The sequence below is a fragment of the Eutrigla gurnardus genome, assembly GCF_963514095.1.
Source record: "Eutrigla gurnardus genome assembly, chromosome: 6".
Lineage (NCBI taxonomy): Eukaryota > Metazoa > Chordata > Actinopteri > Perciformes > Triglidae > Eutrigla > Eutrigla gurnardus.
The window spans coordinates 11023936-11145831 of record NC_139920.1 but is presented as its reverse complement, the minus strand read 5'-3'; the positions used below and the strand labels follow the sequence as shown (position 1 = coordinate 11145831).

The 121896-nt window shown below is 42.0% G+C and overlaps 6 protein-coding genes across 9 annotated transcripts; 3 read left to right on the top strand and 3 right to left on the bottom strand.

Moving 5' to 3' along the window:
• Positions 1-2477: 2477 nt before the first annotated feature.
• On the top strand, positions 2478-20621 carry slc22a23 (solute carrier family 22 member 23). The gene is made up of 10 exons (XM_084011731.1): positions 2478-3662; positions 5379-5482; positions 6617-6771; positions 14115-14301; positions 14565-14692; positions 15579-15681; positions 15878-16104; positions 16524-16556; positions 16997-17120; positions 18596-20621. The coding sequence occupies exons 1-10, from the start codon at positions 3243-3245 to the stop codon at positions 19014-19016; spliced, it is 1902 nt and encodes a 633-aa protein (XP_083867857.1). The 5' UTR covers positions 2478-3242; the 3' UTR covers positions 19017-20621.
• psmg4 (proteasome (prosome, macropain) assembly chaperone 4) lies at positions 20507-24048 on the bottom strand. The gene is made up of 3 exons (XM_084011747.1): positions 23773-24048; positions 22393-22468; positions 20507-20881 (listed from the first exon to the last, which is right to left on the bottom strand). Exons 1-3 carry the CDS (start codon positions 23947-23949, stop codon positions 20760-20762), a joined length of 375 nt encoding a protein of 124 aa, XP_083867873.1. The 5' UTR covers positions 23950-24048; the 3' UTR covers positions 20507-20759.
• Positions 24049-25158: 1110 nt separating this feature from the next.
• On the bottom strand, positions 25159-28021 carry bphl (biphenyl hydrolase like). Its single transcript, XM_084011746.1, has 7 exons — positions 27864-28021; positions 26827-26930; positions 26505-26671; positions 25990-26143; positions 25767-25898; positions 25411-25534; positions 25159-25266 (listed from the first exon to the last, which is right to left on the bottom strand). The coding sequence occupies exons 3-7, from the start codon at positions 26508-26510 to the stop codon at positions 25164-25166; spliced, it is 519 nt and encodes a 172-aa protein (XP_083867872.1). The 5' UTR covers positions 26511-26671; positions 26827-26930; positions 27864-28021; the 3' UTR covers positions 25159-25163.
• Positions 28022-32829: 4808 nt separating this feature from the next.
• On the top strand, positions 32830-40518 carry LOC311014868 (dual specificity protein phosphatase 22-B-like). Of its 2 annotated transcripts, none has more exons than XM_084011744.1 (7): positions 32830-33044; positions 33137-33170; positions 34997-35079; positions 37281-37330; positions 37807-37881; positions 38465-38651; positions 39787-40518. In XM_084011744.1, exons 1-7 carry the CDS (start codon positions 33024-33026, stop codon positions 39916-39918), a joined length of 582 nt encoding a protein of 193 aa, XP_083867870.1. In that variant the 5' UTR covers positions 32830-33023; the 3' UTR covers positions 39919-40518. The 2 variants fall into 2 exon arrangements, with proteins under 2 accessions (XP_083867870.1, XP_083867871.1); XM_084011745.1 differs by having other exon boundaries at positions 32832-33044; positions 38480-38651; positions 39787-40510.
• Positions 40519-41784: 1266 nt separating this feature from the next.
• LOC311014863 (interferon regulatory factor 4-like) lies at positions 41785-50091 on the top strand. 3 transcript variants are annotated; one of them, XM_084011735.1, is made up of 8 exons: positions 41787-42190; positions 42755-42941; positions 43160-43236; positions 43663-43798; positions 43886-43987; positions 44644-45021; positions 46296-46408; positions 47847-50091. In XM_084011735.1, the coding sequence occupies exons 1-8, from the start codon at positions 41993-41995 to the stop codon at positions 48006-48008; spliced, it is 1353 nt and encodes a 450-aa protein (XP_083867861.1). In that variant the 5' UTR covers positions 41787-41992; the 3' UTR covers positions 48009-50091. The 3 variants fall into 3 exon arrangements, with proteins under 3 accessions (XP_083867859.1, XP_083867861.1, XP_083867860.1); XM_084011734.1 differs by having other exon boundaries at positions 43133-43236; XM_084011733.1 differs by having other exon boundaries at positions 41785-42190; positions 43663-43987.
• A 3139-nt stretch (positions 50092-53230) lies between these two features.
• exoc2 (exocyst complex component 2) lies at positions 53231-98876 on the bottom strand. Its single transcript, XM_084011730.1, has 28 exons — positions 98807-98876; positions 88341-88505; positions 86234-86410; positions 84919-85045; positions 82323-82436; positions 77194-77318; positions 72708-72788; positions 70706-70851; positions 69581-69662; positions 69364-69466; positions 68358-68476; positions 63529-63642; positions 63028-63152; positions 62119-62187; positions 61872-62029; positions 61656-61777; positions 60542-60603; positions 60336-60416; positions 59825-59884; positions 59110-59171; positions 58897-58966; positions 57653-57769; positions 55821-55962; positions 54740-54795; positions 54532-54654; positions 54273-54334; positions 53857-53916; positions 53231-53765 (listed from the first exon to the last, which is right to left on the bottom strand). Exons 2-28 carry the CDS (start codon positions 88456-88458, stop codon positions 53672-53674), a joined length of 2769 nt encoding a protein of 922 aa, XP_083867856.1. The 5' UTR covers positions 88459-88505; positions 98807-98876; the 3' UTR covers positions 53231-53671.
• Positions 98877-121896: the final 23020 nt, after the last annotated feature.

Genomic DNA, 121896 nt, shown 5'->3' with positions numbered 1-121896 from the left:
GCTGGATCTGTTTCTTGTTGGGCAACATTTCATTCATCTGCCTGGTGCCTCTACTGCTGGGTCTCTGTTGGTTGCCTGGCAACCTCACAGGACCAAAAGACTTCCCCGCACCGAGCTGTGTTCATATGTGTTACTTCTGCAACTGCTCTAAAATACAGTTTGTCTTGCAGTAAGCTGACCGTCTTCATTTAACGTAGAATTAAAGACGTCCAACAGGCAGCTTAATACTGAAACACAACCCAACGTAACAATTGTTGGCCTTTTTGAACAGCAAGTAATTTGTAGAAAACCCAGAAATTGTTGAATTGAGATATTTACATTTACATTTAGGGCATTCAGCAGACACTTTTGTCCAAAGCGACTTACAATAAGTACATTTGTCAAAAGAAACCACAACATATCATTGCAGATAAAGTAAGAGTGAAAAAATAGAAACAAGTGTTAGGTTCTCATCTGAGTAAAGTAGTAGCTGTTCAGCAAACATAAGAACAACAGTATGATCAGAGTGCTAAAGGTAAGAACATAGAAGTGCTATTTTCTTTTGGGGGGGGGGGGGGGGTTAGTGGGTCATGCTATGTAGAGTCGAGGTGAAGTCTGAACAGGTGAGTCTTGAGCCTTTTTCAGAAGATGGCAGTGTCTCTGCTGTCCTGACATTAGTCGGGAGTTCGTTCCACCACTGAGGACCAGAACAGAGAAGAGTCTGGACTTTGCTGAGCGACATTTGTTTGATTTCAGCGATGGTGGTACCAGCCGGCCAGCTGAAGTAGAGGAGCGAAGTGCTCGCTTCGGGGCGTGAGGTTTGACCAGTGTTTGAAGGTAGATGGGTGCCGTTCCATTGATGGCCCTAGAGGCCAGTGTCTTCGTCTTGAATTGGATGGGGGCTGCAACAGGGAGCCAGTGGAGGTCACGGAGGAGGGGGGTCACATGGGAGAATTTGGGTAGATTGAAGACAAGGCGTGCTGCAGCGTTCTGGATACACTGCAATGGTTTAATCGCCGAGGCCGGGAGTCCAGCCAGATGTGATGGGTTGATTAATGAGCTTGAAAGGTGCTCATGCTTTAAAGTTTGAGTTACACTTTGGACAGAGCCAGACTAATTGTTTCTCCCTGATTCCAGACTTTATGCTTAGCTCGACCAATCGCGACTCAGCTCTGACACTTGTTGATATCATCTCTCCGTCTAGCTCTTGGAAAGAAAGCAAATAAGCATATTTTCTAAAGTGTCGGGCGGTTAGAGCAGCTGTGTGTAGCAACCGAACACCCATAAATCATTGGTTATATTTTCAATTTGATATATTAATTACCATAAATGAATTGACATTTAATTCAATTATGAGTAATAAAACATTTTGAATTTGTTTTTGTGTGGAGGGAGGGGGGGTCACAATCTGTTTAGGGCCCCAAGAATATCTGAGCCAGCTCTGGTATGTGCTGTAAAACGGGTGTGGTCGGCAGACACACACACACAACCACAACCTCCCCAGCTTTCTCAGCCTCCTCCAAAACTTATTAAGGTTTAAGATTGAGGAGGAGCAGGGTGGGGTGAAGGAGGAGGTGAGAGATGAGTGAGAGTTGTTAGCTCTCTGTTACACTGTCAGCCGCACCCTAAATACCAGCTCCATGTCGTTCAGAGACACCAGGAGTAAAACTGTTAGCTAACACACACACACACACACACACACACACACACACACACACACACACAGACAGAGATACACACATGCACATACACACACGCACGCACGCACGCACACACACACACACACACACACACACACACACACACACACACACACAGACAGAGATACACACATGCACATACACACACGCACGCATGCACACACACACACACACACACACACACACACACACACACACACACACAGACAGAGATACACACATGCACATACACACACGCACGCATGCACACACACACACACACACACACACACACACACACACACACACACACACACACACACACACACACACACACACACAGGGCCTCTGAAACTCACTTGCATGTCAAGGTCACTCACATTTGGGAGCAGCTGCAGCCACATCAACACCCTCAAACATTATGTTATATAAGGTTTTAAGACATACAGTCGCACCGACAGTCTCACGTCCTCGCTTCCCTGTTGTCTTGCTATCATGCTGACTTAACAGACGTCAGATGTCAGGGCGCGCAGTGATCGTCTGACGCCCCCTCGCGGCCGACGGGCAGCACGTCACCCGAAAACACTGTCACCCTCCTATTGTCTCCTCAAACCAGTAACTGATGCTGCCTATTTTTACAGCTATGAAAAAAAAATCATATGACGTAAAAGCTCAGCAAACCCACAGACCACCTTAAACGACCTGCAGCCATATCAGCGCTCGATTATTTGATCCTAAATCAGCAGGTGCCGATGGGAAACGTGAACGATTGAATAACAACGAGCCTGATATCTGGAGGAGAGGGCAGAGGCTGCACAAAGGGGATCATTGTTGCCTGCAGATGCCCGTCAGTGGTGCAGTCGCCCTTTGAAGGCTCTCCAATCGCAGCGCATAGCGCGACCGAGGGAGGGCGGGGCTTGGTCTCCCCCCATTTCTGCTCCCAGCCCCACTATACCACCGTGTCCCATTGACTCCACCACGTCTGTGAAGTCAACACCGTCGGAGTGGCCCGCTGACGGACTCGGACTCGGACATTCTGCACGTGAGAGACTCGGTGACGCGCACCTGCAGGGGGTCACCGTGTGGGCAGGTATGAGACCTGTGGCGCTCACGGACGAAGGACCGGCAGCTGTTTAGTGGATGTAGCGTCACGTTCCAGCAGGCCTGGCCCACATCAGCTCCATATGGATGGATCCCGCTGTAGGAGCTGTACTCATGGAATACAAAGCCCGTGTTGGTGAGCATGCCCGCCTGTCCGCGTCTTCTCCTCTCCGGGAGCCCCTCCACAGCGCTCTCCTCCTGACACCGCTGCTCCGCTCGGACATCCCCTGGTCGCTTCAAGCCCCCTCGCCATGAGGACGTCTGCTCGGTGATTCGGCGCCTCTGCACGCCCGCGCGGACCGGAGACCTCTCTCTCTATATCTTTTTTTAATCGGGCTTTTGTCGACTACACGCAGGATTTATCCGCGCTGTGGGCTTCCTTTGTGTCAAAGGGCTTAACGCAGAGTGCGCGGACGGCAGCGGAGCGGGGGCTTCGCTTCACCCACTGTTGCGCCCAGCTGCTCTCTTTGTGGCCGGGCCGCGATGGCAGCCGACCGGCCGGAGGCGCAGGACCACCCGCCCGAGAACGGCTTCACCCCGCTGGAGCACCCGGTGCCCCGGCTGCTGCCGCGCATCGACGGCTCGGTTCTGCCGTCTCTTGGGGGCTTTGGGAAACACCAGAAGCAGCTCGTGGTCCTGACCTGGATACCGGCATTGTTCATCGGCTTTAGCCAGTTCTCGGATTATTTCCTGCTGGCGCAACCCAACGGCACGTGCGTGCAACCCCTCACGAACGAGAGCAACTGGACCGCGGCGTCCCCGCCGGTCACCGGCGCGCCCGCGCTGCAGCTCAGAGGCAACGGCACCGGGGAAGGCTACGGCGACAGCAGCGCGGCGCTGTGCGCCTGCAAGGAGTGGAGGCTGGAGCTGCAGACGGGACTTAGTCAAAATGTGGTTACCAAGGTAACGACTGAGCACATGATAGACCCACAGTGTTATCTCTGACAGAGTTCACCATCATCTTCATCATCATCCTCACCACCGTGTGTTTTCATCATCACTGCCTTTCTCAGTGCAGAGGCACACAAGTGCTAACAGCTTATTGACAAGTTACCCACTGACCTCAATATGAGGGGATGTGTTCGGTGTGTGTGTGTGTGTGTGTGTGTGTGTGTGTGTGTGCGCGCGCGCGTGTGTGTGCGTGTTGAGCTCGGAGACAGCAGCTGATGCTATAATAACTATTTTTCATAATTTATATAATATATAAATAATATTTAATTTATATATGCTATCACAGAATGGCTAATTCAAATATCATATCATATCAAATCACATATAACCTCATCAAAGTGATGTATAATTTGATGCACTGTGTTCTACTGCTTGTGTGTGCATTACATCACAAAAACCTTTGAAGTGCCAGAAAACCAGAGATGCACTCTTTGCCCTCCCGATGCTGTTTCCATATCTCCCCTCGGTGCATGTAACTAATAGCGGATACACTGACATTGAAGGAAGGAACAATGTAGCCAGTATACCAGAGGGTGTAAATACAGTAAGGATCTGCTTGCAAGCTCCAGATTTACCCTTTGTGTTCATTTAAATGTGCATTTATTTGAGAATATATGCCACACTACAGCACTGATATTATTAAGGCCTTCGTGTGAAATGTGACCTAATCTTGCCCCTTTAGCCCTGTTTTGAAGTAGCTCCCTGTGTCAGAATCCAGTTTTTAATCCTTCATTAGTCTAGTTTTGTGCTTATATGTTGCTACTTAATATGGATGCATTTAATCACATTACTGCAATCATAGCCAAAGAAAAACTGCAGAGAGAGTGGAAGGAACCCTGAGCAGGTTAATCCTGCCATGCTCTTTTGTAAAATACAGAACTTTAATAACCGATCTATGCTTTGCTTTGTCGTATATCATAATTTGTCATATCGTCACCAAACAATTCCACTGAAAGTCGATTGCCACCTGGCTCTGGCCTGTGTGCCTGACTGATATCTGTTTTCCCAGACAACGCTGGTGCTAATGGCCCGTACATTATAAACCCATACCGACTGAGTTCTCCACAAACCCCCCCCGGCCATTTCACAACCACCATCATCTGTCATAACCAATAACCGTCTACACCGTCGGAGGCTCAGCGTGGACTTCTGTAAATCACCGTTAAACACCAACACCATGTTCACACACAGGCCAAATCGCTCTGCTGCACTCTTGCAGATGCTTGCAGGGTCGGACACAGATATAGAGTACACATTGTGCTTCCACATGTGTCCTTGGCTTAGCTTCAGATGCTGAGGGCTGCAGCCGTGTGTGCACTGACCCATGGGTTTTGTGGAAAGCTATTGATTTCTGTTATTGCAGCCACGTGCCCACATTCACACACATGCTCTTTCTCCCTCTCACACCTCTGTTTTTGAATATTTCCAAAGCGTTTGCAGCATGTTTGCACACTCATCAACCTTCATGAATTATCAAAACAATGAGTCAGAGCTTTTGACAGACTTCTAATGAGAAAAGCTCACATGTCATTGTGTTTCTGTGCTGCATCCAGATTAAAAATGTCACGGCTGCTGATGTTTAATTCCTTTTTATATTGACATCTGTGTTTTTTTTTCCTCTGAAAAGTCGTCTAACGTTCCTCTCTGGGTGCTTGTCTCTGGTTTTAGTGGAACCTGGTGTGTGACTCGGCCTGGAAGGTGCACATTGCCAAGTTCTCCTTGCTGGTGGGCTCCATATTTGGCTACCTAGTGATGGGTGTCATGGCTGACTGGTAAGCCGCCTCTTTTCTGTCTGTTCTGTGCTTCTGTCCAGCTTCTGTTAGTTCCACTCATCTTAGCCACAAAGAAGTATTTCTTTCACTTCATTTGTACCAACCGTGCAGATAGTTTTGGTTTTATTTGTGTAGGTTTGGATGTATTGCCTCCACTACTAAACAATGGAGGTACTTATAAGTTTGAAATGTCTTTATTTAAACAAGACTAAGTGTGAGCTGCGTTTGTGAGGCCGTAATTTGGTTCAATGGTGCGTCAAGCTAAATGGTAACATTAGCATGCTAACATGCTTGCAGTAAGAATGCTACGAGACTTTAGAAAGTACAGCGTTAAGCACGTTCACCAGTTTGTTATCAGTTTTGCACGTTTTGGGTCATAAACCAAAGTATTGGACACATTAATATGTTATTTTGGTTCATCCTGTGGTGGACATGAATGTCTGTTTCAAATCCATCTGATATTTGTTGACATATTAGTTGTCCGACCGACATTGCCATCCTTTGAGCCACACCAATGGATTGACTTCCCAGCAAAAAAAATTACCTGCAAAAGCTTGTCGTTACTTTTTACTAATTGGTTCAGTCTGGCTGAACTTATACCTACCATCTTCCTGTCAACTATTTCTTCGGTGGATATTTGTTTTCATGAAAAGTGTCCTGGAGATAGTTTTCAGACATGTTGCATATAAATGATTGAAACATTTTGTTTTTTAAACTTCCAGCACCACGTACTAAATCTCCAAACACGAATAGTAAAACCGAATCTATCTGCAAGGCTAAGTGAGAACACCTGTATGTAAATAAATGAACTGTGACCCTTTAAGGGATGCTGTTAAACTCACCGTGGTCGCGTCTGCAGCATGTGATGCACCTGAGCTGCATCGTGGGAAAAAAAGGCCCTGCATTGTGTTTGAGATCAGTAACCATGGAAACAATGGAAAAAAACATGCGGGCCAAAAGGCCTCAGCCCTGACCTGACCCTTTGACCTACTGACCCCCTTCAACCAGGACATCCACAGTCTGAAACAATGACTGGAAGAATCCCTTTCACAGCAAGAGTTTCTTTTCTCAGTTTGTGACCGTTTTTAAACACTTTGATATCTTTCCCTTTCTCACTTCTCTCTGTCTCTGAAGGTTTGGTCGACACCCGGTGTTGATTCTCTCGGTGCTTTTCATGCTGGTGTTTGGTCTGAGTGTTGCCTTCTCTGTAAACGTCACCATGTTCAGCACCTTGCGCTTCTTTGAGGGTTTCTGCTTGGCGGGCCTCGCTCTCTCCCTCTATGTGCTCAGTAAGTACACACTGTCACCTTGTTACGCCTGTGTGTCGCCTTTTTGACTCCTGCTTTCCTGTATTTCCTCATTTGTTCTCTGTCATTTATTGTGTTCATTTAATGAAAAAATGAATGTCCGATCAGTGTGTTAGGTAGGCTGGAAAGTAGAGGATGAAAAACCTTCTTTTGTGTTCTCTTGCAAACTTTTAAGACATATTTTGCTTGTGTAACAGTAGCAATAACAACTCCTGCAAACTGATCAGAAATCCTGACAACTTCATCCTCACATATTTAATGTTTTGAATATTGTCATATAACTGTTGACTTTTATGACGTCTTTTAGGTGTCTTCAATACCCTCTATTAACTTCTGCTTTTTTTAAATATAATTTATTTTATAGAGACACTGATGGAAATATAACCAGGGCTTTTTCACTCCATCACTGACAAAGCCTGATATCTTATAGTGTATAATATATCAAAATGAATCTAGGCTGTCAAACGTAGCCTACAATTATACGTTGAGACTGAAGTGCTCACTGTCCTGTTCTTCTCTATAACACATTGAATGATTTACATTATTTATGGGATGATATGATAGACATAAATGGTCTACACTGAGATGGTAAATGAATGGATAAACGTCAGCATCTCACCAGATGGAGGATAGTCAAGTGTCCACGGCTGGTGAGAATTTGTTTATCTGCGGAAATGACTAAACATTTGGACGGATGACACAGAAACCAAACGCCACTGATATTTCCCAAATATTTGTGAGAGCACACGGTCTGTTTTCTCCTCCCCATCTTGAATATGTTCCTCTACAGTAAGTCCTTTTCTGTGGTTATGCATAATAGCCGGCGGCCAAGGTGATAATGCACCAAATTAGCTGCCGAACCCCCCCCGACCGCCCTGCTGCCGTCCCCCTCTTCCTCATCCTCTGCAGGCCTCCTCTCCGTCGGGCCACTTGGGGGATTAGTCAGTCATGATGCGTGAGCAAGGGCAGACTTTGTGCTTGCATGGTGGGCCTGCTTTTGTCCCTCTCAGTAGGGGATCCAATAAATATCTGCTGAACTGCTTTTAAAAAAAACAAACAAAATGGTCGCCTCCGAGCAGTACGCAGAGAGACTCCGGATTGTTGGATTTAATCTGCGATCTCTACAAAGGAAAACAAAATACCCTTAATGATGTGTTATGTGGCGTTTTAGGTCACAGGTAGTTGAGGGTGGAATCAGAGAGCTGTCGTAGTGCTCGAGGACCGGGTCTAAGTTGATACAGCATTTCTAGTATCGAGCTTCCTCACGGTGACATATGAGTGAAACAGGACGGACAGGCGGGACAAAACGTTACTCACGTTAGTTATCCAACTGTGTGCAGAGCTGAAGCTGCAGATTGATTGATGGATGGCTGGATGTCATGATATTATTGGTTGGAATTGGTTGGTAGTAGCTGATGTAAGCACTCTATTTTGTTTTACAGGAATGTTGATATAAAAACATGAAGAAATAGATTTCTTTTTGTCATTTTTCAACATATATTGTTGAATAGGTGCACAATATAGGGCTCGACTTTAAGATGATGACCGCATGAGCCGATTGAGTTGAGGAAAATAATAATATAATAAATAATAAAATTGAATTTAAGGCCTGTATTCATGCTTACTTCAATTAAGCGTTTGGTTCAATGAAACAGAATGTGAATTACAGTATTTTCTTCTTATGGTTTTCTTGATAGTCTTGTTCTTACTTGTATCTGTTTGTGAAGATGATCCAGAGATCTGTATCAGCTGGTTGCTACTCACCAGAGGGTTCCTGGTGGCTGTTTTAGAGGGGTGACACCCACAAACGTCTCTGAGGAAAGCTGCCGTTATTAAAAGGAGTACGCACTCATTTGCTTGTGCTGACGACAATATTTGCTGCTGTGTAAATCCGGCAGTCCGTCTCCACAGTTTGCACATTCATGTCACGCTCACGGACACTTCACTACATCCCCTCCGGTTATTTCAGGCTGTTTGCCAAATAACTGTAATGGGAGGCAATTTTTCTATATGTCACTTGTTTGTTTGCCCAGTGTCGACAATGGGGGGGATAAGTAACCGTGTGTGTGTGTGTGTGTGTGTGTGTGTGTGTGTGTATGTGTGTGTGTGTGAGAGAGAGAGAGAGAGAGAACAGATTGGATGCAGGCACTGTTCTGTGCAGCAGAAGCGTGGTTGTGTGCGGTGTTTGTTGGTTGTGTGAGGAAGATCCAGCAGGAGGAACAGTCGGCTCTCTGCCACCGGATGGCTCGCTTTGAAGTCACCTCACAGATAAATAGACACCGCCGTCCCGTTAACAGGAAAAGAGACGTGTAGAATAACGGCACACACATTCAAAGCTTCCAGTAAAACACATCCTCAAACGCTGATGTACCAACACATGAGCTGGGAGGCCAAAGCAACGTTCTTCATTATTCCAAACTAAAACCACACCGATGCAGAGGGGAAAACAAACTTCTCATCACTGTAGCTCGTCTCTGCTTTCATCGTCTGCCTAGAGAGTCAATGAGACAGCAGGACAGAAAGCATGCAGTCCATCGGTCGTTTGGCAGTGACGCCTTGTTTTTAGTGTTGACTCAGCAGTTCAGTACATTAGATCTGAGATTATAAGATGACTTTAGGCTTTAATTTCAAGGCGTTCACATACATATCGGGTGAACACTGGACCTGTATCACTGCAAAAAACAATTTTGCAGAGCAGTGAGCCTAAACATACAAACAAGCAGTAGTGGAAGAAGTACTCATGTTTACGGATAAAGTAAACGTGCACTTAAGCACAATACTTGAGAAAATGTACTTGGATATCTTCCACCATGGCACAGGAAGTAACTGAGGGTTTACGGTGTTCATTATACACTTATTATGAACATTTGAGTTTCATCCATTCATTCTACAGGAATAATAAGACTGTACTCACCATGCAAAGCCAACCCCATCATTAGCATCCGAGATCAGGGCGTGATCCGTGAGATCTGTGAATCCGGCAAAAGGAGGCCTACGGGGCAAAACCACAGGCAGGCAGACGATCACAGGGGTTGTTAGCGAGCGGCTCTGATGGTATTTGGAAGAGAAAGCATCCAGTACAGTTAACAAGGGAGCCTCCTGCTCCATGTTGACCCACTGTCATCCCCCTAGTTGAGTTACTGTTTCTCTTTTAAGCCCCGTTTGCCTCACCTGTATGTTAAGTATCATCATCATTATCATTAGGTGTCATTAGCTCATGTGGGGTGTGTTTGTTGATAGAAAGTGACCCCTTATTACAAATGAAAGCTGCGAGCCAGCACTTTAACATCAGAGACACAGACAGCAGCGGGAAGTAGAGCAGATAAAGAGACAGAAATATGCATGTAGGACACATTTACAGTATTGTGGATAATTGTATGTGCAGCATTCTCCACGGTATCGTGCTCGTCTCCCCACAGGAATACTCTTTGTGCCTCTCCTCTCCCTCTGCAGCTGTAAACGCAGCATTGAATCCCTGTTTCTAAATTCAATAGCTTTCTGGCCTTTTCCAATTTCACTCTATGCTTCCCTCGACTATCCTCCTCCTCCCCCTCCTCCTCCTCCTCCTCCTCCTCCTCGCTCACTGCCATTTCATTACGCTCACCCTCACTTTCTCATTTTTCCGAGGCTCATTTGAGATCTCTCATCGTCCGGTTATCTCTCCGCAGCACGCAGAGAATAATAAACTCCACTCCGGAGCCGCCAGCAGCAGCGAGCGTTTGCTCTGCTAGTGTAAATGTGTTCATTTGTGTGTTGTGTGTGCGCATGTGGTTGTTTGTACCGATTCCACGTTCTGGATTAATGAGTTTTGTAATTTAGCATGTACCTCGGGAGTGGGAGCTGCAGGGAGAGAGCTTCTGTCTCCTCGTTTTTCTGCCCCTTATCCAAACGCATCTGGAAAATAATATCACAGTAATACAAACGATGTTTGGTTAACGTAGTATTTAAAGACAAGCCGTTAAGGACTACTTTGAGTGTTACATATTCACGCTCTCTTGGCTTTAAAAGCTGCTCCATCACAGCAGACTTGCTGGCTTGGATTTAACAGCAGAATTCCAGCGTCTGTAGAAACGTGGCAAACCACTGCTGCAGCATCGCCCACTTCTCTGCCATCCATCCATGAATCCAACATGCTTCATGTTAAACAGGGTTTATGTTTGAGTCAGAGCTATAGATTTGAGACAAGGACTCAGTCAGTCTTAAGCTACGTGGGAGTGTGTTTGTTTCAGGTAGCAGTGAGACAGACCTGGAATTCCCCTCAAGGACCTGAGACTTGTTCTGACTAGGCGGCAACCGAAGAGCTGAAGAGCCTTAATATTATACTACTCACTAGATGCAGTAAGGTTGCTGCTGAAAACCAGGACATGATCACGATACCTGTCCCTGCAGGGAGATTTGCACTCAAAAGAAGAGGTTTTCAGTGAGTGAGGTGTGAAACAGTATCTTTGTCTCTGTCACTGAGACGTGAAGGTAATGAGAGACATGCAGTTTATAAGTGTGTGTGTGTGTGTGTGTGTGTGTGTGTGTGTGTGTGTGTGTGTGTGTGTGTGTGTGTGTGTCGATATGAGCTAGGGGGACGACTACTGCTGACTCAGCTGGGGAGAAGTACTGTCCTGTCACGTCGTGTCCTTGTCAAACCTCCTATCTGTTTACCGTCCGGGCCTCTTTGTGAAGTCATCCGCCTAAAGCAGCAGAACATTATGTTCATTAGTGATCCATTTGGTTTTGTCAATAACGTGCCAGGAAACAGTGAAAAGTGCTCACCACGTATGTCTATAAAGCAGGCCAGTTGGCGTGTCGTAAGCCGTGTCACTAGTAAGACTCTAAATGACTCAACCCATGAATAAAGAAAGTGCATATGGCCACCTGCACCCCCCCCCCCCCCCCGCTGCTAGAAAGCCAATTGTCTCTGCGGTCCGTTCTCGTGCCCCAGGCAAGGAGAAGCAGCAGACAACACAGAGTGCGTGTGGTGTAGCTGTCAGCCATGTGTTAGTTTAGCCATCAGATCAGCTCCTTTTTGTTGCCTTCTCTTTGTTTTTGGCCTCCCTTTCTTCCATTGTGGCTTCTGTTTTTCACTCCTCTCTGCAACTGTTCAGATGTGAGGACAGTGGAAAACCGCTCGGTGAAAGGAGGAGGAGGAGGAGGAGGGGGGGGGGGAGGAGGAGGAGGAGGAGGAGTGGGGGATGGTGGCCTTACAAAGGGTGAGGGAGCCACTTCAGCCCTGATGAGCAAGAGGGAAGAGTGGGCAAGAGGGGGGTGATGGGGATCAGCCCACAGGGGGGGCAGTGAGATAATCAGCACAAGGAGAACCATTCTCCCACTCAGCAGGAACAAAAGGTCCTTGCCAGCGAGTGTGTGTGTGTGTGTGTGTGTGTGTTCGTGTGTGTGTGTGTGTGTGTGTGTGTGTGTGTGTGTGTGTGTGTGTGTGTGTGTGTGTGTGTGTGTGTGTGTGTATGTGTGTTGATATCCCAGAAGAGTCAGTGGGATCAGAAACCTCCCCAGAGAGTTGAGGAGTGGTTTTTGTTTTGCACGGTCGTTTTAAAGATGCATTGCCTTTGCTCAACTATGTCTAGTCTGTCTGTCTCTCTCTCTCTCTCCCTCTCTCTCTGTGTGTGTGTGTGTGTGTGTGTATGCCTGCTGACTGCTGTGGCCAGCGGTACCACAGAGACACAACGCTGTGTTTAATATGTTTGCAGTACATGGAAACAAGCGCTGTATTTACGTGTGATTTCAGGTTCTTCACTTTCATTTAATGCCACTTCATACTTCAATATTGAACGTTTTACTTCACTATGTTTATCTTTACAGCTTTAGGTACCGGTTATTTTGCAGAGTCAGGATTCACACATAAAACATTGAAACTGCAGCTCATAACTCCAGAAACGTTTAGTTCACTGTTTAGCTGTAAAATGAGGAAGTTTGCTCCAATATAGCGGACGAATCTCAAATGTGAAGGCAACACAGTAAGAGAATCAGTGCTGCTCAAGTTGATCATGTGATCAGTGACTGACAGCCTTAGAGGCTCCTCAGCACATCGTTTATTGTTCCATTCAATCGCCTATTTTATTGTTTGTACTCTAATTTAAATATTTTGAGTATCAGTTAAATGTGCGTCCTGTATAATGACAACAATAAAACGTGAACATCTGAAGGGAAAGCAAAGTGAAACGATGACATTTAACAGACTAGTTTCCTGGGTCAACACCCAACGTGGGACTACAGTTATCCTGTAATGCAATGAGGGATTATTCCAGACATTTCATGGAATTTCACTCTCTGTTCCGTTCTACTTAAAGTAAGAATGTGAGCGTATTTCTACATTGTGGTACTACGACTTTTACTCAAGTAAATGTTGAAATACGTTGAACTATACAAAGGTCTTTCTCCTTTGATGCACAAAGACAGGATGAGGAGAGAGAAGGGAGGTTAAGGATTAGGGGTCAGTGTAATTTCCTTCCTTCCTGCAGGGAGGTTTAGTGGAGATATTAACTCTCAAACTGTCTGTTTGGAGCTCAAGAGAACAGCGATGAAGGGATTTGGCCTAATACCTTCATTTTGTTCCTCCCATCTAGGATTCTATCTTAATCATTTTCCTGTCTTTCTGGATTTTATGAAAATCTTTGTCATCTTTCTTTGTTTTTCTTGTGCCTGTTTTTCTCCATCTCTCTGCCTCCCCCTCCACGTCTTTATTATCATTCCTCTGGGGATTCAGCTAATGAATGGAGTGGGTTTTTTTCATGTCCTTTGGAGGAAAGAAGTCATTTGTATTCCGACCGTCTCTTCCTCCTTTCTCCCTTCCCTTTCCTCAACCTTTTCCCCCTTCCTATACACAATATGAAGTCTCCCTCACTCTATCTTTCTGCCTCCCTCCCTCCCTCCCTCCCACAATGGTCACCTTCAAAAAGACCTTGCCATATGGGCCAGGCCATCTGGACTGTACCATGTTACAGGCAGTAGGGGAGGGGATGAGAGCCCAGGCTGGGGTTAAGCAGCTGAACCCTCTCAAAGCCTCGACGTGTAGCCCATCCTAAGTTCACAAAGAGGTCTGGTGTTAAACTCGGGTGTCCTCATGGGAAGCATCAGTAATAGGAGTCCTCAATAATTCAGAGAGGGAATTCAATACCGGCTGCACCATTAAACAAACACACACACACATCACACTCTTCCAGGCCATTAAGATCGGCTGCTTAGTTTATGATGGTAATCACATCCACACACACATGCAGCTTAGATCATTTACTCGTCTCCACCGGTGCAACGACACTCCATGAATCTATATTTCATGTGAAACTAAACCTTCCTGTGTCCCCGTCTCTTCCCTTCAGGGATCGAGCTTTGTTTGCCAGCCTGGCGTTTCTCTATGACCATGGTGGCCAGTTTTCTGATGGTGGGCGGGCAGCTACTGATGCCAGGGGTGGCAGCTCTGTGCCGCAATTGGCCGGACCGGGATGACTGGCAGGTCCTGCAGATTGTCATAATCTGCCCTTTCGTTCTGATGCTGCCTTACGTCTGGTGAGTCCCGCCCTCTGAGGAACTCAACACCGGGGGGGGGGGGGGTTCCTTCTCTCACTGAGCCAGGCAATGGCTTGTACACACAGCACTACACAGTACTGAGCTGCCTCTGCTGCTGTTTACAAACAATACTCTCTTTCTTTTATTGTCTTTCCTTCTTCCTCCGTCTCTGTCCGTTTCTTCCTTTTGCTCTTACAAATCTGTGCTCATCCCCCTCTCTCTCTCTCTCTCTCTCTCCATGTCCTCCACATTCCTCTCGTCAGGCTTTTCCCAGAGTCGTTGCGCTGGTTGCTGGCCACCCAGCACTACAGGCGGTCCAAAGCCATGATGCTGCGCATCGCCAAGAAGAACCAGGTTAACATGACGACCGAGCCGAGCGGCGTTCTGGCAGGTGAGGGCCATTAAACAAGATGGAGGATCCAAAAGACCTATACTCTTTCTTTGTGCTTCACTCACTTCTTTATGGGAGTTACTTTCCATCAGCATCTATGTTATGTCGTAGCTGCTTCTTCTTATGTGATGAAATGAACGTGCAACAAGCACAGAGACACTGACTCACATGCAGAGACTCAAAGATTCATATGTGGAAAACATGCGTTTTCGTTTTCAAGCAGCTTTTCTTCATGAGCTGTTTTTTTTATGATGAAATGCGATCACACAAACACAAAGATCCTCCTTTAGAGCTCCAGTGATTTCTAACTGGAAGATCAATAAAGTCAGACTTCTGTCAGAGGCTGCACCAACGACTACTTTCATCTGAGTTTAGTCTGTTTTTTGAGTCCTCATTTCAAAATAAATGTCATAAAATAGTGAAAACTGCCCGCAACAATTACTTAGTGCCCATTGTCACATCTTGAAATTGCTTGCACCCAAAGATATTCAATATACAATAACACTAGACCGTAAAATATTGCATTTAAGAAGCTTGAACTAATGACTTTGGGAGATTTTTACCTTGATAAATGTTTGGATGATCAAAACTAACTGATGATTAATTGTCTTGGTACGGTGAAGTCCTTAAAAAAGTTACCTTAGACTCCTCCTCTTTCTACCACTGACATCTCTTCCTCCCCTGCCTCGACTGATTCGGTGTGCCTCTCAGTGGCCGAGCAGCCAGACAGATGATGAGCGTGACCAAAGGCATGTGCTATATATCCATCTAAAAGGTCCCAGAGCAAGTTAGCTTCTCTGTGCTTCAGGTCCCTTAGCGGCCGGCCTCTCATTACCTTCTTGTAAAAGGAAAGGTCTCACGGTGTGCGTTTCCTGTTACCTATCAGAGCTGGAGCAGGAGCTGCACAAGAAACCCCAGAGGACCTGCATTGTCAAGATGATGAGCACCAGGAACCTGTGGAAAAACATCGTGGTGCTGTGTGTCAACTCGTAAGTGTGCTGTGGCCGGGCTAATGCGGCTCCCTTTCTAATTAAATTCAACATCCGTTACGTTGAGGGAGCATGAATTACACATGAGCTCAGCCTCCAGGGAGACATGAAGTCATGTATGTGAGTAAAAACCTCACCAGCCCCTGTAGCAGACGCATCTCTCTTCCTGCTTTCTCATCGAGTCTTTGTGTTGCAGGCTGACGGGTTATGGGATCCACCACTGCTTCGCCCGCAGCATGATGGACCCGGAGGCCCAGCCCACCGCTCTGTGCCACGCAGACTACTACACTATGGTGGGCATCGCTGTGGCAACCTGCCTGGCAGTTTGTCCCGCGGTGGGGCTGATGGGTCGGCGTGGAGGGCTGCTCACCTTCATGATCATCACCGCCCTGGCATCGCTTCTACAGCTGGGTTTGCTCAATCGTGAGTAATCACACGAGTCCTGTAGCACTTTGTTACCGTGGCTACAGCTGCCACGCTTTGCAGCCAAGAGTTGCACCTGTGCATTTTACAATCATAACTCTCAATAACAATGGGTGTTATTTATTTGTGTGGGTCTGGAAAGGCAAGAAGAACTGTTTGGATGGTGGATTTATAAAGTATGGTTCTTATTAGTGCCCCGTATACCAGCATGTTGAGAATACTCCAAAGTTTTGAAGCTTTCTTGTGCATAGTTGTTGTTCAGGGAAAGGTTTTTGCAAAACAGGAGCCTCCCCTCGGTCTCCGTTGTCTGACCTACATGTGCAGTAGTCGTTATTTCAGTAAACCGTTCTCTCAGAGTTCTCCTGAAGGCCTGACATGTTCTCCTCTTTTCTTCTCCAATGCTCGCTAATGGGATCCAGTGATTGGGAAGTACAGCCTTCGCCACGACACAGGTACAAGTACAGCTTGTTGATTCGTGATATATTGTAGTCGAATGTTAGTGTCTCTCTGCAAAAAGGTCATTTATTGCACGGCTTTCTTGAATCCTCCATTCTGATTGGTGAATTACTGCAGATAATTGTCATGGTTGCAGCTATGATTTCTCTGCACAGCGAGTGGAAAACATTTAGCAGAAACAATAAATCAATAAAATACATTTTAAATCAATATTTTGCATCAGATAACCGAATTCTTCAGTAATTAGCCGTGGAATAAGCTAGATAATGTGCAGTGAAATGGTCATTATTGTGAGATGAACCCAGTGTGAGCATGACTGGAATCACCATGAACGGCTTCGCTGTATCTCTTGCATAAACACTCTCACTTATTGTGATGAATTAGCAGATGTGTGTGTTTCTGATATACTTACGTTTTATTGCCCTCTTCTGGACAGTTCTGCGAGACTCTCTGAACAGGAAATTCTCGGTGGCCTTCTCCATTATTGGCATGTTCTCCTCTCACGCAGTCAGCACACTCAGCATTTTCTTTTGTGCTGAAATCACCCCTACTGTCATCAGGTGAGCTGGACGGTCATAAACACAACATACGACACTTAGGGGAGCAGTAGGCTCCAGACCACTTCTCACTTGCTCCCTATAATGAACTAGCTACTATGCGGCATTTTATTGTCCAGATTCTAAGTGTAAAATCTACATGATGTCTGCAATATTTACCATATTTTAATGAAAAATCAGGTAGATGTATGATTATGAAAGGAATAGTAAATGCCTTCTTTCTGTCCGAATGCTGAACTAAATATTAATTATAAGTAGTTTTGAGTTGTGTGTTAAACTTATAGTTTCCACCGTGATTAGAAAAATGTGTGTAATCCTTTATTTTTCAATTGGTGCATCCTTTAAACAATTCTGAAGCCTTTGGGAAATCATTTAGCTGTCCGTTATGTTTAAGTGAGTATATTTTTAAATTGACTATACAGTCTGAGTATGTTAACATTGTGTTGAATCTCCATCATGGGACACGGCTCAGCTGATGTTACTAACTAGCTCCATCTGGTGGTGCAGTTTTGACTAACAGGTGTGTTGACCGCTGAGTTCCCATGCAAGCAGTACAGATGAGGGTAAAGGTGCACACGTTGAGTCTCCAAGTACCACCAGTAGGTTGCTACCTCTCTGAGTGGCTAAAGGCTCGCAGAATATGTGCATGAATTTGATATCACAAAGTCACTGTTTCAATTTCTATCCAATCAAATGTACAGACATCTCGCCTTCTTCTGACACTAAGTTATTATTTGCCAGTCAGCTGTAAACTAAACACGTTAGGCTGCTTTCAAATTTGGTTACATTAGTGACGCCGTAACCACAGACTGTACATAAGAAATGTAGTCATGGTGATGTCACCCATTGGTTTGTGTTTTGAAGCCTCCAGTTTGGTATTTTGGCTCTCTTGGATTTTTGCAACCAGTGAAGGAAGTGACCATATTGGGTCTGCGGAGGAGCGACGGGTGGATCTGACCAACATGAGCGACAGAGCAGCACCCTTACTGATCTAGATCCATCTGGCTTCTGATGTGAAGCTGTTGGTTCACAAATTTAGCTTCATAACTCAGGTCAACTTTACAGCAAAGTGTTAAAGTCTAAGCTGATTGCATTGGCAGCGTGGTAGAGACGGTAGCAAACTGCGTCCACTCCATAAAGCATACCCTGCATTATTTATTTACTAAATGGACATCATGCTGTATTGAAGAAGACCTGCAACTAGACCATAAACGTATCTTTACAATGTTTACTGAAGTAATAAATCAAGTGAGAAGTAGGGCCTCTGAGTCGCCCCCTGATGGCAAGTAGAGAGAATGCAAGTTTAAGGCACTTCAGAATTGGCTTCACTTTTCAGAACCGGAATGTAAAAGGAAAACTTGAATGTTGGTTTTTGGGAAACGCAAGTTTCAGATCCTGTTCCACGACTCAACAAGCACTTCTTTTGAAGCATATTGAAAAACTACCTTGATAACAGATCTTCCTCCCTCTCCGTGTAGGGGTGGAGGGCTGGGCCTGGTCCTGGCCAGCGCCGGCTTCGGGATGCTCACCGCACCCATCATGGAGCTCCATAACCAGAAGGGCTACTTCCTGCACCACGTGATCTTCGCCTGCTGCACCCTGCTGTGCATCATCTGCCTGCTGCTGCTGCCCGAGCCTCGGGGCCAGCCCCTGCCGGAGAGCCTGGCTGACGGAGAGACCTTCACCCGTCAGACGCTACTCCACCCGGGAGAGCAGCACTTACTGCTCGCCAAGACTGATGGGGACTACTCCCGCGTTCATGACACGCCGTTACACCTCACAACCACCGGGGGTGCTACAGTGGCAGCTGCGACCGCTCTGGCAGCGGTGCCTGCCTCATACGCCCTGGCCACTGGTGGGGAGGTGATTGGAAATCGTGCCATAGCCAATGGGGTGTGAGCATCCTAGCAATAGTCTATTACAGTGCTAATTATTGCTTGAGCATTAATCTGAAATGAATGATAATTGAAGAGAAAAAAAAACTTTTAAGGGGGGAAAAAGGATCTTTCGAATGAACCAGATGAACTCTTTAAGAGTTGAGGTTTGAGATGGTGACGATAATAAATTTGTGTAGTTTGCAGTGACTATGATTCATTCAGGAGTTGCCAAAAAAATATTTTACTGGACTACGTTCATCCGAAGACAGTGTGTGTTGAATAATATGAAAGTTGTAAGTGGTGTTGGTGATTTTCTTGCACTGCCGTCCACTCTGTTCGAGAATGATTTACAGGAAAAGAGAAGCAACGTAGAGCGGACGGGCTTTTAATAATGTGTGCTCTGTGAGTTTTCCGTTTGGGGTTTTTGACTCGTTGAGAGGAGATTTCACTGCATCTCATAATTTTTTTTATAAGTTATTTTGCACTAAATGTCAGAGACACAATCAAGTGCTTGTGATTTCCAGCCAACTTGTTGGAGATCCAGGGAATGGTTAAACCACTACCACTCTTTTTTGCATGAAAGGGCACAAATAATTGACGTGTTCTTCCTTCGTAATTGTGGTCCCCCCTTCTAGACGTCCAATGTGGCACTTTATCCTCAGAAATTAGGTCAGTGTAGACGCTGATTTTTTAAAGAAAGCATTACTGCTATGTGTGTGGGTGTATGATGGTTGTCTGATGCGACGAACAGCCGGAGACCTTGGCAGACAGTATGTGCAGCCTGTGGAGACTGTGGGTGACGCTGAACAAATCTGAGAGTAGAACGGACATGAGAGCGACCGGTCAGCGTCCTACTTCATGTCTTATGACACATCTCAGCATTTAAATGGCTTCATTGTGGTGGATTTGTTCTTTTTAAACAAAACGGAGAATTGTAATTGAAGAAAACCAGTATTTATTTTGTCATGCTGCCAAGGGCAATTTTGTTGCTTGAAATACCTCCTTAATTAGCTGATATTTCCACTCCAACTCTCACTCCTTGTTCTCTGTACTGTGGTAATGCTGTAATCCTTCTCCTAGGACGTGTACTTCTAGCAAGAAAGCACAATATTTTACAGTTTTTTGAAATAAACGTTTGTGAAGATTAGAATAGAGCAGCGAGGTCTGTGCAGACCTGGCCTAGTTGTGATTAGTGTACATTTATACACTTTACTACGTAAGTATCCCTTAGGACTGCATAAAAATGTACGGTATGTAAACATGTGCCATTCATTCATAATGTATGGACCATCAACCTTATTTTTATAGGATATAAGCACATTGAATAGATAAACCATCCCATGTGCCATCTTTCATCCGTATATATGAATCCACAGATCCAAACATCCTCCATTTTTTAAATCACATTTAGAACGCAGCACGTATTTTGAACACCCTGTACGGTTTACTAGTTTGTATGTTTTCAACAGTTAAACACTCTGAGAGAGGAAAAAAAACTCAACCACTAATGCGGTTTTCTAAGTGTTATTTTTTTAATATGATGCATTTGTACAAAAAGCCATAGGCCTACATGTTTTGATAACAAACCACTTAATTTATTATGTCAATAAAAGAACACTTGATGTGACTGCTTGTGATTATTGCGTCGGAGCACGATGACAGTATGTGAAGGAGTCTGTGAGTCCCGAGGAGGAGGGGGAAAACCTCATACTTAATGTTGCCCAATTTCCTGACATGTCAGAGTTCAATAAACAGTCAAATGTGTTCAAAAGTGTTCAGGGTGAAGCTCCACCTCCTTTTTGATCCTGTTTTCCACCAAAAGACTGATGTTGGAGTCCGTCATTGGGAGACTGTAACTCACAAACACTTGCTTTTTGGTCTTCTTTGCTGCAAAACAGAAAGAAACAGACACTTATTTCACCTTTAGTTTCGATAACACACTGAATTGTTTCCTGTAGAACACAATTAAACTAAAGTCATCAGTCTTGGGATTATTTTTTGGTTAATGGACCTCGTCAGTGTTTTGTATGTTTTGGCCCATTTACAGCAATGTCTCTCGAAACTAAACATTGTCCAAAGCGTTCCACGGGAGGTTAGTTTTTACACACATTTGAGAAAGCCACTGGTTTTAATTACATTTTGGGTTTTATGAAGAAAAATGTGAACATTTTGTGATGTGAACATTTTAACAAACCAGTGTTATGGTTGTCATGTCAACATCTCTTTGTATGTAAAGCAGATTGACACAGACAAGAGATTTCATGGTGCATTCAGGTGCACCTTTAACAGTTTGTTCCCAGTTGACTGGTGAAAGAAGTTAGTTATTATACATATTAAACAGACCTGCATTTATATATCGCCTTCACCTTCTTCCGCCCGCTCAAAGTGCACGTCAACATTCACACACACATTCTCACACTGATTTAGGCATTTAGGGCAGGAGGACCCTGGGCTTGAACCGCTGATCTTCCAATTAGAGGACGATTATGTACTTTTTAAAGAAGACTTTGAAAATGTACAGTCTGTCACTGTAAGTGCTCGACTCCGACGTGTTGCCCCGGCAACATAAGGCTCGAGGAGCTGACAGAGATAAGTCATGCCCTCCGATGAGAATCTGTATCTCTCATATAAAACATTGTCAGGGAAAGACGAAGGGTTTTGCCGGTCTCTGAATACTCTAGTTCTCCTAAGACCCTCTCACGATCCACCGAGCTCCACAGGATCTTCCAAGAGAGCTGATTGGTCAGTAGGCGGTGCTTTTATCCACAATCTGTTATCAAGAACATAACATGCTCTGGAGCAGGTTAGTTCTGCAGCGTAAGTTACCATGGTGATCCACCCCGGTAAGAAGTGAACCACCATCGTAGGACTGAAAACCCACATTTAACCCTCAAGTTACCTCTACGCCCAAATCCTGCTTCATAGTTCAGGCCTCTGGTCTCAGCCACTTTGATTGTTTTCTATTTACAGTGCCAGGGCTGTGACTGAACACCAGATTTTTTGTCAACACATACACAGAACAGACAGCTAGTGGAGATACCACTGAATGTCATTGAGAGGAGGATCCGAGTACTTTTTCCACCACGACATTGTTGAGATTTTTAAAAAGATCTGCACCTGCAAATGCATTAACACGCACTTTTAGAACACTTAAAGCCGGCATGGCGTGTAGCGTGAAAGACGACCTAAAGTCAGGTTCAGGACACGTTATGTACTTTAATGAATGGAGGCCAGTGGCTGCACTGAAGATGGGCTTTAGAGAGCAGTAAAGTTAGAAGTGGTTTCTTGCAAATGCATCAATACAACCACATGATATCTGAAAAGAGCACTTCATCTTGTTAATAACTTATTACAACATTTTATATGAGAAGCAGTAATAAAACGTCATGCATCATTACCTAATCTCTGTGCCAAGGAATTTGGAGCAGTATTGGATGGGTCCCCTAAGACTAATGTGGATAACGGCATCGAATCCTGCAGACAAAGAAAGAAGAAGCAAAGAGTACAACAGCAGTTAGTTTCTCTGCAAGGATATAAATCTTTAGCTCTCAGAAATGTAAAATAATCTTTGACTTTCTTCGTTTTTGCCCTTCAGCCCAAACGGTTTCAAACTGACAGCAATAGATCTCAAACACATTTTCTTTTCTTCCTGATTGAGGACAGTTTAATTGTCTCTGTGGTTCCTGGTGTTTTCAGAAGGAAGATTTATTATATTCTGCCCACTAAGGACCCATAAATCAACCAGCGGCCCTGTGCTGGAATAACAGGGTAATAGGAACTACAAGCTTACATTACGAGCCAGGTCCCCGCGACACAACAGAGCAACAACATGACAATGCCTTCCTCTTTAAAAGATCCAGATCAAAAACGTCTCCACAACTTTCCCAAGTGGGATTTAGCCATGGATGCTAGAGGTGAGCAATATACAATACAATATTATATAATCAATTAGCCTCAGTGTTAATGTCTATAATCTGGTTAATTGTCAGGTTAATACCACTCGACACATTAAAGTATATTTAAACACACCGATGCAAACTTTCTATAAAAATCCATTATTACAAAACATAATTCATCATTTCTGATAAAAAACACTGCCCACAAATATGCAACAACTTTATTCAAGAAACATCTCAAGATATCTATTTTAATTTAGCTGTTGAGCAGCGGTCATAGGTAGCAGTATTATTTTATTTTTTATTTTATATGTAGGAAATATGTCTAGTTTGTCTGCAACATTTTCATCTGTTGTTTTCAACACGTTTGCTGCAGTTTTACGTAAAGCACTACATCCTATGTGTATGAAAGTTACTATACAATAAAGTGTAACCAATCATTCCACACTTAAACTTAGTCCAGTTCCTGTTCATTCATTAACAGTGATGGAGGAAGTATTCCAATCCTCTACTTGTGAAAAGTATTAATACCACACTGTGAAAATACTAAAGTACTAAAATATTTAAATGTAACGGTCCTACATTTAAAAATATTATTTCATATAGTAAGAAAATGTAATATTATTAATTACAGTTATATAGACCTATGTTATCATTATTATTATAATGTATGCATTCATGGAAAAGCAGGATTCGGTTGCTGTGAATCACATTTTTAACAAAACCTCAATTTGAAAAGTAACTGAAGCTGTAAGAAAAATATAGTGCAGTAAAAGGACAATATTTGCCTCTGAGATATGGCGTAATAGAAGAGTAAAGTAGCATGAAAGCAAATCACTCTTCAAAGGTGTAGTTAAGTCCCGGTCCGGTACGTTTACTCACATAGCTGCTGCTCATGGAGACCGCCAGGTTGGACAGAACCGGACTGGAACCGACCCACAAGAAGAAACCTCCGCTGAGCTTCATCACGTGGAAATGTATCAGCTGCTCCAAAATCCTCTCCGAAAAGTTGTGCACCGTAATGGTCTCACACGCCGCTCCGGGTTGTGTGTCGCCCATGTTTGTTGATGTTTTAGCTTTACTTACCCGCGGCTAGCAACCATCTGAACTCGCGCTAGCTGCTAACAGCTACTTCCTGGTGAAAGGAAAATGACAGCCAAAAGCAGTCGATCGTCAATGCTCCGATGTGGAGCCCGGATGTAGCTGCACCCAGCACAACTGATCCTGACAGGAAAACACCCAACAACCCCCACACTGTACTTAGTACTCAGCATGTTTACCGCAGTATAGGAATACTTACAAGTAAAAGTCATGTGTTCAAAATGTTATTTATTTATTACCAGCAAGAAACAATTAGCTACTTAAAGATATAGTGGGGTAGTGTCTACCTAAGCAGAGAGTGAAGTGGTTCTCCCTGTGTGTGTGTTGTTATCTGAGCTTCTCCTTGCTTTGTTGAGATAAGGGCGGTCGTGCATGCTTTTGGTGCATGTTAGTGCATTGCAGAGTGCCCCACCTGCTAGCATCCCCGCTGATAACACCGTCCCCATCGATGTTGTCATCGAACACCTCCACCCTTGCTTCCCCCTCAAGTAAAACACCAGCAACTTTGTCAGCACATTTGCCGTAGTTTCTATTGTTAGCGCTGTTAGCATCGTTAGCAACTAGCCATGTTGAGAGCCATTGAGAGGCAATCAGAATGCTACCAATCTGGTCAGCCTACTCATAATACACAGTGGCCCATTTTAGAATAATATATATTATTGGATAATAATCAGTGGTACATTAATGCGTACATCACTTTATTGCAGCTGGTAAATGTGGAGAAAATTCAACTAATAAGTGAAACTACTTTTAAGGTTGAGTGTTTTTTTCCTTATCCAATGCAAGAGCCCAATGACAGATGATTTCGTATATTATACAGATTGTAAAGGCCTCCTGAGTCAAATTTATGATATTGGGCTATAGGCCTATGAATAAAATTGAATTGAAAAATGTAATTTAATCATTCTCTTTTATTGATCAAAATCAATTATTTTCAACGTGAAATCATTCAATTTATTCTTGTAATCACTGCAGATAGCAGCTAATGTTACAGCCTTGTGACCTGATTGTATGGTGGTTTGCAAGGGACACAATTAAGAAACAATGTTACTCACATTTCACAATATCTCAAGTTTTGTAAGGTAACTGCTACAAAATTAAGTCTCTTATTGTAAATATTTGCAGTTACCCAGGTTCTTCTCCACAAAATGATCATTTGTTATTTCACAGAGTTAATTAATCGATCCCTCTTCCAGAAAGTCTTCTACCAGTTTGTTGAATTCAGCAACGTATTTCAGGTGGAGATTATGTTTACCCTCTGGCATCAGGTGTAATCTACATTTGGGACAACAAAAAAGAGGATAAACACATTTTCCATGTGTTTCCTAACCCATTTTAAAAACATGTGTGTGTGTGTGTGTGTGTGTGTGTGTGTGTGTGTGTGTGTGTGTGTGTGTGTGTGTGTGTGTGTGGTCTCACCGTGATCCCTTGATGTGTTTGAGGAGGCACTGTGGGTGGAAGCTGGGCACCATGGGGTCTTTCTCTCCATGGATGATGAGGGTTGGACAGCTGATTAGGGGCAGAAGCTCCAGGCAGATACTCCCTGGCCAGAGGACATTTAAGTTAATTTTGGCTTTAATCTTTTCATCTCAAATTTCTAAGAGGGACATGACAAAATGAAGCATTATCTTACATTTATTCTCCATAGGCTCCTTGTGTGTACAAGTAGTAGAGATCTCAATCAATACTTTACAAACGTCATCAGTATAACAACTTCCTTCACAACTGGTTTTCAGTTTCAACTTGACTTGTCTGTAACAACGTGGATTCAGTACCTTCTGGTCTTTTTGCAAACTGTGAGATCGCGTCCCCCCAGGCCTCCCAGAGCTTCGCAAAGGTCTCTGCTCCATACACCTCCTCCATGGGTTTCCTCATCCTCACACTCCACTTGGAGACGTCGCGGACCGCTGCGTGTCCCCACAGGACGAGGACACACAATAGACTCAGTTAAGAAAGATTACACCAGGCACAGTTAACACAGTTTGGGACTACGATTACCATTGTAAAGTTTGAGGTCCTGCTGGGAAACGAAGGCATTGCTTCCCCAAACGACCATCTTGCCAATCAGATCGGGGTTCTTCGCTGCTGCGATCAGAGCGGTGATTCCTCCGTCACTCCAGCCCAGCAGAGAGAACTTGCCAAACCCTAATGCCTGTCAATAAAACGAAAAGGGCAACAAATAAACTAAATAATGAACAAACAGATGTAAAAAAGATTGCATTCTTCTCATCACACAATGATCAAAGCACTTATTTGCTAGACGATATATTATGTTATATAAAGCAAAAAAAGAATATATATTATAAAATAAATACTGATGTGAACATTTGTCTGCAAGATTGCTAAACCAAGAGCATTAATTCATAAATGTATTTAGCAATAGGAATCAGGGCTAGGGATAAATTAGATAATATTAAAGCCACATTTGACTGTTAATGCAAAGTTCTTATTAAACTATGCACTTCAGATTGGTAATAGTGATCACTCATGGCTGATCAACAGATTTATAAGACCTTCATCAGATCCACCGCGTCCTTCGCATCCCTCTCAAAGAAGTCAAGGGGGAAGTCTCTGTCTGGGGGGCGGGAGTGTCCGTAACCACGGGGATCCCAGCCCACTACGGTAAAGCGTTCCTTATCCAGAGACTTCAGCTGAGGTCAAAAGTCAGTCCGAGTGCAGCCTGTGGTAGAAGAGACACACAAAGGCTTTCACAGGTCCGAGGACTTACACCTAAAGGACAGATATGCTGTATTTGTGTGTGTGTGTGTGTGTGTGAGAGGTGAGAGAGAGAGAGATCGTGGCAAGATGTCTACGAGGAGGTGTGTTGTTGTTTACCCAGAGCACCAGGAAGCAGCAGCACAGCGTGTCTCCCGCTGCCTGTCTTCTCGTAGTACAGATCCACTCCATTAACGTGCTGCCTGCCTGAGGCCACCGAGGAGCTGCAGGGAAACACACAGGGAGATGTGGCAGGAACACTCATGGAGATGATAAGGACAGAACAGCTCTGTCGAGTGAAAACCACTGGCTTTCATTTGGCAGTTAGTATTGCAGCCACAATGAGAGGACCACAACGCTGTGTTGTTCTGGCATCGGCCTTCAGAACGTCTGATGGGTGGTTCTGGCCCTGTGGTCCCCTCTTTGACGGCTTCTGTTTTAAACGTTCTTGTAGTTTGACTGAAACTTCTGGTTCTGTTTTTATTGTACCAGCTGTTACCTCGGCCTGCTGTAAATGTGACATGACATGACTCATCAGAATTCTTAGACATGGATTTTTGTTTTTATTTTGAATGCGAAAAGCTCCTCAACATTTAATATTATGCACAATCAAAGATCACATTGTTACTAATAGTACAAAGACAAGTTTTGTATTTTTAATTATTTGAAAGATGTTTGTGCCACTTTTCCTGCACATTGGAGGGCTTTGAGGATTTGTAGATTTGAATTGTTGATATTGGCATATGGTTTAATTTTCATTAGTCATATTTACACTATTAACTATTCATAATGATTGGATTATTTTCAATTAGAGGTTTTAATTAATTAATTGTGAAAATATACATTACACTGAAGAGATGCAAAAGAAAAATATACCATATATTACTCCTAACAGATTGATTAGATTAAATAGGTTTACAGTGGAACCGTGTTTTTAGAGATTTCAGCAATTTCAGCAGTATTACTCGTGCATACTGTATTTGGTACGCTGCCTGGGCAAACTACTCCATCTAGTGGCCTGAAATCAAACCTTCTGCCCAGAAATACTGCAAAAACCACGTCGCAATGCAAACACCAAGACCGGCGCTTCCTGTTTCCTCCCTGCAGCGGTCCGTGGTTACATACGATCAAGCAAGTATCAAAGAGTCAACAGTTACCAGTACGGCTGGATCGCCGCCACGACGCGTTTAACGTCACGTCTGCATTTAAAGAAACGTCCTCCGAGTAAAAACAAGGCCATTCCTGCAACGGAGCGTCCTGCTGCTGCAGCTCCTCCTCTTCCTCCTCCTCCTCCTCTTCTTCGTCAGGCGGTTGAAGAGTAAAGTCCCTTTCTGGCTGAGCGTCGTGTAATCCTCCACCAACATCTAAAGTGAAAGCACACAAAAAAATAAATAAATAAATAAATAAATAATAATAATAATAATAATAATAATAATAATAATAATAATAATTTATATATATATATATAAGGACCATTAAATGTTTTATCAATGAAGACTCCGTGTGTATGTGAGTGTGTATATATAAATAAATGGGAAATATACCAGTAAAACTAATTTACAGTCACTGTCATAGGTCACTTAATTTCCTAATAGGTACAGGGGAAGTTTCCTTTATAGACTTCTGTTATTTGGAACAAGGAAAACAGATGTTTCCCTGTAGCACATTCATTATTATTCATTAAATATAGTCAACTCCATTCTTTATATATATAATTGACTTGTGTGTAGCCTAAGCCACATTGTTGCATGTTCACTGCACTGACTAGAAGACCTCTATGTTTACACGAGCAAATGATTGAAATTGCTGTAATAACCAGGAAATATATTCCTTTTGTTTGCCATAATGTCATTCAGAAAGAACCCCAAATAGTTCAAACCTCTTAAAGGGATAGTTCGGAATTTTGGACATAAGACCTATTTTCCAACTCAGCGCGTGTGTTCCAGACGTCTGGAGACGTTTTCAAGTAATGTCATTCAGTTCTTCTAGTTGCCGAGTTCGCTTATGCTATGGCTAGCGCAAGTCAATGGTTCTAGTTTAGCATGGCATTAAAAACACTCGTACCGACTCCACAGTGCACCCGAGGCAAATCAATTAACACTAGACTGTCGATGTACATATCTGTGTTGATAGAATAATATTTGAAACAAAACTAACCTCGCATCGCATGAATCATTAAGAGGGACTAGTTTCTCAGCAGCAGCGGAATTTTACTTTGCTCCGTTGGACTCAAAACTCTAAGACGCGCTGCTCGGAATCCAGCCGGTAAATACACACCTGAACACCGCCGATTTGTCGGCACTTAAGCCCCCAAGGCTGTCTGAAAAGCCCTCGGAGCTCACTCAAACACCGGGCAGCCCACGGCCACGCGAAGCCACAATTACGCACCACGAACCCGGACCTCTGCTCCGTCCGGAGAACCGTAAACCCTCGGACACGTTGCGGGGGATTCCCTCCTGGCACCACCAGTCTCCGTTTGTTCGGTCCCGGTTCTCAGCTCCAGCGGGGGCTATCTCAGTCTCCACAGACGCTCGTTCACGTTCTGCCCTTTGAGCATCCCTCTCCCGCAATTCTTCTTCTCTATATTCAGGCTCGTACAGGTACGGTTGGGTTTGGGTGGAAAAAAACTCCTCATCAGAGTCTTCAAAAGTTTCAGTATATTCCCCAAAAGTGTCCATTTCTGTGAGATTGAAGAAACTAGCACTGCAGGCTACTCTGCGTCTGTAGCAATGACAGCAGGTAAACAAACTATTATAGAACCGGTAACTTATAAGCGCTAGGTGATATCACTCCGCCGCTAGGAAGTATGACACACTGCTGCTGCTGCTGAGACATAAATCCTTAAAAATGCAAGGTTGGTTTTATTTCAAACATTCTATCAACACAGATATGTACATCAATAGTCTGCCGTTACAATGGATTTGCCTCGGGTGCACTGTGGAGTCGGTATGAGTGTTTTTAATGGCATGCTAACTAGAACCATTGACTTGCGCTAGCCATAGCATAAGCGAACTCGGCAACTAGAAGAACTGAATGAAACACGAACACACCGGCTGAGTTGGAAAATAGGTCTTATGTCCAAAATTCCGAACTATCCCTTTAAGCTTTGATGCTTATTTGATATTTTGGAGGGACAACGCTGTATATAAATTAATGTCATGTTTAAAAGAAATTCTCCTAAAATTAATACAAGTCACAAAGCACAGGTGAGGCTGACGGGCATGTCATTAGCATTAGCAGGTAATCAGTCATAAATCAGCATTGCTTGGTAAATATTATGTGAACGGCCACCAAAAGCTCTCTGTTTCCAGCTTCTCTTTCGGTTTGTCTTTAAACTGCGTCAGGCCTTTAGTGTTATTGTTTGTTGTTTGATATTTTCTGCTGGGTGTAAAACACAAACAGGTGTTGAACTTGAAAGTAACTCTGGTGTTAATGTCTCCTCCTCTACTTCTTTTTTAAGACTGATGTAACCATCAACATATCACATCCTCCCACACACACACACACAGACCTCCACGCACAGTGTTGCTCTGACGGAGGTGTTTTTTTCTTTTCTTCCAATGTGTGATGTATGTGTTTATGAATGGGGTTTGACCCACTGCCACTGCATGAGAAGCTGTTCAGGCCTAATTCTGTGAGGCAGGCAGCTTTTTGTAAACGCCTCTGCTCTCTCTGCCTGTCAGAGCGTCTGAGCGGTGCCACACATTGAACCGCACACAGGAACACGGCACAAAGACGACGATGGCGGGCTAAAAATACCCTGATCACCGCACAGCGATGAGACGGAGACGTAGCACAGTTTACTGTAAATGACTGAAGTAGATATGTCCACTGAGAATCAACACAATATAAAAAATAAACAGGAGGGTTTCTTAGTTCTATAATACAAACATCACTTTATAAGCAATTCTCCTGAAATTACAAAAAGTCCTGAAATAACAAGCTGTTGCTGTTAAATGGGAGGATTTGCTGCTTTCCCCTGATTTATATTCTAGATTTATTTTTCGTCACGCTAGCAGCAATGTTTAAGATTAAGTTAAGAAAAGTTTAGACATTCTTGGTCCCCAGAGGACGGATCCTACTGACTTGGTTGATACTCTGAATTGTCATTTTTGTTCTCCGAATAGAATACCACTACATTTGCAATTTTGAATCCAGCTACAATGGATTGGTATAACATTTGGTACAAGAAGAAAGACAACCCCTATGTGTTGAAGATGAACTGAGAATCAACACACAAGTTAAAGACCTGAAAACGAGATCACAAATGTTAAAGTTTAGCTGAAAAAGCATTTCAAGAGCACCTATCTCTTCTATGGTGATGTATTTCAGTGACAGGATCGACAGCTGGGACATAAAGTTGGGAGGAACTTGATCGTTCCAAAGATGAACTCATCATCTCTCCAGTGCAGAGTCATAGTTGCAGATTTATTGATGGGTGGATATCATGGTATTATTGGTAGCTGATGAAAGCATGTGTCAAACATTTGCTTTCCAGGATGAAAAAATATTGGATTTTGAGTTAAAAATACACAATATGTGACCTAAAAAGGTTAAAAGGGCATTTTTGATTCCAGCTCGACTTTAAGTAATTTATAAAATTAAATATTCATCAATAAATGTGCAAAAAAAAGTTGAAGTTGAAGTTTGAAAAGAACATTGTTTCTCATTATTTATCAGTACTGTAGTGCTGAAAAAGTCAGTAAAGCACCATAGGAAAACATCTATACAGCTGCCATTGCATTTTGATATCGAAATATTACTTAACCCTTAAGGCACCTTAGCGGACCAAACGTGTACATTCAGTTTTTAAGTCTCAATATATCCATCAGGCTAATTGTATGAAACTTGACCGGGATATGTGTTTTATTATTATTTTTCAAATCCTCGCTATTGCAAGGTGTATAGAATAGGAGATATCCAGATATGTAACACTCGTTCACCTGGGGCCCGATTTGGTCCCATTGACTCCCATTATAACCACTTATTTTTGATAGACTGTAATCCTGACATATTATAATGCTTTCCTATACTTAATTAATTAATTAATTAATTATAATAGATCTGAGCCTCTGTGTGTGTGTGGTTGTGTGGTTGTGTGGGTTTTTGCTGTGTGGTCGTGTTTCTTGATCAAGAGAGAGCCTCCTCTATTCCTTTGGCTAAAGTGGTGATTTAGTTGCATCAGGGGTTCTTTTGTCAAAAAAGGCATAAAAACATAATAAATAAATAATTAATAAAAAAATGTATATCTATGGTTAGGTCTGAAAAAAAATATGTAGTACATTTTTATGAGAGGGACCGTTTTCATTTTTTGTGTGAATAAACTCTCATTACTCCAAAAATAATAATGCATCAAAATACATTTTGTTTAATTGATTTGATTCATTGGCAAATCAAGGCTGCAACACAGCCCAAATATTACACTTTGCACCTAACTTTGCACATATTTTGTGATTTTCAAATTGAAAAAAATCAGGGGTTCTTATGACAAAAAAAGGCATAAAAACAGAACAAAATGGAAAACAATGAAACTCTTTATGTCTATGGTTAGGTCTGAAGTTGTTGAAAAGATTTGATGCAGTAAAAGTGATTTTTTTTTTATTTATATAGGCCTATTGCATTTTTATTACACTTTTATGAGAGGGACCGTTTTGGGACCTTAAGGTGCTGAGTGAAACGTCATTCTTAAGGGACCTGGTGTGCAAAGAAGCGATCAGCTTTGTAACCTCTTCCCGCTGACTTCCAACCAGCAAGAAGAGCACAGACAAAATGAATGAATGCAGAAAATCTTTGGGCTCCTGTAGGACAGCATGGATAACACAAAGAAGCTGTTTTTCAGGGCTTTTAAGCTAAGTGTAGTCATAGTTCTGAGACAACTAAGATGAAAATATAAATAAACATCATCTCAATAGAGATTTATTTCAGGTGACATGGATGTTGAGTCTATTTTAAGTTCTCTTCTGCCCTCTGGCTCCCAACCATCTTTGTCTGGCTGGTATGTGCCCATCCACATGACCCCTGCTCTAAATATAAACATATCCAAGCAGCACCGCTAAGGTCACATTACGTCATCCCAAGCAGCACTCTCTCTCAATCAAGTAGCACTCGAGGACGTGAGCTGTGGACGTGTCAAAGGCTTTATGATATCCTGGGTCAGCAAAAATGTCATCAGGCTGGTGTGAAAACGATGGGATGCAGTAACAGCTAGTGAGAGGACGTGACTGGAGGATACACAACGTTAAAGACCCGGTGGAAGAAAATACTCTTAATTGTGTCCTAAACTTGTGATGTAATTTATTTCAAGACTTTTGTCTGACATGGGTAATGGAATAAATAAGGTAGGGTATCAAAAACGCGATAATGAAATCACTCAGACTTTAGTCAACTTGTACTTTCACAACCTGCTTCTTCAATTTCCAACCGTCTTTAGGTCTTGCCTGATCTCTATCTGGGAAATATCAAAGGTAAGAGATCCTGCCACGTGAGTGAAGAACTATTTTATTTTCAGGATAATGGAACAGAGTGTGTTTCACTTCCTCGTTCGGAGGGGCATGTGGTGAGATGCTACACTGAGCTCGGTTTCTATAGAGTGGAGCGGCCACAATGTCAAGCAGAATGATTGAACTCGTGTATTTTTATGTTAAAAAAAGAAATATGGCACTGTGTGTGCATGTGGTGCGTGCATGCGTCAGTGTGTGACTGTCTGTGAGCAGCTGGAGGAAACAAATGATTTGTGAGGGCTGCGGAGTGCGTGAGGGTTGGTGTGGGAGGGGATGCCCCACGGCGTGGGGGTGTCCCCGGGCTGAACTGTGTTCCACGTCTTTCCACAAAGCAGCAAATAATCATTCGCTCGCTTTCTACTGAAGCAGCAAACCAACAAAACACATGTAATGGTAAGAAGGACCACACAGGAAAAATATGGATGACTTTTTGTAAACAGGACATGTTCAAGGAACCGCATGTTAAATAGGAAATTTAACACCTTTCATGTCATTCGGGGCTTTGAGCTTCTTCTATTCATTTCTGTTTTCATATTTTAATATCTTGCGTCTGCTTTACAACATCAAGTGTGAATAATTATGAGGATGAATACCCCTGAGCTGTCCTCCACAGGCAGAACAGCAGCTACAGATGAAGTGAAGTTGAGAGAAATAATTCACTTTATGCGTTTAGATGATAAAAAAAAGAAATCACTACAAAGCTACGTCATATAGAGACTCTTCAAGAAAAGGAGGGACATTTCAGTAAAACAAAATGTTTATCTCACTTTTCTTATAGGCTTCGTTTAATTACTTAGCTCAAGAAAATACACAATAAAGTAACTATTTCATAGATTTCATTATGTGGTTTGAATTGATCAAATTCCGTTCCTGTTAAAAGCTGAGATGGCCGTTTCTGCTACTCTGCTAAGCTAGTTATGTTAGCTTCAGCAGGAATTTAGCATTAACTGGATTTATTTTTATTCCCTTTATTCTACATGTTGCATTTAGCTACTGCCTCACTTTATCAAAGATAACAGCAATAGGGGAAAATATTAATAAGCAAATCTAGTTTCAGCTTTAGCTACCTCTGTCTAACCAGCTAATGTTAGCTTGTTGAGGCTCCCTTGTTTTAGGTGATAGTCTGGTTTTATCTTCTTTGTGGTGTTAATAATAATTATGATTTTATCTCAGCAGAGCTGTCGGCACGGTGACACCCTATAAAATATTTATGACCAAACGTGTCTCACTTTATGTGCTTCAAGTCACTGACTTACAGTTTAGCTACATACTAATATTCTGTTTCCTCTGCAACTCTATTGAAGATTTATCCTCATATATTTGTCAATATTCCAATATTGTATCGGTTCCTGTTTAGTCTTGCAGTCTTGCATAAACTGTTGATGTGTGACATTGTATGTTTGTTGTTTGTTGCATTGGTTTGTAGGTCACAGACTCATCTTGGCCTTGCATAGGCAGCATCAGCATCTTGCAAACTTGCAAAGCATGAGAAAACGTGCTCAAGACACATCTGTCCAAAGTAGAAAACATTTGGCTTCCTTTTAAAGAACAAAATTTGATTAGAACAATTACTGTTTCTTGCTTTGGGCCAAGCTGTTGGACTGTTTTAGAAACATTGGTTTTCCGGTTTTTCTTTCAGTTCAAAACAAGCAAAACTTTGAAGGCCACATTTGCTTGGGAGGCAGGGGGTTGTTGTTGGGCAGACAAAGGCTTAATTTAGGTCGGCCTTTACATGCGATGACTTTTGATTGGATGGAAGGTATATTTGAGATTGTCTTTGCGACCTGCAGATGCACGTGACAGGGAGCTGTTGGCACAGCACAACATCACCCACATCCTGTCCATCCATGACACAGCTGCACCCATCCTGGAGGTGAGCTGTATTCTCTTCATCTTATATGACCCTGTGACATCAACACTAGTCCTGCCATGAAACACACAGCCTCCTCTGTTTCCCCCTGTGTGTCCCTGCTACTCGTTCTCAAAGTGTTCAGCAGGGAGCCAATCTGCCTTTTTCTGATTTAATATATTCATTTGGGTTGCAACTAACACATATTTTTAATTTGTGATCAATCTGTCGTATGATTTTCCATGTAATTGATTGTTTAGTCTTGAAACTTAAAAAAGAAGAAGAAAAAAAGTAAAATGTCCCCAAACCCTGAGGGGACATCACACATTTGAGAAGCAGGAACCAGCAACTTTTCAGCTTCAATCTTCATTATACAGTTGTGATCCTCCAAGGTATCAACATTGACATGTATTGATTATATGAAATGGACCACTTCTCTGGGAGTGAAAGGCAGATGTTCTTCTTTTACACGAGAAGTCTTTCAGTCAGAAGACTTGGAATTCACCAGGTTTCACTAAAGAAGCAGGTTTCTGGTTGGCTTTAATATTGTGAGGGATCCCCGTGAATATCTGAACATTTGTGTGCCGTTTTCAGTCTCCAATGCAGCTGCGATGCAGATGCAAGCCATCAAACTGGGAGACATTTTTCACACAAGATGTTTTTAGCTCAGCAGCTTGAAAAGCATAAAGTCTTGAAAGTGCAACTGCATTAACAGAAAAAAAGGTTTCTGGCTTTTCACAGCTGCATTCTGATGTTGTGATTTGTGTATGAAAGGGAGAGAAAGGTGTTTTTCTTGAGAAGGACAGAACTGTGAGAACCTGGTATGTTGAAAGTAGAAATTAGGAAATATACATATAATAAATTTGAATATAATAATCTAAAAATAGCTGATGATCCGTTTGAATTTGATTGTCATTTTTATCTGAATTCAATCTTCCCCTCTCTCCATCCGCGTTTGACTTGTTTGAAAAACTTGATCTTCAGGGTCCGCTTTCACAACTTTCATCTTTTCTTGTTGAAAGCGAGCATGAAAAGTGCTCAGAGATTCCTCTACACTTTCTCCGTCCACGCTACTATGTTTCATTGAGCTCTGAAGAGAAACAGCAACTTGTATTACAGTATCACTACCCAAACTGGTCAACCACCAAAACCTTTTACAGGGCTTTGGGCTTGAAGTCACGTCTGCCCAGCAGCTCTTTAATCCCAGCTGCTCTACGAATCTCTGATCATGATCCTTTGATTTCTCTCGCATTCACACAGAGTGACGCGGCGTTTTGAGCACTGTGGCATGATGATGACTCAGGTCTGTGTTACCAATGCGGCCCGAATGGCCAGATGGGATGGCGTATTTGCATAACCAACAGTCAAACTGCTGACTGATTGATTTCTTGGAAGACGGCGAGATAGTTCCTGAGAGAGGAAGGTAGAATTTGCAACCACCAAGTCTCGGAGGTCGGGCGAGCCCTTTACCGTACACTCTAATTAACATACTGCAAAATAAACGGGCAAGAAAATGAAATACATTTCTGCACTTATCCACCATTTGCGTGCACATTCATGTTCCTGCTTTCTGCCTGGGTTTGATGAGCTTTAGAGCGATGGTGCAAAAAGTGGACTCTCACCTTTTTGATTTTTTGCTCCATCAATATGTGCACGTCCGTTAATGTTTAAGGATGGGTGTGTGTGTGTGTGTGTGTGTGTGTGTGTGTGTGCATGACCGTTGCATGAGGCTGCGGTTGGTGTGTGCGAGCGAACTTGTCTGGAGCACTTCCAGAGCCCGATGTGTCCCAGAGGGCTCTGGGGTTTTTGCAGAGGTGCAGTCATAAGGGGACAGTATAGTTTCTGTCCACTGCATGTACCATCAGCTGCCAGGTGCACAGTGCAAAAACACACGTAACACACACACAAGCACACACACACACACACACACACACACACACACACACACACACACACACACACACACACACACACACACACACACACACACAGAGAGAGGTGAATATGGTGACCTACCACACCAGTGGGGTCGTCAAGGGGGCAAAGTTTCAGGGGCGGTCCCATACAGCAAGAAACAGGAAGTGTGTCCCAACAGATGACCCCGACAGCATGAGAAAGACCTTTTTGGAAAAAAAATGTTGCACATTTATTAATTCAGCCGGTTTATCTGCAGAAAATACACCTCATAGTGTTGTTAGAGTCTAAACGTCTCCCCCTCCCCCCAGGACATGACGTACCTGTGTATATCTGCTGCTGACCACTCAAAGCAAAACCTGTGAGTACTTATGTGAAATACAGAAAGATCAGTATTGATATCATCTACTATCTGAGTGTAAGCGCAAGGACATAAAAGTCCAATAAGAGTCATTAAATCGTAATTTAATCTTCACAGTTTGACAAGAACAGAATGATTGTATGTAATTATATTTTTGCTATCGTACAAAAGTGTTATATTAATTTTTATAATAAAGTGTTCTTATTCAGGCCACATTTTTTTGAAAACTCATACAATCCCTTTAATGATTAAGTACTGTCAACCAAAATGTAACTATCAATAACTCATGTACAGTGTCTTATGGTTGGAGGGCAGGTTCTTGCTGTCAATATTTTATGGAATAAAAACTGCAGAATAATGGCTTTTCTATTATGGAATCAATTGCTTAATTGAGAAATAATTCTTAGAGGTTTAACAAAGACTCTTATAAAAATATTATTATAAATATATCTTATTAAATATGATCATTCTACCAGATTTCAGTACTTCAGAGACAGCATCATGTTTATCCACGAGTCCCGGCTGAAAGGAGAGGGCTGCCTTGTCCACTGGTGAGTGAGAACAAGACATAAAAACACTGGGATGGTTTCTTTTCTTTTGTATTAATAATGTTAAACTCACATGTTAAAATCATACTTCAATTTGAATGATCGAACAAAAGGGATTTGCAGTCTTATTTTGGTCGGAGCTTATTAACTGCATAGTAAGCCAACTTGCCATTCCTATTTTTATTCATAAATCATTAAGCTTTAATATATTTGGTACGATTTGGAAATGGTACGAAACGGGGCCATTTGCATGTGAGGATGTTGAAAGCAAGAAGCATGAATATTCAGATTTAGTCGATTTTTGTTTGGATTTTTTAGAGTATTTGCCTCAAGAGGATTATACTTACTGGAGGTCTTCACATTTGATTAAACTAGTTTTCAATTTCAACCACATGTATTTCACCAAACAGGAAAACAATAAAGTTGGTGTCTTTCAGTGTTCATTTCATCATCTTTCATCTTTCCTCATAACAAAATCATGCATTTAGTCACGGCTTTAGGGGAACAGGGGGGGTTTCATTCATTGTACACTAAAGAAGGGAACCTGAATATGTGTTGATAACTACAAGTGGCATCATGCTGTGAGGCTGTGTGCTCTCAGTGTTGCAGGAGTGTCCCGCAGCGTGACTCTGGTGGTGGCTTACATCATGACGGTGACGGGTCGCGGCTGGGTGGAGTCTCTGGCGGCGGTGAGGGCGGCTCGGCCGTGTGCGGGGCCCAACCTGGGCTTCCTGCGGCAGCTGGAGGAGTTTGAAAACACAGAGCTGACAGAAGTGAGTCACATCCTGCTGAACTTATCATCATTGGCACTTTATGATATCAAACACCATTTTGGATTATTCTTACAATCAGCAGCAGCCGGCCAGTAGCTGTGTCTGTAATTACCAATAAGTTATTACTGCATTGTTACGTGGGATTCAAAATGTGTATTCAAGCACAAGGGATCAGCAGGAAATGATGCAACGACGTATTAGACTTGATGTGAACGTCAGGTTTTGTGGACAAAAGTCGACTATGAGATGCGTACGACTGTATTTGACGACATTATTAAAACAATGACGTGATGAATGCTTCATTGTCCTCTCTGGCTGAACGTTACACTTTATTTGTAAGATATCTTTTGGCAGGTTTGCCTTTTTATTTGACAGTTAAGAAAGTGTAGAAGCAGACAGGAAGTTACGGGTGTTAACGTGCCACAAAGGGCCGCGGCTGGAATCGAACCCTGGACGTTATGCGCTGTGACCACTCATCAACATGTTTAACTTCCGACATGTGCAACACCTCATACTATTCACACCCAGCTAGTGTGGTCATGCTTCTGTAGCCACACCCACCAGTGATGTCACCGCGTACCGACACACCCTGGAGTACACTTCTACATCACTGCAGAGGTCACAAGAGCAAGATTGTAGGGTGTTTAGGGTTGCTCTTGAAGGCGTGTCTGCTGCCCCTAGTGGACAATAAATGCATCATCTTGAACACAGCATTGGCACATGCAGCTTATAGTGAGGGCATGCCTGTATCGACACAAACTTTGGATCTGTTGTGGCGAAAAGCCCACGGACGAGACGTGACGGTCACTCAAACGAGGGCTCACACTTTGAGGGAGGATTTCTTCATCCAAGCCTGTCATTTGTGTTGTGCTCATTTGTTGAACACGTTGCTGTGTTAAGTGAGCATGCTTAGCTGATTATCTGGTTTCAGGAAGTTACGCACATTGCCAGACACAGACCTCCACCCTTTCTGAAGACCGACGACTGAAAGGATCCGAGGAGAACGTCACGTTTGAAGCATACTGACCTTATAAAACAACTTTAACCTCCTCTCTTTTTGAAATCCCCCTCCTTGGATTCTGTGTCAGCTGTCATTGATTCACCATTCATATCCCCCTCTGCTCTTCCCCCCCAGTATCGGGCCTGGTGGAAGGACCGATATGGGAAGAACTCGCTCAGCGATGATGAGGAGATGGAAAGCCTTTTAACTCGTAAATCTAACAGCAGCGGTGCCGTAACAAGCAGCATCCCTGCTGCACATACATGAGCAGCGCCTGAAGAAGAGTGAGGTGTCTCCTGAACGCAGCTGGGGGACCGGGGGGCTCGGACCACTAAGACCCACCAAGACCAAACCGGCCGGTTGCTTTCATCCTCAAAGCTACAGCAGGAACCCCTTCTGTATCGATATGATATGTCGAATCTCATGTTGTAACGGCGAAGGCGTCATGTGACGGGGGGTTTTCATGTCATTATCTCGGTCCCTTCGCCGTGTTCTTGCCCCCAACTGTCAAAACAACATGCAAGGGCAGTCAAGCATGACACCAAGGAAATATGTACATAAAGTCCACCGTGTGAACACGCTCCCCTTGTTAGTTATGTTATGTCTTTGACTTGAAATATGACTAGTCTTTTACTTTCTGTAGACGGTGAAAATACCGACTCTTCCAGTGAGCCGGTATCAGAAGCAGAATTTACTCTCCGTCATAAGTTTATTCCTTGAGTGTCATTTTTGTTCGTATTGTAAAAAGTGGTCTGAATTAAACTCTCTCTGGCATTATTAGAAATATTTATAGAAAAAGCATCATTTTAATAACAAGAGCTTGTGTGATTTACACATGTGAATTTGCATTTTGTTGAATAAAATCTATTAACATGAAGTTTAAATCATCAAGTTTATATTTATTATCTAGAGTGTTCCTGTCCTTTAATGCATTAATGTGAGAATTTTACTGTAATTAGTTGAGGTGGATTTCTAATGACTTTATATGCTGGCTCTATAAACAATCCATTTTGTCAGCTAAATGAAAGTTGGCTAAAAAAATTAATGTGCAGTAAAATACACATTTAATGAAGTATAAAGCAGCAGATTCATTTTTAACTTTTTGTGATTGTTCTTTTTGTTATTATTATGAAACATTTATTAATTTTGGCTTGTTTTTCTCATGAGCCCATTCCTCTGCCTTGAAGGTGCCGTACAAATAAAGTTATTATTACAAATACAACCAACCCCCACTTAACTTAGTTCAATCTCATTAGTGGGGGGCCAAAAGGCAGTGATACCCAAGTTTTGAGTTACTATATTATATCATATTTGAGTTTATACTATTGTATACATTATACTCTATTTAACTTTCTTTATATAGTGGTAATAATTATAATAATTATCCTTATCTTTACCACTATTATTATCTTTTACCACTGCAGGACGAAAGGACTATCTTATCTTATCTTATCTTATCTTATGTATACGTTTTAAACTTTTTTTCATTATTATTATATGGGGGAAATATTGTAGACTACAGTATATTGTATCCAGCTGACAGCTATTGTTACTCATTATTTTACAGATTAAGATTTTATAATTAAAAACATGCTGATTTTAATAAAATGTGATGACTGTGGATTAAACCATCCAATGGTGAGTTTCTCACACACACACACACACACACACACACACACACACACACACACACACACACACACACTGATAGTCTTATCTGTAGTCCTGTTGCTGTCTAATTGTCTATCATTCATCACAGCTGTTCCATATAAACCCTCCCAGATGTTTGTGTAACTCTACAGTTACTTTTCGTAAAGCTTTATCATTTCACAGAATTGTTTTCGTCTCCGTCCCTCGACTTTCCACGTGTGCGGGTGTGTGACACTTCTGACTGACGCCGGCAGGGTTTCCCCGGCGTCTTACTGGAGATCTGCTGCTGAGGGCAACGATAAGCTTCGTAGGAGAGAGAGAGAGAGCGAGAGAGAGCGAGAGAGAGAGAGCGAGAGAGAGAGAGAGAGAGAGAGAGAGAGAGAGAGAGAGAGAGAGAGAGAGCGCAGCAGGTGCGTCCTCCAGCATCCCCGGCTCCGTGTCCCCGCCCCCCGCTGCGCGCTGCACGCTGGAGGATTTAAGCGGCCCCGTCGTGATGATGAGGGCTCTCGCTCTATCCGAATGACTGATTTCAAAAGTTGACGGGTTTCGAGTTTCACAGGTTCGAGACTCGACACGCGGCTGAAGCGAACAGCGAGTCCGCGTGAGTCCGCGTGGGAGGTCAAGCGTAGTTACTTGAGTTACTTTCTACTTCTCCGCTAAACTTAGTTTCCACGCGACGCGACTGTTTGAGATGAACCCAGATCTGGATTACGGAGGCTCCGGGAGCAGCGGGAACGGGAAGCTGCGCGCGTGGCTCATCGAGCAGGTGGACTGCGGCAAATACCCCGGTCTGGTGTGGGAGAACGACGAGAAGAGCATCTTCAGGATACCGTGGAAACACGCCGGGAAGCAGGACTACAACCGCGACGAGGATGCCGCGCTATTCAAGGTAAGATACCCCCACCGTTAGTCTGAGGGGATTTTCAGAATAAAAGAGTGAAAACGTGTGTAAGTGGGTAAAATCCTTTACTTTGAAGACTTTTAATGCTTTTAAAGTCATCAGAGTGAAATATAGACCAACACCTATATAGCTACATGTATTATTATTATTATTATTATTATTATTACTATTATTATTATTATTATTATTATTATTATTATTATTATCGTCATCATCATTATTATGGTGCTTTTCAGTCAATACGTCTTGGTGAACTCAATCATGTCACCACTTTTTAATGTCTCACTTAATTAGTAATGTAATATTAAATGTCAGAAAATAATAATCTCGACAAGTTCCCAGAGACAAACTTTAAACTTTAAAATTCTTGTTTTTGTCTCTAAATCAAAAGGCACTGAAAATAAAGAAATATTCACACATCGACCACTTGTTTTAGCTCTCCCTATAAATAAGCTTTCCTTTTCTTGAGAGGTTGTGAGCTACATACATGGAGTTGAGTTTGGAGACGTGGTTGTCTTGTTTGTGGAAGTTTTACCGGTGACCTGTCTGCAGGCCTGGGCGCTGTTCAAAGGCAAGTTTCGGGAGGGGGTGGACAAGCCGGACCCGCCGACCTGGAAGACTCGTCTCCGCTGCGCCCTCAACAAGAGCAATGACTTTGAGGAGCTCGTGGAGAGAAGCCAGCTGGACATCTCAGACCCGTACAAAGTGTACCGCATCATCCCCGAGGGGGCCAAGAAAAGTCAGTCCCACCTCAAACACCACACAGTCTGGAAGTGCTGAGCTCCGTTTCACATGCATGATTTTATGTAGAATGTTTGTCGTTTGGAAATGATTTCCAGTCATAAACTTTTCTAATCAAAAAGCCAAACTACCAGTGAAGGTCCTGCTGCGTGATGTCAACACATGTGTGGGCTTTTTCTGTGTGCTCAGATTTGGTCTTCTCTGTCTCGCCTTCAGGACCCAGACAGGAGGACAGTCCTCTGAGCCCAATGAGTTATCAGGTGCACACCCCCTACCCTGCCCTGCAGACCCAGGTGATTTTCATACACATGGAAATGAGAGAGAGAGAGAGAGAGAGAGAGAGAGAGAGAGAGAGAGAGAGACATGGTAGAGGAATGATACATTTATATTATTATTTACATTTGTTTGTCTTTTAAGATAGTAACTCTAAAGATATTTAAGGTCTGTGTGTATTTAGATTACCAACAAACACTCTAATGCACAACAATGAAAATGCATGTAATAGGTTTTTAAAGTGTATTACCATTCAATCGAGTTGTGGAGCTCCTTTAATTCTTACGAAACAGCACAGAACCTCGCCAATCTGAGGAATCCTGAGATACAAAATGAAAGAAATGACATCATCATAATAACAAAGTTCATTTGGAAGCTGGAGGATGCATGTGTCCAGTACAGTCATGTTAAACTGGCATGTTGAATGCTTGCGTGTCTGTCTGTAGATGCCGTACGTGCCCACACCGGAGTGTGGCTGGAGAGACTACTGTCAGGAGCAGGCCTCCCTGCCTGAGCTGCCCTTCACTCAGTGTCCCTGTCCCCCCCGCAGCCTGCCGTGGCAGGGCCAGTCCGTGGAGAATGGTACGGTACTCAATAATCAAATATACCTTTCCCCGGCATGCGGCATCTGTGCTGATGTTGAGCCCTTCTGTTGCTCTGTGTGTGCAGGATACCAGCTCAGGGCCTCTATTTACTCGTACAGTCCTGCGGACAGTCAGCCCTCGCCTTACGCACTGGACGCCAGCATCAGAGCTGCAGAGCCGCTGTCAGGTAATGAAATCAGAAGGAGGAGTTTTGATTCTTGCATTCATCATATGACCGTTTGCATCAACCATTTGTTTTCGTTCCCCACTGAACACCAAACTGGGATACGTGGTGGCTGCGTATCTGTCTGTCTGCCCTCTAGTGGCCAGAAGGGAAGTAACGCAGCTTTAAGGAAACTTAGAGGGACGGCATTAAGAAAAATACAATCAGTCTGATGGAGGCACTGCTTTAAGCCAGCTTCGGTTTAAGGTCTATATGTGTTGCTGATACTACAGAAATGGCTGCTCTGACATATGACATTTCTAAGAAATGCTTTCTAGTGAATTAAAAACAGAGACTGGACTGATGGTGGCGCTATTATTACAGTAACGCGCCATCCAAACCGCAAAGTGGAGAGTCCAAGCTCTGAAAATAGTGCTCCACCCAGCTGACGCCACTTCCATACAACAATTTAGCGCTGTCCACTTTGTGTGACTTTTTTTCTAATGTCAAAAATGACTAATCGATTATTCCCTTAATCATATTAATATTTATTTACAGCCAAACAACCAGGAGCTCACAGTTTCCTTGTGATTTAAGCTCAAATCTTGACTGTTCACTACACTGAGAAATGTGGAAGGATTGACGTGACCTTTACCTGTTTGCTCTTCTCCTCCGATCAGACTGCCGCCTGCATGTGTCTGTATATTTCCGGGACACTCTGGTGAGGGAGGTGACCACCTCCAGTCCAGAAGGGTGCCACATCACTCCGTGCTCCCCGGAGGAGAAGCACTACCTGCCGCCTGGAGGTCCCGAGGTGGTCCCTCTGCCTGTGGACAGTCTCTCAGCCCAGAGGAGGGCGGAGGAGTGTCCCCCGAGCCCCCCGTCCACCTTGGAGAGAGGAGTGTTACTGTGGATGGGCCCCGACGGGCTCTACGCTCAGAGGCTGTGTCAGGGCAGAGTGTACTGGCAGGGAGGCCTGTCCCAGTACGGAGACAAACCCAACAAACTGGAGAGAGAGGTCACCTGTAAACTCCTCCACACGCAGGACTACCTGACAGGTGAGACCGCAGGAAAGGCCTGCAGCTAGACTCACAATGCTTCGATCTGGAGAGTTGTTCTCCAGATTCTCTCTGAGCTAAAAGTGTATGAAAAGTGCCATCGCAGTAATTCAGTTTACAACGATATTAAACACCAGATAATCCCACTTAAAGTGAATTACCTCTTTTAGATCATATTTTGACCTATTTTAACATTACATGTGCTGGAAAAATTATTATTATTATTTTTTTTTTTCACCCAAAATCAATCATTTTTAGGAACAAAATAACGCTTACATCAGCTGTACCAACCAGTTTCAACCAATCTGAATCAATCTGTAATCCAGCGCTGCACAGAGCTGGAGAAGGTCGTGAGTTAATCCTTTCAACGATCAAACCAAACCCGACGTTTTGTCCTGCTCGCCTTTCCTGTTTCACTCTGAAGCTAGATGCTTCTGAAATGCTGTTTATTCACAAGTGATCTTCACCAGCCAGTTGCTATGGAAATACGGTTATCAGTAACACAAAGCTCTCTTCTGAAAGTAGTTTCAGGCACAGCAAAGGCACTTTTAGTAAAACACGAGAAAAATATGAACACGTTCTTTTGTTTGACAATATCAGAAAGAAACGCCAACATCAATACAACACATCCGACTGTCAAGAAATTGAACCGTTAGAGGAAGGAGATATGTCCTCTATATTTAATAGCTTTGTTAGAAAAAAAGACTGTATAAAAAAATAAAGATAAACATGTAAAAACAGAGTCTTTGAAGATTGTGGAACTACCTTCAGACAGAGTGGAAAATATAAATCATCAACTGTTTTTCAAAGTTGATTTTCCGGAAAATCAGATGCTTAGCTCAGTGACTTGTAAGTAATGTTGATACAGGGGCTAAGACGGACTTACAGTAAGTAAGTAAGTAAGTAAAGTTTGTGGAAACGTTAAAACTACAGCTCATTTACCGTAAGTCACATTAGATAAAAGCCATCTGAGAAACACATCCCCCCATCACTGTGTGTCAACCACATAACTCTAAGTAGTATTTCACCATGAAGGGTACTCGCATGACTTCTTCACGGCCACATCATCCTCGCCCACATGCTAAGCCAGCCCCAGCTGTGTAACAGCCTGTCAGCTAATCATGTATTTGCATATATGATGTGACCAGGACTTTCCATTCGAATCACCCCAAAGGTCATGTCACTTCTAGAGAAATGCTACTGAATAAACCAGAATCGTGTTTTAGATGTCGGAGCTCTTCCTGATTTGACCTTATCTCTTTCCCCGACTACAGAGATCCAGAGTTACGGGCTCCACGGCCGGCCGCTGCCCCGTTTCCAGGTCCTGCTGAGTTTCGGAGACGAGTGTCTGGACCCGCAGAGACAACGGCGGACCCTCACAGTCCAGGTGACGGCCCATGCTGCAGCACTAGCTGCTCTGCACATACTGTATATACTGTATACTGTTTGATTGGCCCGGCCGTGTATCTCCTCATAGCACCACCACACACATTCAAATTACTTTCGTTTTTGTCACTTTGCACTCTTCAAATGTGGTTTGGAAGCTAAAAATAGGATTTGAAATTTAAACCCAAGATTTGAAAGCATTTAAGAACTTCTACAGAACTTCTCATTCAGTTTCTGAATGCCCACTTCAGCCCTCTGAATCTGTGATTATTCTTTTCACTGGTTTAAAGTGTAATTAAGGATCATTTCACACACCTTTAATAGAATCAAATCCGCTATCTCAGCTTTGGATGAGGGGATATGTGACACTGTTTCGACCTGGGAAGATCTGAACGGCAGAAAATAAAAACAGAGGTTGAACCCGTTTGCTTTTTTTATCTTTGTGATGGTAACTGAATACGTTTAGGTTTTGCGGCATTGATCAGAGAAAACAAGCATCACTTTGGTCTTCAGGAAATAGTGATGAGCTTTTTCACTGTTTTGCAAAATGTTATAGCCTAAAAGAAATGAAAATAAGAGTTTTTATTTCAGTAGGTCGATTTACAACAACAACATACAATCACACAGAGCTCAATCATTTGATCCCTGATCAAATTCAGATGTGGATTATTATTTATTCAGAAACTTTCAATTTGAAATGAGAATCAAAAGATAATTCTTAACCTTGGAAACAGTATTTTAAGAAAAAAAAAGTTTGTTAATCTGCCCAAGATTACCTGTTGCCAGGTTACCAATGTTCGGCAGTTTAATACTATAGTATTGCCAACTGAGTAAACTCCATCCAGGAGGAAGATCAGTTTGAGTTGAAAGATCTGGGAGGAGGGCAGGTTACGGGTCTGGGTGACGGACCTCCAGTTAGAGGTTAGCTGTAGCAGCTAGCAGCTAGCATTCAGCCAGCGTAAATGGTCTAACCTGTGTAAGGGCAGCAACACAAAGTTTGCTGATCTGGCGGGGAGTCGGGATCGGATCCCCGGTGCTGGTCTTTGCGCTGGCTTAACTGGAGTTAGCTCTGCTAACTGAAGGTCCATCTCCTCCCAGTGAAGTACTTTTCTAGTGGCGGGGAGGACAGGCCAAAAGTAGGGAAGTCACATAGTTATCTAAATGATTTGATTATTTGTCTATTCTATCCATCCCTAGCATAGAGGTGTAACACTGCCCCCTATTTGTTTGGAGCAGGTGGTCAGAGCTAACACATTGCATCTTTAAACACATTTCTTATATGTTATTTTTACTACAAATCCGAATTTTCACTTCTCAAACCACAGATTTTACTTTCAAAACGTACATTTTATTTTTTTAAATGTTAGTTTGGATCTTTTGATACTGATCTGAGTTCATTGACTCATGTCCCTGACCGGTCCGACCTTCTGGGGTTGCAGGTGGAACCAGTGTTTGCCAGGCAGCTCCTGTACTACGCCCAGCAGATGGGCGGCCACTACTACCGCAGCTACGAGCACCCGGGAGTCACGGACCACCTAAACCCCTCGGAGGACTACCAGAGGACCATCACACATCACCACAGCAGCAGCCTGCAGGAGTGACCTCAGTAGGTTCAAGTGACTGTTGGATACTTCGAGAGGCAGCAGTGACCTTTGACACAGGAGACGAGGAGACAAGAGGACAAACTTGGACAATGTTATACATGAATATTATGGACGTTACGTGACAGTAGCTGTTTGCCCTGTAGGGTTCTTTGTGTTTGTCAAAAAAAACAAAAAAAACAACAACAAAAAAAAAACATTCTCCTTACATTTACATTACATTTATGGCATTTAGGCAGACACATTGCCGATAAAGGGTCCATGTCAGGTCCTAAAGTAGTAGCTGTTCAGCAAGGATACCTTAAATAATCAAATCAAATCCAACTTTATTTATATGGCACTTTTCATACTTAAAAGTAGCACAAAGTGCCTCACAGAAAATAAAAGTGAACAAAACAAAAGCGAAAAAAGGTATGAACAACAAAGAACACCATGAAACCCAAGCCTCCCACCCCCACAAATATACACACAGAGATACACAGAGACATACACACCCACACACACACATAGCCATATGCACAGACATACACACCCACACCCACACACAACAGTGCTATGATCAAAGTGCTACAGGTAAGAACTTTTTTTTGGGGGGGGGGGCTCTTTATTCTTTTATTTTATATTTTCCATACTGACTATGCAACAAAAACTGACAGCTTAGGTGATTGTACTGTAGAAAACCGTGAATTTTAGCGGTTTACGGTGATTTTTGTAAAAATACGCTTATTCACTTTCTTGCTGCAGTTGGAACAACAGACTGGTACTCAAGTCTGTGAAGTAAACTTGCTGGAGCCAGCAGGCGGTTAGCTTAGCTTAGCTTAGCACAAAGACTGGAAACGGGGAAACAGCTAGCCTGGCTCTCACAATTTAACATGTTGTATTTGGTTTGTTTAATCCCTACAAATACATCAAGTTCACCATTTCATGTTGGTTGAAGCTGGGCTATTGTTATTTTTACAACAGGTTGAATCTGTAATGCATGGAAGCGCTAAAATGGTGGAGGCAGGCAGATGTTGTTGCACCCATTTAACAATATATGCCAACAAACTTGTATTTCCTTGTATTTTTATATTAAATCCAATGTCTTTGTATTTCTGGAAAACAGAAATTGACGCATGCACAGAGCTGGAGAAGGTTGTGAACTAATCGTTAGAACGATCAAATCAAATTCCTCCCAACGTTACGTCCTGCCTGTCTCTCCTGTTTCACTTGGAAATAACACCACAATGTTGAAATGCAGCTTCAGCTGGACTGACCTCTGGAAGGAGCCGGGCTCGCTGCCCCCCGTTTGCAGTCTTTACGTGAAGCTACTCATCCTCTGGCAGTAGCTTCACATTTGCTGTCGTGAAAGTGGTGTGGATTTTCTTGTTTAACTAAATTTCTTTGTTGCTAGGAGACACTATCACTGCCATTTAGTAAGTTATGAATGAAGTCTTGTGCCCGGCTGTGTTTGTGAGAAACTCTCAGGGAGCTGGTTTCAGATAAGCTTTTCTACTCAATTTTGTATCAAATACATCGTATATATTTTGTGTTACACATCGAATCTGAGAAAGAGCTGGAGTGAATGTTTGAGCTTTTTGTGGCTCAAAGGAGCACATTTCTGTAAAAAAAAAAAAAAAAAAAAAATATGACCTCTGTTGGTATCTGTGTGAGGGTAACGTCAGTGCTATGCATGCTGCGTCTGAACAGGAAGTGTAGTTCAGATGCAGGATGAGGCTGGTTAATCAAACATTTCTTTATCACAAACAAATGTGGTGACATCACGAGGGGAGGAGAGAGAAGAGGAAGAGGTCGGCCACGCTTTCCACGCTAGAGAACGTCTTCCTGGCTTCTGCTCACAGATTAGAGTCGGTTTCCACTTCCATGGAAAACAATCAGAAAACATTGTTTGCAAGAAGAGACGCTTTACCCTGAAAACCACGAACTACTGCCTTTTCGGAGTTGAATGTGACCCTCAACAGACTTTGTAAACAGTTCATCAGAGCTGCAACTAATCATTTCTTTATTGATTGTGTCGATTCACAGATTGTTAAGTCCATAAAATGTACGAAAATAGGAAATAAATAAAGACTATCACAACTTCCCGGGGCCTACCTCCAAACTGCTTGTTTTTCCAGAAAATGTATTCATTTTTAATAATTTATTTTAAATAAAATATTTTAACTAAAATAAACAGAGAACAGTGTGTAGAATCAACCAACCTTATCCTTTAAATACAAAAAATTTGAGATCTTGGAAGACATTTCTGCCAATAAACATAATAAACATGATGATGATGTCTGAAGAAACCCATCACTTTATCAGTCCTGATCTTTTGTGGAACGTGACATCGTGTGAAGAAGCTCCACTCACTGAAGGAGACAACCAAACCTTCTACAACTCAAATGTTACACATAGCAGCTTTTCAACAGCAGGTGTAACCTGTTATATTTGAACTAAAAACACATTTTTGTAAAATTCAAAAGGCAATATCTGCTTTGGTGGTCCCTTTAGTTTAAAGTAATCCACAAAAAGTCAGATATTAATTGTTGTTGAATCAATAATTGTTACATATTTACACATCACATTATCAAAATGATGACACTAGGGTATAAACATGATGCCCATAATATTGTAACGATATATTAGTCATTATTAACAATCCTGTTAAAGAAACATTTCCAGTGTGAATTTCTTCTGTTTGTAAATCCAGCTGTATGAAAAAAACAGCTCAATCTAAGTTTCCTCTGATGTGTCAAATTTCTCCATTCCTTTTAATTACCCACTCACGGTGTTTTTGCATATCTCGTCACCTTGTCTCCTGAATGGAAAAGAGTATGAATTAATATAGAGAGGACTAAAAAAAAAACTAAAAAAAACTCCCCCTTCTCACCTGTTACTGTAAACAGAGAGCGGATAAGGGTTACACGCTTTGAAGTGATTTTGTGAATGAATCCGTGGGAGGGCAGAGAGCTAAGTTTAGAACTCAAGAGAATCAAAACAACTCCTGGCTGCCCTGCATGGCTTTCCCCTAAACACGGATTGGAAACCAAGACAGAGAAAATGGTCTGCGGGGCCCACGGGTGTCGACAATAACAGAAAGGTGTAGCCGAACGGATGAGTGGAACTTTGTACATTCAGAAGCGGAGTTTGAATTGGGCCAACTTCTGCTGCTTGACGCAGCAGCAAGTCCACCTTGTCCTCAGATAAACTTCTCATGTGAGCTGTGGGCGTGTCGCTGTCTGCCTCCTCTGCCAGAGTGACTCGACCTGCCACAACCCGTACCTACCGCTCGCTCTGTGAAGTCCCTACACCCACCACCAGAACCACACTTTCTGTTGTTGCCGTCTTCCTCTGGGATCCAACTACAGCGTGCTCTGAATAACGGCCCACACCCCCAAACCCGCACACGCCCTGCACCCCCCCTCCCAGACAGCTAGACGCTGACGAGGCCAACAGCATGAGTGAACTGGTGAGCTGGAGCTCCACAGATGAATGGCTTCCACCCGCCGGTTTGAGCTGTGGTGCACACACACACACACACACACACACACGCACACACACATGCACGCGCCCGCACACACACACACCAACTGTCAGCAAGTAAGCACCCTTGCAAAATGGTTCACTTGAGTGTGAAAAACAGTATGGACTGTGTAAAGATAAGATAAGTGATCATTTTACAGACGCCTCACACGGCTGGCCACAAGACAGGAAGTATTTATTCATGGAGTAAACGTGCAGACCTTTCCGTTCCGGGACTCCAGATACATTTTTGCTGAGCTGAAAATCACCAGGAAAACACTTCGGGTCCGAGATAGCCATCTGAGAATTTTCTATTGATTTCTCTTTTGTAAACATTGTAACACATTCTGATCATTTAAGAGGGAAAATGTCGATTCGCACAAATCATTCTTTATATCTCTATTTTGTTAAACTCGGGCAGCTGACCAGGATAATATGGTGCTATATTGTGTTTCATTAGAAATAAATACACCTTTTCACTGAACTTAAGTAGAGTGCTTTAAATTTGAATTTACTTTAACACTTAGTGTGGAAATTGACATCATCAGGTTAAATAAGTACACTTTAAAATGCTATTTTTGTCAATGAAAACCAGCCAAGTAGAGCAAAACTCAGTGCTTGCCACACTTACTTAAGTCAGTTAAATTGGAACAATGAAGTATATTTAACTTGATTTAACTGAACACAGATGAGTTACAGCTGCACAAGTTAAGTCAGTCTAACAAAATATCTCTACATTGGTGTTAATCAACACAGCTGGCTGACGCAAAATAGACTGTTTTTTGTTGAACTTACGTTGATCAATTAATTAAGGTGGACACTGGCCTATTGATTAAATCCAACTCAACCAAATGTGCTTACACACGTCAGTTATTGCCGTATTCAAAATAATATGTAATTATATCTAACACAATTCAAATAGTTGAGATTAAGCCCAAGAAATTACTTTGTTGAGTGTGGATGAATTGACAGAAACTTGCACTTCACAGATGCATTTTTTTCAGTAAATATTACAATATATCACAACCCAATTTCACGAACACCGCATATCGTGCCTTTAAATTACTATGGAGTTGAATTTCTTTGATATAAATGCCAATTCAAGGTTGCATTTGATGAATTGTAGGCTGGGCAACGTATAGATGACTAACTACTTAAAGGATGTTTGCAAACTTTGGTGGGAATGAAGGCTATTTGCCAAAGAACAAGTGATTTGTTTTTGGCGTAGTTAGCGCCACCGTGTAGCCTCCTTTAGTTACATATAAAAGATAAATAACTTAATCGGTCGTTTTGTTCTTAGTTAAGTTGATTAGACCCTTTTATGCTTGTTTCAAGCAGAATTACTTCCTTCCAAGAAACTCGTGAACACATCTCTACTAAACACAAGATTTAAATTGATGCTTTTGTGTGATTCTTTGTGGAGAAACTCAGTTTTACGGATCTACAGAGTGCCAGTCGACTAAGAAATTGGGTTGAGCACAAAACAAATATATTTTGCCGCCATAAATTGCTCGTTAAAGGACTACTGTAAACGACGTGCCATTTGAAGAAACTTGAAGTCCTGAAAGGCGAACGATGGAATGATTAAACACGTACAGCTCTATGACAACTAAACAAACTTGATCGGCTGTAGTGAGTCAGAAGCACCTAAAGAAACAAGTAAGTGGACTTTGAGTTGAAATAGTTGTTTTAACAAAACAGCCGAATGAAACCATCCCTTTAACAGCAAGTGTTCTTACTTTATTGGGCAGTAGAGATGGCACGGTACAAAGCATCAGCACCAATATAAAGATTAGGACAGATATTTCAGTCTGAGGGACTTGATCCTGGTTCCAGCCAACATCCGACTGCTGGACCAGAACATCGTGGAAACAAGCCAGTTTGCCAGTTGCACACTGCCTGTTAGTTACGTGGGAGGCGGCATGTAATTAGCATAACCAACATGACTGGGACTGTCCTACACAGTAACAATGAAATCAACTCATTTTGTGTCTTTCACTAGATTAGATGAACAGACTTCTCTGTCCAATCTGGTGAGGGAGAATTTGAAAGGGGATGAGTAAGAAAGTGAGGTGAAGACACAGTTAAAGTTAATTAGCTGATTGAACATAGATAAGAGATCAAGCGTGCAATATAGTTGTAGATGGGGCAGATTGAGTTTATCTCTTAACCGGCTGGATGCAGGATGGCTGAAAGCAGGTGAGCTGGAGCTGCATGCTGCTTTTAAACTTGTTCAGCAGCTCTTCCAATAACCTGGCGGAGGAAACGTCAATCGCGTGAGATTTATATTTAAAGAATGAAGCAAATAAAGAAAAATATTTTTGTTAACCAGCATGAGACTCACTTCTTATCTGCTCCGCTGTGTAGCTGTGGAAGGGCGTCCAAAGCCAGTTTGAAGCTGGCACTAGAAAGGAGATGTTCGATTTTAACTTTATTTTAAAGAAACCCCACACATTTATGAAAACTGGAAACCAGAAAACACAGTTCAAAACAAGTTTAATGCATGCCGACCTCCACCAATGAACACAAACACGTATGCACACACACATGCACAGGCGGCCCACCACAGTGCGTGCACACAGCAGAACCAGATTACTTTCACTTCCTTTGCATAACCCACCAAGTAACATAAATAGGGATTGTCGAGAGGGATGTGCGACTGCCAAGATTTATGTTTGTGACATTCGCTACCATAAATCACCGGGCTACATATGTGACTTCCCGTCTGTGCCACTATGTGCATGCTTGTGCTGCGCTTACCTGCTTTCAGAGTTTAGGAATGAGGCGATGGCATCTCTCAGAGCACAGAGTTCAAGTCGAGCCTGAGGACGATGTAAGGGGGGGAGGATGAAATCAAATGAACATCTCCAACTGTCAGTAGTTGGCAGCTTGAACTGAAATATGGTATTATCAGAAATGACAGGTAAATCCCCCAAGTTTGAGGGTCGCCTTATGAGTCAGGGCGTTACTATGAGTGATAAACGGCTCTATAACAGGGTGAGTGCGTGTCAGCACGTACCTGCAGGGCTCCGTTTTTGCTGGAAGAGGACACGCATTGCATCAGACGACACATCTCGTCCGCAACTGACTCAACAATTTTAGACAAAACCCGAGGTACCAGGTCCTTCGACACTGTGAAGACCTGAGACACACAACGTTGGTTATGAAGGCATTAGAGAGACGGTGAGGTTTGATGAAGGAACAGATCCGTGTGTAGGTGTTTGTACCTCAGCGTGAACTGTGATGATGTTGACAAGAGCTTCCTTTAAGTAGTTCCTCACACCTGAGGGGAAAGAGCATGGAAACACATAGTATTTCAAATGTTCTATCACCATGCAGCTACATCTGAAATAACTAGCGTGTGGTACTACAGGCAGGTGTGACTAAAGTGCAACACACATCACTGACATGGCAACGTGCTGCATCCTTTGACATGTGAATGTGAAACAGGACGGAGGCGCATCCTTAGCTGCCCATGTGTTCTGCTCTTTAAGGATTGTCATATTTTACTGCTTCGTGATACGTTTGACTCTTAAAATCAAACTGCGTCCGAAGATCAAAATCATACAAATACATGAGGCTGGAGGTGCATTATTTTTTTTTACTATACAGCGAAGCAGGACAGAAGGTACTGAAACTGGATTTTGAATGCCTGTAGCACCCACACACCAAGGTGTGTCCCACACAAAAAGTGCAACAAGTGAAAGTATCATATCCTAGAACTGTGGTTTAGTGTCCAAAATGTTCCTCTTTCACATGCCGCCCAAACGAACTCACCGACGGGAACAAACCAGAGCAGAGCCCAACTTTCGATCAGTACTCTAACACTTTTAAAACTGTGTGATGAGCTGCTGCCCATCTGAGAATGCAACCTATGTTTCTACCATGCACTCTGAAATGTAGCCTCACATCCTGTGATAAGGTAAACCACATATAACCATTTAGGTTTCACCTGGATTTGGTGCATCGGGTGAGCAAACTAGACTCATGTGCACACCCACAGATAAACTCAAAGGCCATGAGACTTTTAGGGGGGCCAGTACAGTGATGTCACCGGTGCTTACAGTAAGCCATCAAAGAGCCATACTGAACACATGACACATCAAGAACCACAACAGCACAAACTCAGACCAGATATGTCAAGTTCTCGTCCCACAGGACTGTTAGGAGCCAATTCTTCATATTACCGAGGTCAGTTTGTGGTAACCTGCGGGTAATTTCCACCATCGTCTCAGACATACATTCAGTGTTGTGTGACACCCGAGGAGAGCGTTCAGAGGACTTTTCATCCGTTGTCCTGTGCAGTACCTGTAGGTGTCTGGCAGTCTCTCCAGTCAAAGTATCCTGCGTAGATGCCGGGCTCCAGAGAGCCGGCGATGGGGTCAGCTCGTTCCTCAATGTAGGACTCAAAGAGTTTTCTGTCAAGTTCTCGTACGGCGTCTACACTCACCTGTAATCAAAAAGACACGTAATGAAGTAGAAACACATTCAGTACAGAACATACTGTTTATTGTCACTTTGAAATCTTGAAAGCTTTACAATTTCCTCTCTTGCACACGTCACACACGTCAGCATGAACCAATAGTGGCCAAGCTGCCATTCAAGACCACGGCAACAGGGTTTTGGTGTCTTGGTCACGGACACTTGGACACAAGGAGCCCGGATATACATTTACATTTACATTTAGGTCATTTAGCAGACGCTTTTGTCCAAAGCGACTTACAATAAGTACATTTGTCAAAAGAAGGAAACAAGGAAACCACAACAAATCATTGCCGATAAAGTAAGAGCCAAAGCATTTCGGATATGTATTTCTTAAAGCTTACTTGCACAAAGAGCAGCTCATAGTTATGAAACTTGAAGAAAATTCTATGAGGTTTTTAAAGAATTTCCCCTTAAAGTTAAGTCAAAAGTTATTCACAAAGCATCCCTGAGAGGTTTAAAGAGTTTCTTAGGCAGAGGAGGCATTTGCACTTGTTAATATCAAATACATGAAGTTAACATTTGGAGCATTGTAAATGGTAAAGAGGCTATGCCTGTGGTTTCACACATTTAGCTATTTTTAAATGTAGGCCTATGGTGTAACATCTATTCAACAGAGATGTCCATTACATTAAACAGTATTCATTGAGACTAAATTCTATGATTAGGACTCATTTTGCTGCCCATTCTATTCCCATTAACACATGGGTGTAGACAGAGTCCACCACACCTCCACCTCCTTCCTCAGAGTTGCTCTCAGAAGTTTTCTAAACCCCTCCGAAGCTTGGACTCCTTTCTAGATGTGAAGTGAGGAGCTCGGTGAGAGTGTTTGAGAACATCAACCCAACAGTTAGTGGAGGATTAAAGGTCAACATGCTCTACCTGCTGAGCCAGAGCCACATGTCAGATCATTATCTAAAATGCCATCACCACTTGTCTTCAAATTGCTTGTTTTGAACGTCTGACACATAAAAGTAAAGATATTAATGGTACAAAACCTGGAAAAGTATAATTTCAGAGGCTGAGCTTGATAAAACAACTTAAATGGTGAACTGATTGACAAACAAAAAAAGTTTGTTTTCTGTCAAAAATGTTCAATCAAGCAATCCAGCACAAACGATATGACAAGTGAATTGAAACATCGTAAAATAATCAAAACGATCAATGGATGTAATCAAGCGTGTACCACTTTTATGCATCAAATTAGCAAGTCCTCTAATGTGTAAAACAAAAACTACAATTACTGATTTGTTTTCAGTTTTTTTTTTTATTAAATAGTGATTTGCGTTAATGTTAATTATAACAGTAACATGCTTTAGCATTTAACTGCATATCCTGTTTGTAACATTTGACTGGTTTAAGGTATTTTACTTTCTGGTGGTAAATGATGATGCATGATCATATTTGAAGATTCAAATCTAGATAAACTGTCATCCCTAACTGCCCGACACAAGAATGCTAAGTCTAAATCCATCTTTCAAAGAAAATGATGCACACCACTTCTTTGTTTTGTGAATCAGCCATTAGTCATCGTGTGTGTGTGTGTCTGTGTGTGTGTGTGTGAGAAAGAGAAAGGAGTTCAAATGTGGAAATGAGCTATCATGACAGTGACCTTTACTTTAGTTTTTTCAAAGAATAGAGCAGCGTGTTAAACCAACCCGTGTGATCTTCTCCGTGCCTGTGAGGCCGTGCTTCTCAAAGTGGTTGGCCAGGTTCAGGAAGGTGCGTCGCTCCAGGTATTGGCAATTACTGAGGATGATCAGTAGACGCTGCTCCTATACAAACACACAAAACAAATACATGTTGATACTTTTATACTTGTGAGGACATAATGCATTCCCTCGTCCCTGACCTTACCTTGGTGTAACCTTTGCCCTTAAAGTCTGAACCCTCAAACCGCCCTATGAAGAAGTGAGGACTGAACAAAATGTCCTATTTTTCCTTAATCGTCCTTTTTCCAATATTGTCCCCACTCTTCACTTTCTAAAAAATGTCCTCTCTTTTCTAAGTTAGCTAACTAACTAGAACAATATTCTCATCTGCTAAAAAGCAGTCGCTTGGAAAAACCTCTTCTTAACATCTCGTCATTCCCGCAAATCTACTTCATCCTAAGTGTCCTTACTTTTCCAACTTGTCCTCATTTTCAAATGATGTCTTCGATGTCCTTAACGGTCTTTACTTTACAAATTCTCCTCACTCTCAAGGTCTCAAATAAACAAACACGTACAATAGCACAGCAACTCATTAATGCATCACGTGCACACAGACGCTGACAGTAGGGATCATGATAAAATGGTAAGCCTTAAATGTCGACAACCACAATTGATGTCGTCATTGGCAGCAACTTGTTTTTCACACTCTATCTAACCAAGACTGCAGCCTTAAAGAGCAGATAGGAGACTTCAGTGGGCGGATGTAACCTGATATCTATTGAGCGAGGGCAGCCAGGTACCATCTTCCTTTCTATGCGGTGGTTTCTAATTTGCCAACTTCTCCATAGACTTCATTTCATGAGTAACACCAGTCCTAATGTCGATCAGCTGCATTCAATAGAATCTGGCTGCCTAACCCCTGCCACGCATATTTGGGCTGGGGAAACCCCGTCTGCACCTTGCTCCATTTCCCCTTACCAGAAGCACTATACGCCATGCTCTTCCTCCTCCTCGTCTTCCTCCTCCCCTGCTCTTAACCCCCTTCACTAGCATCTCAAACAAGTTACAGGAAACGAGGTCGTATCTGCTTCGTGTCCACAACCAGGAAACAGCCTGATAGCATTTCGTGGTTTGAATGACTGAGACAAGCGCTTGGACTGTTGTGTAAAGAAGCCAGAGTGGGCTTTCAGGTGTATAACCCCAAACAGTTTAAAAAGGAAATAATAAAACTAAAAAAACATCACGCTTACAGATGTTGGACTCGGGCCCTCGTGAACTCCAGTAAACCGATCTGGCGAAGACAGGTCCATGGAAATGTTGCTGCGCACACACACACACGCACACGCACACACACAGACACACACACACGCACACACACAAAAAGGAGGAACGAGAGAGGAACATGAGTCAAGCACACTATAAGGATAGAAGATAAAGATATGAAAAGTCATCCAAATACTTACTGAGATGCATCGATGTCTCCATCTGTTTTAGTGCTCAGCTGCTCCAAGCAGTTTATGAAAACCTGCAATGAACACATGAACACACTTGACGGGCGTGGTGTGAAGGACATATACCGTACTCGTTATATATATATATTATATGTATTATTACTCGTATCTTACTCTACATGATGAGCTCGCTCAGTTTAGATTGTACATAAACACAAGGTTGGTGTGGAAACACTCACACAATGTTGCATTTAAAAAAAAATTTGTCGATTAGCGAAAAATAAGGTGAGTCTCGTCTGTGATGCAATGAAAATGTAGTTGGAAAGTCGAAATAAAATGTGTGACATACTGTGTCGGTCATTGTGAGCCTTTGCTCCTAAATATTGGACAGAATTGACAGCCTGTCTTTTGTTGTCAGACTCTATATCAGACAATGCAGAACTCATTGTAGGCTGAATATGCCTCATTATTCCACTTCATATCTTTAAGTGCTCCTGCTTAAGTTATTCTACATGCTTTTCCCCTAAAGTTTATCGAGATGTCACTATCCTCACCTGAATGTTTGAGCACCAAATCGGTAGGTGATGGATTTGTGTGTCTGATCTAGGACCAATGTTTTTGATTGATGAATAAAGATTTCAATATGCTTCTCTCAGACAAGCCGGGATCACATGGTTTAAGGGGTTTTCAGCTCCCCCTAAAGGGTTTGCAGGCTGACAGATCTTACCTTCATGATGTTCACACTAAGCTCTGTGGCCTGGTCCTGGACCTGGTCCAACTGCAACACCTGAAGACGGTCAAATACATCAGTTGACATACGTTGTGTATCTGGCTCCAATATTTCAATTTGAAGCAGTCCCTTTAAGGATGAATTAAGTTGAATATAATTCATCCTAAACACTATCATGTTTTTCTTTGTATGAGCACAATCTCATATGATTGCTTTGCAGTTTACAGGATTTAAAGTGGCTAAAACCATAACATGGACTTACTCCCTCAATGATGACACAATTATGTATGATGATTCTCCATCTGTGGGAACTATATGGATTAACTTCACCAAAGACTTATCAAGATGTGAATAAACAACTCTCATCTTAACTACAGCTGCAACCATTGGGACTGCAGAGGTTTGATTGGACTACATTGTTTAGCAGTTAACTGTGGTTGTGATTATCATACGACTACTTCTGCTACTCAAGTGTATTTGCATTGATGATTGCAAGCGATTATCTCACGTTGATTTCTCCAGGTTTGATCTCCAGGGGCTCTTTGAGTGCCTGCAGCATCTGGACCATGCTCTGTTCAAACTGCGAAGGCTGCAGAAACACGAGCGAGGGGGGGAACGAGAGAGAGAACAAGAGAGAGAAAGAGCATGTAGGAGTATGTCTATCATTTGTCATTGTGATACGACATACTGCTTGAAGCAATAGCACATCCTTACCAGGCTAGTGATTCCCTCGTTATCCACGACCCAGTCCTCCTTCTCAGCGAGCCTCTTGACATCTGAGTGGACAAAAAGCCAAATATGAACTGGAAACCTCTCAGTAGTTACAGTATTAAACTCACAGACAAAAACAATGAAGTGCACACAGAGGGTCATAACAACAGAAAATATAAACAGAATTATGAGTTTCTGTGGGAAAACCACTACATGATATTAAATTAAACTCTTTCTGATGAGACCACAATTTGACGCCAGTGTGGGGGAAAGTTAAGTGAAAACCAGTCACTCCTCTCAAAATGACCATACCTTACCACAAGTGAAACCGAGTATGTCTGGTTTTAGTCTCATAACACTTTCTTCATTACTACCATGGAAGTTAGTATGAAGGTGAAAGGTGACGGATGAGGAGGGTGACCACCAAAAACTCAATGGAGGAGTGATGCAAAACAGATATAAGCCTTTACTGGCTGTACAAAACAATGGGGATATTATAAAAAGACAAAGAAAAACTGATCTTTTAAAGTGTCCCAATTCAATACTACTGGTCCATACTATATACTACTACATGCAAATTGTTATAGTATACAGTTTTGGCTGTTAGTACACAGGTATGGTACACTGTGCAAATAGGAAATGATACAATACATGCACCAATCAAACAGCCAATTAAACTCAAAAATAGGAAGCTCCATTTGTTTCTAAAGATTTAATATTTAGATCTTCTTGGACCTGTTGATATACACAGTAGGGATTGTTTTTAGTTTACGTAACACTTGTCCTTAGTTTTCCAATGTGAACACACTTCAAATCTGCTTAGAATCAGTAGGTAGGTCAGAGACTGGACAAAGCTTGGTATTTTAATAATTAAAACATGTAAAATAAGATTATTAAAATACAATTTGCACCAAAAATTGTATTTTTTTCATGTAGCATAGTCATCGCAGTGTATTTGCATATTTTTCCATAGCCTAACATAAAATATGCATGTGTACATATGTGATATTTTGAAAAGCATGATCATTTTCGATGAACACCGACTCCAACTAGATGGATGAGCGTTCCTTATAACCTATCCCAGCCATTACTGTCCGTGCTCACAGTCCACCCTCACCTTCTGTCGTGTGTAGCAGGGTCACCATGAGGCAGTGGACTCTGAGCTCCAGCAACAGATCCTGGATCACCTGCAGCAAGTCATTTGGGATCTCCAGAGCAGACAAAGCGTCATGACAAGCCCTGGATGAGAGACAAGAGAGACGACGGTCATTCAATTGTATTTCAAAACGCCTGCATATGTCACAACTGCACATAATCAGTGACGTGTTCGAACCTGACGGTGTGTATGATTTGTGTAAGCCAAACTCCAGAGAGCTCCGTCTTGTTCTCCCAGCCTCCGTAGAAATTGCGCTCCCCCTGTGGCAGGGTGGTGGGGAGCAGAGCCCCCCGGACGAGCTTCACCAGCCGATGGGTCATCTCCTCGATCATTTTCTAACACACAGTGAGATGTACAAACAAGGTTTAGGTGTGTAGGAACCTCAACATAACATTTGTGTGTAAACAGTCACATTGAAGCATACTTTAAAGTCATTCTGCCTCTGTCTGGCATTTTTCTTGGATTTTTCCACCTGCCCCGATTTCTCTCCAGTCTGCAGAGAAAAAACAAGAAATACTCATGTTTAAAATAATCTGCAAATTGAAACATCTCATCCATTTGTCAACATCTTTTTTAAGACATTTTGTTAGGTCCGTTTGCCTTAATTCTGTAGTAGACAGATGACATCAGGGGAGAAAGACAAGCAACAAAAGGTCCTCTGCCAGAAACAAAGCTTTCATTTCAATAATATGATACGCGTCTTAACCAATAGGTCAGCAGACCAATACCACCAGCCAGAATTGATTAATTTAGAGTGATGGTTCATAATTTTACCATTTAAGATATATCAAAATAAAACTTTTACTGCTTACTTTAAGATAAAAAATGTTTGGATTTTTGTTTATAGGGTTATATGTACAATATGTAATTTTCTGTTGCTTTGGTTTCTCAATAAAAACAATACAATAACAGAAGATGGACTTTGGAGACATGTAATAGTGTGGGATTATGGGAGTTCACCTCCACTGCAGTCAACTTCTCCCCCGTTAGGAGAAGCCACACGGGATTAAAACCAGTATTTTTGTGAGCCGAGTGCTTCTAAAATGTGCTCAGCTTGTTTGTCCGATAACTTAAGATCTTGACGTCTGATGATTATATATTATTGTTGTCTTTTTGTGTGTTGGATGGATTATCCACAGTAATACGAACACCCCTGCAAAGTGCTGTGGATATTAAAAAGGAATCTCAGAGAAGGATATCAAACTATCTGAATGGCTAGACACCACATGAAGCAAGCAGGACAAAATGTTTTTGTGCTGTGGCTGAACCCATGGATTGTGTGTTGTATGCAGTATTGTATTTGTGTCACTGTGAAATCTTCTCAGGAATTTACCTCACTGAAAAGACTTCCATTAACATAAGAGATCCAAAGCTTCCAGAAGTTGGGCAACTGACCGATGACCACATCTGACAGCTTCTCCACAAACTGCACCTGCTGCGGGGTTTCAAAGCGCCAGGCTGTAACAGAGACACACGCATACCTGTATTACACAAACCCACTGACACACAATACTTATCTATGTACTGCTGGCAGTTTTGGGGGACATAAAGGAGGGACTAGCAAACTGCACTGCCTTGAAAATGCCAGAGTGCTTCTGTAATTCAAGGAATCAAATAATCATTAACTTCCAGGCTTGCTTGTACGTTTACCGTAATGCCTGATGTAAGGAGATACAATGCAGGACTTTTATATAATGTGATTCCCCTAAGCACCGTACAGAGTGAAAAGTGTTACACACACAAACAAATGCACACTCACAGTGTGCGTCAGACAGGGAAGCCCCTCCGAAGCACCGAGTGTGTGGCTGAGTTATAATGTGATTGCGGTACTCACTGCTGGGTCGGGGTGCTCGCAGGCTGCCCCCTCTCTTCAGAGACGCGGTGTGGCTGAGCCTGCCGAGAGCCGATGGACGGGTATCCCCCTCCGGGTCCAGAGCTCCGTCACCCACTGGCAGACAGTGAGGAAGGGGAGGGAGGAGACGAAAAATTAACTCGGAGGGAAAAGAAACACATACTTCAGATATCAAATAATCAAAAGGCCATTTTCATAATTCCACATTCCTCAATAAGCTCAGCAGGCTTTCACACCAAATAATCCTCCCTCGCCCCTCTCGGCCTCTCTTTATTTGTGTTCTGATCCATCTCTGCTGTGGCCCACAGCTGAGAGAATGTGCCCTTGTTTCCAGAGTGGAGAAACAGAGCTAAGGGCTTTGCGAGCACTGGGGTGAAGTGGGTTTACATCGTTCCACACTGGGCTCAATTATGTCTGATCCTTAGGGACCGCAGCTCCACTAGATGGCAACAGGGAGCTTTGCAGCAACAGCGAATGAGAAAGGCCTTCTGCAACCACACAGTCCTATCTTGGTTCATGAGATAACTTCAGTGCAATGACTCTATGAGATATCTGGAGGATAACAGAAGAAGGGGTGAAAGTTGACAAAGGGGAATGAAAGTGAAACACTGAGGTTTGGAGAGGGGATCGATCTTACCACAGTGAAAATGAAACTCAAAAGACAAGTTCAGCAGCTTCAGCAATACGCCTACATGTAGTTTTGTCTAAATGAAGAAAGACATTTCCAAAACATGTGTCTGACACACACAGAGAAAAGTGCAGTGGTGAGTCACAGACTGAACGCAGCATATAAGCAAGTACTGTGAAATCCCCAACACAGGAGCAAATGTGGCCGTGCACACAACTGAGCCATCCAGTCTAGAAAATGTAAGGAAATTCTCAACTGAGTCACATTATCTGTAAACATACGTTTTTTCTCACACACGCACACACACACACACACACACACGAACACACACACACACACACACACGAACGCACACACACACATGAACACACACACACACACACGAACACACACACACACACACACACGAACACACACACACACACATGAACACACACACACACACACACACACACACACACACACACACACACACACACACACACACACACACACACACACACACACACACACACACACACACACACACACACACACACACACACACACACACACACACACACACACACACACACACCATATGGAGTTACAAGGATGAGAGCTGCTGTTGATCCAGGTGTCGGCTGGACCCCCGGCGTCCTCAGAATGCACAAGTGTACGTGTGTGAGACAGTTTAGTGAGTGTGCATGTGTGCAGGGCCGCTTTAAGCATTCAAACTATTCATTATGTTGTTTCTTGCTAAAAGAAGATTAAAATATAGGAACCGCTGCATATGAGTTGAAGACGCTGAGACAATGTGCCTCCGCTCACTTCCTCATCAGGTCTGATGTTCTCTGCAGTTCAGACGAGTTCCTGTTCCCCAAGAGGTCACTTACCCTGGACACACACGCACCGGCACACACACACACCTCTGCTTTCACACACACACACACACACACACACACACACACACACACACACACACACACACAGACACACACACACACACACACACACACACACACACACACACAGACACACACACAGACAGACAGACAGACAGACACACACACACACACACACACACACACACACACACACACACACACACACACACACACACACACACACACACACACACACACACACACACACACACACACACACACACACACACACACACACACACACACACACACACACACACACACACAAATAATCCTAGTTGATGATAATTTCACACACACTACAGAATATATAACACACGCATTTTTACTTAAAGGTTTTTGAGATATTTTCCGCACACATTTACTGAAGAACCCAAAAGCCCTTAAGCTTCTTGCTGTAAAGCACTGACCACCATATTTCAATTCAAAGTAAGATCTTTTGAGGCTTTGACAGGTGAGAAGATGCGTCTTGCAACCAAAAGTAAAAACAAAAGTGGGGATGAAGTGAAAATGAGCTACAGCAAAAAAACGACAAAAGGTAAAAGTACCCGTGTCTGCCATGCAAATGCATTTTTAAGTTTTGATTTTAAGCTTATTTATAGTACATTTAAATTATACAAATTGAATTACAAGTTCCTGGATTTATTGGGGGAGAAAATAAAAGTATACACCAAGAATACACCACCCTGCACTGATGAAACATGCTAACTGAAGTATAATAATGTACACATTTCCACTAGAGTGGTACTGACTGAGTTTTAGAATCACAACCGTATGTTTCCCAGTCAAATGTACGAACACTAAAATCCCTCTAATTGTTCACTGACAAACCGATTTTCCTACGAACAAAATGTCTTGCTAATTGTATTGATATTGGCAGAAAAAGCCCTGTTCAGGAAATAAGAATACTGCAGTATATAATTGAATCGGGCACAGTCACATCGCAGCGCCGGGGCGCCATGGGAGTGTTTAGACATACGGAAGCAACTTGCGCTGCTATGCTTCTTCACAAGAAAACTGGAACTTCAGGCTTTTGGTTTCAACAGAGATGGATGGGTCTATTTCCCATTTATGGCAATTTATAGGGTGATAAATGGAATCATAACTCCACCAGAACGGCCTCTGACCTCATATTCTGGACTCGGAAACACAGGAGACAGAGGAAATGACATCAGTTACTGCAGACTTGGCAGAGAACTAATCCCTGCCACGTGTGATGATAAAAGCATAAAAATATGGCTTTTAAATACACTGAGCTGGTATATGTGATACGATGAGGAAGAGGAGGCTGCCAGTGGAGTGGTCGGCTGTGAGGTACCCGTAAGGGGAGATCTGGCTATTTGAGAGGAGGGGTAAGGGCGGTAGGGAGGAAGAGGGGGGTTGGGGGAATGTAGTGGATGTGGTTTTGTGATGGTAGCTGTTCAAGGGCTGTGTGGGTGGAGGGATGTTTCAAGAGGCACGGGTTTCGTACTGGTGTGAGAGGTGAGCAGCAAAGACTGGGAATGGTAAATAGCTACCAGGTGTGTGTGTGTGTGTGTGTGTGTGTGTGTGTGTGTGTGTGTGTGTGTGTGTGTGTGTGTGTGTGAGGGGAAGATGTGGGGATAGAGGGGCTCTCTGTAAAGTGTGACAGCAGAGGGGACATGAGACAGCTGTGGCAAACTACAAGAGTAGAATTGGCAGAAACACAGGGATTGTGCGTACCTTTCTGCATGCGTGTATGCTTTTGACGCTAGGCCAAGTATCCAACTTATGTTATCAAAAACAAAACATGTAAACGTTTCCAATATTCTTATAAGTGGTCATTTTTATGCCATTCAGTCAGCTGACTTGGAATTCTGAAAAAAAAAATGTTGCCGTAAGTTCTCAGCGAGTAACTGCCATGTTGGAACACGGTGTTCAGTTAACATCGATGTCAACAATGCAGGTTTCAAATTGTTCCAAAATTCGGTTTTTGCAAATGTTTTGTTGAGAAAGACGGAATGTAAACAGGATTGTGTTTATTTATGAGAAAACGCCACACGGTACCTTTGAAACGACCTACATTTTCCTTACAAGTGGCCTCATGTGGTTGTGCGAATCATGACTGTCTTTTGGTGGCAGAGGCGGAGGTGGCGTGACGTTATTCATGCCACCGCAGAAAAGACTGCAAGGGGGGTTTCTTCTGAAAAGGGAGGGATCTTTCTCAAACTTTAACCAAGTAGCTTAAGTAAACTTAAACGGAGCTTCACCAAAGATGTGGCAGATCAGGAAACAACCATGAGTCTTGTTTGGAAAAGCCATGCTGGTCATTTTGAACAACACTGCCAAATTACCCGTTACCTGTAAATGTGTCTGTCTATGCATTGTCAGAATTGTATTAGAATATTTGGATGTAATGTTTCTCTTGATGAAAAAATATTGTATAATGTCCTATACTGTTATATTTAAATAAATAAATAAATAACTATAAATGTACATTTTAACAAACCATCAATTTCACAATAGCTGGCTCGCATTTGATTTGCATGCAATTTCAGATTCACTCCCTGACACATGTTGCTCTGCTGTGGAATGCGCGTGTGGACTGAAAAGGGGCCATCCGTGACATGATGATCTAGATGATATTTAACTGTTGAGAGTCAGGGAACACACCAACCCCCAGATCCATCAAGCCTGAGCCCCGGAAACCACTGTTACCCTTAGCATTAGACATGTTTATGTTCCAGCTGCACTATGTGAAGGAGCCACCCACTCACAATGTATTTGTATGGGTGCCCTTGTGTGAGTATGGGTGTAGGAGTGAGTGTGTGTGTAAGCGTGGTTAGCGAATCGATGTTCTTCCTGAGCGGACGGTTTCACGTTCACATTTTTCTGCTGGCTGATTTAACAGAGGAACAGCTTAATTGGGGTTAATTGTTCCAATCCATCTGTGAAGCTGTGTGTGAGTGAGAAAGAACGTTTGTATGTGTGCATGTGCAGTAACATGTCAAGCCCTGAAACCCAAATCCAAAGCCAATGCTCCCTCACTTTCATCTTATTCATACATTCATGAAAAAATAAACACGCAGGCCTGGAGCGGCGCTGCGGAGGGCGGTGACGAAGAGGGGAATGCGAGCAGAGAGCCGATACGACGGAGAGGCACATGGCCTTCCCTCTTCCCTCAGCTACCTTCAACCTCACATCATACCCAATGGCCGCTTCACTGGAAACGCTAAATAGGGGCTTTTCAGTTCACGTATAAAGCGAGTCATCGCAGACATGCGTGTGAGTGAAGTCACCTCTCTGGCCACTGATGAACTCATCTCTGCAGTTTTGCATCAGCTGCAGGATCCACTTGTGCTGAGCGTAGATGCACTGCCATGCTGGGTCGCCTGGAGCGTGCAGGTCAGACAGGTACCTACACGTGCACAAACACAGGTGTGAAAAGTTGCAGGTACAGTCGACGTCAGGGGAAAAAGGAGAGAGCAAAAAAACACAAATTCTATCAATTTTATCTCCAAACACCTTTAGCCACCTCTCTACCAATAATCACTCCCAGCAATGAATATCCTGGGCATCACTCAGTGACCTGCCAGATGACTCACTCTCTGAGCTGTTGCCTGGCTCCCTCTACTGTCATCCTAGGAACCAAGTGCTCATTTGTTTCTCATTAGGTGGCATCTTTCAAAAGATTGAGCAAGACTCGCAGGCATAAAAAGGCACACATGCACACGGCTCCCATCATCCACGGCAAGAGTAAACAGGAGTTGAGTGGGCGTTCAGAGCCGTGCTTAATGCGGCGGGATGAAAGATGTTGCTGTGCGGTTGAGAACTGGTCTCTGTGATCCTGACAGGTCGGTCTTAACAATAATAAATCGGGAGTGCCCACAAGTATGAATGGGCAGAAGGATAGAGGGAGAAAAAGAGGGAAAGAAAGGCATGGAAGAGGGAAAATAGAAACAGAAACAAGATGATGGGACAGCAAAAAGCTGAGAGGATAAGAGAACAATCAGAGAAACGTGAGGATAGAGAATGAACTTCTGGTAAACAATGACACAGACAGATAAACAAGTAGTGTGATGAAGGAGTATAAGAGATAAGTAGTACTTTATGTGTCATGTACACAGATTGAGAGAGCGACTGTGTGACACGTGAAGACTGAGAAATGTGTAAACTGCTGGATAGGGATCAATAAAATACTGCTTGACATGTTTATAAAGAGTATGAGATATGTAAAACATTAAGACTGGGTAGAATACAGACAGATGAAGTGGCCGTTACAGGATTATAAAACTGTAATGAGACCTGATGTATCTCTTCTGGTCGTGCAGCGTTGACGGGGTCTGCAGCAGTTTCTCCAATAAGAGACTCCTCAGAGCTCCGATCCTCGTCTCAACCTCAGCATACACTATGGCACATCAACAGGACAAGCATTGTGTTCACAATAGAGAGGATATAATAGAAAGACTAATTTATGTTCTTAATTACATCAATTTGAAAAAAATAAATACAAAATGTTTACCTTTTTTGAAAACAGGGACTTCAGTATTGCCAAAGAGAGATTTGGCTTTTTCATAGTCATTGATCACCACATCGTAATCACCCTGAGAGAGAAAAGTTGGTTCAGTTACTAATGCAGCCCCCCCTCTCTAGCACCACCTTCCTAATAACAGCCATCCAAGCTGCACCTTCTATCTAATATACATACATACTGTGGATAGACAAAAGAAGCCTGAAATAACAATAAATAATTAAAAGGACAGCTTCACAAGAATCCCATAAAGTTGCGTACTCTTTTTTTTCTTGTAGGGCTGTGGGAGTTCTCAAAGCAGCTTGAGATAAAGGCTCGATACCTTTATCTCAAGCGCCATCACCGTCAAGGCTCGATTTATGGTTGAAAGGAAGAGGAAAGCGCTTGAGTTAGGCCTACACTTATGAAGGTCATAAAATAATGACAAGTAGGCTCAGTCGTTAAACCTAGATGGCAGGATCTCTGCTGCCTCCCACATTGTTAACGGCAGTGCATGACAGCTTCACAATACACTGCCTCACTGCTAACCAGAGAGAGACAAAACGCTCACAGAAGTTTTATCTCAAGCAATGGATACAAAATACCTTTGTACCTCATGTTATCATGTTTCCACATGTTGGGTTGTTGTAGCTGGTGAAGTTACACATGGTGGTGGACTTGTAATGGCATGGGAAGCTTCTCATAGGAGATGTTAGCTTGTATGATGATGATTACCCTGCTGGGCTTTAAAATAACTGAGGAATATTAAACCACAGGACTGAAGAATGGTCCCTGTTCCCATAATCTTAAATGACAATACCCTGTTATGACAGCAAAATTAGTTTCATCAACACCTAAATTAAAACAATACCCTCACAAATAACCAGACCTAAACACTCTGCTAAGTCCTCAGAGTGCAGACTGTAAAATAGATTTTCACCTCATCTATCACTCCCAGATGAGAGATTCCCTCTTGATGAATGATCCAATATCTCACTACGCCAAGATCAAATGACAGCATTTGCAAAAAGTGTGGATGCAAAAGGAAGCTGGATTTATGTTGTATTGGGCACTAAATATTCACACATGTGCTGGTCTATTGTTATTTTGTACATACACATGCTGTGTGGAGAGTACCTTTTGGATATTGCGTTCAATGTTGAGTGGCAGGTTAAAGAGAAACTTGAAACGCTGCAGGACGTTGAGTGCATTGCGTGTGGAGTCAGCTTTGTCTTTCCGCCCCAAGACCTCCTGGAATAGAGTATCTGCAGTATCGCTCGCTCCTATGAGACGCAGGGGGAGAGAAAGAGTGAGTGAGAGCGAAAGAGGCAGGAGCAAATGAGATGCTGGGATACTATAAAAATAAATGTTGATACCACATTTCCCTTGTAACGGCGGTCTCTGGTTTTCTTCCTGCACCGTATGCTATCTGACACAGTAGAGACCGAGCTGCTAAGGAGAAAGTGACAGCTATCTCTGAGACAGCTGAGTGGAACCTTTTGCACAGCTAACTGGCTTCGTGGGTGGCCTCAGATGTGGCGTCGAATAGAAGAAGAAAAAAAGTTTCCTCTAATCAAAACAAAACCCCACCCCCAAAACCAAATCCCTGAAGGGAAAAACGCATGGAACAGAGGAATATTTCACATTTTTCAGCCACCAATCTGTGTTGTTGTGGAACTAACGTTCTTACTTTGCGATCGGCTGATTGGTGCTGTGTGTTCGACGCATTACTTTTTGGGGGTGGACGGTCGTCTGGACCCACTGGCTCATGGGCCCACAAGTCTGGGGCTGTGGGGATGAAAGCTACGTCCGGCTTGGAGGTTTGTTTACTCTAGACTCCGGGAAAAGGACTACTTATTGACCCTCCATTAGAGAAGTCACATCATCATGTATAAGATGAAGATGGTGGGAACACAGGACCTGCTCAAAGATCTGCTTGTTGAAAAGGGGAATATCTACAGAGGAGACTGAACATACGCACAGTGTACATGTGCGTAATGGATGGGTTAATGGATGGCGTTTCAGTGTGTGATTTGGCAGCACAGAGCATCAGACTGTCTCTTCTCATTATCACTTTGACCCTTTTGCTCCTTGGATTTTATTTGAATAAGTTTAAATCAACCCAAGGACATACTGTAAAACTTGTTTTTTAATCTGTCAAAGAAATATTTATTGTAGCAATTGAATGTGGACTTCATTCTTGACCTTGCGATCAGTATGTGTGACTGAATAATTTCAACTCAAGGTCCTATACCAACTTTTCCTACCATCAGCGAAGACATACTGTAATGGGAGAAAGATGAAGACCAAGGCTTCACATCTGACACAGTCTCCCCCCATGATAATGACACATGACGACACATGGGCCCGTTCAATTGGCTGAGGAAGACTGTGAGATGCAGTTTTATTGCTCTGGAACTGCCAGTAACTGAGCCTTGAGTTGAGATTATTTTGTCACCCAAAAATCTAAGTTTTATGTAGTTTCATGTGGCAACTATTTCCTTTCAACTATAGTTCCCACATGAACCTAATCATAACGAAGCTTATGGATTATCCTTGGTAACGAAGTCATGATTTCTGGAAAGAAACATTGCTGTTGAGTTTTTCTTTGAGCACCACAAGCCTTCGTTCGACTATAATCGAACAAAGGCCGACATCACGACAACAAGGCAACTTACAGCAACACAATCCAGATTGATAAATAGCACTACAGGTTTCAGAAAATATGAAGCCAAATTTTCCAATTGTGATTTGAAGGGGTTGGGGTTAAAAAGACATATTTGGAGGAGAATTTTTTTCTGAATGCTTGCTGAAAATGAACTTGCAGTATAAAAAGTAAATCTAAATCAAAGAATGATAAACGTGACCAGAAAGTGATCGTCAACGAAATAACTAACATAGTCAATGTGTCTTATCAAATGAATAAATGTCTTCTTCATGTATCCTACATTATATCCTACAATCTGATTCCTCAAATCACCTTGGGATACAATATGAATGTTATCGTCATCGGCTATCGATGCATTACATGAGACATGAAATGGGGCCTTTATGTACTAAGAGGATGTGTTTTCGGGAAATGACCCAAAAATTGAACCTATACATTTGAGGTTTGGACTCTGAATGAAAAGACTCTTACTGTTGAGGATGTTTTCTAGTCGTTGGGTCATCGATCCCTCCACTCTCTCTGTGCCATCGGACTCCAGCCTCTGGTGGATCGCTGCAACACAAAAGGTAGGATTAATTTCTATTATAACGGACTGTGATGTACAAAATACACTGAAATAAAAATCTGAGAAATAATACATGTTAGTTTGAATGTTCGAGGTGGGAAGAAAAGTGGAAAAAAAGAAAAAGGAAAACAATTCTTGACACTGCAGAGTCACCAACATCCAACATTCTGTCCCCAGAGACAGGAACATTTTCAATTTAGGGAACCGAAGGTAGAACAATAAACAGACCCAAACCCAGTGATAGATGGGAGATAATCTTGCCAGTTCTCCACCCACAGATGCTGCTACTGAATTAACCACCCCCCATTGTTCCTGTTCCCACGCAACAGACGGCGTGACCTTGTCGCAGCAGTGACTGTACCGGATCAATTCACCTCACCAAAGCCATTAACAGCACAGTTTTGTGGTCTTGGGACATTTGGAGCCCTTTGACCTGGAGGTAATGTGAATCGAAAATGTTTCAACAGAAAAATAACATTTGGCAGAGCAGAGCTGGCGGTCTGGATGTCAAATAGGACAGTCGGGGGGAGGAAGTCTCTGATGGCTTGTATCCATCACTAAGCATGAAGAGCTTTACGCGGGAGAGGGAATTTGAAAAGAGGGAATGAGGAGAGAAAACAGAGAGAGTAAAAGAGGCAGAGCCAGTGGTGTGGCTACCCAAGTGAATAAATAAATGGTGTGCAGTAGTGGGCAGCTGGGTGCTGAGAGCTGCAGTGTGGGTTTATTGACAGAGTGGAAGAGAGGTGGAGAAGGCTTAGGAGACCTTCTCATACATACTTGGGGAGCGATTCAAATATGCAACAGACAGACATCTCAAGAATGAAGTCGAGAGACAGAAACATTTGGGGGAAAAAAGGAAAAGTATAACAAATTCCGGGTCTCCCCACGTCCCTGCCTTCCTCCTCCTTGCTTACTGTTAGTGGAGCTCGGAGGCAGCAGAGGGAACGCGAGGCAAAGTGAAGGGGGCGAGTTCTGTAAATAAATATGTGGGTCCACTTTGACAGACAGAAGCCTCAAGGCAGAGACCGAGGTATTCCTAAAACGCACTGTTCAAACATGCCACTGCCTAATCAGTACGGACGTCGCTGGCCCTAGCGTTGACCTCTCGCTGCTCGCCGACTGGCAGACAATGCAGACAGACGCAGGTTAGGACAAAGGCACGTAGACATGGGAGAGCACAGGGTTGATGGGGCTGAACACACAGGAAGGCTAAGACACTGCAGGTCTGCTTCGCGTCTCCACACTCCCCTTTGCCCTGCTGCCAGCTGTGTGTGCTCTGCATCTGTCACACAGCGAAGGACTGATGACGTCACAGCTAACCTAAACATCAGGTCAGAGTCCGGATAACACATGCAGCCAAGACCTGAGGAAGAGCTCCCGCTTCACTTCCTGGAACCGTTGAGGGAAAAAAAAACGAATCAGAATAAAAATACAGTGTTCCTGGTTTCTAAAGCTGGAGATGTTTTGACTCCTGTCGGGGCTGGGGACTCAGGGAATAGGCCCTGGGAATCTGGCATTTTTGGAACAAGGTAGCCGTTCGGCTTCCTGCATCACTGGGAGACTTCCTGTTCACACAACAATGAAAAACCTCAAATTTTCAACATTTTAGTAGAAACAACGCTGGACTCCCTGACAGTCTGTCAGTCAGTCAGTCAGCGAGTCAGTCAGCCAGCCAGAGCAGCTCGGTCTCAGATACATGCCTCAATTTGTCACTGAGGCTCCACCATCAAACAGTTGCCATGCCACAACCTTCCATATCTTTCAACAGTCAGTGGTGGTTCGCATGGAGTGTTTACAGGACCCCTTGTTTCTCCAAAAACAACTAAAATATTATATAAAAAATAAATCTGCCAATAGGGTGGACAAAAGGATTTCTAGCATAAAAATCAGACCACTATAAAATATGCTAAAAATTCAACATATAGCCTGAAACTACATTATTTGATTAAATGTCCATTTGGCCACAAAATATACTTGCAGTTTCTGTTCCCAGTAATATATATATAGTAACATACCAAAAGTTAGTTTACATCTAGAGCATCTTACCTGTGACTTCATGTGAACCCTGTCTGACCCTGAGATCCAGTAATGTCAGCGATGCTGCTTTATTGACATGCAGTTCTGCTTTTAATGCATCGGTTTGTCCCACGTTCGCCACCCATCGTTACATACTTTGCTCTTGAAGTTAAAATATCACATTTTTCAGACAACCCCTATATGTGGTGGTTGGGATGGGATCCTTTGCTTCAATACAAAATACACGTGCTTATAGACACTTCTGTTAAAAGAATCAATGCTGATCTGAGTGCAGCTCAATCCTTAAACCGTGCAAATGTTTTGAGGCCATGCAACCTGATCACACATTCTCCAAAAAATACAACCCTAGCATAAAAAGTTGGCCGGAGCTCCCAGTCGTTTCTCCTTTTGGCCGACATTAGCTATCTAACGTGAACAGCACTGTAATAAACAAGATTTGTGGTTTGCAAACGTCTAAACTGTGTGCTGAAGCACAAAGTTTAAAGTGCATTAAAAAGAGCATTTCGTTTTGTCATATCTGTTGGAGATGGTTAGCAAGCATAGTGAGCAATTAGTAGGAACAAGAAAGAGAGGGAGGCAGAGAAACCCCACGGATATTGAAGTCAAGAGCCCTGCTGTTTGCTCTAAATATTTTCTGTCCGCCTCATTTCTTTTTCCAGATTTGGCTTCTCCTTCTTGTTTCCACCTCTCCAGCAGCAGCACACTTGCATTAAAAAGAAACTCCAGACTTCCATTAAAGCCATCAATAAAAATCTCACATGCAAGCAGAAGTGAAAATAAACAGGAGAGGAGACTAAAATGTCTTAATGGTGATTGATGGGGCTGGAAGCACTACAGTAACTTCTAACATAGCCTATTTTGAACAAGGAGAACACACAAGGAACCTGTTAATTTCTTTTTTTTTTCACAGCTAATTTCTTTTAAATTTTCACAGCTACATCTCAGGTGAGGTCCATTTGGAACGCCTAAGAACAACAGAGACCTGCCAAATGCCGCTGAGAGACAAAGAAAGGATTCACAGTTGCTCAGACAGCTGTGCTGCCTCGGCCTAGCAGTGAGCTGTTGCAGAGCAGTCTAGAGCTGGCTTGCTGCGTGCAGCATGTCGGCTGGTATGTCGGTTTGGCGGACCATACCTGGTTTACAGAATATCTCCACTTCAGCTATCCATTCTGGGCTACCAATTCATTTTTTAATGACTGACAACCCAACCTCGGCCGAGGAAGGATGTTGTAGTGCGGTAATGAGTCATGAAAAGAAGGCAGGAGTCAGAAAGCTTTAAAATTAACTTTTAAGACAAGTTGCTGGTGTGAAAATCAGACTATGTTTTTGTGGAATTGACATTTTGAAAAGTGGGAGTTGTATGATATTCCATCTTTCGTATTTTTATGTTGCCTGTTCCTTAATAATGTTGTATTTTGTGTTGTTTGTAGCCTACTTGTTGATCAGGGAGCAGGTTTGTTGTCGTTCATTTATAATGAATGCTATTCTGTCACAGAGGTCGTAAACCATCATTATGCACCCTAGGTTCACAGGTCACCTAAGTCTATCTTTAGTGTATTGCTTCCTCTGTCTGTAGACACTGTACATTTCCCATTGGGGCAGCGGGCACACAGTAGGCACGCTCAGCCCGAACGTGAGAATGACTGTGCATTGTTCCCATTGGTCATATTGGGTCTGTTATCAGCACTATCAGTCCTAATACTCTAGCCTGCATTGTGTTGGGCTGCTCCGTTTATTTAGATTCAGCCACTAACAATGAAAACATTGCCTCTCTCCCAACCGGGACACAAACATACGGAAAGCAATAATAATAATGATGGAGGCAGAAAAGTGTACGTATAAATAGTAAGGGGAAGTAACTGAGCGGTTATGGCGGGAGGAGAGCGTAAACAGACAAAAATATGAATGATGGAGCGAACAATTGATTTGAAGTACCTGGCAGAGCGACAGCAGTCAGTCAGTCCTGAAATCATTTTGGCATCTGGAGGTTTACGTAGCCAAATGTGCGTGTGTTTATGTGTGTGTGTCCACTTCTAGGCTGGAGTGAGACTGTGTGTGACAGGTGAGAGCTGATCTCATTTTGATGAAAGCGAATTAGCCGTGTTGTGGTTGGCTGGTGTAACCGTAGTACGAAGTGGAGGGTTTTCACACAGCGTCCAAATGAGCCTCTTTAATCAACCACTGGTAAACCGCATGTGAAGGGGAAAAAATAAAGGGACACGCACTTGCACTTTCCAAATATCAAAACCTCTTTTCTGAGCAGAGATGAAGAGTGATGATTTGGAAGTTTGTGTATTAATTGAAGGTCATTCGGTGCGATTCCACAGCACACAAAAATGTGTTAATTTCTCTCACCTGCAAGAGCATCCTGGGCCTCAAAGAATGTACTGAGGCCTCCTTTCACATAGGCCAGACTCCCCTCATTCTTCTTAGTAGCCTGCTTCTTCAGATTATTGGCTCCTATCTTCAACTGCTCAAAGCTAAGGAAACAGAAACAAAACCATCATGCAATTATATCAAGGCCTGCGATTTGTAATTCCCTTCACTCAATTAATTTGTTTTCTAGGTAATCAATTCATTGTTTTAGTCAACAGCATTTGGAAAAATTCCCATGACAACACTTGAAATTGCTCCAATGTCAAATGGAGAAAAGCAGCAAACTGTCATATTTAAAAAGCCAGAACGGAAGTCATGTATGTCAGAAAGTCAACCACACTTAAACATTCGGCCAATGTCAGTATGAGTGTTTGTGTGAGTGTCTAGATTGAGGCTTCCTCCGCAGGAAGAAACAGTCGCCCAGCAAGGTCCAAACAGAGGCCCCTGGTCATGTTGGATGCTGGGGTCTGGGTTACTGGAAGGCTAAGCAGGGGGAGAGGAAGCCAGGAGAGTCCAAAATAACTCTCCTCTGCCCTGCCATGACAGTCAACTGGGCTTTTGGGTCAGCAGGCTGCCTTGTCTACAGATCTTACTCTTCTCTGAAGGAACAGAAATGAAGATTGAGCCAAGACGCTATAACCTCAAAATGAACGTAAAATTTTCAGTTTTTTCCCCCACCATGCATTCTGTCACTCATTTTTAGTTAAGTCCCAGTCTGTACTATAGGGCTGTGACTACAGAATAGTTTATCATTGATTCATTTTCCAACAATAAAAAAACAAATAAATATATAGTTTATAGAGGTGTAACGATTCATTCGATTAATCGATGAATCGATAGTCAGTCCTATAGATTCTACTAAATGGATCTGCTTAATAATCGATATAAATGCATTTAATCGGATGAATCGTGATTCTTATGATTTAATGTTTTAATACGTTTAAGACACTCTCTCCCCTGGCAGCATGTAGTCTATTGAAAAATGTTCAAAATAACTGAGCAATGTTTAATTACATTTTTGTATTCAGCATAAAATATTATGCAGGACTACTTCTAGAATAAATATGTTATTTTTCACCTTTCAGAAGAATACAGATAGTCTCACTCACATTATTGCAGGTTTATTTCATGGATATAGAATTTTTGTCCCAAGTTACTGAATCGAATCGTGGTTTACAGAATCGAATAGAATCGTTACAAAAAGAAAAAATCGTCCTTGAATCGAATCGCCAACTACTGTATCGTTAATCGAATCGAAGTGAAGCCAAAGATTCACACCCCTAATAGTTTACTATCATAAAAGAGTATTAGAGAAAAGAAAAAGAAGAAAACATCTACATTTACATTTCAGGACGTGCTGGAATCCCACTATAAATGATTGGTATACCCACACAAGCAACAGGTAATTAACTAGAAAATGCATTTCCTGCGGAAATACGTGGAAATGCTTTAATGCTGAAGCAACACTGAAAAAAAAGCTGAATATTTGAAGAAAATATTAAAAAAGCAGAGTATTTGAAGAAAATATTAAAAAAGCTGAATATTTCAAGAGAATATTCAAAAAAGCTGAATATGTGCAAAAGTTTGAAAAAGCTGAATAGTTGAAGAGAATATTCAAAAAGCTGAATATGTGAAAAGTATGAAAAAGCTGAATAGCTGAAGAGAATATTCAAAAAGCTGAATATGTGAAAAGTATGAAAAAGCTGAATGTCTGTCCCTCTCTCTCTCTCTCTCTTTCTCTCTCATGTCTCACTCTCTGTCTGTCTCTCTCTCTCTGTGTGTCTCTCTCTGTCTCACTCACTCTCTGTCTGTCTGTCTCTCTGTCTGTCAGTCCCCCCCTCTCTCTATCTGTCCATCACGCTGACGATGTCATATGTCATGATGTCATATGTCATCTATCTGTCCATCACGCTCTCTGTCTGTCCCTCTCTCGCTCTATCTCTCTGTCTGTCCCTCTGTCTCTGTATCTGTCCCTATCTCTTTCTGTGTCTGTCCCTCTCTCTCTCTGTCTCTCTGTCTGTCCCTCTGTCTCTGTGTCTGTCCCTCTGTCTCTGTCTGTCCCTATCTCTTTCTGTGTCTGTCCCGCTTTCTCTCTCTCTCTGTCTGTCTGTCTTTCTATCTGTGTGTGTGTGTGTGTGTGTGTGTCTGTGTGTGTGTGTGTGTGTGTGTGTGTGTGTGTCTGTCTGTCTGTCTGTCTTCTGTCAGAGAAGGATAAAATGGCCGACATTCAAACTTTATTATTGACAGTCATTGTTATTAGACAGAGAGTTAAAAAAAAATAGCTAAGCACTCCACCCCTACTGACTGCTCCTGTCCACCAATCAGTGCGCACCTGCTGTGCTTCTCAAGATCAAAGCCACACCCTCTGTCTGTGTGACTGTAAATCCTGTCAGAATTTTGGCTCGACGCACCCTCCAAACAAAAGCTTCCCACACTCACACCGAAACTCCTATTGATAAGAGATTTAAAAAAGCTAAATATGTGCAAAAGTATGAAAAAGCTGAATATTTGAAGAGAATATTGAAAAAGCTAAATATGTGCAAAAGTATGAAAAAGCTGAATATTTGAAGAGAATATTGAAAAAGCTGAATATGCAAAAAGTTTGAAAAAGCTGAATATTTGAAGAGAATATTGAAAAAGCTGAATATGCAAAAAGTTTGAAAGTATGCAGATTGCCATGCTATTCAAAGAGGAGCATGTTAAAGAGGTTTTTAGGCTGATCTCACCAGCCACTCATCACAGCTCATCACACCACTCGTGTCTCCATTTTAAAGTTTAAATGGAGTTTCTAGGTGAAAGTATGACCGAGCAGAAGACGTTTGACTAAAAAAACTACATTTCCCATTACTAAATGTAGTTTTTAGTACATTCCTGTCCACCAATCAGAGCACACCACTCGTGTCTCCATTTTAAAGTTTAAATGGAGTTTCTAGGTGAAAGTATGGATGAGAAGAAGACGTTTGACTAAAAAAACTACATTTCCCACTACTAAATGTAGTTCTTAGTACATTCCTGTCCACCAATCAGAGCACACCACTCGTGTCTCCATTTTAAAGTTAAAATGGAGTTTCTAGGTGAAAGTATGGTCGAGCTGAAGACGTTTGACTAAAAAAACTACATTTCCCACTACTAAATGTAGTTCTTAGTACATTCCTGTCCACCAATCAGAGCACACCACTCGTCTCTCCATTTTAAAGTTTAAATGGAGTTTCTAGGTGAAAATATGCCCTGAACTCAGCTGTCACTCAAGTACTACCGAGTACTAGCGAGTACTAGCGAGTACTACCGAGTACTACCAAGTACTACCGAGTACTACCAAGTACTACCGAGTACTACTGAGTCTCAAGTACTGAGAACTACTAGGTACAATGTATTGTCAAACAGTTGAGTGCTTCGCACTCAACTGTTTCCCAGTACATGTCATTGAACTCAGCTGTCACTCAAGTACTACCGAGTACTACCAAGTACTACCGAGTACTACTGAGTCTCAAGTACTGAGAACTACTAGGTACAATGTATTGTCAAACAGTTGAGTGCTTCGCACTCAACTGTTTCCCTGTACAGGTCACTGAACTCAGCTGTCACTCAAGTACTACCGAGTACTACCGAGTACTACCAAGTACTACCGAGTACTACTGAGTCTCAAGTACTGAGAACTACTAGGTACAATGTATTGTAAAACAGTTGAGTGCTTCGCACTCAACTGTTAAGCAATACATGTCACTGAACTCAGCTGTCACTCAAGTACTACCGAGTACTACCGAGTACTACTGAGACTCAAGTACTGAGAACTACTAGGTACAGGTCACTGAACTCAGCTGTCACTCAAGTACTACCGAGTACTCCATTTTAAAGTTTAAATGGAGTTTCTAGGTGAAAGTATGGCTGAGCTGAAGAGGTTTGACTAAAAAAACTACATATCCCACTACTAATGTAGTTTTAGTACATTCCTGTCCTCCAATCAGAGCACACCTGCTGTCAGTTATGAAGATCAGTGCCACACAGTGCTGTCACCATGGCAACGGCCCTTGCTGCGTGTGTATGACTGCTTTGGAGCGTCTCTCTGCTTCTCTCTATCGCTCAATTCCCCCTCTGCGCATGGGTCCGAACAAAAGCATGCCACGCTCACACCGAAACTCCTATCGCCAAAATTTTCGCACCGTTAGCGCCACAAGACTTGGCTGAAGACACTGATGACTTTTATTTTTTCCTAGTGTCAGAAATGTGGACGCTAGGGCGAGTTAGAAATGCTGTTCATATCAGGTTTCTTTGAAAATCTGCTTCTAAATTAACATTGGAGCGGATGACGAGAAAACCTGACTTGGCCGCGCTTAGAGGTTGCTAGTTCAAATTCTGTAAAACTCACAGAGATTTTGAGCACATTGTGAGAGACAGGACAAGTTTGTCTACAAAATTGGAAAATATCACGTCTGTAGAGTGAAGATCGTGGCCGGGAGGAGTTTGGAAAGGAAAAAACTCTGAGAAGCCCTCACACTCTAACTGTTGATGTCACGCACTCTAGCCCAGAAGGTTCCGCGCAATACACACCCATTGAAAACTCAAAAAAAGTCTGAAAACAGCATCATATTTAAACACTGATAATTTAAAAACTGTAATAGATATCACAATGAAAAGTAATAGCTGAATAGCTGAAGGTTTTGTGAATGTTTTAAAATTTGAATGACGTCTGTAGGTGGAAGTATGCAGACTGCCATGCTTTTCAAAGAGGAGCATGTTAAATAGGTTTTTAGGCTGATCTCCATAGGAATGCATTGAAAAAAAAATATGGAAAAGGATGAATATATGAAAAAGTATGAAAGGCTGAAAAAATGTTGAAGATATCCCGGAAAGAGCTGAAAAAGCTGAACATTTTGATAGCTGAATGGTTTTTGTAGCTGAAAGTATGCAGAAGCTAGAGGCGACCAAAAAACGTACGGAAGAAGAAAAAGAAAAATAAAGATTAGGATAACATAGGTTGGAAATGCTTGAAAGCATTTCCACCAATTAATCATTGACCTCAGTTTTGCCTGTCTAATTACTTCAGTTGAGAACATACATATTAGTAGTTCTGAGGGATATTTTAAGATTAGAGATAACAAGGAACCTACCTGGAGCCTGTGTGGTTTTCTATGAGGTACCAGGTGGCAGAGAAGTTCTCACTGGTGAAGTCTCCACTCATTCCAGGGAAAGTTATCTCCATGTCTTTCTGTAGGATTTGTCCTCTGAGAGAAAACAGATGAAAGCAGATGAACACAGTATAAAGACGATACAAAGAAGAACACTGTATTAAAATATTTACAACGTACAGCTGTATACAGTATTACAAGTAGAAAACACTCATGTGTTCCACTCATGTAATGACAATAAATTGGAGAAAAATAAATGTATAAATATCTAAATGAAAAATTGTGAGTGAGAATGGATTGGCAAAATAATTGTGTAAATTGTGAAAAATTGTAAAAATAAATAAATTGTAAGATAATTATTTATATGATTTCAGTTTCCCCAGCAGGGGGCAGTGTGTAGCCTAAAAGTAGCCAGGCTGGGAGAGCTTGGCGTGGGAAGTGTAGTGTGTGACGCCTGGGTGCCCCTGGAGGACCCAGCACTCATTAGGGAAGCTTGATCTCTACTAATGACCCGTGGCCTACACAAACCAAACCCCCCACCACCGCCGCCACCCACTCTGCAGTTACACACACACGTATGAAAAGGAAAAAACGACACACAAGCAGTACAGTATTAAGGTCTAAGGTACGTGAAACAGAAAATCTTGGTGACGTATGCACACACACAAACACAAGCACAGAAAACCAGAAGCACTTAGCAGTAAGTACAAACACAAACACACTCATTCATGTACGTGACATAATGTTATTTCTGTAGAGTTGATGGTTACATCGCCTTATCACAGCAGTGAAAGTGCATAAGGAGGACATGCAGTACATTGCACTCTGAATATTATAACTGCAGGTATGGTGTTGTAATGGTTATAATGAGAAACTGAGTGAAATTGCAAACATAAAATGTACCTTCATCAAGTTAAGTGTTGTGTGTTTTAAAGCATTCAGTCTGTTCTGTGAGGTGAAATTCAAACAATTGAAATGTACAAGATGTGAGTGTTTTTGCGGGAAATACAGGATCACAAAATGCTACTGGTCACTTTATAAACCTCATTGGTTTAGTTTAGCTCAGGAGATACCAAACGAAGGTGATGACTGAAGACAGTACAACGGTTGTGCAACTATTGCTCTCATATTTTGCATTGAATGAGCATTAGAGTCCCTTTCTGCACCTTCAAATGGTGTGTTTGAATGACAATAAACAAGGTTAGCTGAGGGCACTCACCAGCTTCCTAATATAATTCACATGCCTCCATAAGCTCTCGCATGTGTTCAGTTTGAAGAAGACAGAAACTAGAGAGGTTTGAAGCTTTCTGCTGTTTAAGCTTGGCCGTTCAGCCGAGGAGTTTTACTCCGTCATTATCCAAGTGTTACACCTCTGACAGAGAATGTGGCTTGTGTAACAAATTACAAGAAACCAATTATTTGACCAGATGAGCCAGTTTTCTCTCCAGTCCTGGATTGGCAATAAATATCGAACAAAAAATGCATCACTGAGTTTGTGTTAAACCCTTAACTAGATTATTTGTAACTTATAGCTGTCTTTCACTTAAGTGAGATGCACATTTAAAACGTAAGGAATGTCTTGGCTAGAAAAGCCCTCGTCGTGTGTAAATAGGTTGCAAGTACACGCACATAAACAATATAAACTATTCATATTTTTGCAGTATTGTCTGTAACATGCAATACATGGGTATATAACTTGGTTTTATTGTTTGTATTGTCAAGTTCAGTGTGGGGGAATCCAATGATGCAGACTTTATTATTTGTCACTAATTTTGTAGTTGAGCACGTGGAAATATTTAGGTCTGAGCTCAAACCCCTATTAATCTAGTGACTTTTGAATTTTCACTGACATAATATCTAGGCTTTGTATGATGTAGCAAATAGCTGGTGTAAACATCTACAGATGGATAACCATCAAGTGACATCACCATAAAGATACGCATAAGAATGATGCTCTTTTTCAAACAGTTGCTCCGTCACTGAATGCCTCAAGGAGTCTTTTAGTCTAAAACTCTTCCTGTATCTGATCAACACACTACTACCAAAGAGAATTGTGTGGACTGTTTTTGTGCTGGATGTTTAACGCAACCCTGGGAGAAGTGTGAATGGTGCAGCCTGTTTATGGGGGTCTCGTCTCTGGCCACGAGCGGTCACTTGCCCCCGGCCCCTCTAAACCAAACAAACACCAACCCAGAAATGCCAGAACCTGACAACACAAACTATATATTACAACTGCTGCACTCGCTGCCAGGCGCGTGGGAGGCAGCACCACGCTGCCTGCTCCGAGGCAGTATACAAACATGTGTGTGGGTCCCTGCCTTAGTTCTTTCTAAATCCCTTTCTATCGCTGTCCTCTGCTTTATACACAGCCATTCTGTTTCCACTCCCTGTGAGCAGCGGTTAGAGGCTGTTCAGCCATTGCTGTGGCATAATATTTCAAACGCCTGCATGTGGGGAGAGTTTGTTTCTGTTTAGGGATGTAAACCATGAATCGGTGACTAGAGCGTGTGTGTTTATGGCGGTGTGATTGTGCTGAGCGATGTTTGTGTGCGTGTGTTCGCGTGTTCTCCGGCCCTACTTGTCTATCTCGATGCCCAATGGATTGCTGGGTCGCAGGGAGAGAGGGGAGATGCCTTTGTTGCGGTCGGTCCTCATGTCGTAGTAGTTCATCTCTTCCACCCACACAGCAGACTGGTCCAAGATACCTGCAGGACAGGGCGGGGCAGGAGAGGAGACACACATCAATGGACTCGACAACACATCCCAGATGTGTGCGCGCGCACACACACACACACACACACACACACACACACACACACACACACACACACACACACACACACACACACACACACACACACACACACACACACACACACACACACACACACACACACACACACACACACACACACACACACACTAATGTAGAACCAGATATTATATTACATTTTTTATTTGAATATTTCCAATGTTTCTCCGTACTGTAATTAAACTAGTGTAAATTCTGTCTACTCTCCTCTGTACATGCAGCACCTATTAAATGGCTGCAAGAGAGCTCACTTTAGAAACTACATGCAAATAAGGAAAACTAGTAAATGATGAAAATATCTAGAAACACATGCATTGCATTTATGAAAACCTGCAACAACAACAACAACAAAAATCAATTTCAGCAATTTAAAATCACATACACCAATTAAACATCACATAAGTTGCATAAAGAAATGTGCTGCAAATTAAAAAAAGTCATACACAGACCCAGAAGCTTTGAGGACACATAATTAACTAGTGAAAGGCCAATGCTGTGTACAGCCAGTATTTACCATAATATTGGAATCAAATTGTTAAAACGAAAATAACATTGTTAGCTCACTTGCGTGGTTGACTTCGGCGAATTACATCACACAAATCAAGCAACCAAGTGTGTTGAACATTTCTAGTGTTTTCATCAATGTACTGCCACAGTGGTGAACTTGAATTTATTTTCCAAGTGCTTGTGTGTTTTTTAAGATAAATGGTGCCCACTGTATGATCCCTCCTCTGTTGCTCTTCCCGTGGGTTCTGCCAGGTTTTTTTTATCCTGATATGACTTGTATAAAAAAATGTCAGAATTGCGGTTGCTAGCAGAGATGGTGTGATACAGATTGCAAAGCCCTCTGAAACAAACACGTCATTTTGGGCTGAGTAAACTTGCTGCCTATCTCCACTTTTAATTATTTATTGGGCTCTGGGAACATGGGAAATGCACATTTTTATTTTTTCCCCTCACACTTTACTGACTAAACAGTCCAGTTATTATTGATATTAATACATTTTTAAAAAGAGTTTAATCACTTAAACGTTTCATCTGCTCTTACTGTCAAGCAAATAAAACTGATTTTAAGTCTTACCAATCCTCTCTGGCTTGAGCAGCTTGAATGACACTGTGGAGGTGCCGAGACCTCCGGACTTGGTGGTGACGATGATCTCTCCCTTGTCGTCCTTGGCAGGACCGACACGGCACACTATCTTGCTGGCTGACATCCACTCGGCTGTCAGCAGGCAGTTATGTCCGCAGATCGACAAACCTGAGATGGAAGAGGGGGGGGGGAGGTGAAAAGGGTGAGAGATACAGCCACAGATTGACAGCACAAATAAATAACATGTAGGACCGACACACACAGACAATCTATAACAAGAGGAGCTCACGGAGACAGATTTGGCGTCTATCAGCAAGTTTAGTCAAACTGTCACCAGGGGATCAAAGTTCAAGTTGAGGTCACGATGGGTGTGGGTGGCCGTGACCTTCCTTCCTCTCACTCAGCTCCTTTAAGCTAACGTGTGTCACTTCAGTGTTAAGTGGCCCATTACTGGCACATTGTGCACTCTGCCCCGACATCTGTTGTCCTCTTTCTAAGCCCACTTGAAAATGATTTGGACGCTCGAAGGCCGACACAGGGATTACTGACAGTTCCAGCCGAGGGGATTCAGAAAGCTTCACGTGTGTATAATGAAACATCATAAAAGCATGTGAAAGCTGATTCACAAATAGCCCATAAAACCGTGAATAATATGGCAATTAGAGCCCCATTTCCTGCCTCTGTTCTCTACCGGCCACTTAGTTTGAATACATAACCACTCACACACACACATTTGTGCATATGTAATTGTCTAATTCCAGGCCCTAGGGACATTCACAGTCAGGAATAGAACCGTATCACTGGCCAGAGCACGGCTTTCCAAGCTGGGAGCAGTGTGTGAGTGGACTGTGCCCCCCTTTCCCCACCTTCGCTGACTGGCGAACATGAAGGAAAAAAATCGGCACAGAAAAAGTGAGACGTTCAAAACAAATAATGAGAACTAGATGGAGGCAGACCATCTGTGTGAATCTTGAACATTATTTAAAAAAAACTATTTTTACATTTTTGATCATCTCCTGATTTTCTCACACTGCGCATACAGTATCTAAATATTTGCAGAAACAAAGATGTTGCTGCAGACAGAGTTGGCAGTATTGCCACAGTAGATGAAAAAATGATTTATATAACCTTAAAATATCTTGGTCATTTATTTGGTTGGTCTGAAGGAGTTTTTTTTTTTTTAAGTTGCTTGTTTATTTTCTCTACTAAAGTGGATTTTTTTTTCACTGAAACCTTTAAAGACCACTTCAAATTCACTTTTTATTAACATGTAAAATACATTTACTTGATCTAACAAGTTTTAAAATTGCATAATGAAATGGTGAAATACATTTAAACAAAACTGCTTCCACTTGGAAAATACTTGTTATATATTCAAACATGAATGTAAAGAGCCAGTTAAAAATAAAAAAGAAATAATCGCTACATATAAATGTGTTAAAATAAAGTACTAAACTTTTTCCCCCTACAAAAATGCTTGACATTTAAGTTGTTTATCTTTAGACAGTTTTGTTAGTTAACTTATTAAACTGTAATGAAAGTGAAACCTAAATAGTGAAAAAGTGATGAAATTCTTATTCCGGAGGGGGAGAAGAATCAGGCGTCCTGTCCACTTACATATCATATAAACAAAAACAAACTTTACACCAGCCTGTTTAAAAAGGGGCTGCTGTGGTTTGTTGATGGATAACGTAATAAAATCGGTTAATATGACTTAAATTACAAAGTAATCAACGTACGAGTGCAGAAATTAAATGACAAACATCAGTATTCCTCTTTTTCAACAAAAGCAACTATCAAGGAGCGATAGAAACAATAAAAATCATAACCTAAGAAAGATAAATTATGATAAAACAAATAAATGTTAATGACATAATGTGATGACATTATATAGCTGTGTGCTTATATAAAATGCATCGAAATACTATACGGTACCCGTATACTAATTTTTATTAAGAAAGATGAAAGAAAAAATATCAAGGGGAGGGATGTAAAGGTTGAACACGGATGTCTTCATTTCCCATGAAAATCAATATTGCTAAACAGAAATTGGTGGTTAATTGGTGTGTGGTTAATCATATTGTTATAAATGCATTACCGATGAGGTCGGCTGGGCCCGTGCCCAGGTTTTCTCCACGGATGGTGACTTTCGTCCAAGCCGGACCCTCCTTGGGCGAGATGCCCGTGACCAGCGGGGGCTGACGAGCACGAGACATGGTGGCCTGAGGCAGAAAGGGAAGACTGGGTCGATCAGCAGCTGGACCTGGAAAAAGACAGGACGCATACATAAGAGGACATGCTGAGTAACACAGAACTCAGCAAACCCCACACACTCACAGTTAGGTGTTTAAACAGTATCAAAGAAATGTTCTATTTAAAAAAAGTTAAAAAGTAATAACTGTGGAAGCTGAAATAGCTGAACATTATTATATAAGGAAAAAAAACAGAAAACACACCCAACTTTACTAGAATCTGCAGTAAACAATACCCGGGACGTTTTATAAAAAGGGATTAAAAAATAATCTTGATGTCAACATGCAACTGCAGCTGGTGAACAAACGTCTCCTGTTAATAATAAATATGGTAAATATGTTTTTTAATTTACCAGTCACTTTTATTGAATTAAAAACACACCCAGATATTTCGATTTTTAGTTTAGCCAAATTTGAGCAGCGTTTGGCTGGCAGCTAGTGTTAATTTCCCACCCTGTAGGTCTCCAAGCAATATATGCGTTGCAGCAGTTATCTCTCAGATAATAGGAAAAATAGAGAAGAGAGCCAAGAATGAAGGAGCAGACAGAGAGCAGGGAGGAAAGGAAGAATGTAAACCTCACAGCGAAGGATAAATAAACCTGGCCTCCCCAATCATTCCACATAAGCCCACACAATACAGTACAGATTATGGTACCAATGAAGAAGCACCCATGCAAATCAGTTCATGTTGGGGCTGAGCAAAGGAAGACGGGGAAAAATTCCAAATGAAAAAATGAAAGGATGTATTTCAGCAGCACAGATGTTTGCTAATAAATTACTGCCAGGTCTCAAAAAGGCTGACCAATTTCAACTCTCAGCTTGAGAGAGGCTTCCTCCCTTTTGCTCCGCAGCCAAAACACGTTCTCCACAAACAATGCAGGAGTTCACACGGACCGGACCTGCAACGAGTTCAGGGTGGAAACCCTTTGTACAGATATATGGTCATTAATTAGGTTTAGGTACAACTGAGGTGTAACAAGACTTCCAAGAGTCAACGGAGGCTTCAATATCAAAGGAAATCAAAACTGTCAGAGCACGACTTTGATTAGTGAGACTTTCCCGTAAAAAGAAAATCTGTGTTTCACCCACTGCAGCAGAAAATACAAGCATCAAGAGCCATAAACCAGGGCTGAAATTAATATATTATTTTGCAAATCACAATCCCTTAGCCATCTTAAAAATTGCTAGTTTGCTGAGTCTAAAACTCAAACATATTCAAGTTCACAATGATAACAGACAAAAAGTGATTTTTGACAGAAAAAATGAAGTTAATTTTTTACAAAGTCTCAAAAAAAAAAACCATATGCTTGAGTCATGTCTGTTGTATTACCCTTGAACGCTGAACCGTCACCTTCACAGTAAAGCTGAATCAATAATTTGATTAATTGATTGAAAGAAAATTACTTGGCAACTATTCTGACAATCGGTCAACATTGTCACGTTTTAGTTTTCATCTGTGATGATTTTCTAGGTTTCTTTGTCGTTTGAATATTTTGGGGCTTTCAGCTGTTGGTCGTTCACCGTGGACTAATAGACCAAATTATTTATTCATTATTAAAGTCATCCCTGAAACAATAATGAAAAGAATAGTTGCAACCCTACTTCACAGGACTGCTCTTTTGATGCAATTCAGATAAATTGCATACAAAGCTGACGTTGAGCCACATGAAAGCACAAATTTTTCATTTAATGGTACATGGACTGTATATACATAGCACTCTACCTCCTGAGCATGGTGAGTTAAAATAAACATCAGTGATAATATATTGTGCTTTACACACAGTGGCCAGTTTATTATATACATTTTACAACCTAATGCAACCTTCCATATTTTTTATGATGAGGTCATAGAGGTGTTAAAGTCTATATGTTTTTGCATTGAATTTAGTGATGGTATTGTAGTGTAGTGCATTATAATCAGAGATTAAAATGGAGGAAAACATGTAAATGTCTTTCAATATAGTGCAGTCAAGTACGACACCACCTCAGTAATGAACATGGAACTTAATTTACACATTTACACATACTTACACAGTATTAGTGTAGCACTATTAGTGGTCATTGTAGTGTAAAACAGTACTTCATAACTGTTCCTTATAGAATACCTGACTGTCTTTTCAAAAAGTAACCAACACCAAGGACATACCTTCATTTTAATTAGTTAGGGTCACAAAAAAATCTCTCTGGAATAATCAGTTATCAAAATAACTAAATAATAATTTTCCCATCAATTGGCTTTGACAAATCATTTGAGACTAATCGCTTCAGTACTTTAAATGTGTAAATATATGAAAACCTCCCAAACACTGAAGTCCCATCATCTGACACTTCAAATCATCTGCTTGTATTGAATCTTTGGCTCGTGGCACATAACAAGACTTCAGACCCCAGATTATCACTACAGAGTCTTGAACCGTTTTTAAATTGTAGGAATAGTTTAAGTATGGCACAAGAAAAACACAGAAGCATATAAAGCTACAGTGGGAGAGCAGCACATGGACTGACCTAGAAACCTCCTAGAGGAACCTTTCTGGGAAACTTCTCTGCAGACCCCCCCAACTCTCCGTCGCCCTGACATCCCAGAGTTAACGAGAAAACTCCAACGGGATTTGCCTCATGTTGTTGCTGCTGCTCTGTGCTTGTCAGAGGAAATAGAGGGGCTATGGATCTGACATGAAGAAGATAAGAGGTTAACAGGCCTTAAACAAGACCACGGTATATCCTTCATCAATCCCATATGTTTAGAGTGGGAGTGGTAAGGGGCAGAGAACTCGGATCTTTATTTCGTACAATTGCGATTCTGCTTCCAGGAGTGTTTCTAGATTATCCCCCCTCATCTGGGAAATACACGTGCACAAACACACAGATAGCCTGCCCACACACACACACTTACACACACATATACACGCTGGGCGGAATGACAGCTCAGCGAGGTTGCGTGCGAGGGGCCCGGGCTGGTGTTGTGTGGTCTGTGTGTATGTGCGAGTATGTGGAAGGATCTGCAGAGAGGTCTGGGCAGTGTGTGTACATGTGTGCACGTAAGTGTGTGCGCGTATGTGTGTGCAAGTGTGTGTGTGTGTGTGTGTGTGTGTGTGTGTGGTCTGGGTGTGTGGTCTCTGGCGCGGGCCTGGGGAGAGCCTGCTGACGGCTGGGATGAGAAAAGAGCCGCTGTGTTTACTTTACTCTGGGGGCTGTGCATGGACACGGGAACACTGCCCAGACCCCTCTCTATAACACCAGCATGCGTGCATGCATGCACACGTGCACATGCACACACTCACACTCACACACACACACACACACACACGCAAGTCACGCAGAAACGGACTCTCGCACAAGTCTCATGTCACACACCACCACGAATACCCTGTAAACTAGGCAATAGACACTATGACTTTATACAAACCGGGGATAAACTGAGTGAATTTTCCCTTCAAGTAGCATGAAGAAGGAAAACAAAAGAAAAAGGTTTCTGAAGCTCCAACTGGAAACTCATGAGGTAGGCCGCATTTTCCCCAAGAGGAATGCAGGAGTTAACCTCTAGGGGGCATCAGAGGATCCCCACAAGAGTACAGCTCACTCTCTTCCAACATGTGTCAAGCCATGTCTTACTGTGAAGTCTAAATTTAATCAATGACAACACAAAACCAGATTTAGCCTCTTTCTCTCTCTCTCTCGACTCCAACCATGATGCTGTTAGCCCCGAACCCCAACCTCTCTCTCTAATAGGGCTAAAAAGGCAGGTTTGTTTTCCTTGGAGGCTGACTTACAAACAGCAGGGTTGGCTCTAATCTGTGTGGTAGCTGTGCAAGTCTGAGGCTCGGGATCTTCTTGCAGCACAGTGCTAACAAGTGACAACCCTTCCTTGGCCTTGTGCTCAAGTATGCAGACACATAAGAAAGTCTTTTTAATAAAGCTCTAAATAAATCTTTTTGTCACATGACACCATTTCGTTCCAACAAGCCACACGCAGTACATCCCCAGAAAAGCTGTGCTCAATGCTCCGGGACATGGGAGCAATTTATATTTTTTTCATGAGATAATTCAAAGATAATTCCTTGTGATTCGATAGTAGACACCCAGATGTTCAGATTAGGACATGTGGAGGATTCCCCACTGCTACTGGGACTACTACAGGGTTTGGAGAGACAATGAAAAAAGGCCACAAGAAAATTGAAAACACAATTATGATTTTGGCTTAGACAAGTAATCAAGAATGTGATATTGATGCTTTTCAAGTACACTCTGATGCATCAAAGTAAATGTTCCTTGTTCACTGGTAAACTCTCTCACACGCATTTGGCTTGCACGGAAGAGCATTTACAGTAAACAAGGCAACAATATTTTACAATATTTTATTATAATTGGTTGTAAATTGGGTTGAACACCATAAAACATCAAATAAAGATTTACTTACACGCATTTTTTAAATCAATATTACAAAAAACATTTAAAAATATATCACAATAGGACAATATTCTTTATAAATAAAATAATTTAACCTATGTTACGCGTCATAACTGTGTTATGGTATATTACTGTACATACACTACAGACAAATGTCTGCAAATGTAAAACAAAAACATTTTGCAAGGGTTTTTTTACTTACAATATGATTGGAATATTTAATCTGGAGACATAATTTGGCAAAAACATTCAACAAGATATGATTCCAATGAAAATATATTAACAATAACATACAATTATTTGATTAATTATTAAAATGCCAATCATTTACGGACCCTAGCTTCTCCTGTGTGAAGATTTTCTGCTTTTCTCAACTGTAATATATTTTTTATATAGACAACTGAGACATCACTTTGGCCTCTAAGAAATTGTGATGGATTTTTTCACCATTTCACACACCTTTCATTTATGCTTTTTTTAATTTTGGGAAATGGTAATATTAGTTAGTTGCAGATCTACCAACTTGACCTTATTTAAGACTCAAGTCCTGTAATTACAATGTCCCAGGTTCAAATCAGGAAGCTGTGTTGCATGTCATACACACACCCCTCATTCTCTCACCATGTCCTGTCTGTCTCCACTCAGTGCTATCAAATAAGGGGAAGGAGGTAATGCAAACCTAAGACAAACATCCGGTCTGGATAATAAGAGTCTTAATAATATTACAAATAATGCACCAAAATGAATTGTCAGAGGTTTAAAAACAAGTCAGACAACACTCTGACCTTTGGCAAGCTTTATAATTCGACAACTTCAAAACAAGACAAACTCCCTCCCTGTGTAGCACCATGGATTTGGGACTCTATTGACCAGACCCGCCATATCATGAATATCTCATGAATAAGGCGTTGATGCCTTTGTGTGCAATCATGTGCTGCTCTTAACTGAAAGGTGACTAACATATGGCAGTGATTGGCAAGTGTGTGTGGAAGGGTGTAGATGTGTCCTGTGTGTGTGTGTGTGTGTGTGTAAGAGAGAGTGTGATGGGTTTAGCGGGCACAAAGGGACCCATTTAGACAGCTCATCCCCCCCCCCCACACACACACACACTAACACCATTTCACTCCATGCTCCCCAACATTACACAAACACCAGATTTCATCAAAGATCCCGACTCCTCTGAATGGACAGAGTGGGCCAAACATTGCCCAGCCTGAGATGACTGGTCTGATCACAGGCTGGGTGAAGCTGTGAACAATCCTCCACAGTGTTCGCTCACACCCAGGCTGCCATATGCCTCTAAGAAGTGGAAAGGGCAATGTAGCCAAATTGACCATAATATGTGTCAACTATATCAGATTTCGTATAAATGGATCATATTAAAATCAACTGTGCAGGTTCTGTTTAAAAACCACCATGTCTAGTCATGATTCTTCCACAATGAGTCAGCATCTCCTGTGCATGCAGAAAGTCTCAGCTTTCAGGGGAGCCTTTCGTGACAGAGGAAGAGGACAGGGTGATCAGATGTGTGCCTCTGGCTAACTATCCAACCATCATGATGTCTGCCCACAAGCTTTGTTATCTTTAGGGCTGTCTGTTTGTTTGTTTGTCAGTCTCGAGTGCTTTTCAGAGTTCGGCCCTAATGAAGTGAAGTCCCCAATTTCCCATATAAAACTCCTGGAATAATAAACAGAAATATGAAGTAGAGGCCTGCAAATGCAGGAAGATGTTTTCTGAGGATTAAGAGACTGGAGACAGGCGGCTTTGCCCAGTGACATGGCCAAACGGAGATATCTGATCCTTCATGAGCCAGGCTATAACACTGCTGCTTTACATAAAAAAACACATCACCAGCGTGAGAACCATCTTCACAGTCACATACCATCATGAACTGCACAAACACTGTTGCTGACGGACCACAAATCACCCTTTTATTTAGGCCTGCAACTCATTTTTAACGTATTCTGTGTCATTTATTATCTGTTGATTATTTTTTTATTATTGATTAATTGTTTATAGGGCTGAAAATAATCTGCCAATTACATTGTGGATGAATCATTAATTGTTGACAAATGCCAAACCAAATTTGCAGAACCAAAGCTGAAGTCTATAAACAGTTTGTTTTGTCTGGCCTTCAGTTCAGAACGCCCAAATATTCAATTTACTAACAAAGAATGAAACACACACAGACACAGACACACTATTTGTTACATTTGTGATAATGACACCAGTGACTTTTTGGCACTCAACGATTAACTGAGCATCAACATTCAGTTGTTGATTAATTTTCAGAAAAAATACTCAATAACTACGGGTTAAAAAAAATAGTAAAAAGTAGCCTGTAGAACTGATAGTAGAAAGTGACATCTTAAAAATCAGTGCAAAGGTTCAAAACGGAAAAAGGTATTCAATTTACAAAACAAAATAAAGAAAATACTCACATTTGAAAAGCTACCAGTAAATGTCAACAAATGAATGTTAAGAAATTGAGAACTATAGAGAACCATAATAAGTTATCAAAAGTGTTGTTGATTACTGCTCTGGAAATTGACTAATCACATAATCAATAGAGGGGTGCAGGGTTGACATATTTTTGTATGCCAAGCCCAGAGGTTAGCATCACACTGGTTCAACAAAAAGCCACTGAGATTTTTCCATTGGCTTCTGGAATATTGCAGAAAATAAGCTCCGCGGCAAACATATGTTTGTGATACTTACATGTTTTGTCCAGCAAGACAATCATCACAAATGAACACGACTTTTGTTATTCTTTAAAATAAATGCAATGACCAGAAGTAAAAAGCTAACGTTAGGCTACAAACAAACTACACCGTGGGCACAAGCATGACAACACGCAATGAGGCCCGAAAAGGCCGACTAGTTGGTGTGAGGATGTTTTGTAGACTCATTTAGCCACTTTATCACCTTTTTAAGACACTTAAAATGTTCAAAATTCACGGGAGAAATCAAGGAGGGACTCAATTTTAGATTAATAATAATTATAGATTAACAACAAACTAATTGTTTAAATAAACCTGACTCTTGCAAGGATCTACACCAAATATCTGATTCCATTATTATTGAGCTCGTCTCTTGGAGCTGTGACCTGTTTTCCCAGCCGAAGCACCTCCGCCTGTCTATCCAGGTCTGACTGGGTCGCAGAAACCATACTGTGAAACCAGTGGCCCAGCAAGCCTGTCAGCAGGGAGGAGACTACCAGGTGGGGCAGACTGCAGAGAGCAAACAAGTGAGAGAGAAGTGAAGGTTCGGCCTGACCTCCGTCACTCGATTCACCCCGAGGTCTACGGAGCAGCGGCACTGAGGAAAAGCCTCAAAAAACACAACCCACCACATTCCACCAAAACAAACAAGCAGGGCCACCCAAATTTTTCAATTAGAGCCCCAGGAGGGGGCAGGAAATGGATCAGTGTACCGTTGCCCCCGCCATCCCCCAGCCAAGCAGTGCTGACTTTGGGGAAGAGAAGGGAGATATACACAGACCTCTGTAGGCTCTCACTGAAAGGCTGAGGAATTGTTACCATGGATGTCGACACAAATGATGGAGGAGCTCAATGACAACTTATTCCTGCGACGTGGCGCCTGCCTGCAAACTACCCGTCAATCAATTACTCTCGTTCACTCTCTCATACAATCAATCAGTTGAACAAACACACACGGTAAGGTACTGTTTCCCCTGAATAAGCCTCTTTAACGAAAGTATGTCATAAAAACATTTGACAAAAGTACACAAGAGTAGAGATTACAGAGGCAAACGGACTGTTCGGTTTGAAAACACTTCACATAATGAGGCTCAGCTGAGAAATGTGTCTATATTACATCATGAAGGTTATAAATAAGTCAGTAATATATATATATATATATATATATATATCAAAAACAAGCAGCTTGAAAACATTTCCTTTAGTTGTGGAAGATTATAAAATGCATTTCACCATTTTCTGTAGACAAAACAATCAATCGATTGATCAAGAAAATAATCAGCAGATAGACTGAAAATGAAAATATGAATTACTTGCTAATGCATACAGGTATTTCAAAAATAGAGAAGAGAAGCAGCGACTACAACTGTGTAACTCTTGCAGATGTAGCAATTAACTGAAATCATAATAAGAGCCAGCTTAAAACACAGAAACTATAGAAATATTATAGTGGCTGTTTCCATAATTCCATATTTTCTGCTGAAGCCTCACACTGGCATGTAATACCATTTTGTATTACTTATGAAGATAAGCACGCTGTGTGTGGGGAAAGAGGGGACATATCTTACACTGAAAAGATAGCGTAATCATTTCTGAAGTGGAGGGCTTGCAAAACAAACCAACACATTTGATAAACAAATAACTTTCAGTAAGGATTATTTATCCTCACGACACTGCTCCTGAGCATGATCGTAGCAGTGAGACAAGGTTTTCTTTTGCTCATTCTATATACATGAAATGTTTTCCAAGTATAAGAAAGGTGTTAAGTCCAACACATTCACTTTGTTTTTAATAGAGCCATTAGGCAATCATTATTTCTGTGTTAAAAGGCAGTTATTGAATCTAATTTCATTGTAATATATTATGTAATATATTGCAGAAGTTGGGAGAGAAACCATGCCACCTGGCAATGAGTAATCACTGCTGGGTCCCTCTTACATCCAACACTCCAGTCCTAAACTGATTTGTGCCGTTTCAATGAATAACAAGCAGACTATTGTAATTGCTCCGTCAGTAAATTGAAGAACATGCAGCACAAGTGGGAGTGACGTGGAGATCGTCAGCTCCTACAAATACCTGGCCGTGATGCGTGATCCAACATTGAGGCATGAGCCACCTCTACTACCTGAGGAAGCCATGCTCCACATGTTACTATCCTACATGCTGTGGTGTGCTGGGGTGCAGGCATCAAGGGAAAAGGTGCCTGAACAAAGTGATCAGGAAGGCTGGAGCACTGGGCATCAAGCTCCACACTCTGGAGGAGCTGGTGGAGGACAGAATAATGTCCAAACTGGGGGCTAAGATGGACAACACCTTCCACCCCCCAAAATACTACACACTCATAAAAGTAGCCTACATTCAGCAACAATCTAATCCAACCCTGCTAAGTGAAACAGGAGGTAATTCCTGCCTACAGTTCCTGTACCCCTGCCAGGCTGGAGGCTGATGCTCTGGATTTATACAGTACCTGACTGCATTTGTTACCTTGTTTTTGCCCCTTGTCACCATCCTATATACTAAAATGTTACCTTATCGATATACAGTTCAAACTGTATTCAACGTTATTGTATTTTTTTCACCTTTTCTTCAAACAGTAACTGTGTTATTTGTAATGCTGCTACGAGAATTGACTTTCCTTTCAGAAATCAATTAATCAATCAATCTATCTATCTAATTTGCGAAATAAAGCAGTTATGACAGCAGTGAGCACAGCTAAATAAGACAACAAGCCGACATTTCTAGAAGCCGTTAACGGCTACCAGAAAGAAGAATTGAGACAACACAACATCAGCTTTAAGGTCTCAGACATGTTGATGGAGTACGGTTCAGCTAACCATATTGCCGTTAACACGGCGACAGACATGTCTAACAGCTGCATCTATCCGCTGTTTCTGCTATCATAGACGCCCGGTACAACATACTGAACAACGCGTCAGTGATTTTAGAGTACGAGAAGAGTACGATACATTTTAGAGTAAGAGAAATCAGCCTTGTTGACACATCGTTAGCTTAGGCGTCCTTGTTCGCTAGCAAGCTATTCGTCATGTCGGAAGTGTTAGCAGCGGCTGTCAATTGTGTTCGTCGTAGCCTTACAAACCGCTTAATATATCACCTTTCCTACCACAGTGGCTTTTGACTCTACCCCGGGCATTTAGGAGAAATATATTAGGAAAAAGGCAACTTACAGTTTACAACGGTTGGACTGCAGCGTCCGTTTCCTGTATCCTGCGACTTCTTCCGGCTTTCCGTTCTCAACCACAGCCTTCAAAATAAAAGAGAAATAAATTAAAAGAAAATATCTAATATTTATTAAGACACATTCTATATCTACTGTAAAATACTATGACAGTATAGCTCCATTAACGTTTTGTTGGCATACTCTATGTCTCACCTTTATTCATGAATCTATATGACTTAGAATACATTTCTGAAAGGAAAAATAAATAATGATACAGTAAGAAAAAGCTTAAACATTGCTTTATTTCCCCCCATTCTCTTCATTAAATTATCTGCAGTATACAGCTCAGCAGTGGTAGGAAGTTTCTAAATACATTTACCTAACTATGTATGTTGGTACAGTTTTGTGATTATTTCCATTTTAATGTTGCATTATACTTTGATTCAACTCCATTCCGGTCGCAAAAAAACACATTCATCAGACGGTTGTAATTGATGATGAAGATGATCTGTTGTCATAGATTAAACTACCCAACAGTGAAAACATTTAGCAGTTAATATTAGCACCTTAATGAGCAACATTAAAATGTCAATTAATTATTGTGCACCAACAATAATAATACAAAAGTCAAATATATTTTAGAATAGAACACATTGAAAATCTGCATAATGAGCACTTTTGACATTGAAAGTGCATTTTGCTGATATTACTTCTTCTGCATGTTTCTTTAGGTGACATTTTGAAAGCTGTACTTTAACTGATAGTGTGTTTTTACACTGTATTAAAGACATCCTGTTACCTAATACTAACTACCTGGACAGACTTATCCGTGATCTGGTTGAATTTTCCAATATTCTATTTATTTATTTTTTTTAATTTGCCTTTGACTTCACACTAACTTTTGGTGAGATGTTGGTTCTGCAACTCTGTCCTGAAGGCCCTTTTCAAGAAGTAATGAATTTAATGATGCGCTGTAACAACATCTAATGATGGGTTTGATCTATGGGTCATCTGGTTTGTGCTCAGAGTGGATGTAAGATTAAATGCAGCAGAAACAGTGTTATTAGTCCGCTTGTTCCTCTGAAGTGTTGGATGTCCTTTGTGTGAGAATTCTGAGGCCCAGTGGGAGCTTTGCTTCTTTCCTCGTCTCTCTTTTCACGGTGCATCACTGAGGTATTTCCACTTGTTCTGGGAAAGGCGCAGCATCATTAGAAATGCAACAGAGACCACCCAGGCACACACTAGAACACTGATACCATTACATTTATCTCACCAAATTGTGCAGGGCAGAAAGAATTTCTGTGATAAGGCAAGGCCCAATCCCCGGGGAAACCATATTGTCCAATTAGACGGGGTAATCTGATAATTGAGGGATCAAACTGTGACTTGGGAGTTTGCACAGATGCTGATGCAACACAGGGGCTGTTTGTCTTTATAAACATCAACTTACAGCGATGACGGTGGAAGAGTTTGATCTTAGTCTCAGTGGTCCAACCGTTGCCACTGTCTAAGAACACCAGTCGCATATTACACATGGTGAATCTACAAATCAGTGGGTCATTTGACACATTATCAGGTTTTGATTCAAATGCAATGGAACCATTTAAGGAGCATATTAAATATATAGTATTGATATTTATATAAGCTTTATTTAAATACCAAGGCCATTTTACAATACAGCAAGAACCATTTATGTAGAGATTTGTTATTTGTTAAAGGAATATTTTAAGTTAGTTTGTTGTTATCTGTTGTTATTGCTATTTATATGTATTTCTACATTTGATATCTATTTATATCTATTTTTTATTTTAATTTGTACAAAATCCAGTGTCAAACAAGTTGTGGTTTCCCTTGGGGTGATATGATAATTGTTTTTCCAGGTTTCCAATCTTTAAGCTCAGCTATAAGCTGAGTGGCTGTTGGTTGTAGCCTCATAATTAATAGACAGATATGAGAGTGGTATCTTGGCAAGAATGCATATAGAGCTGTATATTAGCACAAAATGTCAAACCTTTTCTTTAAACAACTAGACTAACAACATCCCCATTTAGTGAGGAACACATGATTGCATGTTGTGTTTTTAAATAGCACAGGCTTTCTGAGCAGGTGTCCCAGGTGTGATCCTGAGGAAGACTACTGGTGCCTTGATCCTTGCTGTGACCCCCCAACCCTCTGCAATCCACATCCCGTAATGGCACATGCTGCGCTGGCACCATTGCTCATCCCTGAACCCTATTGTTCATTGTTTGTCCTCTTCAGTTTTTTCCCATGGGCCCCTGGCCAGTGAGAGGAAAAGGTCACTGTAAATATCGCACTGAAATCCTCCCTCCCTCCCATAGAGCTCCTGAAGATGGAACAGGCGACCAGTGGGTGAGCACTTCCTTCCTGCGCAGGGCATTTCAACTGTAAGACATCAAACAAGTATGAATCCCTCAAAGTCAAAGATCGCTGCAGTGAGATCATATGCTCAGTGTTGATATTACAATAACCTGCGGAGGTCTCGGCTCTTTGTGAAGAGCATCAGATAGCATAATATCTGCATACGTGCCTCCGTGTGCCTGCAACATGAAAACTGGACTGCACACATGAAATACGTATGTTTTCTCTCATTATAAGAATCGTATCCCATAGCTTTGTTTAGTCTCTGTAACTGTAAAATTAACAATAATATCTTATAATGACAAAGCATGAATCCAATCCCTGACTGTGTTTTACTTTCATAAAATACACAAAATATGTATTCCAAGGAAAATTAAGAGGGGCTTAGCAACCCCTGACCCATGTGTGGCTAATCATTAGCCCATAGTACTGCTGTTAATATAAGGCAGGGATCATTAAATAAAGCCCTGATATTTTGGTTTGTTTTGCTTGTGATTGGCGCTCCATCTCCCGCTCCTCCCCTTTTCCCGGAGGAGTCCAGTTCCCTGGGCTCACATTTTGGGCTCCGGAAATTCAGGCCTGTGCCAGGCTTAGCTTGGAAAAGCATCCCGATTTACACAATGGAAGGGGAACAGAGAGCCTTTCTGTCTCAGTGTTGACATATTGCTTGACACAGTGGCTCGATAACACGACCAATAAGTTTTAATATAAATTTTACAACAAGGTGGAGAAAAATAATCCGATGACCTTAACATTTAGTTCAACAAAATTTTAAAAATGTTATCTCACTGACCTCTGATAGTGTCTTGCCATGTAGATGCTTGTCATTTTGGTGTCATTAGAACATCCACCACCACTGGTGGCTCTATGAGCTATTTCTTCAAGTACTTTCAGTGTAAACCATTCATTGGGAGGTCCGTGGACCAGGATCATGGCAAGTATCAATGAAGACACAAGATGCATGTTCTAGGTATTACTGTATCTCTGGAATATGCTTATATGCGGAATAGGCTTTAACCACCTGAGAAGAAGTCACTATTCTACAATTACAGAGTGCACACAGAGAAGTAGTGACGAACCCACAAGACGTATCTCCTAACAGTGCAGTTCCCCTCAACTTTACAGTCTTTTGGGATCTTTCAGCTCATTGTTTTGGTTTCACGTGCAGCAACTTTCGTTAAGTCTTCAGTAAGTTTCACTCCTCTCATTGTTGGTGAACCATGAATTTATACTACTCACTCCTGATACACCCTTCAGGAATTTGTGGAGACCAAAATTAACAGAAGAACACAAACACAACTTTAAATGAATGCTAGTGCTGCTCTGTGTCTCGTGCGACCAAATTTAATCAATTCATTAAAAAGAAAATATAAAAAGTTTGCAAAGTGATTTTGTATTTCTCTGCCAATGACAGTATATCCTGACATATGTAGATCTATATACGCATCTATTATGTGAGGAGATTGCATGAGTTATTAGAGACAATATAGTCTAACAGTTAGATGAATATGTCAAATGTGAATGTGTGAATGATGACACTTTGATGACCAGTCAAATATTTATTTGGGGAATTTGGACTCGGTTTTATGACCTCAGAAGTTTTATAACGTTTTTAAATCCTTGTTATGGCCCCACTGTGGACTGTGTGCAGTAACACAGCTAAATATGTACTTTTTGGGGGGTGAACTGACCCTTTAAGTATTAAGCCACAGGGAGATTGCAGAAATCCCATAGTTAAGTGTAAGAATCCAGGGGAAAAGAGTGGGTGTGAGAGGGTATAAAGGGGCATTTTCCCAAATATGTCCAGGCGTTTACCACCCAGGTTAACATAACATGTTCCTTGCCTTCTCATAACACCACTCCTTCGGCCCCCCAGACAACAGGCTACTGTGTCTCAGGAGGCACAGACAGGATCGGCCCTGAGAACTGGGAGCACTCCCTGGGAAAAGTCCAGACAGTATGAAACTTCACAAGGCCGCTGAAAACGTGAAGTAGAGCCAGAGGGACTTCCTCTGACATATCGTCATTTCGTCTTCCAATATGTCATTGTGGAGTACTGCCTCATATGTTACTGTCCATCCCTCCTCCAATGGAGAGCAGAACTTTGAGAGGAAACAGCTTTCAACCACAGAGGCCAGCAGCTGAAGCCGTCCATTCATGCTGCGGTGTGCGCTCCGTTTCTGATGAGATGTGACAGGTCAGAGTGTGTTCATAATTGTTTGTGTTTATAAACAGGTGGACCTGGTTACAGCATGAGGGTCATTTGCATGCTGGATGTGCACGGGCCAATTGCAATCAAGAGGAGAGCATAATAACATCAAGCACGGACCGGGGCTGATGTTATACGCTGAGCCTCTGTTTTCTGTCGTCATTGGTCTGATGTTGCCATATGTTAACTCGTATATCCTTTTTTGAGACATTCCATACAGCACTTAATTTAATTCACCATAGTAACAACTATCTGCAAGGATAATAAACAATGTTTCCCTCATACAACACACATTTTTATTTTAGTTAAATGGAAATCAAATGCTGACAGATGGAGAAAGATGAGTGAAGGGTTTTCAATAAAATGTTGTGAGGGGCGAAGACATGATAGAAACTTAGAGTAAAACATATAGTACAGTTGAGATGGAAAAATAAGCAACCTACTCCAAAAATGAAGGGATAGAAGAGACACCAGAGATTCAGAAAATCACATGACACAAACTTAAACAATATCTTATTTTCCACTGTGTGAAAGGAAGAGAGGTTCTTAAGTTGAGTGAGCCCTCTAAAGCCACACATGGGTTTTCTATCCCACAGATCAGCCTGTAAGGATTGAACATGCTCAGAGAGAACTCAATGGGCTTCGGTGAATATTAACTGGACTTAATGTGCAGCACATTGGCCCACAAATGATTTAATAATATGTCTTCATTTCCTTTGTTAAATCAATGATGTTAAGGATTCAGAGCTTGGCGGGCAGCCTCACTGTGTCCTCAGTTTTCCCTCTTTTTGTGCAGTCCAAATATTAAAAAGTAAAAAACATTTGTGGGTAGAGCCCAGAAGGGGGCGCCCAAGAATGTAATTTATGAACTTGGCCTTTTCCTCTGTGGAGCGGGGCTAAAGCAAATGAGACAGACAGAGAAACTTTTTATTTTCATGACAAAAGGTGAATGACAAAATATAACACCTCACAGCACAACAGCAGCAGCACAGCATCTCCCCGAAATAACCGTTTTGCTTTGTTGTCAATATTATCTTGATTTATTTCAAGAACGATTTGATGAAAGAACTTAAATATGAAATAAATATATATAATATATAAAAACAATACACATTTGACAAGATGTACACATTTCAGTATTTTGAGACCTAATTTTCAGCATTTAATAATAACAACACCAACAATAATAATAATAATAATAATAATAATAATGATAATAACAATAACATCAAGATAAAGTGTATAGGATGAATTGTATGAAGTAAAATAAATGGAAAAAAATAATATAGAGATACATTAATACATTTTGTTACATGTGATGTAATGGAAAAGCTACTGCATAACAGGAGTTAGTGACGTAACCAGACAGGTTACAGTGTAGGAAGTGTATACTATATATGTATGTTTATAGGAGGTGCCTATATTTTGGTCTCAGTATCCATTCACATTTTAAATGGTGTGTATGAAGAGCTGAATCTTTGCCCGCATCAAACAGAAGCTACAGGTGCAATCAAATCATGGGCCTTTAAATCAGCAAAAAACATAGGATTAGAGACCTTAAGGGCATAAATGTATACAGTTAAGAGTATATGTATGTTTACAAATACTGTATGTGTATGAATTACAGAGAGTGTGTGTGTGTGTGTGTGGGGGGGGGGGGGGGGGGGGTATGGGGCAGAGAGGCTGTTTGTAGTGAAAACAGTGAGAAAGAAGACAGAGAGGAAACTAAACACAGGCTGCTCTTTGAAGTACAGAGCAGGGTAACGCTATTGTGAGCCGGTTATTTAACCAACACAAGTACAAGTCATATGTTACCCTAGGACATATCTGATCATCTGCACATCTGATCATAATATGTGATATATGCTACCATATTGTATAAATAGTGCAGATTCCAGTTAATATATCAAAGAGGCTATAAATTGTAGTATTAATGGGCTGGAGGCGGCGAGAGGTTTCCCGAGCTAAGTGGATGAGGTAGTGTGGCGTACAGGAAGGGAAGTAGCATGTGTGTGGTTCAGTGGGAGGCGGCGGAGGGGATGTAAGGAGAACTATAGGATTGTGTATGTTGGAGAGGTGCGGAGTGCGCAGCAGTGCAAATTGAGGTCAGTTTCAGCCGAGTAGCCTTTTAGCTTTGATCCCTCAGCTGAACTGGATGAAAGACATCCTGCTTCACTCGCCAAGGAGGGAGGAAGGGGAGGCGAGCTGGGGGAGGACCCCGCTTCTCTACCTGACAAATATGGCTTGATGCAGCACAAACTGTTTCCTCTATTACACGGATAATCTTTTATTTTCATCAGCCTCGCCTCTCCTCTGCCTCACTTGCGTCCTCACGCACACCTTTCTCCCTTCCCTCTTTCCTGCTAATATAAATCCCGATGGGCTTTATCAATGCTTTGTCTCTCTATCTGTTCTTCCCTGACGCCCTCTCCTCTGTAGTCTTCCTTTACAGTGCATTCAAAATCTGAACTTTGATCCTCCCACGACCTGTCAGACAGCAGACCCGAGGCCTGGAGCCATCCGCCGCTCGCGTGTGTGTGTGTGTGTGTGTGTGTGTGTGTGTGTGTGTGTGTGTGTGTGTGTGCACTCCGCATCCGAGTTCATGTCAATCACTGTGCGTGGGATCAGAAAATAATTACTTAATGAGATTACGATGTTTGGACATGAATCACCGTGTCACTAACCGTGTCTTAACGTTGTACGAGAACACCGCGTGGATGCAGACCAGCACCTTCCAGTGTGGTTTGTGGTTTTAAGCATCGCATCTCTCGGCTACGATGACATTGTAATCACCAGATCCATTCTGAGACCAGGCGACAGTCAGACGATCAAACTAGTTGTAGTCATTTTTGACCCAAACTTCAGCAGAGACAACACACGCAAAGCCAAAATGCTGAAGCATTATGTAAGACTTTCACCCCGATACAGCACTAGAGCCCTCATAGCAGACTGTAAATCTCCCTGGGATTCATAGTCAGGGCCTTGACACTGTGTGGTGGTGTGGGTGCAAAGCTGAAGCAAAGCGGCACAGGTTGTAATGACAGCACAGACACGAAACAGGTAACGTGGTTTACATATATTAAAAAAACGGACGAGAGGAAAGCCTGCCAAATTAAATCATTGGACAATAGCTGAGAGGTGGAGCCCCAGAGTGGACGGTCTTTTGTGTGCCATCTTTTTCTTTTACACAGTTGTTTAAGGCCTATCTGAGTGCACAACTTCGTTGTAGTGATGCTGCCGTTTTCTCCGAAATCAAAGATGTTCTCTGGAGAACAGAATTCAAGTTTACATGCAAATGTATCTCACCAAAAGTGCATTGCGTTCACGCCTGAGGTTTAACAAATGTGGTGAAAGCATTTCCGTCCTATTTGCACAAAACCATTTATTTATTTTCATATTTGAAATCATGCCGTGTTTACATACATGTTTTGCCAGCTCGCAGTCGTCTCCTTCACTGTTGTCCAGCCTGCTGTCGATCAGAGGAATAACGTGGATCCGATAGCTTCCCTTGGATGGATGTGTGTCAATACAAAACAATATACTCCATAGTGTTAAATTTGGTGAATACAATGTCATCGTAATGTAAGTGAATGGCCAAAACTATTAAAATAAGAATCCCCAGCTCTCACCTTATCTTCATTTCGCTTGTCGTCTCTATCTATATCTATTTTTTTTCCAGCTCTGAGGCTGAAATACTTCAAAGTGTTTGTTCACACTGGAAAGAACAGACACGTATGGAAAATAAATGACAGGATGGGCCTATAAGTTCCTATACAATAGAGCTCAGGAACAAAGAGGATTAATAGAGGGCCACTTTCCTGTGTTCACACTCCACCAGTAAAACACACTGTATGCTCTTCATTTATTTATTCTTGTCAGAGAAGAGCTTGTTAATGAAGGAACCAGAACAAAAAAAGTCATCTGGAAAGAGAGTTTGGACAGATGAAAGAAAAAAAAAAGCACACCATTGACAGCATTGTTCAGTGGGAGGATGCAAATGATGTGTGTGAAATCAAACGGAGCAACAACCAAATCTTGAGAGATGATCTGCAGCGATGTGGCATTGAGGGAATGACTGCGCTGACCTGGCAACCATTCAGCCTGAACCCTTCCACCCTGTGTGTGTGAACCCGGCACGTCTTCACATCAGTGCGTCGCTAACCGGGCCGCGCTCCTTAGATACCTTCGTAAACAGCTGATTACCGGGATTATATAACAAAACAAATCTGCATGGCAAGGATGACTCACGTACAGCCTCCATGCACACGAAGAATGCAGTTTAGAAAAGGCATCCATTATAATGCGTGACTAACGTTGGCATTAACAATCCAATTATGACAAACAAAAGCAACTTAGATTTATTGTCCTGGGCTGTTTACCAGGCTGCTAATTTGGAGCTCAACCTTGATTGATGGGCAGGTGGACGTCTCACACCCAAATGCTGATATGCCCTGCGGGAAAACCCAACAACAACCAACGCATGGCCCTGCTTTCTCCAGCAGGAGAGCACCTCACGAGAAACCGGTTGTCAACAACAATCAACAGTATTATGATAACTATTAAGTGAAGTGGGATAAAAAAGTATCATATTCCCACGTGAAATGTAGCAGAAGTACAAAGTGGCATAACAAATATGCGGCTAAAGTGGAGTACAAGTACTGCAGTATTTGCCGAAGTACATTCCTTCAGCAAATGTACTCAGTTGCTTGCAGTCTCCTCTCCTTTGCAATGCTTGCAATGTTTGCAGAGCCCACCGGGGCCCTTGAGAAGTCACATCTGTGTAAGTGTAGAGTGTAAAATGGGACGGGACCAGTAGCACGCCCCAACATCAATCTCCCACTCTGTATTTAATTACCTCCAGCTCCCACACGAGCCATCCCCAACCGGCCCGTGAGCAGCAGGAAATGGAATATGAGGCATTTGCATCGTTTAATACGTTTCATAAGCGCCACAATCAGAGTATCATTAAAGATTAATGATTTCCTCAAAGTACATCCATCGTGGGTCTACAGCCGGCAGACAATGCTCTACACACACACACACACACACAAACACACACACACACACACACATTATCAGATATGTTATGTGGGCATATAGAACCTGGGACAGATAATTCCCTAGATTTGCGTAAGTGTAACTGCCATTTGGTTTACACAAACACACACAAGGTGATGCAGAGGCACATGCGTGTTGTTTCAACACCCAAGGGTTGCCCATCGCGTGTGACTGCAGTGCAGAAAGCGAGTGCACTGGGAGGTTTCTTGGATGTTTAACATGTCATCCAACCTGTTTCAGCTCATAATGAGGTGACAGTTGGATTGTTATCAGGGAGCCAAACAAAGGCAGGATTGACACAGACTGACACCTCAGTGGGTTGCTCGCTGACCTGGGATCAGCCCGACTTTTGGCGTATAAACAACCGTACGAAAAACAAAACGAGCCATAGAGCAGAAACTGACCATATATGTATCTGAACGATGCCCATTTTATCACGTGATCCTCTTATATCCAAAATGTTTTAGACGTACAGAATCATAGCAATATTGTTACTGAATTAAGATCACTTTAATGAGTATTGAATATTTAAATTAAACATATACAAAATTTGCATATTTATCTACATATACCTGACAGTAAAGTTTCTGCACTTTGCTATAATTTCCTTTGTGCTGCTGTGGAGATAATACCACCTCCACAGGTACAAAACAACACCTACATGCTACTGCACTGCGTTGCTACATCATCCCATCTTTAACTGTGTTTTGGAGCTTGTTGTTGAATGTTTTTTTTTCTTTTTGCTTATTTACTTACTTTGTTCTGTTCTCTTTGGTTTTGATTTAGTTTGTTTTTTGCGTCTTTGAGCACCTGGAATAGCGCTATATAAACATGTATTATTATTATTAATATTAATATTAATATTATTATTATTATTATTATTATTATTATTATTATTATTATTATTATTATTATTATTATTATTATTGGGGCTGCACGGTGGTGTAGTGGGTAGCACTCTCACCTCACAGCAAGAGGGTCCCGGGTTCAATTCCCGGGTCGGCCCGGGTTCCTTGTGTGTGGAGTTTGCATGTTCTCCCCGTGTAAGCGTGGGTTCTCTCCGGGTTCTCCGGCTTCCTCCCACAGTCCAAAGACATGCAGGATGGGGATAGGTTCATTGATGACTCTAAATTGCCCGTAGATGTGAATGTGAGCGTGAATGGTTGTTTGTCTCTACATGTCAGATAGACTGGTTACCTGTCCAGGGTGAACCCTGCCTTCACCCAATGATAGCTGGGATCGGCTCCAGCCGCCCCGCAACCCTGAATACAGGATAAGCGGTAGAAAATGGATGGATGGATGGATTATTATTATTATTATTATTATTATTATAATAATAATAATAATAATAATAATAATAATAATAATAATAATAATAATAATAATAATAATGAGAAGAAGAAGAAGAAGAAGAAGAAGAAGAAGAAGAAGAAGAAGAAGAAGAAGAAGAAGAAGAAGAAGAAGAAGAAGAAGAATTCTGTATCTCTTTAATTTGATTTAACTTATTTTTTCATTGACACGTTTTAACATTTTTCTTTCCCGAAGTGATTTATCTGATGAAGGCTCTAAATAGGGATTTACTTTCACTGTGCCTTTTGTGTACCAGTTTCCACTACTTGTGGCTAATTATATCATTGTCTTCTGAAAATCAACTTATGTTTGCCTTAATACAACGGCATTTAGGTCATGGACACATCAGTGAAACAATATAAACACGGATACCCGGAGCAATGTGATGTGTCATCTCAAGCACGGGCTGGAAATAGAGATGCTACGTATGAAACAACAACAAGAGGCTGACCTCATGCTCAAGGGCCAAAAAACGTTCCTGGCTAATACAGATGAGGAGCCTCTTCCAATGGAATGAGTGAGGCGCAATCTTGGAAGGCTGTGTTCAGTTCTCTAAATACATATATGGCTTGGGTTGACTTTCCTCCACAACTACCATGCTTGATAAGCATTGAACCCATACAGATACATAAGAATGCAGTGACTATGTGAGATCATTTTCACTTGTGTACTTGCACAGATGTGTTACAGATTTGTTGAGGGTCTAATAATTGATACATATTGTTTAAAGCCTTTGTCTCATTTTCTGACCAACAAGGCTCCATGATTGAAATACAAAAGACTGCTTGAATGAGTACAGAAGCATATAATCAGGGAGCCGATTCTACTTTCTGCCTTTGGGGTGCTGCTGGGCATTAAATTGTAACTATTGAACTGGTGTGTAGATAATCTTAAAGCCAGCACTCAAGGCCTCCTTCAGTAATGTAAATCAGCCTGCGTGTCCACGGCAGCGGCAGCAGCAGCCGTGTGGGGCTGCAGGCTGCAGTTAGTGTTTCACCAGAGAGGCTGTGTGGTCCTCCAGTCTCCTGCTATTAGTTTGTTTACAGAAGTTAAAGCTGTGAGCTGCTGAGTGCCCGGGGCCAGCATTCCAATACAGTGGCTCATACAAGCATGCACGGGCACACTCTGCAACGCTGTTGTCTCCCGATACGACGTACGCAAACCCGCAGCACCGAGCAGCACCGAGCAGCACGCCACAGACTCCCAGGACGAGCACTCCTGTTTCGGCGTCTCCTCTCAGAGAACCAGTCCCTCGCCCTCGCCGCACACAAAGTTCCTCTTTAGCCGCTTCCCCCCTCGCCAGTTATCCATATGTCACAAATCTTTTGGCTCCTCACTTTGAAATCCAATCCGCACAATCATCTCTTCACGCTGCCAAACGTAAACACACCATGGGGGCCTCGCCGTGGGAACGGATGGAAAGCGGCGGTGGGGTCCTTGTGGTCGTCTGAACCACAGGTGATAGGTATTGCCTGTTGAAATGAGCCGTTACACGTGTATTTGAATGTACAGGTGAGATGTCTCCTGCTGATAACACATGAATACTGGGCTTGTGCGCATCGTATACAAATGAGTCAGCATCCACTTACTGTGGCCAACTGTCATGTAAGAAAAAGAAATCACAGGGTTAATGAAACAAACATGTGATTGATGAGATGACACACAGGCGTGATTAGTTCTGGGCCTGACAGCAACCTCAAACGGTTTCAGTCAGACAAATATGTAGACACAATTCCCGTCTTGTCTGTGAAGAACCTATATCCATCCACTCACTGTTAGGTACTGTCGGGTTCAAAGAAAGGAGTTCAAACAGCTTTTAAATGTGCAATTGTATAGTAGGAACAAAGCAATGATAAAACAGCAGTAATTAGTCAGGGTCAAAGGGTTAAAGAATGCTGGCTGCATTGAGCAGACTGCCTCTGGGATAAAATGGCTGTCATTTCACATGCTGATAAGAAGGCCATATTCATTTCTCCGTCTTTGTCTGAAGATTTTAGCAGGCAAACGTTTGAGCTACTTATCAGTACAGGTGTTGCACATGTTGACTCGAAAGGCTCGATTTTGAATGGTTACACACCTGAGGTGGTAATGGACTGGCTTTATCTCGTTTAAACAGTTCTGATTGTTGATAGACAGTCGTGTTCACACCTAGAAACAAGAAACAACACTGCTCCGAAGCTTAGCTGCCATTGTTCTCCCAAACTATGGCCGCGTATAAACTATTTTCTGCATTGTGTTATAAAAGATTGGTGGATGCTTGAGTAATCTCACACCAAGACCTTACCAAAATACGTAGACAGTTTCAGTACCAGACTCTTGCCGTATTAAGTCTTTGGTCTTACAGTTCTTCACGACCGAAAAACAAAAAGCGATATTTGGAACTTCTCCTCACAACGCTGAGTCGCTCCTGCTTGAGAGCTGTTGGTCACATTGCACCAATATTTTACTCTCCATTCAACAACCATAAAGCTGTCATCTCATTTGGGTTAATGGGAATGCTTAGTCATTCACACAAAGCAGAAAATTGGACAGTGTGCAGACACACCCTGTGATAATGGCCCCGAACGCCGTTGGCCACAGGTATTGCCGAATCCTCCACTGCTTGGCAAGAGGCCCAGGTGTTTGAAGGAAGAGGATGACCTCAGTTTACAGTCAGAGCACTTGTGCAGCGTGCAGTCACGCTATCGCGAAAAACAGAATAACCTCGGTCAGCGTCCCACCTTCAGTTTCACGTGGCTTTCAATTTGTCTTTGTTTCTGTTAACTTAAACAAGAACAACTAATTCCAATAGATATGATTACCAGGATATGAGGATTTTGAAGAAGCATTAACGACCACACGTTGACAGATGATGACATATTGCTCAAGACCAAAGAATAAGATATGAAGAATAAATCACAGTTTGGCATTTTTATTACACCATAATAACAATATTACGGTTATATCTTTTACTGGTTATGAAACCTCTATGCCTTTATATCACTTACATAAGTAAATGAGACCATCAGCGAGAAGAATAGCTATAAGGGCTCCTGGAGCCCACCATGGCCAGACCCAGACCAGGCTTCGATGCCCCCCCTCGACCTGCAGCCGGAGGTCCGGCACAAAGACGAGAGCTCCACACCCGGCTTCTCCTTCTAGTCATTTTAACATTATCTCTAAAAAATACACTCAGGTGTAGGTATTTTGTAAAAATACAGTTAAGAAACATTTGAAGTACTTTGAATTAGTACACAAAAGTGTAACATTAAGGTGTATTAAACTCTATACTTTGATACTTTGAAACACAAAATCTATTCAATGTCTGTTTTTGTTCAAATTTTAAAGATTTGGTGCAAATGAGTTGGTCGGATCTTGTGTTTAACTTTGGTCTGTGATGTGTGTCTTTGTTATTGTTCATATTTTGCCTTTTAAAGCTTTGCTTCATTGAATTTGACACCTCAAGAATCACAGCACCCATCCCTTCATTTAAAAGGCACCTTATTATAGACCTGTGGCCTGTGGACCAGACCCTAGTCGAAGCATGCTGATTTGGTTCAGATGGAATTTAGGTGCAGGTGTCTCTATTGATTTCGTCAACAGTCTTTGACATCATATTAACTCATATTATGAAGATTTATCTCATCTCATCTGAACTCCACGGCCCCTCCCTGCCGTCTTTATTTTCTAACTGAAAACTGATGTAGAATAGAAACAGTTTGAAAAAAGATAGCTCACCTTAATAAAGGAGTGTGGGATTCACTTTTAAACTCAATCAAAGTCATCGTGTAAAACTGACATTATACACTGAAGAAATACCCAAAACACAATGCGACTATCACAACATGCGCGGTATTACAATACTTTTAGAAATATATACCAAAATATACCAATTTTCCATCTGGGGTCTGTTTAAGCAAAAATATCCATCACCACAAACTGTGTTGCTTTGATCACAAAGACTTTGTTTGAAATGTCACGTGTGAGAGGTTTCCTATTGTGCCTGCAGGTGTACATAACTGCTCACTGTATCTGCATCAACAGGCTACCGTAGCTTTGCATGTCACTTATCAGATAGAGATGCTCATATTGTATACACATCACCATTCAGGCGTGGGTAACCTACAGAGTAACGGCTGTTCACCGCCTAACCCTAAGGCCACACAGCCATTATCAGCATGCAGCCATGGCCCATTTACTGGTTTCCACCTTGATGCCACGCACTGTATGTACACAGAGTGGGAGTGCAGTTAAGGGCACATGGTGGCCTGTTGATGTCATGTAAATGAGCAGGCTAATGTGAGTCAGCTTGTATTATAACGCACGGCATCTGGGGGCATGAGCGTTAACGGTCCTTTCTGTCACTCAAAAAGGAAGCATGCTCTTTAAACCGCACCAGCTTCAATGTCTTAAAGGGGCGTTTGCACACAAAGTATGTGTTTTATTGAGAGAGAAAAAATCATTACACAGAAAAAATATATTTAAAGGCAGTGTAGTTCATTTGGAAAAACCACAGAGACACCTAATCTTTGTGCTGATTGCAAAAAATGGAGCCGAATAGCAGGAAAGTTGTTGTGATTTCATGTCATTATTAAAGAATTAATTCAATTTATATAGTGCTTTCTGAACCCAAAATAAACATTTTTCTCTGGTTGGAACATTTCACCTCTCGTATGACGCATCTGCACTCGGCTAATACCTCTTTAATATCGTTCTTAATATCTCCATCCAAATGCAAAAGGAAAAAGTTTTGGGTGTGTCACAATCAGACGGAAATTAAAGGCAGAGTAGGTCATTTGGAAAAACCACAGAGACTTTGACTTTGAACGCATCGGCGAACCGGAAAAGTCCCGTCCCCTTTCTTCAGACCTCCGTTCAAAGCCACTCCCCCAGAACACCAAACGTGCTTGAGATCGGCAGAGTGCCGCAATCAGGAACTCCGCTGTCCAATTAGTTTTTACAGTCCTTCCACGGCCACAGATGACAGTTGTTTTATGTCATAGCATTTAATGTATTCATTCATCGGTACGCTACGAGGATTTCAGGTAATATTCCAGAAAGTGTTTCTGAAAAGAATCAACCTTTAAAATGGAGAATATCTTCTAGATCAGGGGTCCCCAGACGTTGAGGGGGGGTCGCAAGATGATGACTTCGACTGAGATATTCTTCTGGTAATTAAAGTTAAGTTTGCACATGACAGCAACAATGTTCACTCATAAGTTACATGGAGATTACTTTGACTGAGATTTGATCTAATAGTAAATTGTTTATGTAAAATCACATCATGGTTGTCAGGCTGTTCTGTTCTTTCGTGTTGTTGTTATGCCCGTGTTTGGATACGCCTGTTAGTGCGTGTGTCCTGTGCTCATGCTTTCTTATGTTTCTTATGTTTCACCTCCGGGGATATTGGGGTTCGCCGGTCTCTGGCACTGTTATTTTGGGGGTCACAGGCTGAAAAGTTTGTGAACCCCTGTTCTAGTTTAACTTTATGATGCCACCGGGATGCTATTTTGATATGGTGAGTCACATCCAAAAGAATACTGGGTGTGAAGGAAAAAAACTAACTAAACAGTTTAGCTTTTGACACCTTTAGGTTGTGAAGGATGACAACTTCAGAGTTGGAGCATAAAATACTACATTTTCTGAAATAATTGTGCAAATGCCTGAAGTCAATCCCTCACAGTTACGTCACAGATGCGGCTGTTAATATGCACATAGACACAGATCTTTACAACTGACACCTAATCCATAAAGTATAAGGATATGTTTATTGTGCAACAGGCGAAACGTAATACTGAGTCCCCGCCTTACGGATTCCCCCGGGAGTCCATCGAGTTGGGTGATGCTCATTTATGTAAGACAGCATGTTAGTGATACGGCAATATGGATCCCATCTCACATTTGAGTTGTTTTGTTACGTGATGGGGATAATTTATATAACCGCGTGCGCTATACGACCCGTAACAGACACCTCAGAAACTCCTTTAGAAGCTGGGTTGTGTAACTGTCATGTTCCCAGAGGCTTCTTTGTTTGTAATGTTTCCTGAGTGTCTGTGTCTGTGTATTGTGTAACTGGCTGCCACATGTCTCAAGGCCTCCGCCGCTGAAAAGACCATTTCTATTTTTATCACTTTCTCCACAAACCCAAAAGGCATCATGTAACAAAAAGAGAAAATGTTGTATATAGGGGTTTACATCCAGGTTTGTTTAGATTCAAGGCATTGCAATAACATATATCAGTCAACAAGTAAATATTTGTCAGTTAATTCAATTTTTTTTCTTAAATGCGTGTTTGTTTGTTTGTTTGTCTGTTTGTCGTGTTGTCTGTGTGGTTATGGGAGGGACAGTCACAAAAATGTCCTTACAAGTGTTAACATAAGTGCTTTAGGGACACAAAAACACAGAGTGAGACATAAAACCCTTTCATTTCAGCCCTGAACTGATATTTGAAAAAAAAACAAAAAAAAAACAATGTTGAAGTTTATGAAAAACGTGAAAATTTCAACGAATCATTCATGTGTTTGCAATGAAGTAGTTACACATCTAACAGCACATGGTGAATGTTCATGTGACAGGAGTATGTGCTGAAGGCTGAGGCTGTGTGTGTGTGTGTGTGTGTGTGTGTGTGTGTGTGTGTGTGTGTGTGTGTGTGTGTGTGTGTGTGTGTGTGTGTGTGTGTGTTTGGTCTCTGGCTGGGCGACCACAGGGCAGGTGAAGTAATGCCTGTCAGTGAACCCATGCAGGATGGCGTGTCTGGCAGAGCCAGCTGCCGAACAGGTGTCAAAAACCTCTCTCTGCTCGCTTTCCTCCGTCCATGCCCTCCGGCGTTTCTGCTCCTCTGTTTACCTCCAGGTTCAAGTTTCAATCTCTGAGAGAGACCTCGTCACTGCAGCACATATCGATGGCCGAAAAGCATTTTCTGATTGCTGGATTTCAGTTTGGATAATGAGAACAAGGAACTTTAACAATATCACATAATATAGTAATATAGTCCAAAGGAGCCGATCCCAGCTGACAAAAATAAATAAATAAATAAATAAAAACAAGTGAAGAAGCAAAATATGACAAGGAGGATGAGATACGTTGCATTTAAAGTACTTCAGAAAATGTACTTAATTGATTTAGGCTGTATATAAGAAGTGGATGGAGTCACAAGGATATCAGCCACTGGTTTGTGGACTGCAAAAGAGTCACCATCTTGTTTTTTTGACCATCACCATCTTGGCATTTTGCAATCAGATGTGACATGATAGGTTAGATCTAAAAGCACCCGAACACTGAATGCACCCTAAAAGGTTACAATTATCATTAATGAACTGAAAACACACTGTGAAAGGGTTAAAGTTGGAAGATGAATACACACATCCTAGACCGGACACACAGTGATAGCAACCTGTCAATCACAGGGAAGCCCCGCCCATAAGCATACCTGCATTATGGTCTATGTGAGTCTAAATGGACCATAATTTACTAAATGAACATCATGCTGTAATGAAGAAGACTTCAAACTAGAGATTGAGACCATAAACTAATGTTTACAATGTTTACTGAGATAATGAATCTAGTGAGAAGTAGGGTCATTTTCTGATTGTTTTCTTACTATCACATTTATTTTGCAACCAGAGGAGTCGCCCCCTGTTGGCCATTAGAAATAATGTATGTACTTTTAACTGGCTTCATTTTACAGTACTGGAAGTTGCCCCTTTAGTTACATGTAATCACGAGTAAGGACTACTACTTTTATTTGGAAAGAAGGGAATAGAGTACTTATTACAAAACAAAATAATAATTTCAATGTTCCATTCCTGATTCTCCCGTGCTTCCTTATCTGCTGTCTTGACCTCCATCTCACCACACTCTGGGCCTGAGGGCAAAGGGTGAACCTGCTGAACTACCGAGCTAAATAAGTGCTGGAACGACATGTTCTCTCATATTGTCTTTCTCCGTCTGTCAGTCTGAGGTTTTTCGCACTCTAGATGCCCTCAGACACACCTAATATCTCAATGTAAAACACCCTCATACTAGAGCAGCTTGCATGGTTCACCTGCAGGACAGGGAGCTGTGAACTTCTGGTCCTGGGTCGATCAGTCAAGAAGGGGGGAAATCAGGGCACCAAAACCAACATGTACCTCCACTTAACCTGCAAGTGTTTGAGTGACTTGGCAAACAAAGGCTGGAGGTAACACCCACAGCTTACATGAAGTGTATCTGCAATCATTACTCAGGCCTGCGTGCTGCTATAACACAAGAGGGCTGACCTTAAATGTTGTGAGTGGGAGAATGTGCATGTGTTCATGCATGATATCACTGAATCCAGTCACGAAAGGATTGTTTGCGCAGATAAACAGCCTTCTCATTTGATATCTTACTCTCAGCAGTCCGGAAAGCGCCCGAACACATGTAGCCAACTGCGTGAGAAACACACAAATACCTGCTGCTTTTGGGAATGCACGACATGCCACTCAAAAAGCTGCCTCTTATTGTGAGGGGTAATAAAGCCGTGCATATCCAGAGCGGGGGTGTCTGGCACCCTTATTGTGTGGCTATACAGACGCATTCAGAGCAGCGAGTCGCTGAAGAACGGGCCTGCTGTAGATTAGACGCCGTTACAGCGACCCTTGCGGCTAATCCTTGCACGCATGCCACCGGGAATGTGCTACTCCCAAGACACAGGCTTGGATTAAAGCTGGGAGTTATCGACATGTGCAGCGCACACACAAAGAGAGAGCCATTAACATAGAGAACGATACAAGCTGCTCCCCTTTGTGAGGGGCAGATGAAGTCGAGCCGCCACTTCTGCATAAACAGAAGTCAACGGCGGAGGAGCAGCGAGAGGGGAGGCAGACAACGGCGGTGACAGGGAGTGAAATTTGGGTCTGAAACTCTGCAGAGCCATATTAAAATGACAAAGGCTGGAAACTTGCTCTTTATGTCGTTGCCATGATGCGCCCTCATAAACTCGGGAAAACATCCTTTCATATTGACAATATGATTTCTCCAATTTCACCGTGGGGATCATTAAAGTTTCATCCTTCTTATAATGACTGAGCGCTTTGTTGTGCTCCAACAACAAAAACTCCTGTTTGTAGTTGTGTACACTCTGCACGTGCTAAATATTCTAAGCTTCTTGTTGATATTGAGTTGCAGCATATTTTATATGATTCAAATCTCATGTTTCGAAGCGTATAAATCCTTGTCTGTTTCCGTTTATGTGCTCCTTTGTGGATGGGAATCAATAAGGTTTAAAGAGCTGGTTCACCCAGCTTTTGATTTCTGCACCCGACCAAATATAAAAGCAGAGAATCTAATTTATTTGTTGGTGCTCACCAACTTTGAAAACTCAACAACATCCTCTCTCAGAAACACACTCCCCGCTACGATCTGTTCACATAGACACCAGTCAGAAGAAAGGCTTTTGATCTCTGTTAGTTCAGTGAAAGAGATGGCTTGTTCTGTTTTAGTGGCGTTGGGGAGTGTGGTGACACGGTGAAAAAAGCTGAAGATGGTTAACCGTCTGATGACACTGCAGATCACCTCTCAAAGCAACAATGGTGACTAATGAACATCAAACTGGGTTGTTGTTGCCGGGGTCCTGTGAATATTAGGGCCGTTTTGTAGATGGATAATGTCACTGTACACTTTAAGGTTGAGTAGGTCATTTGGAAAAACCACAGAGACTGACTTTGAACGCATCGGCAAAGTGAAAAAGTCCCCTTCGTTTAGACCGCTGTTCAAAGCCGCTCCCTCAGAACGCCAAACCAGTGCTCGAGATCAGCGCTCAATCAGAAAGTAAGCATTGACAGGAAGTCCGGCTTTTTTGATTGGACAGCGTTTTTACAGTCCTTTCACAGATTACATTTTTAAATTGTTTTTATGTCAGAGCATTTAATGTATTGGTGGCTTTCCGTGTGTTACAAGGATTTCAAGTAAAATAACAGAAAAAGTTATTGAATAAAATCACCTCCTCAACCTTTAATCTGGATAATTCACAGAAGTTGATCAACTGTTTTCATTCAACTGTGATTTTTTGACCACTTGTAGTGCTAAGGAGCAATTATTTTACATGCACGAGGACACACTTATGTGCATATGGATGATGCAACGGACCCGACGCTGGTTTTGCACTGCCCCGCTGATTGACAGTTGGTAGAAAATACGTTCTGCAGCAATGTGCCATCAAAGGTAAGGAAGAAGAAGACGTGAGCTAGCAAACGTGGATGTAAACAATGGAGGATTTAAAATATTAAAAAAAAATTTGTATAAATGTATTATGAGAAAGGATATGCATTAAAGGCATTTGCTCGACCTCAAGGCCACAATGTGCTCTAGTGAGAAACACTGAATATAAACATGACTTTTGTTTGTTTACCAGAAAACTCCATATGTTTACTCCATTCATGTTAACAAAGCGTTCTGGGGATTAATGAGCAACAAGGACGCCGTTTCTGGGAATAAAGAACATAAATGCCCTGAGCACCACTCAGTAAATTCCCTTCTATTGTTTTGGGATGAAGACCGAAATCACAGAGACAAAAAAAAAAACCTCAAAAACTTTTTTTTTGTAATTTGTGTGAACTGACCCTTTGATCATTTGCCCCCCAAATATGGGGTCAGTTCAGTCTCATTAATAATAAATGCACAGAGAAGGATTCACAAATGTATTTTGTGATTTATATATAAATGACTCTCTTCTCACAAATACATTTCAATACACACACAAATGGATATAATGCTTTTAGTCAACGGATCATAAGCTAACTTAGCTAGCATAATATGATCCTACTAACATCAGAAAACATAACCGTATCTGTAATATGCTTGCTAAAGCTTACCTGTTGTTGATGCATGCAAAAATAAGTTACAAGCAAACCATAATAACTAATAGGTAAATTGCTTACTACATTGGTTTCAAAGTACTAACTATAAGAGCTAGCTAACGTTAGCTAGCTAATGGATTTAGCTAGCTTATGGATTTAGCTAGCTACAAACTTGTCAATAAAGTTGGCTAGAGAGAAAATAAATTTACTTTACTTTTTGTTCTTTTTTCTTTTACGGAAAAGCAACGCAAAATGCGCAGAGAAAAAGCTGTGCTCTGGTAATAGCCCTCGTGGGAATGCAGTCATATGATTGGCTGAAAACAAGGGAGCCATCTGATTGGCTGCAGAGAGTTCCTCATTGAAAAAAAGGCATTCTTGAATTCATCCATGTCAGGAGAGTCTCAAAAATCCACACACAAATACAGACCAGTTCACGAACAAATGCAAACAAGTTCACAGATGAAAAGCATCTTGTAAATTCAAGTCTAACAGTTTGTATATAAATGCAACAACATACAAATACATTTTTGATGAAAATTGCAAATATTTTTTTAATTCATATATTTATGGATTTATATTACATTTATTTAAAACAAGACACATTTGAGTGTGGATCAGAAATGTGTTTGTGAAACTCATTTTTGTTTATGGATTTATTTTACATTTTACATACCGATATCCATTTGTGTGTGTATTAAAATGTATTTGTGAGAAGAGAGTCATTTATATATAAATCACAAAATACATCTGTGAATCCTTCTCTGTGCATTCATTATTAATGAGACTGAACTGACCCCATACCTAAATCACAACACCAGTGTGCCGTTTGAGGAGCAACATAAAGAGTGTTGACCTTCTGTGTATCTGAAAGAAATGTGTGTTTTCTTACCAGCGAAGGTTTCCCCTGAGCTGACCTTTCAGTAGCCTCGATGTCCAGTCTGACTGCGGCCTGTCACAGGCAGCACCAGGCCCGTAGATGGAGAGCACATTACAAGTGCGTGCAACCGCTCTAACCAATCAATCAACCGCCCATGTTTGTGTCGAGCTGCTGAGGCTCCGAAGAGTTGGGTGACTCATAAAGCTTGGCTGCAGCTGGATGCTTACAATGTGTTTTCTTCTTCTGTTCATATTCAATAACTAGCCAGGCATTGTGAAATTTGGGAGTATCCCAGCTGCATTAATCCACCTCCCAGACACCAGCGTGGAAAGACAAATGTTTGAAACACTTGTGTTAGTCAACTAACCGACTTAAGTACCTGATTGACTCATTGTTTTGAGCATCATCAAAACAGCTTGACAAAGAGG

Bases quoted from the DNA above. Each gene is read 5' to 3' on its own strand.
- slc22a23 (XM_084011731.1), top strand. From the start codon at position 3,243: ATGGCAGCCGACCGGCCGGAGGCGCAGGACCACCCGCCCGAGAACGGC. The intron at 15,682-15,877 runs GTAAGTGTGCTG...TTTGTGTTGCAG, and splicing joins GTGGTGCTGTGTGTCAACTC to GCTGACGGGTTATGGGATCC. The intron at 17,121-18,595 runs GTGAGCTGGACG...CTCTCCGTGTAG, and splicing joins ATCACCCCTACTGTCATCAG to GGGTGGAGGGCTGGGCCTGG.
- exoc2 (XM_084011730.1), bottom strand. From the start codon at position 88,458: ATGTCTCGTGCTCGTCAGCCCCCGCTGGTCACGGGCATCTCGCCCAAG. The intron at 72,789-77,193 runs GTGAGAGAAATT...TTTGTGTTGCAG, and splicing joins GGCCCAGGATGCTCTTGCAG to CGATCCACCAGAGGCTGGAG. The intron at 69,663-70,705 runs GTACTCTCCACA...TTTCTCTCTCAG, and splicing joins TTGAACGCAATATCCAAAAG to GGTGATTACGATGTGGTGAT.
- bphl (XM_084011746.1), bottom strand. The intron at 25,899-25,989 runs GTAATCGTAGTC...GGGGACACGCAG, and splicing joins GGACCTCAAACTTTACAATG to CGGTCCGCGACGTCTCCAAG. The intron at 25,535-25,766 runs GTACTGAATCCA...TCCTCTGGCCAG, and splicing joins GTTTGCAAAAAGACCAGAAG to GGAGTATCTGCCTGGAGCTT.
- LOC311014868 (XM_084011744.1), top strand. From the start codon at position 33,024: ATGGGTAATGGAATAAATAAG. The intron at 33,045-33,136 runs GTAGGGTATCAA...AACCGTCTTTAG, and splicing joins TGGGTAATGGAATAAATAAG to GTCTTGCCTGATCTCTATCT. The intron at 35,080-37,280 runs GTGAGCTGTATT...CCCTCCCCCCAG, and splicing joins CAGCTGCACCCATCCTGGAG to GACATGACGTACCTGTGTAT.
- LOC311014863 (XM_084011733.1), top strand. From the start codon at position 41,993: ATGAACCCAGATCTGGATTACGGAGGCTCCGGGAGCAGCGGGAACGGG. The intron at 42,942-43,159 runs GTCAGTCCCACC...TCTCGCCTTCAG, and splicing joins CCCCGAGGGGGCCAAGAAAA to GACCCAGACAGGAGGACAGT. The intron at 46,409-47,846 runs GTGACGGCCCAT...CTGGGGTTGCAG, and splicing joins GGCGGACCCTCACAGTCCAG to GTGGAACCAGTGTTTGCCAG.
- psmg4 (XM_084011747.1), bottom strand. From the start codon at position 23,949: ATGGGCGACACACAACCCGGAGCGGCGTGTGAGACCATTACGGTGCAC. The intron at 22,469-23,772 runs GTGAGTAAACGT...CTTTGTCTGCAG, and splicing joins TCTCCATGAGCAGCAGCTAT to GATTCGATGCCGTTATCCAC. The intron at 20,882-22,392 runs GTAATGATGCAT...TCTGTTTTGCAG, and splicing joins TTCCTTGGCACAGAGATTAG to CAAAGAAGACCAAAAAGCAA.